Genomic DNA, 144,179 nt, shown 5'->3' on the forward strand with positions numbered 1-144,179 from the left:
TGGTTTCTGGTGTGTTTGACAGGAGCCTTCAATTCCCAGAGTCCCCCAGACTCTGAAAATTCCTGTCCTGGTCCCTAACTTCACCACTCAATGGGGCACTGATCATTTTTCCAGACCCCTAAGGTGGCTCCAGAATCTCATTCCAAGTTCTGACTCTGCTTTCCTTTCATCCAACATTATGAATATGCTTCTTTTTTAAAACATATTTTTCTTGGAAAGATCTGTATGTCCTCACTATGGCCTTCCAGATTTCACTGGAGCATAATATGCCCCTTAAAAAGTCAACCGCCACTGCCTGGACCGCTTCGATGCAGACGTGTAACAGGGAAGCAACAAGATCTGCTACGTTGTTCCAAGATGGTACTGGTGTTGGGGGGGTGGGTGGTGATGGACATGTGATCCCAGACGTGCCATCTGGAAACCATTCTTCATTCAGCAAGTCGTCATTTATTTGGAATATCTGGTCCATGAATTTTAGGCATGTTTTCTCATTCAGTGGGAAAATGGAAGGAAGAGGTCATTAAGACCTTACATTTTTCTCATTCCTGTCATATAAACATGAAGAAACTGCCCTCTCTAAAAACGCTACTAAGTTAGGGCAGCCCAGGGATATTTCAAGCCTGCATTCTAGCCATTTCTCTATGTTTCATGCGGCTTCCTGCTCTCACATTCGATGAAAATAGCTCTTTCCATGGCAACACTACATGGAGATATGGTAGGTTTGGCTTAAAAAAAAAAATACTGTTTATCTTGAAACTGAACTGAATTCTCCCCTTTTTTCTCTCACTCCACAATCACACCAGTCTTGGCAGACTCTCTTGAGGGCATATGAGGACATATCTTCACCAAGCGATGATAGTCCTTCTCTAGTCCCCCATACAACATCAATCCTGTGTACCTGTAACTAGGTTTCGCTTCTGAGCGCTTGAGTCCAAGATATTAGCTTGATACTCAATACCATTTACAACTGACCCTGCCTGCTTCCACATTTTCATACCCTACCAGTGCCTCTATTTTACTTTACACGCTAACAATACCAAGCTGTTTATCTGGGACCCAAATGTACCTGGACTTTCACAGGCAGCTCATGATGGCAATACAGTCAAGGTCAACTTATCACCTTCTTTCAAACACACATGTGCTTATGTACACATATGCACATATACACAGACACACAAATCCACCACCTGTACCAGTCAGACCATAAAGCAGAATTTTACTGAAGGTCTGTGGAGAGAAGGCCAAAAAGGGGGATTAAGACCATGCATCATTTCACCAATGTCCCTTAAAAAATATTTTCTCAAAATTCCTTTCCCTATGACAACTGTCAACTGTCTCTTTCCCCTCTTGATACCAAAACTATTCTCCAAGGACTTCCCTGGTGGTCCAGTGCCTAAGATTCCACGTTCCCAATGCAGGGGGCCTGGGTTCAATCCCCGATCAGGGAGCTAGATCTCACATGCCGCTGCTAAGACCTGGCGCAGCCAAATAAATAAGTATTAAAAAAAAAAAAAAAAAAAAACTGTTCTCCAACTGAAGTTAACTCCCTCTCCTCACCCCACCCTCAGCTCAAATATTCACTGAACAAAGTAAGAGCCAGGTGGCTAGCTGAAAGGTTGAAGTCAGTTCATCAGACATACCCTGACACCCGGGCACTCGTGGTGAAGCCCAGGCCAGGGAGTGACAGGTGTGGACGTTCCTCACTCACCGTGTAGAGTTTACAAACACACGAAGCAGCTCCAGCTCTGTGAGTGCATGTACCATTCCCTCTTTCCACCACGCCCTTTCCACACTGCCCATCTGACGACCTATGCAAGGCTTCAAGACCTAGGTCAAGAACCACCATCTCTGAGACACCCCGGGAATTTCAGACGTGTTTCCTCCCAAAGAAGAAATGGAAGTCCCGGAGCTGACCGCTCTGACTTAGCACTGCTGCACGATCCCCGGGTTTAACATTTGTTGGCACATGCTTTTGCCCTATTATCCCACAAATTCCTCCAGAAGTGTTCCTATCCAAATCTCAGCTCAGCATGTAGTATATGCTCAGTATGTATTTCTCAGGCGGGAGTTAACTTTTACCACATAGCTGGGGGATAGGTGGAGTGGGTCTATATAAAAACAGGACCAAGGCAGATTCTTTCTCCTGTCTGAGACATGGGGTATGCTGTGTGCATTCTCTAAGCACTCTCCCTGCATTAATTCATTCAATCATCACAAGAATCCTACGAAGTAAATACCATCATCATCCAGGTTTTACAGATGATGAATTCAAATTTTAATTTTCCTTCTGAAGATTTTTATACTGTTCAAACATGTGTCATCTACCCCTGCCTGTAGGAGGATTATATGCTCAAGCATGGCTATGTGACCTGCTTTGTCGTCTGAAAACTAAGACATGGGGTGTGTCATCTCCAAAGCTTGAAGAACACTGGTTTTGCCTTCTTTTCCCTTGGTCCTGTGAACAGCCTCTGTCCTAACACCCTGGGTCCCAAAGAGGACATGTAACGGAAATGCAGCTGACCACTGTGGCCAAAGAGCATAAGCAAGAAATACACCTCCATTTTTGCAAGCCACTGAGATTTGGGGGTCATTTGTTACCTTCACACACCTCGGCTTAAACTGACTAATGAACTCCACACACCTGGACAAAAGTTTACATGTTCCCACATTGGTAAAGGAGATTAACATCCATCTATCCGCATAAACTATAAATCTGGAATTTACCTCTGATACCTCTTCCCCTTGCTCTCCTTCCTAAAAAAATGTTTCAAGTTCTATCAACCTGCTTCCTGAATTTCCTGGGAATGGAATGTCTTCATTTTTCCCTTCATTTAATACCTCCGTCTCAGGTCAGGCCACCATCATTCTCTCCCCATGTTCTCTATCTTATCACCTGAAAAGATGTATCTGAACTTTTCATCCCCACCTATTCCTCCCTCCAACTACTGTCCACAGGTGCTCTGCTGAAAGGACAGTGTCGATCACATCACCATGGGGCTTGGAAACCTCCAAAGCCTCCCCTGGTTCTCGGGAGATGAGCGATATCCTTAACCTAGAGACAAGTCCCTCCCCACCTGGCTCCCCAGTCTCAGCTTATCCCTCCTTCCCACTTAATCTCAGTGGTCCAGCCACTCTGCCCTTCTTTCTACTCTTGGACAAGCACGTTGTCTTCAACCTTCAGAACTTGCATATGCTATTCCCTTACCTGGAGTTTTCCCTCCATTTCAGCCATCATTTTCCATCTTCCATGTTCAAATATCACTTCCTTGGGGAAGCCACCCAGGGCCCCCAGAGTTTGAGTGAAGACCCTTTATTAAGTGCTTTCACTGGACCATGTAACTTCCCTTTCATACAATTTTTTTCACAGTGGCAATTTTAGATGTATTTATAGGACTGTTTTCTGAAGCTTCCTCCCCACCTAGACCAGAAGCTTCATGTTAATGAGCATCATGCCACATTCACCTTTTAATCTGGACACCCAACAGTTTCTGAAACACAGAAGATGCTCAAATAACATCTGATGAGTGATGGAATGATTGAATATGGGAAATGGAGACCCTTTCCATTTAGACATTCTAGGGTTCCCTGTCATGCTTGAAAAATACATGGGCTTGTAACCCCCCTTAAGCAGGAAAAAACCCTTCCTATTCAATTTGTTGGGTCAGAAAATCCCAGATACTACAGCAGTAATATTTTTGTCTATGTTTCCGATGGTACTTCTTATGTAATCTCATCCACTCAGCCCTCTGGCCATGAAGATAAGAACTTAAATTCAGGACTGCTCTGGACACTGGCTCTGGACCTAAAGCAAACAGATGAATGTGAGTCGTGACAAGTAGGGTTGTGGATCTGCAGTCTCGAAGTTGACTTGGTCATGAGCTAAAATGGAGTGCTCGTTTTTGGAATGGGTACAGATGGTAACCAGAAATGGAGCACTAGCTGATATTTTCCCTCAACAAGAGGCCAGAGCTCGGGGCACCACAGGGGCATGGATGGAACAGTTTCATGTAAACACTGTAAACAGTTTCATGTAAACAGCAGGGCCCCTGTGTTTTTCTAGCCACCGGCGGTGACATTCGCTGAGCCACTGCTCTTACTAACGGTGGTCAGAGGGAGAAGGGCTGAGCCAGCTGCCAGAAGATGCTCTGTAACTGGCAAGGCTCTATTTATCTCACAGGGTTCCAACTTGAGTTCTATTAAACAGTCCCGTTGAAGTTCACACAACAGGGGAGCCCAAGCATGAGCAGCATGGTACAGCAAAGAGAACCAAGTTTTGCTCATGTGCTTGAGTTCAAATCCCAGGACAAACACTTATCATGATGTAAAACTGGGCAGGTCACTGCATTTCTCTGAGCCTTGGTATCTTCATCTGTTGGACGAGAAGCAGGGCAAGGATAATTCTTTCTACCTCTAGGACAATTTAATGCATGTGACGCACAAAGCACTTAGTATGTACTCAATAAACATCCACATCTTCTCTCCATCCCTAATCCTTCTACCAAGTATACAAGCAAAGTCAAATCTTCAGCTTTTGTATATCAATAAATAATTAAGAGAGTAGTTCTTTGTGCCTCACACTCTCATTGTCAGTGGAAAGAATGAACTTATAGTTCCTTTAGAAGTATGACAATCGGGGGTGATTTTATGAAAACCAGTGGAACATTATAGAAATGACTGACTATTAAGTATTTCTCCCTCGGTCACAGAAGCAATTAATATCAATGTGTATATCTTCTTGAGTGTTTCCCAGGGGCCAGGCACTAAACTGAGCAATTTGCATCCTTACCAGAGGTATAACCTTGAGCAAGTTACCCATCTATGCCTTGATGGAATTTATTGTAAAACAAAGATCACAGTGATGCCTTCATCATGAAGCTGCTTTGAAGATTAAGTGAAGTATTCTCTTTCACTTGATATTGGCTTTGATCTGCATGCATGTCAGTGTTAGTCACTCGGTCATGTCCAAGTCTTTGTGCCTACATGGACTGCAGCCTGCCAGGCTCCTTTGTGCACATGGATTCTCGAGGCAAGAATACCGGAGTAGATTGCCATTTCCTTCTCCAGGGGTTCTTCCCAACCCAAGGATCAAACCCAGTTCTCCCACATGACAGGCAGATTCTTTACCATCTGAGCCACCAGGGAAGCCCATGCATGTTAAGCGATCAGTAAATGGCAGGCAGTGCTTTCAATCAGAAGCAGGAGCAGACGTGCTGGCCCAAGAGCAGGCCATTTACATTTCCCACCACCTCTGCTCTTCGTGCCATCACACAGACAGCTTCAGGCCCACTGCCCGGGATGCATTTACTCCAAAGTAATCAGCCAACTACAAACAGAAGCTCTTTATTAGCCAAGAGCTTGTCATCAGCCATTTATTGGAACACCTCTCTAATTATCCTTTCTCTTTTTCCAGTGAAGGAAACAATGCTCTGAAGTGAAGTTACTTACACAAGGTCACATAGTCTGTAAATGGCAGGGTTTGGGGATTCAATCAATGCCATTTGACACCAAATCTCACATTTTTTTCCTATTAATATGGTGACATTTACATTAAAGGAAGAAAAATCACCCTGCATTTTTAATAGTCTCCTTCTATATCCTGAGGGTCTTAAAGACAATGGCAATGTCTGACTTGCTTTTAATTTAGCTAACACCTTTATAGCATTTCCTTTTACTCTGAAACAGTGCTTCACAAGTGTGAATGTGTTAAATCCAAAGAAATTGGTTTTATTATACTCCCACTTTACTGATGAGATAACCAAGGTAGAGGGAAACTAAGCAAGTAGTTCAGAGTGATGCAGCAGAACAGGGACTTTACCCAGACATTCTCACTGTAGACTCTGAGTCCGTGGCCATGAATGGACACTGTGTTTCTGCGTTAACAGGAAGCACTGTAGCACACAGTCTGCTTCCCTCCTTTGCCCTGGGAACTTGGTGGCCCTTTCTCTTCTCTTCCTTGAAGCAGAGGGAAAATATTTATGGATGCCCCACAGCCACACCACAGGGGCAGAAGTCAGTTTGCACAACCGCCTAGCATGTGGAATTCTTCAGTCAGTGAAGTTCTAATTACTTTGTGAGTCTCCATGTTGGAGCAAGCCCTCCTGTGGCTGAAAATGGATGCTGGAGCCTTCGACGGGACAGCTGGAGTGGGACATGGGAAAGGCCTCCATCACCTCCTCAACTCATCCCGGAAATGTGCAAACATTCACGAAACTGAAGAAATTGATCATCTTCAATTTGAGGACTAATTTCGTTACCAACTAAATGACCAGAGTGTGTTCAACTCGCCTGTTTCAGAGGTAAATAAAGCAACAAAGACATTCCAACTCCCATCAGTTCTCCCAAGTCCACTGCTGGGACCTCAGCCCAAGGTAATGGTCTCACTGCCTGGAAAACTGCAGTTGACTCCAGATGGGCTGATCCTTCAGTCTCCCTTGTCTGCTGCCCTAAACTCTGTTCTCTTTAAAGCAACCACACTGAACGCCATCAAACAAATTACAGTACATGACACCCCTATTGAAGCCCTCCAGTGGCTGCCCATCACACAAGAATCAAATCCAAACCTTTCTCGTACCCCTGTAGACCCCACAAGATCAGCCCACAGCCAATATCCTCAACTTCATGTCCCTCCAGCTCCAGCCAATGGGCTTTTCCTTTCAGCTGCTCAAACAGGTCAAGTTCCTCTGAACCACAGGGCCTTTTGCACTCGCTCTTTCCCTACTTTAATTTGTTTTTTTGTTTTTTTTTCTCCAAATGATGATGTGGGTGGCTCCTTGTCATCATTCAAGGCTCAACGCAAACACCACTTGCCAGATAACACCTTGTTTCATTACCCCCATTTAAAGTATTCCTCTGGCACGTTCCAGCCACATTTTATGTCCTTCACAGCACTTGTCACTTACTTATACATTTTTGTTTATTGTTTCTCTCCACCACCGAAACGAAAACTGCGTGAGAACAGAGACCCTGTCAAGTTCATAACTGTTTCCCCAGTGCCTGAAATGGTGCCCGGGATCTGATAGGTGTTCCGTCAGTATTTGTTGAATGGGGGTGAATGGGATGCATTGGAAGATTGAGATTGACATGCACACATTATTGATACTATGTATAAAATAGATAACTAATGAGAACCTGCTGTACAGCACAGGGAACTCTACTCCATGCTCCGCGGTGACCCAAATGGACAGGAAATCCAAACAAGGGGGGATACCTGTATACACATAACTGACTCACTTTGCTGTACAGCAGAAACACAACATTGGAAAGCAACTATACTCCAATAAAAATTTTTTAAAAACATTAAAAAAATGCTATGAGTTCATTTGTTGAATGAACTAAAAACACATGATGAAAACAAAACCTGCAGGGATGGTGGGCTGTCACCCTACACAGCATCATGTGAGACTCTGCCTTGGCCGACCAGAGTGAAAGAAGTCTGTCCTCTGCTGTTGGCTGTCGTGTTGTGAGACAGACGATGGTCAGGGCCAGGTGGCAAAGGGTCCTGAGAGTGGTCAGGAGCTGAGAGAGTTCCTCCAATGACAGCCAGAGGGAAAACAGGGATCTCAGTACTACAACCCCAGCAGATGGGCTCTGCCAACTACCCAAGGGAGCTCACAGGTGATTCTTTCCACAGTTGAACTGATGAGCCTACAGCCCTGGCTGACTCCTGGACGGCTGGCAGGTGAGACTGAGAGCAGGACCAGCTAAGCGGTGCTGGGACATCAAACCCACAGTAACTTTGAGGTAATCAACAACTGTCTTGTCCTAAATGACTGAATTTGTGCTAAATGGTTTCATGGCAGTAGAAAACTAATACTGAGAAGACTCAAGTCATTCAATCATTTACAGAAAAAAAGTCACCTCCACTAAAGTTGCCTTCTGCACTCAAGACAAACTGAAAGCAATCAGAATTTATAGGGCCTGCAACCAAGAAAATAAAGAACATGATGCTTTTATTTACTATTTCAGAGACAAAATCTGTAAACCACTGGCCAATGTGACTGTGATGTCCTCTGGTAGTCAGCATTAAACTGACTTTAATGTCCTTTTGGGAATGTGTTCTAGAGCAGCAGGAGGAAGAAAGAGAATTGCTCCACCCCCAGCCAGGTCTGGGAGCCAGAAAGTCCCAAAGGATGATGTGTGTTATGGCCAAGGACATAGCAGACTGAGACCCTGAGGTCTACAGGAAAAAGAAGAAAGAGAATTTTTTGTTGTGCGTGACCCAGGCCCCAGTTATAAAGGGGTGCATAGCCATTAAGGAGCCACTGGTAGGCTCCTGCATAGTAGCTGCCTCCTCTTCTATCTTTCTGTTTCTCTGAGAACCAGCTATTAACATCTCTAGATCACTGACTTGCTCAGATAGGAGCGGAAGGACATGCTGGAGCAACCGTCATCTTGGCCACTATGCACTTCAGCCCAGGAGGTTGAGCTGGGCTTGCTGGGAGTTAATGATGGCGCTGGTGAGTTGGGTTGTGAGCGTGAATTGGGTTGAGGTCCAACCACTTCCCAAAATCCCAGGTAAGTTTCATGACACATTTGTTATGGTCCCATGGGGACCATCTTCATCCCTCAGAAGTCATTATAGTCAAGTGCCTTGTGATGGTTGACACCAGGCACCAAACACATATTTTTTGAAGAGAAAGTACAAATACATGATGTAGCACAGATGCAAAAAAAAAAAAAACTGTCATAACAGAACCAAGGGACCTATATACTCCTTGGGATATTTATTATCTCTGTATTGAATAGTTATCTCCATCCAAAACATGGAGTGTTTTCCTCCAGGAGGTTGTGACTCAGCTGCCAAGCTGTGTCTCGTGTGTGTGGCAGGCACACTCCAGCCACACACACTCTGGGTTCTAGTGTCTTCTAGGGGAAAGGAAAAGGGGAACACATGTCAAGGAGTTAGGGAGAAGGAGAAGGATTGGACAGCACTCAGGAAAGAAAAGGGGGCACAGAATCAAGAGGGAGATGAGTGGGAATGAAAGAAACAGGACTGGCATGGAATCCAGGGGGAGAGGAAAGGCCATCAGCCACCCATATCCCTTGGGCAGTGGCTCTCACAATGTAGCTCCTGAATGAAGAGCATAAACATTACCTAGGAATTTGTTGAAAGTACAAACTCTGTGCTCCCAGAAATTCTGGAAGGACAGTGTAAAGGTCTGTGTTAACAAGCTCTCCAGGTTAATACACGCTGAAGTTTGAGAACACAGCTCCTAGTTATCCAATGGCCTCACATTGTCTTCAGGCCCCAAATCTCTGCCACATCTCGAGGACAGACAGGCTTTTTTTATGTTCTTCTCACCTCCCCTCATGGAACTGTATGAGACCTACCTGCCAGGTTCTCCTGCTCTTCTTGGCCTAAGCTACCTAATTCACACTCAGGTGTTATTGGCAGTCACAAACTGAATTATCAGCCCCAATTCTTCACTCCTCCCTGCATTTTGTGCCCCTTGCCATGCAGCCATGAAGTTCCTCCACAATTAGGCAAGTTGTATGACCCTTCCCCTTCTCCTTGGGTTTGGTCATGTGACTTTATTTGGCCAACAGGATGTTAGCAGATTCAATACAAGTAGCAGCTTGAACTGTGCTTCTGCAGTTATGCTTATCCGCTGACATTGCCATCCCCATGAAATGGGTTCCCCCAGGGACACACAGACTCCTCCACTTAGCCCCAGAATGAAGCCCTGTGGAACAAAGCCAACCCAGTACAACCTAAGTCAATGCACAGAGCTATGAGCAAAACACTCCTTGTTCTAAGATTCTGGGATTATTTGTTATCCAGCAATAGCTGAACAGCACATTGGGCATCAGTGGATTTTGGTACTAATCTCCTGGGTAATCGATTTTTCCTACAATACGGACCTTCTGAAATTCCAGTGTCACGTGGCCGAGTAAGACTTTCAGGCCCTTGCAAGGAGACATTGGGTAATACATTTTAAGGGGATCACTTGGGCAGATGGAGAGCTCTCCACTTCTCTCAAGCTGACTGTGAGTGGGGCTGCCCTGCAAGACACTGTTGGGTCAGACGATGAGAAAGACACAGAAGGCAGAGTTGGAAACATATTGGAAGGGAAGACAGGAATGAGTTTAAACAGAAAAGAGACAGCAGGTTAGGGAGAGAAAAAAGCGACCAGCAACAAGCATCAGTGTACATCCTCACTATGTCCCACTGTCGAGGGCCCCCAAAGGGAATCTGCAAGTCTCCCAGCTCCAGGCAAATCCATCCCTGTGTATTCCTGCTTCTGGTCGGACCTGCCTGTCATCCGGCTCCTGCTCAGCGAGCCCGGCTACAGCAGTGCCAGGACGAGAAACAGTGTTCTCTTGGCAGGAGGCAGCCTGGGATGGTTTGTCTTCAGAGAATTATTCACTCTGGAAGCCAAGCACTCCCACCCAGATTCTTACACCACAATTAATTGTTCCCAAAGCATTCTCCAGTTGGGGTCATAGCAGTAAAATGCCACACGGTTCTTTGCACTCAGGCCGCATGTGTAACAGGCTAGCTACCAGGGGACAACCCTGCCCACACACAAACAGCTGAGGTTCCCCCTGGTCATCGGACCGTGCTTCCCCATGTCTCGAATGATGTTTGCCACGCACACAGCAACGGCAGTTGTTCTATAAGTCAAACCCTGTAAAAGGGAAAGTAACATAATGAGCACTCCCTGAGTACCCAGAGGTGGGGATCTGGCAGTTCTCCACACTGGACTGCCAGTGTCTGAGACAGGCTATGAACACTCTCTCTTCTCAACCCCGCTGAATTCAGCTGGTTTGTGCTATAACAACATTAGCCACCCTGCTCTCACTGCAGGGACAGGGGCTGGCTCCAGCTTCTCAGAAAGAAAAGGGGAAGGGTAACACTGCTGGCTGGGAGAAGGTAATGGCACCCCACTCCAGTAGTCTTGCCTGGAAAATCCCATGGATAGAGGGCCCTGGTAGGCTGCAGTCCATGGGGTCACTAAGAGTCGGACACGACTGAGCGATTTCACTTTAATTTTTCACTTTCATGCCTTGGAGAAGGAAATGGCAACCCACTCCAATGTTCTTGCCTGGAGAATCCCAGGGACAGCAGAGCCTGGTGGGCTGCGGTCTATGGGGTCACACAGAGTCGGATACGACTGAAGCCACTTAGCAGCAGCAGCAGCAGCAACACTGCTGGCTGAGCACTAGCTTTGTGCCAGGCATCACACCAAGTGGTTTACTGAAACTGCTTTAACTCACATCCTCATCCCGTGAGGTGGTATCCTCACCCTCATTTTACAAACAAGAATGGTAAATAAAACTCAGGGAGGTAAGGTCGCATAAGCTGTTAAGTGGCTAGCCACGGCTGGATCCAGACTGAGCTAGAAGCCGGCACCGGCATTCCTACTGTAACGCACAACAGGGACTTGTCTACTGTATTAATAATCATTTTACTATTAACTTTTAAGAACAAAGACAGGGTCTGTTCTCTCCCTGACCTAAGTTTTACATACACTGTCTCATCTAGTCTTCTCAACACCAGTGTTAGCCTCATTTGACAGATGAAAAGGTAAAGCTCAGAGAGGTTAAGCAACTTATCTGAGATCACACAGCTAAAAAGGGGTAGAGCCAGGATCTGGACACAAGTCTTACTGCAAGTCTGAATCCCTAACCAGGTGCCTGTTCCTTGGGTTGTGGGTGTCTGTTTGCTATGGTCCAGCCCTGCCCATTGAGAAATGGTTTCAGTCGGGAAAAGAATTCTCTAAAGAATGTAGATTTCTCAAAGCCACAAGAGACACCCCAGACCTCTTAGAGACATGTAACCTTGCTAACATCTGCAACTATGGCAACCCTGAAGCTTCAATAATATTTTGGGAATGAACTTTACCCTCTCTCGCAAATGTCCTGACCCAGTCTCTGGAACTCACCTTTGGCAACTGCAAGAATGAAAACAATGACAGCCGTAGGTTTGCATGAGCAGCTATAAAAGCAAGGGCCTTCTTGGATGAGAAACAATATTAAAAATGTATTCCAAAGGGTCACATTTCCCAGGCTGAAAATATCCAAAAATGGAGATAAAAGAGATAAACTGGAAGAAACACAAAGAGCCAGGTTCTAGAACTGTTTTCCCCTCGTTAATCCCAGGTCTTTATGAGTTTGGAGAGACATACAGGAGGTTTCCACATGGACATGTTAGGGGCTCCCTGCCTGAGCTCATATGATAATAAATGGAACCATTTTTATTTCTAAAAACTTGCCTTTTAGGTTTGGTTTGGTTTTGCCTGCCTAGCATTGCTCCTCTCTCCTGGGAGCACCAGTCTCATTTTCTTGGAAGGGAATGACCATCTCCCACTTGGGTTCCCGGAGTCTGGGAGCGGAGAATCCACTCTCAGTTACAAGGGCACCTGATGGAGCCAGGTCTCATCTACTGGCATATTCCGTGGTACTGACTACAAGCACTGGATCAGGACCTGAAGCTCAGTCTGGCCACTCAGAGGCAGCCCAAGGCTTGTAGGGAAGCTGCCAGAGGAGCGTCCTCCTCGCCTGCCAGTGCAGCTGTGGTGGGTGGTGGGTGGGGATGGTGAAGGGGAGGGTGGGGGGTTGGGGGGTAGGGGGAGATGGTGCACGGGAAGTCTGAGTCCTGAATCTGTGAGCCCATTCTGCCAAATGAGAGGCAACCTCAAGTTCTCCTTGTGTAAAGAGAAACAGAGACACAGGTGAAGAGAACACAGGTTTGCATACTAGAGGGGTAGGGGGGTTGGGGGTGAATTCGGAGATTGGGACTCACACACATACATATGCTACTGACACTATGTAGAGCCCCCGTACAGCTCAGGGAAACTCTCCTCAGTGCTCTGTCACGACCTAGAGATGGAATATATGTAACATCCCGTGGCTTTACTTTGCTGTACAGTGGAAACTAACAACACTGTAAAGCAACCATGCTGCTGTTCGTCGCCCAGTCGTGTCCGACTCTCTGTGACGCCGTGGACCATAGCATGCCAGGGCTCCTTGTCCCTCATTAACGCCCGGAGGTTGCCCAAGTTCGTGTAAAGCAACTCCACTCCATTTAAAAAAAAAAAAAATGTTTAAAAAGTTCTCACAGCACGGCCAGGTTTGTATGTGAAAAACACACAGCTTGGTTTCTTGTAAGTAGCTACCAGAAACCCCAGCTCACAGAATAATAATGAGATTCTCCTCCGTTGCTGATAAGTGTGTAAATGGACAGAGCCACTTTGGAAAACCGAGACACAGCAGAATGTTAAGAGGCCACACTGTTAAAAAGAACAAAAGTCTGCTGATCACCCAAAACCTAGGAGCACATGAGTGAAAGAATCAGCCGTGGATACTCCCCCGGTGGGATCTGCTACGGCCGTCACTATGGATACACCAGGAGAAGGGCGCAATACAGATGACCTCAGCCAGGTATCATGTGGAAACACCAAGCCCCTCACATTATACAGCGTGTGAGAGCCTGTGATACAAAGGAAAAGAAACTAAAATGAAATACTCATTTGTGTGTATATATATATACGGAAGGTACATAGAGGCCACACAATTGTATAAACAGACAAAGCTCAGGGTGGTGGGAATGGGGTTCAAAACAATGTTTGTCTCCAAGGGACAGCACAGGTGCCAGGAGGAGGGACTCCCGCACTGAGGTGTGAGTTAGTGTCTGCGCGTCTTTAAGTTCAGGACATGAGTGGTCCCTGCATTGTTAAAATGTGTAAGCTTTCGCATGTTTCGTGAACTCAGAGTCACTGTTAGTCCAGTCCTGAGGTGCCGAGGACCGATGGCAAGGATGACAATGGTCCCTTCCAGCGGGGACGCGGTGAGGACCCAGCACACAGGCATCCTCTGTGGGGTGGTGGTTGGCGCACGCTCATGGTGTGCATTGGCTGGAAAACAGCTTTAAGTGAGCTAAAGAAAATAAAATTCCTTCCACTCCAACTCCCTCTGCCTCACGGCTCCACCGACTCTGTGAATCAATGCAGCCTTTCCACTCCACTGGGCCTGGTGCTTTTAAACACCACCCAGCTCTTGTCCAGTAGATGATGAGACCATTACTTTCAAAATCTTCAGCTGACATTTTTTTGGGTAAAAACACTTTTAAAGGGCTGTGACCTGCCTGCACTACTTTCCCTTCTGAAAGAACTCTCCTGGTTGAGTCTCTGGCTCTCTCCTTTTGAAGGATTTCACCCAGCCTGGACATTGGGTTAAAAAGAAAACTGGCTTTCAGCAGGAAAGAGGTGGAGGGGGGTTGGGGGAGCTTGTTGACACCGCTCTCCCAGCCCGCTGTAGGTAAGAGTTTTTCCTCCCACACAACACAAGGAACAGAGAAGTCATTTAAGCTTTTATAAATACCGGCAGGCTTAAAAAGCAAGTCGCCAGCCTTAAAAACATGTCTCTGTTTCCTTTGGCTAATCTGCAAATCCAGTCATATTTTCAGATAAGAAGGTAAACAGAGGGTGGAGGAGATTAAGGAGGCCTATCCCAGGCCAGTATCTTTATGGAGAGACTAGGAGAAGAAACGTTACTGGAGTCTTTCCCTTTCAGGGAAAATGATGGTAGTCAAGCCCATAAAAGCCCCCAAACCCAGAAGGGTTAGTAGAAGTAAAAATCAGGACACTGGTGATTAAGATGGCAGATCTCAGTCTCGGGGGAGAAGGCAATGGCACCCCACTCCAGAACTCTTGCCTGGACAATCCCAGGGAGGGGGAGCCTGGTGGGCTGCCATCTCTGGGGTCGAACAGAGTCGGACACTACTGAAGCGACTTAGCAGCAGCAGCAACAGCTCAGTCTCGGGGCTTGGAGGCAGAGAACATGGTGAAAGAAGAAACTGGTTCATGGGCTACACAGTTCTAAAATGAAATGAGCTGCCTGGAAAGGCAGCAAGTTCCCATCTCTTAAAAAATACACACACACACACACACACACACACACTTTGTGCTAAGCCCCTCTTAGCAAAGATGCTGAGGAATGTTCTGGTGGAACCAGATCAGAAGCTGGAAGTTGGGGAGGAAGAGAGGATGGAATAAAAACTTTCTGAAACTCTAGATGTCCATCAGCAGATGAATGGATAAGAAAGCAGTGGTACATATACACAATGGAGTATTATTCAGCCATTAAAAAGAATACATTTGAATCAGTTCTAATGAGGTGGATGAAACTGGAGCCTATTATACAGAGTGAAGTAAGCCAGAAGGAAAAACATAAATACAGTATACTAACGCATATATATGGAATTCAGAAAGATGGTAACAATAACCCGGTGTACGAGACAGCAAAAGAGACACTGATGTATAGAACAGTCTTATGGACTCTGTGGGAGAGGGAGAGGGTGGGAAGATTTGGGAGAATGACATTGAAACATGTAAAATATCATGTAAGAAACGAGTTGCCAGTCCAGGTTCGATGCACGATACTGGATGCTTGGGGCTGGTGCACTGGGACGACCCAGAGGGATGGTATGGGGAGGGAGGAGGGAGGAGGGTTCAGGATGGGGAACACATGTATACCTGTGGCGGATTCATTTTGATATTTGGCAAAACTAATACAATTATGTAAAGTTTAAAAAGAAAATAAAATTAAAAAAAAAAACTTTCTGAAACTGAAGACAGAAGTTTTCAGGACTGGAACGCAGGCTCACAGCTTCTTAATATTCTCATAGAAGTATGCAACTCAAGATAGCCATTCTCTTGCTCTCTGAACATCGCCTGCTGGACCAGTGCCTGCTTCACTTATACCCGACTCACCTGACTGACATTTCTACATACTTGCCCCAGGCTAGTGACTGGTCTAAGGTTAGCCACCATGATGGCTTAACAAAGGGATGCTGAGGGGTATGCTCCTCTGCTCATTTCCTTAGTAACCTATGAGCCAACCTGACATAAATTCCCCTTATAACTGGTAACCTTCCCCTCCCTGACGCCAGAGCAAAGACTGGCACCACATCCTGCCTGCTCTCCACCGCACAGCAGTGTCGCTATGGGACCTTGCTTCAGGCATGTAAGCTCCCCCATCCACTAAACCGTGGATGCCTCTGTTGCTGACTCTGGACTCTTTCTTTGCTCCTGAAGATGGTCACTCCACAGGGTTTGTTGGCCTGTGGGGTGCAGCTCAAGAGACCCTAAGAAAGATAAGGCACCGATAGACGAGATAATCTTTGCTCTCCCAACCAAACCCAGGTTCTGAAATCCTTGATGTCTCTGAATTCAGGCTGAAGCAAACAGATATTTTCTAAGACTTAAACATGTACCGAAGGCAGGCTCTGTGAAGCCCAGGATTTCTGCATTTCCTTCACAGCTGTACCACCACCTCTCCACCAGCCACTGACGTGTACCAGGTACTTGAGGAACATCTGGTGATGCATGTAGGTGAATGAAACCCAGCCAAAGCCTCTATTTCTTCTCCATCAGTGGCCCATGGACAACAATGTCTACTCTGGCTGGCTGTGGAGGAGGCAGGGCTCCAGCCAATGCTCATCTTGGGGCCTCAACTGCACTGATTCAGAGAGTCTCTTCCAAACGTCTAGGGAAGACCGTACATTAAACCTAATGTCACCTCCTCATTATTTAATATGATGGGGCAACCCTGAAATGTCTCCACCTCCCCATCTAGGAAGGAAGGCATTAACCCTGGTCCCAGATACTAGATTTTTAAAAGACTTCCACTGTCCTTGACCGCAAACCTTTCCTTGTTGCTGACATTTAAACCTAATTGTGTTGCTGTTGGTCTCTAAGGTAAACAAAGCTGTACAGGGGAAATGTTTGGACCTAGAGATTCCTGTTTGTTTCAAGTCTGGACTAATGGCCGGAATTGTCAGTACTTCCCTTCATTTCCTTTTAAAGGGCTGTGGCCAGCCCAGTGGAGTGGGTAGCCCCAAACCATGCCCACAGGGCAATTTTCAAAAAAAAAAAAAAAATGGTCTCTGGAATACAATCAATTCTTCCTACCTCAGGAATTTCACCTGGAGGACATGCTGAAGATTGTACCTCAACTAAAGGCTCAAAATCCTAAGCGTCAGGAGAGAAGGGGCGATGATGGCCAGGTTAGGAGAGTAGAGGGAAGAACAAACAGCAGTGGCTAATCTGAACTGCCATTATAACGTGCCCATTGCAGAATAAAGCCTTTTAATTTTAAAAGTGCATCAGCTCATTGACTGTTTACAACAACAACCCTGAGAATCAAGTTTTATTTCCCCCATTTTATTGACTGGAAAACTCAGGCCCCAACAATGTCCCAAGTCACCCAGATGAGGTACAACCAAGCTGGGATTTATACTGAGATAAATCTACCCTCTTAGCCACCAGTTTGCACTGTCTCTCTTCAGGCCCAGATCCTACTCCTCTCTCTCATCACCACAGATATCCTTCTCCATCGTATGAGGATGGCTTCTGAGTTAAACTGTGACCACTCAGGCCTAGAGAGGAGAAGTGAACAGAGGAAGTGAGGGATTAATATCCGGCGGGGTTGTAGAGGCTAGAGATAGGAGTGGAACTTGACGGGGAAACCAGTGAGCAGGGCAGGGTCTGAAGTAAGAAGGAAGCATGGCCAGGACTGTGCATGACAAACAGTAAGCTGAGGACTGCGAGCCAGCCCTCACGGGGCCCCAGGCAAGACGGACAGCACCGGGCTGAGGCAGTCGTCTGGCCCTGGCTCTTCTGGAAGGGGTGAGCCTGGCAGACCTCAGCCTCACAGCCCAGTCCAGGAAGCTGGTCCCTGTTGGGTTTGGCAGGGAGCCTCTGTGAGCTCAGCAGGAGAGAACACCAAGTGCCCCTGGTTTTCAGAAGAGAAGGGGTGGCACCCCCATCACAGCTGGGCCCTTGCACAACAGGGCTCATCATGCGTCCAGCTACCTTTGTTTCTGCTACACGCAGCTTCACATCCAAACTGGAGTCAGGCTCATCCTTAACATGTGGGGCTTACAGATCTGAGAGTGACCCCTACATCATGCTATTTTAAGTGTGGTCCAGAGGCCAGCAGCATCAGCATCACTTGGGAACTCTGATGCAGAATCTCGGGCTGCCCCCAGACTAGCCGAATCAGAACCTTTAAAGTCTGAGAAGCACTGCCCTACATGGTATCCCAGCCTGGGGTCAGAATCTCTGCAGCCTCACCTCTCCAATCTGTTTCATGGAGAAACCTCCCAGGTGAATCGGACACATGCCAGAATGTGAACCAGGATGGGGGGCCTCTGAAATGTCATAAGGACATCATCATTGTGGCATTCAGACCAGATCTTTCAGATGCCTCCCCTACCCAGAAGCATCACAAAAATTTCCTTTGAGATGACAAGGAAGGTGTCACTGGTTGATGTGCAGCCCATCTATTTCTGGAAAAAGACTGGTGACAGCTTATGAACAGGTCAGCTACGCCAAGTGACACAATGGACTGCAGGGCGAGTTTCCAAGCCCACCACCCACTAAGCGCTTTCTCCACATCTGTACTGTTACACAGAACTTAAAATCCCACCACTGCGTTATCCTTCTGCTTCTTTTTAAAATCAGAGGCTTTCCTCCGAAGAAAGAGCACATCGACATTCCGATTCAGCTGCTGATGAGCCCGTTCACAGCCTGCCTTATCCCACGGCAATCTGTCAGCACGTCTCGTCACTCAACCTCCAGAGCATAAAATCTTGAAAGTTCCCCCTCTCTCCACCTCCACTGCTGCATCACAGCTCTGCCAACAACTTCCCAGCTGGTCTCTCTGCTTCCACTTCTGCCTGCCTCTGCTCTCTGCTCCACAGAGCTCTCAGCGTGGTCACCGAAAGATGCAAAACCCATCAAATCGCACTCCAGCCTAAAGTTAAGCAGTGCCTGTATCCACTTCCTTTGGCTGTTGTAACAGATCACCATAAACATGGTGGTTTATAGAAAAACTCTCCTGCCCCACAGTTCTGAAGGCTGGAAGTCCAAACCGGTGTTCCTGGGCTGCAGTCATCGTGGCTCCCTCCAGGTGCTCCAGAGGAGAATCTGCTCATTGCCTCTTCCAGCCTCAGCAGGCTGTCAGCACTCCCTGTTTGTGACTCCATCACTCCACCACACCCTGATAGACCACACTGCTTCTCTTCTCCTGTGACAATGCTCCCTCTGCCTCCACCTCCTCAGGGAGACGTGGAGTGGCACTCAGGGCCCACCCAGACAATCCAGGGTCATCTTCCCACCTGAAGATCCTTAACTTTGCCACATCTGCAAAGTCCGTTTCTGTCTGCAACAGATTCCAGGGCCAGGATGTGGATCTCTTTGGGGGACTCGCAATTCAGCCTACCACGCTGTGCTTCCACCACCCTTGTTAAAATCTGACACATTTACTGCGGCTCTTAGCTCCTAGGTGACCTGGCCCCTCCCCTCCCCTAAGATCCCATCTTGCCCCATAGTTCCCCTCTGCCAGCCCACCCCTCTCGTCTGCTTTTAGATTTTCAAGTAAGTATGTTCCTGCTGCAGAGCCTTGGCTCTTGCAGTTCCTCTTGCTTGGAAAGCTACCCCTGTTGGCCTCATTCAATAAATGAAAGGATGTCTTATTCCCAGGAACTCAGGAAAAGTAGAAGCAGCAATCTGAGTAGAGACGAGCTTCGTCTACCTCTAAATACTGCCTAGAGAGTTGTCTGGTTAAAGATGCTCCTGTCTAGTCTTCTTTCAGGTGCCAAACACCCCAATATGTCCACAGTCCTTGGTTACCTGTAGGCTCTCTCTGGCATGGAGTCATTTTAGACATCACAGTCAGAAATGGGATAGGAATGATGCTGGTGGAACCAGTCCAGTCTCCTTGTTCGTGGAGAAAATAAGACCATCCCAGATATAAAAAACCTATTTTGATTTCCTTCTTATGACGTTTCTTCTTTCAGCGGTCACTGAACACTTGTTGATGATTTGGGTGGCACTTTCACGAAGGCCACGGCTAATGGCAGCATCCTGCCTGGAGACAGGAGGCCTGCCTGTGGTTAAGTGACCTTTAATTTTCTCCTGACTCTGTGAACAGGTCTATCATTAAATAGAATTTCTAGTGTGCTATTATGATGAAAATGTAAATAGAAGCTCTTTCTTGCCCCCGAAAGAAGTCTTGAGTTTTGTTTAGTTAAACAAACCAAGAACAGTCAGTATATTACAGATAGTGAGTTTCTCAAGAGATCAACTCACTTTTTGCCTAGGTCTTTCTCCATTAGCAGTTTCAATCTGGCATTCTGGGAAACCCCTTTATCCCAGATAAAATAGAACAAATGATCACCCTAGGGGTAGCTAAAGGCCTATTCCTAATATTTGAAGAACCCAGGGGAAAGGGTACCAGCAGAGGCTTACATAGTATATGTCTGAATATATAGAAGTTATAAACCCAGATAACACACTGTTCAATAAAAATATGGTTTATTTTCCTACCATGATAAATGTCTGTAAAACTACCTGGAAGGCTAGGTTTGGATTCCAAACTCTTAGATTCCCCTCTGGCTTCTAGTATGTTTCCATCTTCCTTTTCCACCCCACACTCTAAGCTGTCTCAACTCACACATGTGCAGATTCTCAAACTTGATCCACACCCCATAAGCAGCCACCTCCTGGTTCCCTCCACCATTCTCCGTGGAGGAGAATGGCCCCAGAGAAGAGACCTGCTCTGCTCTGAAAATGGGATTAAGCTCCTTCGAGCAGGGAATTCTGGGGCCCAAGGAACCTAAACCTGGCCTGGAAGGACTGGGTGACCAGGAAGCCAGGGTGGAGTCCCCAGGACAGGAGCCACTCTTGTCTATGGGAGCAACCCCTCCACCTTGAAATTAGAAGCCATGGAATGCTTTCCAGTGTCCAAACACACCATCAAGTCCTCCTGAGTGGAGATCAGAGTCAAACAATCCAGGAAAACACAGTTTGCACAAAACCTTTTAGACGACCTTAGACTATTCCTCCAAAGAACAAGCTAAAATCCTCAGGAGAGGAAACAAAATTGTAATAATAGTGTGATAAGGGGAAAAAAGTCTATGAGGCAAAAAGAAAGTACTTTGAGAATGGCTCTCTTGCCCGGATATTGATAAGAAAAGTGTCACAGAGACGCTCAACAAGCTCTTCCTGCAGAATCCGTGCTAATCCAGGTTTCTGCTTTCCTTCCGGGGATCTTCTTTGATGGATGAGGCAGACTGTAGTTGAAGTATCAGTAGGTTAAAAGCTGTGAGCTCTGGAAATGACTCTGCTGCTCTTGCCACCTTGTTCCTCTGAGTATGGCAAGTGCCAAGCCACCACTACCACATAAACAACAGCACAGAGGTGACTGGATATGAGATGGTGAAAAAGATCAGGAAGGTAGAAAGCACCGATGAGGTGGTTACAGTACAGTGTCAGTTAATCGGGTTTACAAAATACCTCTGCCATTGACCCATGGCTAACACTCAGGTGAATTCCTTTGCTTATCTGACCCTGCATTTTGCTTCTTCAGCAGAAGAGGGGGGATCCAGATAGCACCCTCTGAATGCGAATGGTACAAGGATGAATAGAGACACAGCATATAAAGAATTCAACCAGCGGCTGTAACTCGTAAGTGTTACACCATATTACCTGCTGGTACTAACAGGAGTGCAGATGGTGGTAACAGTCATAATACTGCGCTAGCAGAGACAGTACCATTGTAGTTGGATGGCGTTTAGGCCGACTAGTTGGATTCTGATGCTCACTGTTTGCGACTCTGGAAAGGAAGGAACTGTCTTTTTTTTTTTTTTTTTTTTTAAAGTTTAGCTGATTTATAATGTGTTAGTTTCAGTGGTATACCAAAGTGATTCAGTTATATATGTGTGTGTATATACCTATAAACGTGTGTGTGTATATATGTGTGTGAATATGTGTGTGTGTATGAATGTGTGTATGTGTGTGTGTGTATATTTGTTGTTTAGTTTCTAAATTGTGTCTGACTTTTGTGACCCCATGGACTATAGGCTCCTCTGTCCATGGGATTTCCCAGACAAGAATACTGGAGTGGGTGGCCATTTACATACATATATTCTTTTTCAGATTCTTCTCCATTATAGGCTATTACAAGATATTACATATAGTTCACTGTGCTATACCAAAGGTCTTTATCTGTTTTATATACAATAGTGTGTATCTGTTAATCCCCAACTCCTAGTTTATTCCTCTTTAATGATATGGCTTCCCCGGAAGTTCAGTGGTAAAGAATCTGTCTGCCAATGCAGGAGACACAGGTTTGACCCCTGGGCTGGGAAGATCCCCTGCAGAATGATATGGCAATCCACTCCAGTGTTCTTGCCTGGAAAATCCCACGGTCAGAGGAGCCTGGCAGGCTACAGTCCATGGGGTCGCAAAGAGTTGGACATGACTGAGCACACACAGTCTTTAAGGATAGTAAGACATCAGGTAAAAGAATCCCTTTGGGGAAGGGATGATGGATGAACGAAGCCTGTGGTAACTGCAGATACCAAGCCAAATGGACAGAGAGATATGAGGAAACATGACCCTCATATGGGCATTGAGAACACATGCCCATTAGCAGAGAATCAACTCACACCACGTGGCGGACACTAAAAGAAGCTGCTGAGCAGGCTCACCATTATGTTCACAGTTGTAGAGACTCAAGCTGAGTCACCATAGTGATTCAGTCACATCTCAAGTGATAGAAGGCTGACCTCTCACTGGCAAGCCTGAATCACATCACTACAACTATCTCTATCTCTGGCCAAACTCAGATACTACTTACTCAGTGTGTATGTGAATCACTTCTAAATTAAGCACGAAGACTTCCAAATTAGTTCAAAGTCATCTAACATCTGGACAGGAGATACATATTACTGAATGGGAGGAGGGGACATAGGAGTGGGGAAAAAATAGAAAGAAGGCTGTGTTCTCTAAGAAAACTATTTTCTTTTGAAACATAGGACTTATTTCTGCAGAAATGACTGACTCACTTTCTTTTTCTGATCATCGAAAAAACAAACAAGTGTGTGTAATAGAGTGTTTTACAACCAAATAAAGATGTCATGTGGGCAGTAGGTTCTTAATTCAGTTTGTATTACTCTAGCTACATTTAAATGCATGCGTGAGCATAAGATTGATTTATTTCTGGGCTGGATTGCCTAAGGTCTTTCTGCTGTTACAAACAGCTTCCTGTAAAGACTTCTCAGTTTCTCTGGGATGCAGGAACACAGCTCACCCCAAGATGTTCTCTGACTTGTCACCCCAAGTCCTTGCTCTTATTTCCATGGGCTGCCAGCCTCACTGCAGAGCACTTGGCTCTTTGGGAGTAAGCTAGGAAGTGTCCTCTTTGCCTTGGGTTCTCTTTGAGGTTCTCTTTGCCTTGGGTTCTCTCCCTGTTACAGGATTCCCAGGTACTGGGCACGAGTAGGAAAAAAGCATCTGTGGTTAGCACCACGTGCTCTGGAAGCAGAGAGAACAGGGTTCAATCCTGGTTCTGCCACTTCACTCTTTGCAACTACAGACAAGTTGCTAATGCTCTTTGAGCCTCAGCTTCTTCATCTGTGAAATGGGGATACTTAAGAGTCCCTAACCTATAGTTATTGCGAGGATTAACTATGACCATCTTTGTGCATCTTAGTTCATCTTAGTTCAGGGCCTGATCACATATCAAAAGCTTCACAAATATGAGCTCTAATTCTTTCTAGTGGAGGGCTGTCTGGAGTTATTTATTTAGATACCCTAGAAGTTGAGTCAAGGGAATCTGATGTTTTAGATGACAGAGAACTGTAATATCCAGCCAAACTGGTCATCCTTTCCCTCAGGGTCCTTGCTTTTCCTATCACAGTGCTCCTCATTCATCACCTTTGGCTTTAATTTCTTGTTTAACGTCTGCCTTTCCCAGCAGAAGATCCTGTTAATTTTTTTTTAATCACTGTGGGATGCCCCACACCCACAGAGCTCTTGATACAGAGTTCTGCAATGGCTGTTTGTTGAACGACTGAAAGACTGAAAAATCAATGGACCAATGGAATGAGACCAAATGAACAACTGAACCATAGACCAAATGACTGAACGATCCATTGATTGAATGAATTAATAGACAAATGACTGAAATTCATCATCTACATTCAACTGGATGATCTGAAAATACTTCCTAGCATGACAAAAGACAAGACTGCTAAATACAGGATTTTAACTTGGGAAATCAGAGTCTTTGGGGACGATACAGAAAAGCTGGTTTTGAGTATTTTAAGGAGTTCAATTCTATCCCCCCCATCAGTGATGGGACGGGTGATAATACCCTACTGGAAAACATTACTCACGTAGCCTTCAAACTGCACATCCCTCCCACCCTCCATCATAACCCAGGACCTGCTTGACAGCTTCTGGCTGTGGCATGTCTATCCATGTCAGATGACATCATGGCCAAACCATGTGTCTTGGGCTGTGAGAACAACTGGGAAAATCAGCAGAAAACCCCAGATCTTTCACTGTCTAATTTCTGACAAGGAAGACTCTTCCTTGAAAACACCCCCAATCCCTTTTTTTCTGAGCGAACTCATCCCATCTTTCCAGAAAGGCCAGACAGGGGCAAGGCCTTGCTAGACTCGCTCGGGGGGATTTAGTGTCTTCATACCTTGTTCATCAGCCACAGGACAGGCTCATCTTTCAGAAGCTCTGGAATTCTGCCCACAGACGTCTGGACATCGTGTTGCATTCTCACGGAGCCTCTTAGGACATATGCAGCCAAAGAAGATGCAAACTGTTCTTAAATGATAACCTGCCTCAAACTAAGGTACTTAACATGACCATCAGACGGTATTTTGATGATCCTATCCTACCAAGAATCTGTAAGTATAAAGAAAATAACAGAAACACTTACTTAAGGTCGTTTTCCTGTTGTAAGGGAGGAAAGGACACCCACATCCAGACTGGGCAAAATCTTAAGTGTCCCTGGGAAGACTTTCTAAGAGAACCAAACATGATGACTACCTACCTGCAACGGAACAAACAATAACTGCCTAATAATTAAATAATAATTACACAGCCACCAGGTATCAAACACCTTCTCCATTCCATGCACCAGACTGCACACTTTCTAGACAGCAGAGCATTTAACCTGCATGGTAGTTCTATGACATTGGTATTACTGTTTCCACTTTACAGACAGGTAAACTGAGGCTTCCAGTATGTGTCAACACATATATGAACCAGACCTAATTTCAAAGCTGGTGCTCCTACCCCTGCAGAGGCTGAACCACAGCCCATTGAGATAGGAGGGAAAGGTGACTGCCGACAAAGTGGAACAGAAGAGTTGAGTGTAACTTAAGAAGGATAAAGTGGTGCCTAAAATCTAAAGGGGAGAAGGCGGAGAAGACCTCGTGAACACATGACCAGTTTGTTAGCTGATCTATTGCCATCACATGAGTAAAGGAGAGCCTTCCAAAGAGATTCCAAAAGCTGGAAAGAATAGATGAGTGACAGCCCAGAAGGCAGATGGCAGCCCAAGGTAGCAAGACACCTTGTAACAATGAGTGTTGTCCCCAACTGCTGGGTCTGGTCAGAGAATGGGCTCTCAGACACAGAAAGAGTCCTTGCAGATGGCAGCAAACATCCTGTGGGTGCCAAAGAGGAGGGGATGGGAGATAGCTCAGAGGTCCTGTCCAACTCCCTCTGTTAGCTTTAGGGAGATGCTTAGTAACCATCTGACAAACTTACCCTTGCAGTTATCTGCCACAGGCACGCAACTAAAACAGCCTATGCAGAACTGGTCCGTTGTGACATTTTAATCTCCTGCAGGAGAAAGGAAGCAATGATGGGGAACTGTTATTCTGAATCTATTTGTGATAAACAAAGAAGAGGGTGGGCATTAGAAGGGACAAAATTATTGGGAGAGGAAGGAAACTGGGGGTATTACTGTATTGCTTGCAATAGATTGGCTGCTGCTGCTGCTGCTGCTAAGTCGCTTCAGTCGTGTCCGACTCTGTGCGACCCCATAGATGGCAGCCCACCAGGCTCCCCCGTCCCTGGGATTCTCCAGGCAAGAACACTGGAGCAGGTTGCCATTTCCTTCTCCAATGCATGAAAGTGAAAAGTGAAAGGGAAGTCGTTCAGTCGTGTCTGACTCTTCGCGACCCCATGGACTGCAGCCTACCAGGCTCCTCCGTCCATGGGATTTTCCAGGCAAGAGTACTGGAGTGGGGTGCCATTGCTCCATTCCTTTATTAAAGGCCACCCTCTTAAAGTAGGGTCATCATGATTATCTCACAGCTAGACCAATCTAAGAGTTAATTTGCCCATGGCTGCACAGCTCATAATTGGTTCAAACTCAGATATGCCTTATTTCAAAACCATCTCTCTTTTCTCCAAAGTTTTTTTTTTTTTTTCATACTGTGCATGGGAATAACTAAAACTTTATTATTTTATTTATTTATTATAACTAAAACTATATTAATAACTTATTAATATGGTTTCCAATAACAATGTGAAAATTGGAATTATCAATTCAATATGTACTCAAAGTACATACTGAACTCAGGGAAGGGGGGGATTGGGCAGAGCTCTGAAAGCATAGTTCTCAGGACAGGTAGGTTGTGACGAACAGAAAAGGAAACATAAGGCTGCTGTGTAGAGTAAGACATGGGGAGTAGGTCAGAATGGGCTGTTCAGACAGGCCAACTTAATCACTGAAGAAAGACAAGAAACAGGAAATGGATCAAACCAGACATCACCTCCTTCACAATTCAGTCTCATTTTGGCCTTGAGACCAAGCTATACAACTGGTTCCAGACTGCCCATAACACAGGTTCACAGATGGGACCTCAGATACTTCAATCTGAATGAAGCCTGCATGTGTCAACTTTGCTCCTAAAGATAACATATAAAAGCACAGTTACCTTTTTTTTTTTTAGAGTACAGAATGATTTCAACATGTCAAGAGAAAATATTAACAGGAAATAGGGTCACAAGGCTTTGGAAAATTAAAATGCCAATATGGCAAACTGAATGGAAAACATGATGATGGGAAAAGATGTTAATGACAGCTTTAACTATACTGATCTTTATCTCCTCTCTGCTTCTTAAGTTCTCCTGGGAAACTTGGGTACTACAAGGCACCCACCCAATCTCTTGTTCATTAGACACTTCCTGATGGGCTGAATAGGGCCGAATTTCCCCATTATCCCTAGTGTGTAAAAGTTATTCTAAAATAGATTTTAGGGACTTCCCTGGTGGTCCAGTGGCTAAAACTCTCCACTCCCAATGCAGGGGGCCCAGGTTCGATCCCTGGCCAGGGAACTAGATGCTGCGTGGGACAACAAAGAGCAAAGATTCCACGTGGAATTACAACTAGGACCCAGCACAGTCAAATAAATATTTTTTTAAATGGCTGAGTCACTCTGCTGTACACCTGAAACTATCACAACATTGTTAATCAGCTGTCAGTTCAGTTCAGTCGCTCAGTCATGTCTGACTCTTTGCGACCCCATGAACGGCAGCAGGCCAGGCCTCCCTATCCATCACCAACTGTCGGAGTCTACCCAAACCCACATCCATTGAGTCGGTGATGCCATCCAACCATCTCATCCTCTGTCATCCCCTTCTCCTCCTGCCCTAAATCCTTCCCAGCATCAGGGTCTTCTCAAATGAGTCTGCTCTCCGTATCAGGTGGCCAAAGTATTGGAGTTTCAGCTTCAATATCAGTCCTTCCAATGAACACCCAGGACTGATCTCCTTTAGGATGGACTCGTTGGATCTCCTTGTAGTCCAAGGGACTCTCAAGAGTCGTCTCCAACACCACAGTTCAAAAGCATCAATTCTTCAGCACTCAGCTTTCTTTATAGTCCAACTCTCACATCGATACATGACCACAGGAAAAACCATAGCCTCGACTAGACGGACCTTTGTTGGCAAAGTAATGTCTCTGCTTTTGAATATGCTATCTAGGTTGGTCATAACTTTCCTTCCAAGAAGTAAGCGTCTTTTAATTTCATGGCTGCAATCACCATATGCAGTGATTTTGGAGCCCCCCCAAAAAAAGTCTGACACTGTTTCCCCATCTATTTGCCATGAAGTGATGGGACTGGATGCCATGATCTTCGTTTTCTGAATGTTGAGCTTTAAGCCAACTTTTTCACTCTCCACTTTCACTTTCATCAAGAGGCTTTTGAGTTCCTCTTCACTTTCTGCCATAAGGGTGGTGTCATCTGCATATCTGAGGTTATTGACATTTCTCCCAGCAATCTTGATTCCAGCTTGTGTTTCTTCCAGTCCGGCATTTCTCATAATGTACTCTGCATCTAAGTTAAATAAGCAGGGTGACAATATACAGCCTTGACGTACTCCTTTTCCTATTTGGAACCAGTCTGTTGTTCCATGTCCAGTTCTAACTGTTGCTTCCTGACCTGCATACAGATTTCTCAAGAGGCAGGTCAGGTGGTCTGGTATTTCCATCTCCTTCAGAATTTTCCACAGTTTACTGTGATCCACATAGTCAGCTGTATTCCAATATAAAATAAAAAGTTTTCAAAAAATTTAAAAACAGATTTTATTCTAAACAGTTGTCATTAGATCACGAGGGTTACTTACAATTAGACAACCACCAGTGTTAAGTGTGTGTTGGGGGTCGGGGGCTGAAATGCTTTTTACATCTATGCTAGGGATCGAGATGCTACACTGCAGAGTACTTAAACATGATGAAATTTAGCTTGACATATGGGGAACAGTCCAAGAAATGGTTGCTGGTGCTTTAGTTGTTGTTTTGTAGTTTCTATTCCTACCATCTTTGGAGTTTGATATATGTGGGTCCAATTTAAGACTCTGCAACCTGCTACATGACCTTGGCGAAATTATATAACATCCCTGGGACTCAGTTTGCTCTTCGGTCAAAGGTTGACAAGACCACCACCTCAGGAAAGTGTTGTGAGGATGCTGTGGAATGGCTCAGGGACAGAGTCTGGCAGAGTCTTGTTGATGGGAGCTCAAAAAGGGCACTTGGGTTCCATTATCCTGAGCACCTCCCTTGAAGCTGAGCAGCTCCTCCTTGGGTAGGCCATGGTAAACCCTCCACTGCACCACCTCCAAGTCCAGCCCTCACCCAAAGATCAAAATCATTCTCAGGCTAGGAACTCGGAACTCCAAGTTTGTCTCTTCATCGCATTCAACAGCCATTCTCTGGAGTGAGTCATACCAACACCTCCCTCCCAGTGGGCCTGGCAGAATACAAGTATTTTGCTACCGAGTGGTTACAAATTCCATCCGGGTCAGCGAATTACAGGGATTTCATCTTAGGAAGAGGGCCCAGCTCCGCAAACTGCTCCGGGTTCCCCAGCATCTCCCGAAAAGAACCTGATCTCCAAAAATTCAAGGCTAGAGTCACGTAAATGCAGAGTTCCAAAGAATAGCAAGAAGAGATAAGAAAGCCTTCTTCAGCGATCAATGCAAAGAAATAGAGGAAAACAACAGAATGGGAATGACTAGAGATCTCTTCAAGAAAATTAGAGATACCAAGGACACATTTCATGCAAAGATGAACTCGATAAAGGACAGAAATGGTATGGACCTAACAGAAGCAGAAGATATTAAGAAGAGATGGCAAGAATACACAGAAGAACTGTACAAAAAAGATCTTCACGATACAGATAATCACGATGGTGTGATCACTGACCTAGAGCCAGACATCCTGGAATGTGAAGTCAAGTGGGCCTTAGAAAGCATCACTACGAACAAAGCTAGCGGAGGTGATGGAATTCCAGTTGAGCTATTTTAAATCCTGAAAGATGATGCTGTGAAAGCGCTGCACTCAATATGCCAGCAAATTTGGAAAACTCAGCAGTGGCCACAGGACTGGAAAAGGTCAGTTTTCATTCCAATCCCAAAGAAAGGCAATGCCAAAGAATGCTCGAACTACCGCACAATTGCACTCATCTCACACACTAGTAAAGTAATGCTCAAAATTCTCCAAGCCAGGCTTCAGCAATATGTGAACCGTGAACTTCCTGATGTTCAAGCTGGTTTTAGAAAAGGCAGAGGAACCAGAGATCAAATTGTCAACATCCACTGGATCATGGAAAAAGCAAAGAGAATTCCAGAAAAATACCTATTTCAGCTTTATTGACTATGCCAAAGCCTTTGACTGTGTGGATCACAACAAACTGTGGAAAATTCTGAAAGAGATGGGAATACCAGACCACCTGACCTGCCTCTTGAGAAATTTGTATGCAGGTCAGGAAGCAACAGTTAGAACTGGACATGGAACAACAGACTGGTTCCAAATAGGAAAAGGAGTACATCAAGGCTGTATATTGTCACCCTGCTTATTTAACTTAGATGCAGAGTACATCATGAGAAATGCCGGACTGGAAGAAACACAAGCTGGAATCAAGATTGCCGGAAGAAATGTCAATAACCTCAGATATGCAGATGACACCACCCTTATGGCAGAAAGTGAAGAAGAACTCAAAAGCCTCTTGATGAAAGTGAAAGTGGAGAGTGAAAAAGTTGGCTTAAAGCTCAACATTCAGAAAACGAAGATCATGGCATCCAGTCCCATCACTTCATGGGAAATAGATGGGGAAACAGTGGATCAGTGTCAGACTTTATTTTGGGGGGCTCCAAAATCACTGCAGATGGTGACTGCAGCCATGAAATTAAAAGATGCTTACTCCTTGGAAGGAAAGTTATGACCAACCTAGATAGCATATTCAAAAGCAGAGACATTACTTTGCCAACAAATGTCCGTCTAGTCAAGGCTATGGTTTTTCCTGTGGTCATGTATGGATGTGAGAGTTGGACTGTGAAGAAGGCTGAGCGCCAAAGAATTGATGCTTTTGAACTGTGGTGTTGGAGAAGACTCTTGAGAGTCCCTTGGACTACAAGGAGGTCCAACCAGTCCATTCTGAAGATCAGCCCTGGGATTTCTTTGGAAGGAATGATGCTAAAGCTGAAACTCCAGTACTTTGGCCACCTCATGCGAAGAGTTGACTCATTGGAAAAGACTCTGATGCTGGGAGGGATTGGGGGCAGGAGGAGAAGGGGACGACAGAGGATGAGATGGCTGGATGGCATCACTGACTCAATGGATGTGAGTCTGAATGAACTCCGGGAGTTGGTGATGGACAGGGAGGCCTGGCGTGCTGCGATTCATGGGGTCGCAAAGAGTCAGACACGACTGAGCGACTGAACTAAACTGAACTGAGAGTCACTGTGAGCTGGGCAGGCATGGGAACAAGGCCCCTTTGGAAAGGCAGTGCAGGCCGCAGCCCCGCATCCACGCCTCACGGCCGCCGTCTCCACACACCAGGTACCGGAGGCACAGGGGAGTGACGGACCGCACGAGTCACTGTCACCCGCCAAAGGAGTCCTGCACGCTCAGTCTTCTCCTCAAGACTCAAGAGCGGCCGGGAGACGTTCCCGCGAGAGGGTCGCCAGCTTCCTGTCCTGCTTTCCCAGCTCCTCTCTCTAGGTTTCCCATCCTAATGAACTGCAAGCCTCGGCGCCTTTTAACTCACTCACACGCCAAGAGCCAAAAACACGACGTGAGAAATCGCAGGGCAACGCACATCTCCACAACCAGGGGAGGAGTCCTCCCTAAAGCCCACTTTTGCTCCCGGACGCGTCAGGGTCCTGACTGGAAACACTCGAAGGAGTAACTGAAGAGAGTTTAACGAAAGGGCAACCAACGAATGAGGAAACAGCAGCGGCCTGAACCCACTCGGGAGGGGAGGAGAGATCACTCCCGGGCTAGCGACCGCGGGATTCCGGGACACCCCGCCCCCCCACCCCCGGCCTGAAGGGGCCGAGGGAGACAGCGGCCCTCGGCGACAGGTGGAGGAAAACGACCATCCAACACCCTGGCCCACCGGGAGGAAGCCAGGAGATTAAAGACACCCACCTCAGGTCTCAGCCACTGCCTCCCAGGCCCAGAGCAGGAGGGGTCACCGGGAACATCCAGAACCATCTCTGACGGCCGGGAGTCCTGTGCCTCCGCCATCGTCCGGGCTGAGCCCTCTCTCCAAAGCCAGGCCTCTCCCGAGGGACCCCACTTGGGTGTGGATCCCAACTAGCTCTGAAGCTTGAGCAGCTCACGTTACACAGCAGAGCTTCACTTTCTCATCTGCAGATAGGATTAACAACACCTGCTACCTGGGGGTGGTCTTAAGGCTTATCCACGTGAAATGCAGACTGCACAGAGCAAATCCCGCGCACCTGTTCTCATCTTTCCCGGCTATTCTGACATACGCGCGCATGCACGTGCGCAGAAGTGCACATGCCTGCAGAGAAAGGCACGTGTGCTCAGAGAAAGCCACGTGCGCACCTGGAATCGCACGCACGCGTCCAGAAACGCACGTGGGTGCGAACACACACACACACACACACACACACACACACGCACACGCACACACCGAGGATAGCAGTAAATAGTACACCTACAGAAATTAAATGTGGATATGGTTCAGTCCTCCAGGACGGTAACTAGACACTTGTCCATGGTAAAGGCTGCTTCCCAAAGGACTCACCCAACTCCTGTAACTTAATGCTCCAAGAAGCGCTAAGAACTGAGGGGAGCAGAAGTATTTCTTTTTGAAAAGGGATACCAAACATCTTCACCCCCAAGAAATGGCAGAGAAGTAAATCTTTTAAACAGATCCAAGGATGAGGATGACAGAATGTAGTTTGTCAATACACTGCATGATAAATTACCACAAGCTTAGCAACTTAGAACAATCCTTATTTATCATTCTGCCACGTGGTTGTTGGCAGAATTCACTTCCTTACAGATATCGAACTCGTGGCAGCTCACTTTTTGAAAGCTAGTGGGTCAGAGGTAGAGATTTCCTGACTGCTGGCTCTGCCTGCGAAGGGCTCACCTGATTAGGTCAGGCCCACCCAGGAGACTCTCTCCATTAGAGACCTTAATTCCACCTGTAAAATCGCTTCACTTTGGCCACAAGACTCAGCAGAATCACAGGAGCAGAATCCCACAATCTTTGCCACATTCTGTTGGTTAGAAGGAAGTTACAAGCACCACCCACATTCACGGGGAGGGGACTATACATGGGCCAGGTAACCTGGCAGTAATTTAGAATTCTGCCCAGTACAGACATATATAAATGAATGTAAGGATATGCTTTGTAAGGTAAGAGGAATAAAGATGGTTAACCTCATTTTTGCAGGGACTCAGAGACTCTTAAATATATTACCCAAATCATAAGCTCGCCTCTGTGACGAAGCTGAAACACACAGTGAGATTTTCATATTCTCTCTCCTCCACTTTTCAAACTGGCAAAGAAGGGAAGGCTCTGTTGCACCATTAAGTGGGACACATAGCTGATGTTCAGAGCTTATTGATCACTTGATCCCAGTAAATGATAAATGAGTTGCAAGTGGCCTTGTGCACGATGGCAGCCACATGGCTTTTAGCAGAGCTAGAATCAAATGCAGGGCTCTGGACTCCTGACTCAGTGCTCCTTCACAATGGACAGATCTCATTGTGCCCTTCACTGTCCCTGTCAAAGACAGGCTTGAAGGCAAGAGAATTGCTGGGTCCAGGAATCATGTTTTCTTCTCATCCAAATGATTTGACCTCATAGGCAAAGCCTTTCTTGATCTAGGAGTCCATCCAAAAATCTGGAGAAAATTAGTTATTCTAAAATTAAAGTTACTATAAGAATGGCAGGAAAGAAATAAAAAAATTCAAGTTGTGAACAATCCACATATATATTGTACAAATGATGGGCCAAGCTGATACAATTAAAAGGTATTATGTGGTTCATGGTATGTTTATATCAATTAATACATATTAAAATATACTATGTGGTTCAGGGATTATTGATATCTACCTACTCTTAAGTGTTGGTTGTTTTTAATGAAAACAGTATGCTGAGAACAATCATAACCAAATAGAAGCCGTCACTCATGTATGTATATTAAAACAACTACAACTAAGCCGCGCTTGCAACACAGTAAAAACATCATCTTCCTGAGCCATGATGATTGTGGACTTTCTAAATTGGCATGAAACAAAGAGATCTGGGTTCAGGGTTTTGCTTGGCCTCATTTCTAGCTCTATGATCTTGAGGAAAGCACTCTCCCCTCCCAGCTCACTGCTTGAAACACACGTAGGATAGCAGACACTCAGCTGTGGGTCCCCCGCCCCTCGGCCTTGTTAGTTACCAACTGGATTTCTCTTAGAACCTCCTGGGTGTCCTTCTTGTGAGTTAACTAGTAAATCAGGTACTCGCACGCCCCTGCTTAAAACTCTGTGTAATACTCTGTCATATATGGTAGCCAGAGTCCACACAGAGCTTTTTTTTTTTTTTTTTCCTTTTTAACAGTTACTTTTATTTTTTTTTTAATTTATTTATTTTAATTGGAGGCTAACTACTTTACAATATTGTAGTGGTTTTTGCCATACATTGACATGAATCAGCCATGGGTGTACATGTGTTTCCCATCTTGAACCCCCCTCCCCACACAGAGCTATTAAGCATCTGCTGTGTGACTGACCTCAGCTGAGATGTCCTGTAAGTATAAAACACACACCAGGTTTCAAAGATGTAGCATGAAAAAAAGAATGGAAAACATCTCAATAATATTTTATAGGGGCTTCCCTGATAGCTCAGTTGGTAAAGAATCCACCTGCAATGCAGGAGATTTGATTTCTGGGCCGGGAAGATCCTTTGGAGAAGGGATAGGCTACCCACTCCAGTATTCTAGGGCTTCCCTTGTAGCTCAGCTGGTAAAGAATCCACCTGCAATGTGGGTAGACCTGGGTTAGGTCTTTGGGTTGGGAAGATCCCCTGGAGAAGGGAATGTTTTATAGCATGCACAGATGGATATGATACCACTTCAGATATACTGGGTTAAATAAAATATAAACAGATTACCTTTCTGTAAATGTTTTTAATGTGACTATTAGAAACTTTTAAATAGCATATGTGGCTCACGTTATATCTCAGAGGGAAAGCACTGATCTACAGTTTCTCACTGTCCTCAGAAAAGAATTTAAACTCCTTAGCAGTATCCAAGGTGATTTGGTCCCCCCGGGGTTTCCTCACAAATTCTCCTCGTCCCTCATTATTCTCCAACTGCAGTGGCCCTATGATCCCTCAGACACATCAAGCCCATGCCCACCTTAGGGTCTTTTCATGCATGACATCATCCTTCTGGAATGCTCCTTCCATGGTGCTCTACTCATTGCAATGCTGACTCAAACTCCCTGTTTCTATTTCATCTCACACATCACCTCAGCCAGGCCTTTCTGGACCACCTGATCTCAAGGAGTCACACATTCAGTGACTCACTCCTCATTTCCTCCAAGGCCCTCACCGCCATTCTTAGCTACCTCATATGATGATCTGTCTGTTCCGTGTCAGCCTCCCCCCAGGGGAACAGCAGCTGTGTGAGGGAAGGACGCTTTCTGGTCTCACTCAGTCAGTGTCGCATCTTCAGCTCAGGGCTCCACCAGTTATAGTTCTCAGCTCAGTGTTTGTTGAATGCATGAATGAACAGGGAAAAGAGCAAGAAACTCAGAGACAAAAATTCCACTTAGGACAAACCCAGTGACGTGGAGGATGACACCACCATCTCGCTCTGATTGCTGACTCTTATCCTGTAATCAGTCCTCTACAGTCACTATAGGAGGCAGTGTAATAACTAAAAGGACACAGTCTGGAGCTAAAAGCCCTGAGTTTGAATTTCAACTCTGCTACTTGCTGGAGTGGGACCCTGCATGAAGCCCTTGACTGTCCTAAATCTCTATTTTCTCCCACAGGTATAATTAGAATTATTAAGAAATAATTAGAATCATATCATGGTTGTCTTGAAGATCAAGTAAGATGACAGTTGTCAGTCTAAGAGTTCCAGTGATATTTATCAGACCAAGACATTCTTGAAGGGGAAGCATTCTTTTATTTACGTGGGTGTCCTAAGCACCTAGAACAAGGACTGGTTTAAGGCAGACGCCCCAAAACTACTTGATGGATGAATAAAGTTTCTAAAAATCCCCAGCATCACAAAGCAATGACCTTGGGGAAATCAGATCTTTCCATTGTTCCAACCTGGAAAAGATACCCTATTTTCAGATACCCCATTTTCCTCCAAACAGAAGCAAAAGGATCCTAGCCATGGAGTGAGGCTTAAGATGTAATGGGTCGGCTCCGGCCATATCAGCCTGAAGGTGCCCGATCTCGTCTGATCTCGGAAGATGTAATGGATCCTATTTCCTCCATCTTCCAGAAGAATCCCAATTATAAGAGTCTGTCCAGGTGTCCAGACAAAACTGACTATAGATCCCCTGAAACCTTTGGCTTGAGAGTAGGATTTAAAAAGTCAGAGTCAGCCTCTTCAGCTGGGGACAGAACAAGTTCCAGAGGAGCAGGGAGCAGCTTTCTGCCCATGACAGGTTCTTTACTAGGAAAAAGGAAAAAAAGACAAGGCCAGAGGGCTTCACAGATAAAGAATCCACCTGTCAATGCAGGAGACATAAGAGATAGGAGTTTGATTCCTGAGTCGGGAAGATCCCCTGGTAGAAGGCATGGCAATCCACTCCAGTATTCTTGCCTGGAGAATCCCATGGACAAAGGAACCTGGTGGGCTTTGGTCTATAGGGTTGCAAAGAATCAGACACGACTGAAGCAACTTAGCAGGTACAAAAGACAAGGCCATCCAAGCAGTAGCTTTTGATTCTTACATTCTCAGAAACAGCCACAATATCTGCCTCCTTGATTGAAACTGGGGCCAAGGATAAAAATAAGGAGAGGGGAAGAGGGTCTTATTTGGATTCGTTTTTAAAGCTCATAAAAGTCAAATTTTTCCATGAAATGATAATTTTTCAAGATGGGGCAAGGAGTGTGGCTGGGAAGAGAGTGGGAAATGACTTCACTGGGCAGGCTTCTGCCTAGTTCGCAAAGGATAAAGCTTGCCTTTGTTGTTCTCCTGGCTTCTGTTCCCCGTAGCTCTGAAGTATAAAGGCTTCTGGCAGAACATCCCAGTTTCAACACCATTGTTCCTAGGATTTGCCACTGAAAGGGCTATTCACATGGAAACCTCTCCCAGGCCAGGCTTCCGTTGGCTACCATTTACTTACACCCTGGCTTAATCATGCAGCCCACCTAGGAAGTTTGGACAAACCAGACCAGGGATGGCCCTTCGCCATCTCTCCTAGTCCCACCTTGCCAACTGACTGCTGATTAAAAGCCAGAAGCCAACCTCCATTCATTCCACTGACATGTTCTGAGCATTGCTCGTGTGCTAGGTGTCAGAGCTACAGGTAGGGGCAAGTGAGACAAACATTGACAATAGCAGAAATCCATGAAAGAAGAAAAAGATCATTCTTCATGTTGTAAAAGAGGAGTAATAAATAGAAAGCCCTTTCCAGAATGTGAAAAAGGAGCCACAATTAGGGATCATGGGATCCCAAAATCAGATTTGGGATCACTGAAGATGATGATGTGTTAAGATCCAATTAGAGGGCTTCCCTATTGGCTCAGTGGTAAAGAATTTGCCTGCCAATGCAGAAGATACAAGTTCCATCCCTGATTCGGGAAGATCCTACATGCCAATGAGCAACTAAGCCCATGAGCCACAACTATTGATAGAGCCTGTGCTCTGGAGTCTGGGAGCTGCAACTACAGAATTTCAAGTGCCTTAGAGTCCATACTCCCCAACAAGAGAAGCCACCACAGAGAACAGCCCCCGCTCACCACAACTAGAGAAAAACCCATGCAGCAGTGAAGACCCAGCACAGCCAAAAGAGAAAAAAAAGAAAAAGAAAAGAACCAGTGGAAGGTGTCTTTAAGGAAAGCACCTCCAAGAAGAGAAAAAGCCCTACGTAGTGACCTGCAGCTCCCCATTCCCTTCACATCAGGCCACACCATGCCTGTGAAGCCACTCTGCAGTCTCCTTGCTGCTGCTGCTGCTAAGTCGCTTCAGTCATGTCCGACTCTGTACGACCCCAGAGACGGCAGCCCACCAGGCTCCCCTGTCCCTGGGATTCTCCAGGCAAGAACACTGGAGTGGGTTGCCATTTCCTTCTCCAATGCATGAAAGTGAAAAGTGAAAGTGAAGTCACTCAGTCGTGTCCGACTCCTAGCGACCCCATGGACTGCAGCCCACCAGGCTCCTCCATCCATGGGATTTTCCAGGCAGTCTCCTTACAACCCAGGTTTTAGTCCACTTGAGCCCTGGTTTCCAGCAAAGGGTGACAGGAAGAAAACTTCATGACAAACAGTATTCTGTCTGTGAAAAAAGGTGAAAAGGGACTGTGTTTAATCCTCTGTCTAGGCTAGGATAATGGCTCTAGGAACCCAGGTCTGTGGAACTGGCTTAATATCTGTGGGTTTATAGGCAGACAGCGTGGCACAGTGAGTCCTGGTAGATTTTGACTTATAGGACTTGTGAGATGCTGCAAGAGACTTCATTCCAAGGATATGAGAAAACTTGCTTGTCCAGACCTGCATGACCCAATTAATCTGCAAAAAAAAAATTAATTTCTTAGTTTATGGCTCATTATCCTGAGCACCTTCTACCCAGGTGAAATCTCAGCCTCCCTCTCCCTGGTTAAAGCCTCACTGAGAAGTCCAGCTTTGAAGCACTGACCCTCTCTGATCATATTCCCTCATCTCTTAAATGGGAGTGATCATCATCAACATCATCATGTTATAATAACACTTGTGATAATTATGAGATTGTCATGAGAAAATAGGACTCCAGGAATGCAGATGTATATGTTGGCATTTATAAAATCAGGACAGTGTTCTCTCCCTCCCTGAATCGGGACGATTTACACGGAAGCAAGTTATAAAAGGCAGATGAATATTTTACAAACATTAATTTTAAAGAAATCATGATTCCTTAAAAAACTGGAAATAGAACTGCCTTATGATCCAGCAATCCCACTGCTGGGCATACACACTGAGGAAACCAGAAGGGAAAGAGACACGTGTACCCCAATGTTCATCGCAGCACTGTTTATAATAGCCAGGACATGGAAGCAACCTAGATGCCCATCAGCAGATGAATGGATAAGAAAGCAGTGGTACATATACACAATGGAGTATTACTCAGCCATTAAAAAGAATGCATTTGAATCAGTTCTAATGAGATGGATGAAACTGGAACCTATTATACAGAGTGAAGTAAGCCAGAAAGAAAAACACCAATACAGTATACTAACGCATATATATGGAATTTAGAAAGATGGTAACAATAACCCTGTGTACGAGACAGCAAAAGAGACACTGATGTATAGATCAGTCTTACGGACTCTGTGGGAGAGGGAGAGGGTGGGGAGATTTGGGAGAATAGCATTGAAACATGTATAATATCATGTATGAAACGAGTCGCCAGTCCAGGTTCGATGCACGATACTGGATGCTTGGGGCTGGTGTACTGGGACTACCCAGAGGGAGGGTATGGGGAGGGAGGAGGGAGGAGGGTTCAGGATGGGGAACACAGGTATACCTGTGGCGGATTCATTTCGATATTTGGCAAAACTAATACAATATTGTAAAGTTTAAAAATAAAATAAAATTTAAAAAAATAAAGAAATCACGACTCACTGGAATCTCACCTCCTCTCCGGTGATTGGCAAACTTGCCCAGGTTTGGGAAAAGCTAACCAGCTGAGTCAAGCTGCCGCCTACACCACCTGCCCACCCCCGCTCCCCTCACACCCTCCAGACGACAAGGCAGAAAGGGTGGGCAGGAGAACACAGCTCAGCATTTATTTTTGGACCCAGTTCACTAAAAATACCCCAAGCCTCCCTGTTTGATCACTCTCCCTTTTGACCTGAATGGATCGCAGGGCCCCGGCGGCCCGCCCCACCCTCAACCCGTTGTCCTTTAAAGGAGAAGGGCGTGGGGAAGGATTCCTGCCGCTCAGGGACAGATGTGCGCCACCCGGACAGGCAGGGGCCGCGGCCTCACTGACGTCAGGGAAGCGCTCAATCAGCCGCAGCCTCCCGGCCGGGCCCGAACACCCGAAGGGTCGGGGGGGTACCCGCGAGCTGGGATTGGCTGGCCAAGTGCAAGCGCCCGCGCCGATTGGCTGGCGAGGTTTTAGAGGGAGTCCCGCTCTCCAATTAAAGGGCCCCGCCGCACCCGGCTGCTCACAGAGCTCTCCCTGGGCCAGCGATCTTAGCCATTCAAGCACAGCTGTCCCCACTGCACGCCCTCGCGCCTAAGCCTGAGCAGCCAGGCGCTGTCTGTCCGAAGAGGATGGCAAAGGTGGCCAAGGACCTCAACCCGAGAGTTCAGAAGGTGAGCTGAGATCTGTCTGTACTTGGGCAGATCCTTATTTTCCCATTTCCCTCTCCTGTTTGAAGAGGCTTTCGTAGATGTATGGAGAAAAAAGTTCACTAAATTCCAAGACTTTATAGAAAATAGAATCGTTGGGAATACAGGTTTGAGCTAACAGGCACATACCCCAAATGCTACTCTTAAAAGCCTTTGTGTAAAGTATTTGCAACAGATCTTGGTTCTTTGATGATGCTAATTAAAATTTAAATAAGGTAAAACTTTTTTCTTAAATGTTAACTCTGTGCTTTTGGAGGAGTGGGCAAGGAACCCTACCCTCCTCCTCCAGTGATTGAGGTGAAGGTGGGAAGGGGTGATATTTACTCACAAGGAATCTACCCCTGTGCTCTCATCCCAACATTTTCTGTTTTTCACACACACATACAAAGAAACCAGTTTCTTTAGTTGGTGTTGGCAGTGGCGACAGTTCCAGCACACGGGAACTAATTTCTGTCCCCAGGGTCTTCACTTTTCCCTTTCAAGAAGGGCTGGCTGGGAGCCCAGAAGGTCATGGGTGAATGACTGCCCGAGGGGCCTGCAGCTGTGCCCTTAGCTCCAATCCCTGATGGTTACTTACCTGCAAACCGTGGGGGGCGGGGGCGTGGAGGGGGGAGGTTGTCACAGGCTAGGGGCTAAGAGGACCTGTGAACTGGAAGGAAGCCCAGAGACAGCCTAGACCAGTGAAGAAACTGAGTCTCAGGGTCACAGAGAGTTGGTTCAGGGAGGCAGCGGAGCCTATGGGAAAGCCTTAGGCATGGAAACCCCAGTTGTGCCACTTTCTAGCTGTGCAACTTTCTAGCTGCACCACAATGACCAACCACGTCCATCACCTTTCTGAGCCTCAGTTCCCTTGTCTCCCATAGAGGGATGTTAGGCCCCGCCTCCCTCACAGCAGCAATAATAGCTATGGTACCCCGTAGTGTTCTCTCCCAAAGTAGTTATTTTTAAACTTAAACTCTGATTTCAGGGAAAATCAGAGTTTTGGTCTTTCAAGGCAAAGTCCCCTGTAAACATTTGCTATTACCTGGGCAAGGCGGGATAGAATGAGAGGGGGAAAGAAAAAGAAAAACTATGTCAGAATCAAAATGCAAGTCAGCCACTTAGAGGTGCAGGATTTACGTATCTAATTTACGACTGTACCCCTGCAAGGCTGACCTGCCCCAGACTCCCACACAGAGTCCATCAGACCTTCTGAATGTGTACACCAGGGCAGACTTCATCCAGAGAGCATCTCTCTGGAATGTTCCTGCCCCCCACCCCCACCCCCGCTTCACAGTTGCCAGACTGTTTGCAGAATCCAGTCATCTCTCCTTCTCTGGAATTCTCACAACATGTTAGACCTTGGTAAGCTACCTGTCCTGTTAATTTCTACCTACTAATGAGTCAGGCACACACTGCTCTTACTTTTCTGCCCATCTTTCTAAATCCCTTGAGGGACAAACCTTTCTTGCTCATTTCTGTTCCGACGCAGGCTGCCACGCACAGCATGACTCAATAAACTATGAGTGAACCAGCTAAGACCATAGTGTTCGCAGACAGTACAGTCTGTGTGTTACTGTTTTCTAACTTGTGGCAGCTCCAACATATTTGTGTGTCTGAACTGCCTCCCCAGATTCAGCCAAAGTAAAAGAGTTCAGAGCGAAAGGGGCAGTGTCTCATTGTCCAGTGGCACATCAGATGATTCAGGGTGGTTTTATTACAAGCTGATGGACAGTTAATGTGTGAAGGGAGACAGGAGACACGGAACCTCTCTCCTCAGCACAGCCCGGGTCCCCACTCGGAGGAAGCCTTGTTTTTATTTTCCTTTGCATGGGAGAGTGTGATTATCCGGATTAGAGGTGGAACACAGTCTCCTACTTGTCACCCTCTAGTGCCAACTTCCTTGCCCTGCAAAGGGTTTATTTTCCATTTAGATCCAATTACAGGCTTAGTGAAAGAATGTGGTGGGTATAGATGAAAGGGCGGATATTTTTTACCCCTTGGGACTGTGACAATCAGGAGGAGGATCACCACATGGGTGATGAACCCAGGTCCTCCACTCAGAAAGCCGAGGGAAGGGAAGGGAATGGGGGGAAATCTCTCCTTGCTGAGGTGTGTATCGGCGGTTAAATGCTGGGTTGTATCAACAGCGCGCTGCAGAGCTTTTATGGCATATTTACTTTTTAAATCTGCCACAGTGGTGGATTTGCTAACATTTGGCTTCAGGAGGCATAATCACACATAGGCATTTTGAAGCAATTTCATAGACTCTTAGAGCTGCAAGGGACCGATTTACAAAATGAGAAGTGGTTTCAAATGGCCTCCATGAGGACTCCGCTGCCCTGCACCCAAAGGGAGGGGGGCCACAGGGAATCCCAAGAGCTGGGAAGCCAGAAACAGTCTTTGAGAGAGAGAACATTAAAATCTCCAAGTTGGGGCAGCCTTTGAGATCATCTCCCCAATTCCAGGCAGACAGGGGAACTGGCCATGGGTCCCATCCTTAGTTCATGGCAGGGTATAGAAACAGTCCCTTCCCTCCTCCTATCTGCACTGAGCCAAATGCTCCCATTGGCTACTCTTGAGCCCTGGTTTGTTTTTCGACTGGGAAAAAAGTTTCCTAGCATGGAGATCTTGTTCCCTGAGAATCAGGAACTAGCCAACATTCCCTGGTAACAAAAAGCCTGGAAGATCAAATGCCATTTCTCTTGGTGGAATCAACCACCACTGTGGGTGTGTTCTTCTCTGGTTTATTAAGTCATCAGTATTCTTGTAACCAGCCTGGGGTTCAAATCCCAGCTCCACCACCTACTAGCTATGTGCCCCTGTGCAAGCTGATTAACTTCTGAGTCTGTGCCCTCATCTGAAAACTGAGGAGACACTAAAAGCATCTCTCTCCCAGTTCAGTTCAGTTTCTCAGTCGTGTCCAACTCTTTGCGACCCCATGAATCACAGCACGCCAGGCCTCCCTGACCATTACCAATTCCCGGAGTTCACTCAAACTCAGGTCCATCGAGTCGGTGATGCCATCCAGCCATCTCATCCTCTGTCTTCCCCTTTTCCTCCTGCCCCCAATCCCTCCCAGCATCAGAGTCTTTTCCAATGAGTCAACTCTTCGCATGAGGTGGCCAAAGTACTTAACTTTCCTTCCAAGGGGCCCATAATCATTAAATGAGCTGATGTATACAAAGGGCTCAGCCCCTGAGTGCAAGTAGACTTGGCCGTTATTATTGTCGGTGGTGGTAGTTGTATATTTCAGTGAGCGTGTGATTGCTGAATGGAGTCTTTTGGTGAACGAGGACATACTTTTCTTCTTCAGATGACTGGCCCATCTGAAGAGCAACTAATTTTCACTCAACTGAACGAAAGCCAGCGGCCTTGATAACCTAGAACAAGGACTGATGACCTTGTCTTTATTCTAGCCTAACACATACAAAATCTGCTTACACAACAGAGATCATCAGTCAGTGAGCATTTCACTCTGGAGTCCTGGAATAGTTAGGCCTAGAAGGAGACATGGAGCTCTTCTCACTTTATAGATATAGGAACCGAGACCCAGAGTAGTCAGGTCCTTTCTCTGAGACTGCTAAGAAGGTGGGCCGGGGCCCAGTAGGCTCTGCAAGAATACAGGCTCTTGGCTGCCAAAGAACCATTTGCAGGAATTTAGAAAGGACTAGAACAAAGAGGTCTGAGAGCATGTTCACTGCTGCCTGTGTGCCTGCCAGTGGACCGGCTCCAGAGGGTTCTATTTCTCACCCCTCAGCACAATGTCCGAGGAGCATGAAAGGATGGTTCATCCAAGTGCATTGCCAGGGTCAGCTGGGCGTCTCCCTCCACCCCTTCTCCACATCACGTCCCTCTTGGCTTTCCTGTCCTCCAGCTTCGCCCTCCCCCCTGTACTCAGCCCTTCCTGCTTTCACCTCCAGTTCCTGCCGTGTGCAAAACTGCTGGCACGCCGCCTGGGTGAGCCGATCCAATGTCAACACGGCTCCTCGAGAATTGTCCTTGGCTCCCTCCATCTTAGAAATATATTAAGCTGTCATTTAAAGACTTTAATAGCCAAATCATTGGAGACATGCCCATAGGTGTATAAGCAACTTGGCCCAAAGAGAACCATATTAAAAAAGAAAGAAAGAAATTATCCAAGTCCTTAAAGTTCTCCCCAGACAGATGGCTAAAGCCATTACTTGTACACTGAGGATGTTTGTCATGTCGCACAGACGTATTCGAATATGTGGGGTTAGGGTTGACAATTGATTTGCACCAATACATCTGCCCCCTGAGGTGGTTGGGGGCAGGGAAAGGTATCTCGCAGGTCAGCTCTAGGCTTTATTCTAGCCATCTCAGCTCCAAGACCTTCTCCTGGCCCAGAGCTGACCAACAGTTCTACAAGCAGGACATGGAGTGACTTTGGCATTCCCCTCTGAAGATCCCACAGTTTGATCTCCTCTCCATGTTAACTGGCCAGAGGTGACGAGGGAGAAAAAGAATGAGCTGGATTCAGCAAAGGCTGGGGACCAGGAGGAGGGGCAGATGTGCAGACTCACATGAGCATCTTCCTTTCCCTCCGCTGCCCTGGCCACTTCCAGGGAGGGTTAGATCAGGAGCAGAGAAGTCAGGGAATAGTACCTCTTGTAACCCACCCTCTAGGGTCAGCTGGGCTCCAACAGAGAGATGCCATTTGCCTTTGCAAGGGAGAATCTTTCTTTTCAACTTCCACATTCAAAATAGTGTGTTTATAATAAAGTGGAAATCGGTCCTGAAAGCACAGACCTTGGCAGTCCTTATCTCCCCCATGTTCATCCAACACCACTGAAATATGTATGATAAGCAGAGTTTTCTGGCAAGGGGCCAAGCTGTCACAGTAACTGCAAGCATTTACTGGTGACTTTGGACAGGTCGCTTTTCCTCAGAAGGGGCTGACTTTGAATGACGGCTGGAAACTTCATTCCTCCTGCCGTCCACTGACCTTTTCTGGACCCCAGACTGTCTCCTAAATAACACATGATTATGGGAAAACAGGACACAAACGCCATTCCATTGAGAGCAGAACTGGGGAAGAGCTTTTTGAGACCTCCACAAGGAAGAGACAGCTGCTGCTCTCTACGTGCCTTCATTTGGAAATAGTCCCCTCTTCCCCTTCATTTGCTGATTAGGAAGATTTGGCTGGCAGCTGCTGCTGTGATCTCACCAGGTGCAGGGCCACCAACCACTTCCACTGGAGACCCTCAAGGTCGTACCATTTCCTTCATTTCCCATGCAACTTTCAGTCCTGAACCCATTCTTGGAGCTCTGTTGTTCAGTCCCTAAGTCATGTCCGATTCCTTGTGACCCCATGAACTGCAGCACGCCAGGCTTCCCTGTCCTTCACTATCTCCCTGAGTTTGCTCAAACTCATGTCCATTGAGTCAGTGATGCCATCCAACCATCTCATCCTCTGTTGCCCCCTTCTCCTCTTGCCCTCAGTTTTTCCAGCATTAGTGTCTTTTCCAGTGAGTCAACTCTTCTCATCAGGTAGCCAAAGTATTGGAGCTTCAGCATCAGTCCTTCCAATGAATATTCAGGGTTTATTTCTTTTAGAATTGACTAGTTTGACCTCGTTGTTGTCCAAGGGACTCTCAACATCTTCTCCAGCACCACAGTTCAAAAGTGTCAATTCTTTGGCGCTCAGCCTTTTATATAATCCAACTCTCACATCCATACATGACTACTGAAAAAAACGATAGGTTTGACTATACGGACCTTTGCTGGCAAAGTGATGTCTCTGCTTTTTAATACACTGTCTAGGTTTGTCATAGCTATTTTTCCAAGAAGGAAGCATCTTTAAATCTCAGAGCTTAGAGTATATCAATGGCCCAGATCTGCAGAAGCTCCAGAACTGCCTTCTATAAAGCTTTTCAAGAAACAGCGAAATAAGAAGTCTGGTCTCCTGTGTGGACCTAGACTGTTTTAGTGGCCTAAACTTGTTTTTGGTATTTAGGCCTAAATATTTGATGTGGAATTTCAGTTGGGCTTTCACAAAAGCAGAAATACTAGTACAATCACAAAGCTTTGGAAAAGCCCTAAATCAAGCCTTTGTTCACTGTCTGCTCTTCCATATGAGAAGTGCTTACCTGTGGTCTTACTTTCATGATCCATTTGGACTCTGGTCCCCCCGAGGATCTGCACAAAGATTCATCTCTTCTCTGCTAGGATGGACAAGTTTGGGGAAAGGCAAGGGAAAGGAAAAAAGAGAGACATCTTTTGAGTACACTCAGGATGCCTGATGTTTTCTCTCGCTTGTTTCATTTAGTCTTTAGGACTACATTACAAACATAATGATGTCCTTTTTACACATGAGTAAATGAAGACTGAGGGTTTCAATGACTCACCTAAGATCTTATAATGACAGATTAAGAACTCACACCCATTTTTCTCGGACTCTAAAACTGAAGCCCTTTCCACTGCAGGAAGACACCAGAAGGCTTTTGTCAGAAGCAGAAGTCTGGTGGAGAAGGACTAGGATTACTACCTCAGGCTTCACACACAGATGAAGGTCAGCCCACTGCTGACGGTGATTCGGGGATGGCCCAGCATTTGCCAAAGGTTATCAGGCCTCTGTACCTCTCTGATGTTTCTTGGCCACAACCAGGTATATGCTGTCATCCACACCAAGTCAAAGCCATTTCCCAGGTAGAAAAGAAAGACTTCCTAGATCTGTTCCTTTGGTTTTCTAGAAGTCTGCTAGAACTGTCTAGAGAGGAGGCTGGTAGAGAGACAATCTAAGGGATCATATAATAGTATCCAAAAATTACTGAAGAAGCAAGGACACTGGACAAAAAAAAAAAAAATCCTAGAGATCCAAGCTCCAGAGCTTCCAGGAAATTCTATCCTGGGGATAAGCTTGGCCTCTGGAATGCGTATTCTCTACATGCCTGGTCAGCCTGACTCACGGTCTACCCAATAACACAAGAATCAGGACCAAGCAAAACACAGCCCGAGCCCCCACCAGGACATGCTTTAAAAGGAAATAAGATTGCTGAGGGAGAAGAAACCAAAGGCTCTATTTGGCAAGTCACTCTTTTTGTAGGACAAAGTTGGCGCCAGGGTCCAGCCCGTGGCAGTTGTTTTAAATCCATATGATATGTGTATGTATTGATTTTTTCCCCCTCCTCCTATTTTAAAATATGGGTTCCTTTGTAAAATAAATCTTTGGAGAAAATGTGAAGGAATCATTAGATAAAAGAGCTGAGAAGAATCTACTGATCTGCTTGGTCAGTCCCTTCAGGTGGCAGAGGGGACATGGGGGCAAAATGTTATATCCAAAATTTGCATGTGACGTAGCAGAGAGGCACTGGCTCACAGCATCTTGAAAGAATGAAGAAAAGGATATCTTCTCTGTTTCATCACTTCCATGCCCAGGGTCCCCTGACTTCATGTCACCCTCATACCCTCAAAGCTCAGAAGGTCAGGTGAACATTTTGGCTGTGAATGTAGCTTTGGCCACACAGTTTAAAGGCCATTTTGAGAAGCAGTTAAACATGCAACCTTTGCAAGCATGGAGATCTAGATGTGATGTGTAGTTCTGCCTTTTCATGGGTCTGCAACCCAGTTGCTTACTCCTCTCTGGACCTCTAGTTCCTCATCTGAGGAAGAGAGTTAATAATAGTTCTATATTTAAGCAATAGTCTAATGAGAAAGCATGTAAAGCACCTGGATGCATAGTATGTTCTCGAAATAACATTTCCTCCTGCTGCTGTTAGTATCCTCTTCTCATCAGCCCCAGCACAGAAATCCTATAGGAAGTTAAGTGCTAGAACGTGGAAGACCAAGTTCATCTTACTGACATCACCGGTGACTTCTGAGATATCAGATTGCAGGACCTTCTCTTTGTAGCTAAACTTAGACCTGGCCATAAATAGACCTGGGTCACAGCATCTGCAAAAATCAGGACAATGGCAACAATGTGCCTTGGGTGTCTGGTTGCTACACTTCTAAAAAGTAGTCCTCTTCACGGAGACCATTCGTTGGTCCCAGCTAGGTGATTTTACCCAGGCACTTAGACACGCCAAGCCTCGGATGTCTTGCTTTTTAAAACAGCTTAATAGTCACCATTTCTTGATTTAGCAGATATTTATTTAATACCTATTATATGCCAGGCACTCTGCTGAGCGCTCAATACAAGACAATGAAAAAGAAAGTTCTAGTCCCTGCCTTGCAGACTTGAGTCCAGTGGACTGTGTTTCACATGAAAGTATAAGAGGGAAGATCTCTGGAAAAGGGCATGGTAACCCCCTCCAGTATTCTTGCCTGGAGAATCCCCATGGACTGAGGAGCCTGGTGGGCTGCAGGCCATGGGCTTACAAAGAATCAGACACAACTGAAGTAACTTGGCACACATGGGAGGGAAGAGCCAAATAATGTCAGGTTCTATTACTCTGTGTTTTCCTTGACCTCCTCCATCTCAAAGACACAGAGACACACAGACACACCACTCTTTTTCTCCTCTTTTACTGTCTGCCCTCAGATTTGAGCGTTGCACACATCTGAGCCACTCCCAACCCCAGTTATCTCTACAGTATCACAGTGATGTACGTATGACAATTCTGCTCCCGGTTGTTGCATTTTAACAGGGCATTGAGTGAAGAGAAGTCTGGGAAAGGCAATGACCAGTGAACAGTGGCCTCTTCAGCCCCACTGCAGACACACGGTGGTAGACCAGTTGTCTGTGTACAGCCCATGTCCTCCAAGGCAGCTCAGCACCCCAGGCTCTGTCCTTTCAGATGCTGGTGTCAGGGGCACCAAAGGGCAGGAACACAGGGTGAGAGCTCTTGGCTGACTAATGCCCCATAAGAAACCTGCCTTAGGAAGGTAGCAGCTATTTGGGTGGTGTGACTAAGAGGCATTTCCACGTACTGATTCATGGCTGACCACCAAGGTGACTGACCCAGCTAGTCCTCTGGCTAGAAGAGTTGGAGGGGAATGGAGCCCAGCCCTGCCCTCATCCTGGAGGACAGCCACCCACCTGCCGAGGGATACCTGTGCTCCCCACCCCCACTTTGGCCCTGTGGTCACCAGTGTCCTTGTTAAGGGGTCTGGCTCTGATGGGGGGAGGGGTCAGCATTTGAGGCTTATTTTAGAGAAAGTGTGGGAGGGAGATTTTGTTTTTACTCTTGTTAGTATCAACAGACAGAGGAGAGGGGTTTTTTAAAACAAGGATCTGTGGATAGAATTGATATTATCAAGGAACAGAAATGAAGAAAAATAGTGCATCCTTATATACCTAACCTCTAACCAAAATGAAACATTTCTTTTTTTTCATTATAAATGAAAACAAAAGCCCTGGCAGTGTAGCATCCTCTGTGCTTTTTTTTTTTTAAAGCAAATAAAGCTATTGAATGTGACATTTAAGTTAGAAAAAGATAACTGGCTATAGGCCCTGTGTCCTTCATACTGACTGAAATCTGATATTTTCATATCCTATTACAGCCAAGAGAGATGCCAGGCATACTGCTCATACTCATCCTTGTTCTGAAATAACAGTAATTAAATCCATGACTGGTGTTGTTAATTAATTTAACAAAGGCATGTTATGTTACTAAATTACAGATTAGCTTTTACATATTGATATTATTTCAGTAATATTCATTTTCTTTGTAATCCTACATATTTTCATTTGTGCTTTTAGAACATGGTACTGAGAAGGGACACTTTCATATCAGACAAAAGGACACAAACAGATTAAGACTTCAGTCAAAAAAAAGCTCTAACAATACATACACACACACAAATATTTGCATACATGCATATGTATACACACACGCACATGTGGGTTGAGTTCTGAGGCTCTGGGATGGAGTAGACACACTGAGTTCAAATCCCAGCTCTGTCACCTGCTTCCTATCTGGGGAATCCCATTACCTCTGAGCCTCAGTTTTTTCATCTATAGAATGGGCCTAAAAGTTGTCCTCATGACAATAACCTATAAAGTTCGTAACACAGCATTTGACGGCTCCTGAGTGTGTGTTTCTGAACTATGGTGTTGGAGAAGACTATTGAGAGTCCCTTGGACTGCAAGGAGATCCAACCAGTCCATTCTGAAGGAGATCAGCTCTGGGATTTCTTTGGAAAGAATGATGCTAAAGCTGAAACTCCAGTACTTTGGCCACCTCATGCGAAGAGTTGACTCATTGGAAAAGACTCTGATGCTGGGAGGGATTGGGGGCAGGAGGAGAAGGGGACGACAGAGGATGAGATGGCTGGATGGTATCACTGACTCAATGGACGTGAGTCTCAGTGAACTCCGGGAGTTGGTGATGGACAGGGAGGCCTGGCATGCTGCGATTCATGAGGTCGCAAAGAGTCGGACACGACTGAGCAACTGAACTGAACTGAGTGTGTGTTACACATGAGTTATCATCACTATTGAAAGACCCAATGAAAGTAAAATGTGCAAACATTATTCTGGTGAAACTCATCACCTCCCTCTGATTTGGCCAACTTTAAGAATTCATTCTGTGCAAACACATATTCCATGTAATTATTATAAGTCAGGGGCTGAGCTGGGAAGCAGAGAAGTAAAAAGGAAAGAAGTCCCAGAAGCTGATAGTTCGAGAGATGGAACAGCCAGCCCGGCCACCAGAGAATCAAAGCCTTGATCAGAGGTTCAAATGAGGGAGTGAGGGAGATAAGAGAGGAAGTACTTAACCCGACCTGGGGAGGTCAGGGAACGCTCACCAAGGAGGCGACATCTGAGCTGAATGTTGAAAGACAAGGATGAATGAATATTATGCTTGGGTCACAGGCCAGTGTTATGAGTTCCAAGTCTTGACACACATGTTCTCAGTTTTAGTTGACTTCTAACTTGAGAAATATCATCCATCTTCAACTACAGAGATACACACCTACATATCCATCCATCCATTAGGCACGTCTTGTAACTTTCTCATCTGAGAACTTGTCCCTCTCGCCTCTCAACCAACACCCTTGGGATGATAGGATAGCACAGCCTGCCAAGCTGGCATGCTTGAGACTCCCAAGCTCAGCAGAGAAGTTACAGCAAGCTCACCCCCACTCAGTTTGAATTTTTACAGGAAGATATAGATTTGTGATTGAAGGGAAAAAAAAATAATAACTGAGGATATGCAACATATATGGAAAGAAAGAAACAGAGAGAGAGAAACACACACACACACACACTCACACACCCTCTGTGAAATCCAGCATGCTCTGCCTGTGAGCAGAATGTGAAAACACAATTGTGAGGACCACAGGATGGCATGTGCACCCCAAGGTTTATCCACCTTCCAATTCTGAAGTCATTCAGCTAGTAATTAGAGGAAAAGAAATTCCACAGAGAATTCCTTGGTAAACTGTGAGAAGGAAAATCAGGAAACCTGAGTAAGAATGATCCCTTGCATGAGAACAATTCCTTCAGGTTTCTGACTTGGTCTGAGACTGTGGGGCCCCTTCCTGTCATGATTCTGAGCAGGTGACGCAGCACAGTGAAAACCACATGGTTTGTATATCGAAATGCCACTGGAATAATTGTTGGCAGTTGATTTGTGTCAGTTGCAGATGGTATGTTAAACAGGTTGGGGTCGGAGGAAGACAAATGATTCCCTGCCAATTATCTGGAAAATGAAATTATGGGGACCGTCCCTGGGTTTGCAAGGATCTGACAAAGAGGTGAGGTTTGATGGAAAAGCTGGGTTTCCTCAAGTCTGCCCTCTTTCACAGCCCATAGGCGCAAACAGCCCACTGGGAGAACACACTCTGACCAAGATTCACACTAATCAGAAGGGCTGTTGCCACCTGCCCGGTACCTCCCTTGAACCCTACTAGGTCTCCCAGCAGGTAGGAAGTCACCCGAGAAACAGATGCTCTGACCTCAATCTTGACCAGTATGTAGGACTTGGACAGTGAACCAAATATGAGAAAAAAGTGGCCACTGCATGCCTGAACTAAGGAAACAGAACCAATGGGCGAGAGGGAGGTGAGGTTCAGAGAGAGAGATTTTAGCTCGAAATAAGAAAGAGCTGTCTAATAATTAAAGGAATTAAAAAAAAAAAAAAAAAAACTTGATCTTTTGACGAGGTCTCAGTGCTTATAAGTGGTTCTCACAGCATCTGGCCACGTGTTCCATCTCCCATTTAAGGTTGTGGGTGGGGTACTTGGACAAAATCATTTTTAAGTCTTTTTGAATCTGAAATGCTAAGACACCCTGAGTTCTAATCCTAGCTCTTCTACCAACGAGCTCTTTCCTGGCCATTTAACTCCTATCCCGTGACATCTTTCTTGTGTCTACATCCTCCATTTGTGAGCTCCTTGAGAGCAGAGACCAGGCCTTACTTCTCTTTTGTGTCGCCCCAGAAAGCCAGGCGTACAGGAAGGGCTCAAAAATATGAATGGACTGAGAAGGAAATGAGATGGAATTGGGATACAGGAGAGAGAAGGAGAGGCATCAAAAGAAGTAAGAGAAAGTGGGTTTTCCTTCCTGGCAGAGACAAGGAATCCTGAGGGGTAGACAGGGAGACGGAGGAGCAGGGCAGAGGACACGGAGAGACATGGAGTAGAGTAGGCTGGACCAGCAACCTCTCCCAGAGCCCTACACACGCTGCTTAATCTAAAACCTTCTGATTCGTGGACCACGGTCAGAACTGGCAAGATGGGAAAGGGGCCAGAAGAGTGGGAGGAAGACTCCTAGAGAGTATTTAGGAAGGATCCTAAGATGAAAAGGAACTGAAAGTGAGGGGGGAAGCAGAAAGGCACCCTTCCAGAGCAGCCTGAATTTTCCATGTCTGGTGCCGAATTGTATCATCCTCCTTCAAACTCATCTACACAAGGGTGGACTTCAAGGTGGCAGATGAGCCAAGCCTTGACTTGCTTCCTGCCTTCAGACAGCTAACACAGACCTCTGTCTGAACCTTGAAGCGGGCCCCCTGTTTCTGGCGGGAAGCCTCTTGAGAACAAACTCCCATGATTTCCCTGGTCCGGGGAGACAGATTGGCTGGGATCTCTAAACAACAGCAGCCACATCTCAGAAGGGCTGGCCCTCCTGAGAGATAAGATACAGCAGGACGACTGAAAACTGGCTGAAATTTAGTCCAAAGCACGCATAGCTCACACCGATATCTACTTAAAGTTTCTAGTCCTTGATGAATATTTATACCAAAATAGGGCTAGTGGAAATGTTCCATCTGTGTGGATTTTTAAGAGTTTTGCCTTTCCTCAGCCACGTTGACCAAACTCAGGAAAGTGGTGGAATGGATGCCAAGTACATGCTCTTTGAAGTGCAAGAATAATTCTGAAAAGGCCCTGGACCCATCATATTTCTTCTTATCCTGCAGACTCAGAGTTGGCACTCCCTTCTTTAAAAATGCATAATATCAACACCTCTCAGTGCTTTATAATTTTGGCCAGTCTTTGACACCCTGCTGACCATGACCACTTTTTTGAAAGAGCGGATAAGCCTATTCAAAGTCCTGCTGGGTGAGATTGTTTTGTTGGTTGACATTTTCCCCATCTTTTGAAAATCTGAATGGCCCAGGTCATCACTTTAATTCTCCTTTTTACTTTGCTCGCAGAGAAATGGCCCCAGATTTTCTCCTCAGTATTTTTAGTCATTCCATGCTCCTCAGAACCAAAACACCAGAAACTTGAACCAGTTATGCTCTTGGTATGAGGAGCAAAAATAGAAGCCTGCTGTACTTGGCATATGACCTATACTTACCACAAATGGGCTGTGTCAGACATTGTGCTACATAGGGTTTTTCCCCTCCTCTTTACATAAATCCCATTTTACAGATGAGTAAACTAAGGTTCAGAGGGATGAAGTAAATTGCTACTGTGACAGAGCTAATGTGATGAATGGGAATGAAATGTAGACAGTTTAGTCCTCAGCAACCCCCTTCCCTCTAAACCATTTCTCATCTATACCAAACATGTTTCTAGGGTTCCACAATGTTGGGCCATGAACTTGTTGGTCACAAGATGAATGAAGTTGGTACCCAGACATGCATTAACAGTGTTGAACCATGTTAGTCAGAATTTGTCTCCATTTTCAGTTCTTGTACCTTTTGGATTATAACCAGGAGAAAGTCTCCACCTGGTGCTCATAGGGCCTTAACACCTGCATCACTTGCCCAGCGTCACTTGGAACAGATAGAGAGCAGTCCTCAGGCTCAGAGCTTTAAAACAAGAGATTAGCTAGAATTTAATGGTGTTGGTTCATATTTATTGTATTTTTATCACTACCTCTTATTTTTTTCAAAACAAGCAGCTTTTTAATGAAATATAGTTGATTTATAATGTATTAGTTTTGGGTGTACAGTGGTTCAGTTATACAATGTGTATGTGTGTGTGTGTGTATACTTTTCAGATTCTTCTCCATTATAGGGTATTACCATATTTTGAATATAGTTCCTTGTGCTATACAGTAGGTACTTGTTGTTTATCTCTTTTATATATAATGGTGTGCATGTGTTATTTCCAAACTCCTAATTTATCCCTCCCTGCCTTTGTTAACCAGAAGTTTGTTTTCTATGTCTGTGGCTTACCTCCTATTTTTCTAAAGTGTAAGGGAAAAGGGTTTTTCAAGAAATATGTTTTTAAAAAGTGATTTCTTTGAAGAAAAATTAAAAGTAAATAACCACAGAGATGGTATACTGAGGATAGGACTCAGGAAAGAGGAACGTGCTGCTGCTGCTAAGTTGCTTCAGTCATGTCCGACTCTGTGTGACCCCATAGACGGCAGCCCACTAGGCTCCCCTGTCCCTGGAATTCCCCAGGCAAGAACACTGGAGTGGGTTGCCATTTCCTTCTCCAATGCATGAAAGTGAAAAGTGAAAGTGAAGTCACTCAATCGTATCTGAGTCTTCGCGACCCCATGGACCACAGCCTACCAGGCTCCTCTGTCCATGGGATTTTCCAGGCAAGAGTACTGGAGTGGGGTGCCATTGCCTTCTCCAAAAGAGGAACGTAGGGCTTCATAAACTTCTAATACTTGATAATCCCTGATCTCTATAGCGCTTTACAATTTGCAACATCTCTTATATAAATGACCCCCACTGGATTCTTACCACAACCCCATGAAGCTGTTAGGGATTATGATCCATTTCAATGATGAGCCGTTTAAAATATCAAGGTTCAGAGAGCAGAAATGGCTCCCCATGGTCACACAGACAGTGAAGAAGCACCCAGGGCTCAGGGTCAAGTCCAAGATCCATGGTGCCTCCTCCAGTGTTCTGCCAGCACATCGTGTCAGGGCAGGAGGAAATAAAGGGGTACTCCAAGGCAAGTAACCAAGGCCCAAAATGCCAGAGAAGGTCTGTTGAACTTGATGACCCCCTTGACTGTCCTGAGTTTTATAAAGTTCCCAGTGATTGTGTACATTCTATTTCATGGACAAGCCTACAGTTGCTCCATTCTAGTTTTGCTAGAGAAGCCTGACTTTCTTTTGCTAGGGACTCACTTTTTAGACGGTTCCAAAGCTGGTTCTCCTGTCAGGAGAACATATCCAACTTTCTGGGGTACACTAAGAAAGGGATGACACAAACTATAAAGGAGGAAAAGCCAGCTTCTGCCCAGGAAGAAGGACATTTCTTCCAGCAGTTGACCAGGGTTCAGACTGCAGGGCCGGGTGACTGGATGGGCAGGGAGTCCATAAATGTGGGACAACCAGTGGGGTTGGATGACCAAGGAGGTGAGTTGGCATTTCCATCAGTCTATCCAGGAAGAGCTTGCAGGAGCGGAACACACTTCTGAGGATGATGCTGCGAGCCAGAGGGAAGAGTTTGAGCAGATGATGCCTAAGACAGAAGCATTCTGAGAACCAAAGAGAGACCAGAGCCCAGCACTAGAACCTAGGAAAGGGGAGGGCAGCAAGTGAGGGAAGCACACAAGGGCTGGCCAGGCAGGTGGGGTGATCAGGGGAGGCTAGAATTCTGGAAACAACAGGAAACCAAGGTCGATCTTTCTTCTTCCAACTCAAACTACAGACATCAGCTTCAGGTGGAAGATCACTATTATGTGTTAGCTTTTAATGCACCAAAAAGCATTGTGCTGTGCATAGTTGCTCAGTCATGTCCAACTCTTTATGACCCCACGGACTGTAGCCCACCAGGCTTCTCTGTCCGTGGAGATTCTTCAGGCAAGTATACTGGAATGGGTTGTCATGCCCTCCTCCAGGGGATCTTCCCAACCCAGGGACTGGACCCAGGTCTCCCACATTGCAGGCAGAGTCTTTACTGTCTGAACCACCAGGGAAGCCCAAGAATACTGGAGTGGGTAGCCTATCCCTTCTCCAGGGGATCTTCCCGACCTAGGAATTGAACCAGGGTCTCCTGCATTGCCGGCAGGTTCTTTACCAGCTGAGCCACCTGGAAAGCACTGAAAAGCAGTGCTCAAAGGCAAAGCTGAAATTGTTGCAGAGGAAGCTATTGATACCCATGTTTACAGAGGCAACACCAGGCGCAAGGCACTACCATAGGCACTGGTGATGGAGCATGAACTAGACACACAGGGACCTTGCCCCCAGAGAACTGACAGCCCAGCAGGAAAAAATGACATCAGAGTGTATATAATCATGGGTATACCATGATTAAATAATGATAATCACAATAGATACAACAAAGAAGTGCAAGATGCAGGCTTTTCTAAGACCCTAAATACCTGCCAGACAAGTAGAAGTTTGTTAGGTGAAGGGAGGAGAGAAGGAAGATGGTCCAAGCAGAGGGAAGTGCCTATGGGCTGGCTTAGAGGTATAGAGGAATTTAGCATCTTTTCTAGGGCATACAGTTACATGAGTAATTCTAAATTTACTCCAGAGATAATTTGCTGGCAGGGCACTTGGTTTCTGTATCTCTAATCCTACATTTTCATTCTGTTCCATGAGCTTCAAAGGTGGGACCTGGAAAGTGAATGACTTGCAAAATGAATGACATCTGCTAATTTCTGTTTCATAAACATGAAAAACTTGGCCTACCTCCCCTTTATGGTGTTTTCCTTTCTCAGAATCTGTGATTTTCTTGCCTCAGGTTTTCTTAAATGCTGCATTCAACTCTACAGAGTATGGACAACGAGTGCATTATGCAGGGTTGGAAAATCAAGGAAAGGATGAAATATTTGAAAGTGCATTGAATGTTAGTTTTAGAAACATATGATAGCAATAAAGACAGGAGAGGGAAGTCGTTTATAAGAAGGATCTTGTTTTAAACCAAGAAAATGTCCTGTGAAAGACACCACCCTAAAACACAAGTGCTTTTTTCCATCAAGGCCCCAGTGTTGGCTGAAGGAAACGTTTGTATCTCAATGCTTCCCTTGTCTTATACATTAACCGAGAGATTCCCGGCAGGAATCACTTATATAAGTAAAGCCTTCAGACTTTTAATAGCAGGGCTATACCTTTACACCACGTATTTCCTTTCAAGATATTAAGATTCAGATAGGCAAGATAAAAAAAATTCTCCAATATGAGTTGCTAAGTCCCCACCACCACATACACACATTTCCAAAATGAACTCCAATAAAAGTGTATTATCCTTGAAAAGCTCAGTGATGCTGCCATTTCAGGATTCAGATGCACACAATCACACACCCCAAGTTACATCCTTATAGAAGGCTGTTCTTTTTGATTTATTTTTGGCTGCCCAAGCAGCATAAGTGAAGTTAGTTCCCCCACCAGGGATCAAACCCATGCCCCCTGCACTGGAAGCATGGAGTCTTAACCACTGGACTGCCAGGGAAGTCCTGGAATCTGTTCTTAAGACACCAGGCCTCTAAAATGAGGAGTGCTTTAGTAAAACGGAGGAGAGATAATAAGTAAACATTGCCAGCCTCAAGCTTACAGTTTTATACTTGAGAAGGAGTCTTTTAAGGGTCCAAACCTAAGAACCATGTAACCAATGAGATCTTTACTTCCAAGTGTAACCTCAGGACACCAGGCTTGTTCTCCTTTAGAAGAGGGGAGTTGGTAGGGGGGTAAATACTCATTCAGGGACTTCATTTTCTTTGATTTTGACTCCACAAGCTACTTGGTAAACCTCTAGATAAGATTCCCAGGAGGACTGGATAACTCCTGGCTCTGAGCGAGACTGGTGGCTTTACTTCCATCTCCCCCAAAGCAGGCAGGGCCTTTCCAAGAAGGAAAAAAGACAACTGCAAGGGGAAAAAAAAAAAAATTGTTGGAGCTTCTGGAAACACTTAGTTGGAAAAGAAATGCCAGGTCAGCTCCTGCCCTGTGGAAATCCCTTTCACAGTGGATGAAACGGTGCCCATGTTCTGGGAACCTGAGTGTCTCAGAAGATCCATAAAAGTCTGGGGGTGGCAGAGCAGGAAGGCAGGAGGAACCTCTCCCCTCCACACACACTGATTAAGCAGGCGAGCAAGCTGCTCAGATGATGGGCAGGCTTTTCTAAAAGTGGGTGATTCTCAAAAACAGGAGAGAAGGGCTGTGCCCCCGGGCTGGTTTGACTTTTCTGTGCTTTGCGGTGCGCTCTTCACGGTCTCCCAGGCAGGTTCTGCAGTTGGTGCGAAGCGAGCCAGTGTCAAGGGGAAATAAGAATTCAGTCCAAAACAAACACCTATCACTTGAGTCCAGCTGGGTGCCTCATACTGGGTTGGCCAAAAAGTTCGTTCAGCTTTTTCCATAAGATGCTACAGGTGGAAAAACCCAAATGAACTTTTTGGCCGACCTAATACAAAGACTTGTGGACCTGCGTTGGATACAACGTCAGCTATCAACAAAAAGCTGGCCGCCCAAGAGGCTGGTTTGCTTTCCTCCCCGATCGTCATCATTGTCTCTCTGCCAACGGAATGTTAAACAAAGGAGTCAGAATCCTGGGTGGGGGCTGACAATGCCCTAGGTTTTCTGTAGCCATTAAGTAGATCCAGCTGCCTAGCCATCGGTGGTTCAGTTTAGGAGATGGGACTTTTTGCCCCAGTGAGTACTCCTTTTTCTCAAAATGACCCCAAGCTCCATCTCCTTTGAAAGGTAAAAGATACTCTTCAAGTATTTCGAGGCTGCCCCCTTACCAGGGCTCTGGCAGTACCAGCTTGGAGAGGAGCCCGGCCACGCCAATTGCTTCTTAGCACTGCTTCAGCCATTCCATCCAAACGGCCCTCCTGTCAGGCCCTTCCATGAGCTGCCAACCCTTGGGAAAAAAATGTCCTAATTTCAGTCTTGTGGCCTCTCAGCTTCTTTTTTGACAAAAGTGCTAAAAATACAAAAGAGTCAATGTATGGAAAAGGCAGACAGAAAGAAGGAAAAGAAAAAAGGGGTAGATAATCCGCCACCATGGCTGTCCGAGCACTTGGTGTCCACTCTGTGCTGCCAAGTGATGATGTGAGACAGGCAGACGTTACACACAGACTCGGCCGAGCAGGCCAGATACCAGGCACCCACGGTGGCAATGTGTGCGTGTGTGCTCAGTCGCTCAGTTGTGTCCAACTCTGCGACCCCGTGGACTGTGGCCTGCCAGACTCCTCTGTTGGTGGAATTTTCCAGGCAAGGATACTGGAGTGGGTTGCCATTTCCTTCTCCACCGTGATGGCAATAAGACATTTTCAATCAGGGGAAAGCTCCAGGATGCAGCCGGTTAAGCATGGGGTCAGCTGGGGTGCAGCAGCGGCGGGGTGGCTGCCGTATCATCAATAGAACCAGCCGCCCCAAAGGCAGGCGGTCTGGGCATTCCTGCTTTTCTGGAACCAACCTCAAATCAATGAGGCTTGTCTGACAAGGCTTGGGGCAGGGGAGGCAAAGGCTGGGCCTTAAACAGAGAAGGCTTTCATTTTATATTTCCCTGGCCACATATGGATTTGCTTTCCGACTTGGTTTTCCTAGACAGATTAACCCTTGTTCACACGTGATGTAAACCTTGGGAATCTCAAATCATGTCTTCCCCTGGAGGGGAACAGAACCATATAAGTTATTACAACTATTAAAAATGTGCCATAAAGGGTTATGTATGGTGGTTAGGAACTTAAGGGGGGCAGGAGGGAGGACCCAGTCTAGGAAAATCAAGAACCTTCCTGAGGAAGTGATAGGAGGAAATGGATGGTGGTTTCTAGAACTTTCTAGCTCATCGAGGAGCCTGAACAGATGACTGGGACGCACTTCAGGGACAGCTTGTGGGGGAGACGCAGAAGCGACAGGCCCCTTCACCCCACAAAGGGTCTGGACCCACCAGGCTTTCTGCCTACCTTTCACGTACTTTAGAGCAGGGGTCCCCAACCTCCAGGCCTCAGACCGGTACCTCCTGTCAGATCAGCAGCAGCATTAGACAAGAAACAAAGTGCACAGTAAGTGTAATGCACTTAAATCATCCCCTAACCAAGCCCCCCACTCCCCTGGTCTGTGGAAAGACTGTCTTCCACAGAACTGGTCCCCAGTGCCAGGAAGGTTGGGGACTGCAGCTCTGGAGCATCTGTGAATTCAATTCTCCTTCCTGGCCACCCCGAGTTAAACTTAATTTTACCTGTTAAACATGATGTATTGAGAGAGAAAGGACAGTTCCAGAGCATATATCCACAGAAAACTCTAATGCAGAAAGATACATGGACCCCGATGTTTACAGAGCACTGGTTACAACAGCCAGGACATGGAAGCAACCTAAGTGTCCACTGACAGATGAATGGATAAGGAAGATGTGGCACATTTATGTGATGGAATATTACTCAGCCATAAAAAAGAAGGAAATAATGTCATTTGCAACAATGTGAATGGACCTAGAGATGGTCATACTAAGTGAAGCAAATCAGAAAGACGTGATATCACTTATATAGGCAATCTAAAAATGATGCAAGTGAACTTATTTATAAAACAGAAACAGACTCACACATATAGAAAACAAACTGACCGTTACCAAAGGGGAAAGGGGAGGGGGATAAATTAGGAGTTTTGTTCCAGCAGATAAAAACTACTGTTTATAAAACAGATAACAACAAGGTACTTCTGTATAGCACAGGGAACTATATTCAGCTTTTTTAAAAAGAGGACAATAAAGGACAACATGGTATATTTTGCCCCAAACCCAAATTCTCCTAGAGCTGAACCCATACAAACTATCTGAATGGACAAAACCCAAATGAAACACCATTTCTCATAGAGAGTGAAAAGTACTCTTTAGGGGCATCTGTAAAACTATCTTTGGGACGCCAGACACTCCTAACATGCTAAACTAAAGCCATCAGACGAACTCTCCCAACCACAGCCAGTCCAAGGAATCAATTTCAACACACATATGTAATAGGAAAAATAATTGAGTCTTACCCCAGAATGCAAACTACTCAGCCACTTCTGCAATCAGCTCGTCACCCACCCAATGCTTCCCTTTACTGTCACTTTAAATAGGATTGCTCTTTATAATCAGAAAGAAAAAAGTTTTCCATGCACAGAATTCTAAGCACTAGATCAGTAGGGCTCATCTCAATTTGTTTAGTCTGTACATTTTTAGCCTCATTACACAATTTAGGAAAAGAGGGTCTAAACTCAAGAGATTTCTTCACATTTGTGCTTGTCCAGAGGAAGAGAAATTCTCAAGGAGCAAATGTGGGGGAGAAACAGTAGATTTCAATACACACATCCCCCTGGAGAACATCTCTGCCCCGAGATATGACCTCTAACATAGACAAGGATGTTGCTTTAGCCTGGGGGGACTTTCTGTGGTTTTAGAAGACACTTTATCCAAAGTTGTCTCCACGGTTGATACACACGTCATCGTAGAGAGTATGGGTGGGACGGCACAGGATGGAAATTTGGAAAAGGGAGCGGCTGCCAGCACTTGGTTCTGCACACTCTCTGCTGCTACCAAGGCGGAGGAGGGGATAAAAGACCCTGCCAGGGTCTGGGCTCCACACGCCCTGTCTTTCCTCTCCTATTTGGGGAAACAGGGTTCTCATGGCCAAGATCTGAAGCCACAGCCAGGCTGGGCTCCTCCATCTGGCACCGTCACCCGCTCCCCGCTTTGGCCCCAGGGTGGGTAAGGGGAGGACCACCCCTGACCTCAGGCCTGGCAGAGGGTCTCAGGATCCCTAAGAGCCCCTGAGGGGCGTTGGGCCGCCAGTGAAATTTAAAGGAAGAGGAAGGGTGTGGTTTCCCTTCTGTCTGGCTGTTAAGAATGTTACCACTTTTGGCACAGAAGTCTGTGAGGCAGGCCTGTACCGGGGCAGATGGGACCAAAATGAAGGGACAACAAAAGTCAGGCAGCCCGTAAAACCTCACCCTGGAGGAGTGGTGGTCTGCAAGGGGAGTACAGGATAAGAGTACATTAAGCCAAGGAGCTGAGAGCCTTCAAGTCCAAGTTGGAATGGCTGAGGGCCCAGTCCTGAGGCCCGGTTGTTCCCAACTTGTCTTCATGTTAAAATCCCCTGGGGAACCCTCCAAAATGTCTACAGCCTGTGGCCCATCCCCCAAGATTGGAGCTAAGTTGCTCTGGGATTCAGCCTAGGCTTCAGAAGTTTGAAAAGATCTCTAGGTGATTCTAGGGGCTTCCTTGGTGGCTCAGATGGAAAGAATCCACGGTGCAGGAGACACGGATTTGATCCCTGGGCTGGGAAGATCCACTGGAAGAGGAAATGGCCACCCACTCCAATATTCTTGCCTGGAAAATCCCATGGACAGAGGAGCCTGGTGGGCTACAGTCCAAGGGGTCACAAAGAATCAGACACAACTGAGCAACTAACACTTTCATTTCATTACTAGGTGATTGTAATATGCACTCAGGTTTGGGAACCACTGATGTGGCCCCTGGCTACTCAAAGTGTGGCCCCCAGACCAGCAGCACTGGCCTCCTCTGGGAGGTTGGGAGTACCATGGAATATCAGGCTCACTCCAGATCTGCTAGACAAGAATCTGCACACTGGCCAGATCTCAGGGGATCTTTGTGCTAATCAGAGAGTCGGGTAACTTGAGAAGCGCTGGTCCACGAGACAAAGCCAAATCGTCTTCCTCGAGTACAATCTTGTGGCACATGCCTTTCCTCCTTCCTGGCGTTGACTGCACTTGTAATTGTAGCAGTGTAGTCAGGTGAGTTATTACAGAAGTCAGTGTCGTCGTTCAGTCACTAAGTCGTGTCCAACTTTTTGGGACCTCCATGGGCTGCAGCACACAAGGCTTCCCTGTCCTTCACTTTCACCCAGAGTTTGTTCAAACTCATGTCCATTGAGTCAGTGATGCATCCAACCATCTCACCCTCTTTTGTCCCCTTGTCCTCCTGCCCTCAATCTCTCCCAGCATCAGGGTCTTTTCCAATGAGTCGGCTCTTCACAGCAGGTGGCCAAAGTATTGGAGCTTCAGCTCATGTGTGTGAGTTATTACCAGTCAGTGTAAGGGCCCCAGAATACCTAGAGATAGTTTCTTGACACTGCCTAGAGTGTATGGGTTAAATTGAAATGTAAACTAGAGTCACAGCATAAGCACCAGCTCCCTGGCCTGGTCCTATCCATTTGTGACCTGTAGTCATTTCAGGCTTCCAGGACAGGGCAGATAAACTGGGGGAAGCCAGTGCCCAGTGCTTCACTCACACAGGCACTGCCCATGGTTCTCATCCAGTTTCTCCTCTGGCTGCCACCTCTTCCACTGAAGCCTGTCTGATACCCTGAGCATCTACACTTTATTTCGCAGAACAAGGTTGGCTGGTAGAAATCCTGGGACCAGGGTGATCATGACCTTGTCCTACCACCCCCCGCCCCAACCCTTCCAGGACATCCCACCCCTACAGAAATGCTGCCCACCTCTCTGGACCCACATAGTCCAAGGCCCTGAGTCAAGGCGAGACTCGCGGGAGGCTGTCTGGGGTCTGGAGACACCTGGTGTGGTGGGAAGCCGCAGGATCTGAATCCAAAGACATGAGTGTGGATCATGCTCTGAGTGGTGTATCCTAACAGTTCTGGGAGCTTGTTTTGCTCATGAGCCAAATGCTAAATCGTGACATCATAGGCTGGTTGTGAAAACCAAGTGAGAGAAGGGATGTGAATACACTTTGTAACCTGTAAAGTGCTGTGCCTGTGCCATAGAACATGAGATGAGAGCATAGTCAAGAAGTCAGACCTGCCTGGCTTCATGTCCAAGCTCCACCACTTACTGACTGTTGGATTTTGAAGGGGAGGCAAAACCTCTCTTAGCTTGTTTCCTCACCTGAAAACAAGGTTACTCAAAGTGCCTCCTGTGGGTTCATCAAGAAGCTTAAATTAAATATTATGCAAATACTTGGCATATGCCCCCACATAAGGTATACTCAATAAATGCTAGCTATAATCATACTCATTAGGAAATATAAAACAGCTTTTTTTTAAGGTATATATCTTTTTTTCTTTTTTTTTTTTTTTTGGCCATGCCACATGGCATGTGAGATCTTAGTTCCCCAACCAGGGATCAAACCCACATCCCCTGCATTGGAAGCACAGAGTCTTAACCACTGGACCACAAGGGGAGTCCCGGAAAAATAAAAGTTTAGCTTAAAGTTGTAATACAAATAAAGATCGACTAAGGACACCCTTCCCCAGAGGGGCATTCTGAATGGGCACGGTGCTTCTCCTCTCAGACTCACGGCCCTACCATCACCTGATGACTGGGAATATGACTATCCCCCACAGGGCTGTCATCATTATTGAGGAAGACAGTGGTTTCATAGGGAAATCGCTCTGTGGACTGTCGAGCTACTTTTATTTGGGGGTTGTTGAGGGTACTGGAGTAACTCTCTGATCATGTTTCTGTTTATGATCTCAGTTCTCTGGACCTTCTCATAACTTCACCTTTTCCCCACTCATCTCCATCCTCTCTCCACCTCCTGTCCTGGGTCCTGGGACCCTGGGGGAAAGGGATGTTTTTAAGTCACAAAGCACGTTGACCAGTAATGTTTTATAACAACACAGGTATGCTTATAGAGCTTACCTGTAAAAGACAAGTCAGAGGAGTTGCTTTGGAATAGAATTTAGTACCAGTTCAGAACATCCCTGCTCAAAGAGCAAGCCCACAGATAGTCAGGAGGGCACGTGATCGTGTTAAGACATAGTTTTCAAAAAGGTAAGGTCAGCATTCTTGTGCAACTATAAAATGAAACTTAGCAAAGATTATACTCAACTCATGATATAGGGAAGGAACAAGTAAGATATTTAGAGCCGTCCAAAAAGCATTTGAGGAGCTGGGGGTTCATGAGCAATTTAATGTCAGGACAAGATTGATAGGTGTAGAACTAGTTGATATCCTGCATGACAATGAACCATAACCTTTGGGGTTGTCTTTTTCAAAATGACAAAAACTATCTGCGTGGGTGTCACTACTGGACAAAAATCCACAAGTTAACATGGAACTTGGCCAAGCGTAAGAAGAGCACAGAGGGAACTTCCCCAGACCCTCGCAGGCACGGGATGGAGTGGGGAACACCGTCATGCTGCCACATGTGACATGAAGGCTGTGCCACCCCCGTTTCTGCCTTACATCCAAGTTTTGGGTTTCTTTTTTTTCCAACAATTTCGGTAAATACTTATTTCACTTCACTTACGTGATGCTTACAGTGGCCCTGTTGGGGCAAAAAGGTCAAGGAAAACCCGTTTCCAGAGGAGAAAACTGAGTTAGTTCCACAAGGAGAGAGAGAAGCTGGGCTAGGAGGAGAATCCTGCTTCATACTTCTGAGCCTGGCGCTCGTCCCGAAACTCCGTCTCCCACTTGGCCTTCTCAGAGCCCTCTCATCTCAGCCCCGCATTGCTCTCAGTGGCATTTGTCTCTTTTCAGACTTCCCTTGGGCTTCACTAAAGGTAAAGGAGGGAGGGAGGGAGGTACCCGCGGCCCCCACCCTTTACATCCCAGAGGCCTCCTGGTCTCATCCCAGTCCTTTTAAGTTCCCGACACGATTCAGTGGCACAGCATCAGGTGAACCACATCCTGCTATCCTGAGCCAAAGAAAGTTGTCCAGACACTTTATCCCCTGCTCCGGAAAAAGGACAGAAAGGAGGCCGCATTCCAAGAACCCATTTTTTTAAGTGGTGGCTCCTTTCAAGCTCTTCTCTTCTCAGCTACTGTGAGCCACTTTGCCATCTTTCATCTGCAACTGCATCCACATCAGAGAAACCTACTGTTTACAAACCAGAATGTCTCATTTGAAACACTTGTTCTGGTTGATGTTTGTCCCCCACGTCAACAAACAGGAGAATCATTTTCTGTGTTGGGGGTGAGCTGGATCTGTCTGGCCCCTGGCTGGATGGCATGCCTGCCCTGGACAAATGACTGCTCGTTGTGTGGAACAGGCAGCCAGGAAACTGGCAGTGAGTGTGGTCCAATGGCCCAAATTGGTTTCTTCCTTGCAAGGCCATTTATTTTTCTCACCCACGGATTTCTGTTGCCACAGAAACCATCTCACTAGCAGGACGGAGACGCAGGCCAACCCTGCTTTCTGCACCATCAGAGAGGCAACGTTTATAATCATGAAACAAAGGAGGGAGTAAGAAAGTGTATGGGGTGGGGGCTTCCCTGGCGATCCAGTGGTTAAGACTCCACACTTCCAATACCAGGGGTGTGGGTTCGATCCCTGGTTGGGGAACCGAGATGCCACATGCTACACAGCGAGGCAAAAAAAAAAAAAAGGCAACAATACTCCAATAAAAATTAATTTGAGAAAAAGAAACTAGATGAGGTGTGCAGTTTAAAAAGTAGTTCCTCTAAAGTTCCCGAGAACTCTGAAGCAGGTAAAAAAAATTTTTTGAGAATGTCTGATTCAGAGTACGTTTATACAAGGTGTACTGACAACAGCAAACATTCGGAGTATAATAAGTGCATGCTAAGCCCTTGAGTGCACAGCCCATTTAACCCTCTCAGTGACTCCACGCACCTGGGGGGTTCTTACTGTCCCCGTGACACAGACAAAGAAGCAGACTCCGCAATGCAGTCACTGGCCCAAGTCCAGCAGAAGAAAGGGACAGAACTGGGATCAAAACCAGCCCTCTGACCCCAAAGCCTGGACCTCCTGACTTGAAACAGCTGCCTTCTCTTCATCTCTCTTCATGTCTCTGTTGTAGCCTTGCTCTTCAAAGGTGCTGGACACCACTGTCCATCCAGCGTCCGCCATTTTTGTTTGATTTTTTAATCCTTTTTGCCTTCAGCCATAAGCCCCTCTCTAACATCCCACACAATGAGGGTTCCACAGAACAGGATACGGGCCACTCCGATCCAGGCCAGTTTTCTCATCTCACAGAGGACTAATGTGGGCTGGGCAGGGAATAAGTCGCCTCTAGCTGCACAGCTAATAAATGTCAGAGTTGGCACCAGAGGGCCAGCCCCTTGCCCTGCAGGCCAGAACCCGGCTGCACTGAGCTGCCTTACACCACTGTTTCTAAACCAGACCCTGAGCCAGCAGTTAGCTCTCCTGGCCAAGCATTAGGACTAATCCCCTTGTAGGATGGCTGTTAAACCAACCAGAATAACAGCGGTGCTCAAGCGGGCAGGGTAATTCACCAGAGAGGAAACACTCCCACAGAGCTCTCCTGTTTCAGGCTTTGTTGCCTTGGGGGTCGATCTGAAACCATCCAGTGATGAAGCCTGATCCAGAAATTGTTTACCTCTGCCCAAAACTTCGAATGACTTAAATATTAAGTGTAAGGGGACCATTGTATTTCAACTAGTAGAATCCAATGGGTCAGAAATGAGAGGCAAGGTTTTCTATGCCAGCAGCTTTAGGGAGCAAAGTTCCACCCATGAATCAAAGTACCCTGGCTCAGACAATGAGATGGCCGTGAGCATCGTCTTGGTTTTCCATTTTAACATGAATCTAACACCAAATAGGCACAGACATGAGCATGCAACCCTCCAAATACACGCCACATGACTCTTCCTCCCCAAGTTGTGAAGGTCTGTTAGAACAGCATAGCGTGTGAAGACGTGGTGTGTCAAGTCACCAAGCAGGTGGCATGGAGCTGGGTATTATCATGAGACGAACTGGTGGGGGAGCAGAGAAATAATGTGAAGAGTAACTGGTTCTTTCCATGTCCGTCTTTGAATTCCAACACTAGCAATGATGGTAGCCTCACAGCTTGTCTTTTTCCCACTTAGAAGCAGAGAGGGTAGAGGCATCATGCCCTAAAGAGCATGCTCAGACTGTGACACCCTACCATCCAGCCCTTTTGTACCCTTCTGCCCTTTCATACCTCCTCCTTCTGCTAGGAGTTCTCTTCTTTCTCCTGCCTGCATTCATTGCACAGCCTCAATTCTGAGCCACCTCCTCCGAGAAGCCTCCCTGATTTCCCACTCAGGTTAACCTTCCTCTGCGCTCCTGAAGTCTATGTGCAAAATAATAGCAGCTACCATCTGTAGTGCCTAAGGTGTTTGTGGACATCACATGCATTATCTCTGTACCCATTTGACAGGTAAGGAAACTGAGGCTTAGTTTGTCCAAGGTCACGCAGCTGCTAAATCATGAACCTGAGTTTGAAATCCAGGTCTCTCAGGCTCCAAAGTCCATGTGTTTCTACCACACAATAGACAGCTGCCCTTGCCTCAGACTTACCCCTTCCAGGAAGTGTGTGTTTCTTCCCACTAGACTGTGTGTTCCTCCAGGGCACCACAAGTCTCACAATGTATCCCTGTGCCTGGCACATAGCAGATGCTAAATAAATGCTTCAGTGAGTCAACAGTTTGTGGAATGAGCAGCTTATCCCTTTATCTCACTGGTTGATGGAGCTATGCTTCTATAAAATCCTAGTACACATGGTACCCACCCCCAAGGCAGTCCCCATCCCCAGCACAGAATCAAGTCAGTTTCTCAGCTGGCAGATCCATTTGCTAACCCACTGCTTCTCCAAGTTTCACCTCCTGTGAACCTCCTGGAAATTTCCTTCCAATACAGATTCTGATTCAAAAGGGCTAAGACCCTCAGAGGTGGGGCATTTCCTGCAAGCTTCTGGTGATGCAAGATCCCATTTTGGAGTCGAAATGCATCAGCCAATAGCAGTCAATGCACTTTGGTTACCTTTGGCTGATAATGAACAATAAAACCTGTCTCCCACTTTGTTCCCTTTCCAAAGGATAACCAGATTTCAAATGCTTCTGACTGTCCATGATTTAGCAAAATATTTAAGTTATGCTTTGAGCTATAAACATTTGGCAGCTTGAACATTTGTTTGTGCCTGTAGCTTTGGTTTAATCACGCCCTATCAATAAATCACAAATAAATGAGAGAGAAGAAACACTCACTGGAAGATTCCATTCCAGTGACAAGTGGATCAGGGGAGTGGGTGAGGGTGGGAGAAAGAAGCCGATGAACCCCCAGTGCACTTTTATGGGAAGGACTCCACCCTTCCACACCTGCCTACCCTGTGGCCACTTTCCCGGCTGGTCTCCTCTGTTCCTGGTAAACAGTAAAGCCATGGCTTATTCATCTCGAGCCCTTTGAACCCCACACAATTGCTTTACCAGCATGCCAAGTCTTTAGAGGTCAAGCATCTCCGGTCCAAGACGTTTGGAAGGAAAACACCCTCTTTTCTGTCTCCTTTTCCAGATGTCGCTGGGCCAGCAGCAGTCAGCAAGAGGTGTGCCTTGTCTGAGATGCAAGGGGACGTGTTCGGGCTTCGAGCCACATTCATGGAGGTAACGGAGTTTGTCAGGAAAGGCTCTGCCTGCCTTCATTTCTTGGCTGTCCTTTCTGGGAACCCTGGGACTGCTTAGGGTGCATGGGTTGTTGGCTGACTGGCTCGGGAGTGAACGCATTCTTGCTTGGCCTAATTCAGAAATGACAGAAAAGCCCTTGAGGAGCCAAGACGAAGAAGGAGTTCAGGCTTTATAAACCATTTCCAGGTGGAGGCGAGGATGCTTGGGGAAGCGGTGGGCAGTTGTTAGCTGCTGCCTGATCCACGCTGGGTAGACCAGTCTGTCCTGGGGTTTGGTGTGTGGGCTTCATCCTCCCCTCCTGCACCATCAGCCCCCCAGGATTCTGATCTCAAAGTGCCCCAGGGACCAAAATAAAAGTCCCTGTGTCAGCAGCACTTGAAAGCCAGGGCCTGGTTTCACGTCCATGTGGGAGGGCGGTGATATCTGGCTTGGACTTGGATTCGCGGATTGTTCTTTTGCTTTGTTTCATTTTTTTTTTTTTCACAACAAGAGGTATTGCTGCCATTCTACACAAGCCTCAGGCACTGTTCACATCAGCATCTGTGTAGCTGGCACCCCTGGAGGTGTGCAGGGCACAGTCTGAGGGGGCCATCCCCCTAGCCCTGGGGGAGAGAGGCTAAGCTCTGTAGGGCATGACAACTTAAAAGGAGGTTTTGTCTCCACCGCCAGAGGGTGGCCTTGGGCACTCAGAGAGGGAACCCATCTCAGGAGGTGTTTGTCTCAGAGAAGTTGATTTCCACAATGAGATGGCAGTAACAAAATTATACACTGAGCTGAGCTAAATCTCTTCTACTTGAATGTTGAAGTAACCCTGAGCAGGAGGTGTTAGTATGCCCATTTTACAGATCAGGAAACTGAGGGTGGGTAACGAGAGCCTGGCAACTATGGAGCAGACTTCAAACTCAGGTCTGTGAGTCAAGCCCCATGCCATGCTGCCAGCCATTCTGCACAGAGTCCTGATGTCCAAGATTGTTCCTGACTCTACTCCCAGACACTCCCCACTTCAGAGGAGCTCATATGGGCTTCCAGATGCCAGGGACCGTCAAGGTCATCCAATCCCAACTCCCATCCCCTGCACCAATTCCCCCCCACAGCTAGGACGTCCTCTCCCCACACATCTGTTTTGGCCATGTGAGCTCTTTCTGGCCTTGAAGAGGGTCTGCCTGCCCATCATCTCACCGTGCCGGTCCTGACGCTGCCATCAGGGTGTCAGAGGATGAGGCTGGCTCTTCATCAGTTCTCCCTGAAGTCAAGAGATGGTGCCTCCCTTTCAGAGTTCTTGGGCCCAGGGGATCGTGTTCCCTAAATGTACACATGGAGTCAGTGCCCCAATGCTCCCTTCTCTCAAGGTGCACAGGCCCACGCTGCCTGTTCTCGGGCCTCTGAGAATGGGTGTTCGGTGTATTCTCTCTGGTTTCCTAGTTGTTTATAGCAGGAGGGCAGTTCTGTACACTGTTCCTCTTGGCTGGGAGCGGAAGCCTCTCATCATCGTTTCCATCCTGACATTTTCTCATCATCCTACCGGTTCCCAGAACATCAAGTGAACTTTAATTGAGAAATACAGACTTCAGCCTGTAGGTCCTGCCTGTCCAGGACACAAGCCACATGGCCTCCCATGACAACTATTTGACTTGGCCCTGGAGACAATCTGTCATGAATGAATGTCATTGTGTTCCAGTAAATCTTTATTGAGGGCCACTGAAATTCAACTTTCTCACCATGTTCATGTGTCCCCAAGTAATCACCTTCTTCCAAATCTTTTTCAACCGTATAAAAACTGTTCATAGGCCATATGGAAGGAGGTGATGGACTGAATTTGCCCAGTGGGCTATACTTTGCCAACCCCTGAGGTAGACAAAGCCTGATTTTACAGATAAGAAGCTTGACAGGAGCCTGTGGTAGGCTTGTGTTCAGGCTGAGATTATATCCCAATGTCATGCCTCTTCCACAATTTCGAGTTGCCTGGGACAGCCTGAAGAAATGGCCATTGTGGCACTACCGAGGATCTCTCTAGATGCGTGTATGTCCTCTGCAATCTGGGTGCCTGGAAAGAGCAGGAATGGGACCGAGGAGGTGTGTTCCTCATCTATAAAGTCCCAGAAATGAGTCTGGCAACAAAAACAGCACAAATAAAGGAGAAATAATGTTGACACAATCAAAGGACATCTCATATTTCTCAGCATTTTCTGTTTCAAAGTATTCTGCATCCCAACACCTCTCATAGCATCCTGAGCATCTACATGAACCAAAACTGCCAAAGGGCAGCTTCCTCCCCCAGATTCAAGTACGGAAGCTTTGCGGATGTCAGAGGACCCCATGGAACTCTGGGCTTCCCTTCCTTTCCTTCCTCTTCCTCTTCTCTCCACTTCCAGCTCTGCTGCCGCCTCACCCCCATAAACCAAAAGTGCCCTCACCAGTCTCCTTAAAGAAGGAGTCTCCGCCATGCCTGGCTCACAGAGAACACCATTGGTCATGCATGTGCATGTATGCTCAGTCGCTCGTCATGCTCAAGTCTTCATGGCTCCGTGGACTGTAGCCCGCCAGGCTCCTCTGCCCATGGGATTTCCCAGGCAGGAACACTGGCGTGGGTTGCCATTTCCTTCTCCAGGGGATTTTCCTGACTCAGGCATCTAACCCACATCTCCCGCATCACTTGCATTGGCAGGTGGATTCTTTACCACTGAGCCACCTGGGAAGCCCATTGGTCATGAATAAAATGTTCCAATTACATAAAACAAGCAACCCCTTCTCATGAGAATGAAAAGAAAAGCCTTCTTGCATTTGCTACCTACCATCTTTAGGGTGCTAATTTATCTTTAGAGATAATTTCCCTAAAGTTATCATTGAGCGTGTCGATTTTAACATGTCCCAAATGACATGCAAAATCCCGGGCTGGATGAAGCACAAGCTGGAATCAAGATTCCCAGGAGAAATATCAATAACCTCAGATATGCAAATAACACCACTTTAAAGTGAAGAGGAACTAAAGAGCCTCTTGATAAAAGTGAAAGAGGACAGTGAAATAGCTGGCTTAAAGCTCAACATTCAAAAAACTAAGATCATGGCATCTGGTCCTATCACTTCATGGCAAATAGAGGGGGAAACAATGGAAACAAGTGACAGATTTTATTTTTGGGGCTCCAAAATCACTGCAGATGGTGATTGCTGCCATGAAATTAAAAGACACTGGCTCCTTGGAAGAAAAGCTATGACAAACCTAGACAGCATATTAAAAAGCAGAGACGTTACTTTGCTAACAAAGTTCTGTATAGTCAAAGCTATGGTTTTTTTCTGTAGTCATGTATGGATGTGAGAATTGGACCATAAAGAAAGCTGAGCGCCAAAGATGTGTTGCTTTTGAACTGTGGTGTTGGAGAAGACTCTTGAGAGTCCCTTGGACTGCAAGGAAATCAAACCAGTCAATCCTAAAGGAAAACAGTCCTGAATATTCATTGGAAGGACTGATGCTGAAGGTGAAGTTCCAGTACTTTGGCCACCTGATGTGAAGAGTCGAGTCACTGGAAAACACCCTGATGCTGGAAAGACTGAAGGCAGGAGGAGAAGGGGATGACAGAGGATAAGATGGTTGGATGGCATCACTGACTCGATGGACACGAGTCTGAGCAAGGTCCAGGAGTTGGTGATGAACAGGGAAGCCTGGCATGCTACAGTCCATGGGGTCGCAAAGAGTCGGGCATGACTGAGTGACTGAACTGAACTGACTGAAATGGCAGCCCACTGAATGCAAACTGGAAGCTTCTCCCCAAATAATGCTTAAAAGGCTTCCTTCTCTTCTCCTGAACACCACACTGCACACCGTGCGTTAAAAACAAGAAGCAAGCCTTGCACTGAAGAAATGTGTTTAACCTTCTATAGCCCACTGTCCTCCAAACTCATCACCGATGAGCACTTTTCCATGTGCCACATCCTGACTTCTCGGGGGAACTGGTCCAGGCAGCAGAACCACCTCAGAGTGTATGCAACTTGCATGGCCCAACCTGATTCTACCTTACGTTACAGTTTCCACCTGATCTTCTCTCTCTCTCCCATCCCCACTGCAGTCTCCTTGAAGGCTGCGATGGGGCCTCCTTCTCTTCATATCAGGCTAGGGGTTCTCCACCTCAGCACTACCAACAGTAGGGGCTGGATGGTTGTCTGCTGTGGAGGGAGCTGTCCTGTGTATTGTAAGATGTTTAGCAGTAACCCAGACACCAGAGCCCCCCACTGGGACAATCAAAAATGTCTCCATGGTTTAGTCGCTGAGTCATGTCTGACTCTTCCGACCTCATGGACTGTAGCCTGCCAGGCTCCTCTGTCCACAGGATTCTCCAGGCAAGAACACTGGAGTGGGTTACCATTTCCTTCTCCAGAATGTCTCCATGCTCAGCCATAAAAAAGAACAAAATAATGCCATCTGCAGCAACATGGACGGACCTAGAGATTGTTGTACTGAATGAAGTAAACCAGACAGAGAAAGGCAAATATCATATGATGTTGCTTATATGTGGAACCTAAAGAAAAAGGTACAAATGAACTTATTTACAAAACAGAAATAGAGTCACGGATGTAGAAAACAAACTATGATTACCTGGGGATAAGGTTGGGGGAGGGATAAATTGGGATACTAGGACTGATATATACACACTATGATGTATAAAATAAATAACTAATAAGAACCTGCTGTATAGCACAGGGAACTCTACTCAGTACTCTGTAATGGCCTATATGAGAAAAGAATCTAAAAGAATCTTTAAAAAAAAAAAAGAGAGTGGATATATGCCCATCCATATGTATAACTGATTCACTTTGCCATACAGCAGAAACACAACAGTGTAAATTAACTATACTCCAATAATTAAAAAAAAAAAAGTGTCTCCAGATATTGCCAAATGCCCCCTGGGGACAGTTCTGACCGTGGTTGCAGTCAGATGCTGATGTAGAGCATCAAGGTAAGCTTCCCAGAGCCCCACAATCAAAATTTGTGCTAACTGATTAAATACATCAATCTCCTGCATTTCGAAGAGAAAGGGAGGCTTCCTCTGAGCACGCCTGGCTGTGAAGCGCTCAGGCAACTGCCCTGACATCTCCCCACTGAGCCCCGCCCCGCCCCACCGAGGTTGTGATGCAGCTCACTTGACCTAACAAGCTCTACATCGCGTGTGTTCCGGCATCTGAGATGGAGCCTGCCTAAGGGGACCCGGCCAGGAAGGGAGGGGAGCGCTTTTCCTCTCACTCTGGGAATTCTGGATAGCTAAACCTTAACAGCATGACACAAAGCTGCCAACTGCTTTTGTTTTTAATTGTCAGAGGGAAGCATCAGGCTTTCAAGTCAGCCTATGAAGCCTCCCCAGGACGCTTTTCTTCTTCCAACCCCAAGACGAAGCCTTGCCAATAGATGTCAATCTCTCCAGCCCGAGGGGTTTAGGCTCATCCTCTTTCCCCCCAAGTCCTGTCCACCAGTTTCTTGAAGAAAACTTCCAGCTGTATTTTAACTTCAGGATGAGTGCTAAAGTGTTTACAAATTGCTGAAGCTCTGAGACTCATGAATCTTGGGAGACAATTTCAATAATTCTTTACAGCAAGAATCAGCAGACTTTTTAAAATAAAGAGCCAGATAGCAGATATTTTAGGCTCTGGAGGCCTCTGATCTCTTTTGTAATTACTCACTTGCTGCTGCCACCCAAACGCAGCCACAGACCACAGTAAATGAATAGGCATGGCTGTGTTCCAATAAAACTTTATTTACAGAAGCAAGTTGTGGGCCAGGTTCAGCCCACAGGCTGTGAAGATTCCTGACCTAGAACATCTCTAATGATGAACCAGCCTTTGCCACCCCAATGTGGTGGAAAATTTCTCAAGAGAAAAATTGTGCTGTTCTTTTTACCAACAAAAGTCATACCAAATTCCCCAGAGACAGATTGAGGTGCTGATTCCAAAGGCCTTTTGGTCTCCAGTTACCATTTGTCTGCTGCTAACCTTTTCAAGTTACTAAAGTTAAACTTTGCGCTTGCTTTCCAAAGCGTAGATGCTGCCAGCGGGAGACTCTGCCTCTCTTTTCTGGAGGTTGATCTCACTTGTCCCCATCCCACCCCTCAGGAAAATATGCAAGTCATGCAAATGCAGCCAAGAGGACCACTGCTTGAGCTCTGACCTGGAAGACGATCGGAAAATTGGCCGCTTGCTGATGGACTCCAAGTATTCCACACTCACAGCCCGGGTGAAAGGCGGGGACGGCATCCGGATTTACAAGAGGAACCGGATGATCATGACCAACCCCATTGCCACAGGGAAAGATCCCACCTTTGACACCATCACCTACGAGTGGGCTCCCCCTGGAGTCACCCAGAAACTGGTAAGGCAGCTTCCTGCAACCAAGTGGTTATTTCCCTTCTCTTGTAAATAGGAGTCATGCCATGGGTTCCTGAATGTCAAAGACAAGGGAACACAGGTGCAAGGTTATAAGAATGGTAGGAATAGCTATGGTTTCATAGCTGCTCCTACCTCTGGGATCTTGAAGTGAAAACTATCTGGGCCTCATTTTTCCTCATCCATGAAATGGGTAGAGGTGTTCATGGGAATTCCAGCTGCAGTACACAGTTGCTTATGGTTCCCTTTGGGCTCTCTGCTTCTGAATAGAGGATGCTTTATCCTTCAGAATTCTCAGAGTGCTTTTCTTCATCCGCAAGTTGTTCATTTTCCCTCAAAGTGATCTGGGATGTGCCTTTTGCAAGCCTAGGGGAGAACACAGGAACCCTCCTCTCTTCTCCCTAACTCCTGGGCTTAGAAGGGAGTTATGCCATTTTACTTTACATAACTCTGGGGAAATGGCACCCAGAGAAGGACAAAGCCTAGAGAGAGCAGGTGATTTGCACAAGTCATCCCCCTTCAGCTTCCAACTAAAAGGACCCAAGGAAGGTCCCCGTGAACAAGCCTTACCCCAGACAATTAAGTTGGGAAGCTCCAGACAGCAGGGTCAGAATCATGAGACATGAGAATTTAAATGAAGCCCCAGGTAGCATCCCATGCAGGCCCCTTCAAGACCCAGAGCAGTGGACTAGTGCCCCTCAAATTTCCACAAGTGCAGAAACTATCTGGAGAGCTTGCAGAAACACATCCAGCAGGCTCAGGGATGGCGTGCCAAGCTCCCAGGTCATGCTGAGGCTGCCAGCTCCTAGACCACATCTGAAATAGCAAGGACCTAGGTGATTTCTACAGGTTAATGAGATTTTAAAAAGCCCTACAAGGTTAGCAATGCAGACCTGCTATTGAATCCCATCCCTCCTGGGAGAAAAGAAGTGCCTTTCCAGTCCTGTGCGGCCCTGGCCCTGCAGGCTTCTCCCGCAGCTCCTGCCTTGCACCCTCACTCAGTACCGGGCAGTGCGCTGACCTCCTGCCTTCCTGCCCTGGACCACTCTAGGCTCTTGCCCTCCTCAGGGTTTGCACATGCTGTTTCCTCTACTTGAAACATCCTTTCCTGGCTCTCTGTATAGCTGGGTCCTTCTGTCAATCAAGCCTCAGACGGGCCTCACCACACTACCCCATCTACAGTTGACGTCACTCATCCCACTAGAATTTTCTCTCTCTCTCTCCATTCTCCATGGTCTCCTTAGAAGCTCTTTTATTTATTTTTTATTTAGGGATAATTGCTTTACAGAATTTTGCTGTTTCTGTCAAACCTCAACATGAACAGCCATAGGTATATCCTTAGAAGCTCTTATTTCAAGCTGTCCTTGCCTCATGCAAGCCTTTGCTTCATTATCACCCAGAGCATGCGCACACGTGTCCTGTGCATGGTGCATCCTTCGCCTCATACCGCGCAGAGCGTGCAGCGGGCTTGATGAGTGTTTGTGCCCACGTGACCTCCCAGCCAGTGACCCACCACGTGTGGTCAGTGAGCGGGCTGGACCTGCTCCGTAAAAACCCTTGTGACTGGCCCACAAACAGAAGTGCAGGAATTGAGAATAAATATCAGGAACCTCTGAGGCAACTGACACCCAAGTGCGTGATGGCCAAACAAAGCTCTCGTGTGCACAGCCTCCTGTGGCCTGAGAACCATCTCACCAGGCACAGTGAGCCCACAGATTGTCCTGCAATCCAAACCACCCAACAGAACCCCAAAACAAACCTTGATTCTTTACCATAGAAGGTTCAAGCCTGGAGTTTAAGGGAGGAGGGGTGCAGAAATCCCTTCTAGATAAAGCAAAGAGAGACAAAGTTTTGTTTTGTTTTTTTAAGCTTTGCTTTTTGAGAAGCATACTTTCAAAGAACATTTCAGCATGCATGAGGTGCCTGAGCTTAGCCACCCGGTGAGGTAGGGGTCAGTTTACCTGTGAGGGGACACAGAATGGTTCACTGCCCTTTGCCAGCATGAGGGGGTAGGCAGGGGCAGGTCGGGGGCCACAGAGGGAGGCACTGAACAACAGCAGTGCCGGGTTCCGGTGGTTCCGAAAACAGGTCTGCCTCCAGCGCCTGGGCCTGGGTGAACCATCACTGGGTCTTCAAGATGTTAGTGGAAACTAAAGCAAGAAGCTCATAAAAGAGCCGGCTGTGGGCGACAGGAACTGGCTGGTGAAAACCTCAAATGCTTCGGCCCCAGCCTAATCAGAGGAAGGCATCGTCGGGCCGTGATTAATGCCGGCTCATAAAACCGCACGGGATAAAGGCCCTTCTGTCTGCCCTGTGTCTGGCCTGCCTGAGCAAGTCGCATTTCTGAGATTGGATGACTTTCCTCCCACTCACCCTTCCGACTTTTCCTTAAATTACCAAGTGATCGGGACAGATTACATTTTGGAAATGGCCTGAATCTTGCTCTTTATCACCCTTCCCAACCAGAATAAAAACCAGAGAAATGCTTGAGCTTTTAAAGACTAAAGTCATGATAAACCTAATTGCTAGTATTTACTGAGTACATACTGTGAGCCAGGCGCTATGCTAAGAGCTATACATGCACGGAAAGTGTTAGTGGCTCAGTTGTGTCTGACTCTTTGCAACCCCATGGACTGTGGCCCGCCAGGGTCCTCTGTCCACGAGATTTCCCAGGCAAGGATACTGAAGTGGGTTGCCATTTCCTACTCCAGGGGATCTTCCCGACCCAGGGATAGAAGAACCCAGGTCTCCAGCATTGGCAGGCGGATTCCTTACCATCTGAGCCATCTGGGGGAGGGGGTGCATTACTGCTCGCATTTTACAGAGGAGCAAACAGAGCCTGGGGGGGAGTCCATGCAGGCCTGGCAGTCTCGTGTGCATCGTCTGCCCCTGAACCCAGGGCAGACACCACTGCTCAGCCTCCCACTGATCCGTTTCCCACTGAGCCCTATTGGACCTCAGCATCCTTCTCAACACCGCACTCTAGGCTGCCAGGACTGACCAGGATTTGCATGGAATGTGAAGCCCATTTACTGTCCTTGTCTGACAGCTGGAGAAGATCAGGAAAAGCAAAATCGGGACTGGGCCTTCTGACCTCAGAGTCCATGTGTCTCCTCCTGCCCAACCCTGGGAAAGAGCACCTTTATCCTCCACTTTTCTCTCTGATCTTTGATTTGTCTCCTGGTAAAGCCTGATTCTGGGAACCTCTTCCCCAAGAATTCTCCACCAGAGGGCAAAGCACCAAATGATTCAGAAAAGTCATCCAGTCTTACACCAAAGATTGGTTTAGGACCTAAAGCAGTCTTCCCAACTGATCTGAGAAAAGGCCTCTTGCTAAAGGTTTTGGGAACATGACCTTGGTTGGCTTCCTAGAGAGACTGCTGATTCTGACCCAATCTCTCTTTCCATCGCCCTCTTCCCAAGTCCATGCCAATGATGGCAACTGTCTGAGACCTATGCTGAGGTGGGTTCTGACACCCTCATTGGGGTTGATTATTAATGTCTGCCATGTGTGAGTGAGTAGGGAGTGGTAGCATAGGCCTCAAGCCAGCCAGGATCACAAAACACACACCAGCAGCAACCAGAGGCTGGGGCCTTGTCAGTGCAAAGGCAGAGAGCTGGTACCCAGCTGGGGCTTTAAGCTGCAACAGGAAAAGTAGGTCTCTGTCTCCAGGATGCCAGCCAGGCACCCCTTAGCTCTGCAGGTCACACACACGGTCTCAACCACAGGGTTGATTTATAAAGTCAAGCAGGGAGGGGTGCAGGCCCTAGAAGGTGGGAGCCACACAGAAATCCAGGGCCTGGGCATCCTGGCACCAGTCAATGCTTCCACAGAAGGCAGCAGCCACGGGCCATGGGCATCAGGCCATCCGGCGGGAGGGTTAGGGTCAGGGTTGGGCACAGAGGTGGGAAACAGTAGCAGAGTATAAACAATTTGCGTTTCACACTTTCTCAAGCTGTGTGGCCTTGACCTTTATCTCCCCATACCTGGGACCCACCCGAGTGTAAGATTTCTACTCATTTTAAAGAAAAGCAAGCCAGCAAACTAATGAAAGGCCAATCGGACGGTTATCCATGGCCATATTTATAGTCAGATGGTCTACCATCTATCCCAGCCGTATCGGTGTGGAAATGTTATTGACCTGAGACCTTGTCGATTCTACTATTAGAAGGGGCCTTTGCATATTTTAAAATTAATAAACCATGAAATGCCTTCTGCCTATAAGGATTTAATTATACTTTGCTAAGAAAAGCGATTTTAAATGAGATTTTTTTTTTTTTTAATGAGAAGCATTGCCATGAGGTAAACGAGGTAAAAATCTTCAGTTTTTAAGGAAACAAAATCCATGTTGCAGAGCCGGCAGATCTAAAATGAAAGTCTACTGAAATTATCCCATTCTCATCAAGCATGTGAAGCTGTGGTTATGACTTGGGGGAGAGTGGAAGCTTGTTCAGGCCTCCCTTGGGTGTTCCCCAAAGATTCACCCCTTTTCTTCCTTGAGACTAATCCTTGGGTTTTCCAGAAATCTGCAGGAAACCACAGGTCTTGCCAGGGCTCAGATCTCCCATGCCCGGGTGCATGGGAATCACGGTGCTGGGTCTCCCCCTCCCCAGGGCCTGCAGTACATGGAGCTCATCCCCAAGGAGAAGCAGCCGGTGACCGGCACCGAGGGCGCCCTCTACCGCCGGCGCCAGCTCATGCACCAGCTCCCCATCTACGACCAGGACCCCTCTCGCTGCCGTGGACTTTTGGAGAACGAGCTGAAAGTGATGGAAGAGTTTGTGAAGCAATATAAGAGTGAGGCCCTAGGTGTGGGCGAGGTGGCCCTCCCCGGGCAGGGCGGCTTGCCCAAGGAGGAGGGGAAGCAGCAGGAGAAGCCTGAGGGAGCCGAGACCGCGCCCCCGACCACCAACGGCAGCATCGGTGACCCGTCCAAGGAATACGTAAGTCTCTCCCACCCCTCCGTCCATCCATCCATTCATGCCTCGGGTCTGGATGAAAATGCCCAGGTCAGGGCTGCAGGGTTAGGGCCCCAGCTCCAGGCCCTGTTCCTTCATTCCTGCATCCATCTATGGTCATGGTCCAGAGGCGGTCACAGACAAGCAGACCCCACCAGCTCAGAGAAAGGGCATCTCTCCTTGCTCAATGGTGAGGGTGGGCTTGGGGGAGGAGGGGAGGCCCCCTCTGGCCTTGCAAGAGTCACTAGGAGTCCCCCAGGCCTTTGGGCTCTTCAGGGGATGCCTGTGTTGCCTTCAAGAGGTGAGCATGCCCTAAAAGAGGTGAGAGTCTCAGAGCACAGCACAGTCAAAGGACTGAATGAAGTGCCAGGTGGCTGATGGTGTGGTACTGGGGGGCTGGCAAGATCAGCAGAGGCACATTTCCTGAAGAGTCATGCACTCCATCCATCCATCACTCAAGGATCCATTAGCCTGTACTGTCTGCTGAGATCCAGGAAATTAAACAAGCAGAGGACCCTGTCCCCATACTGGGATGTCATAGACTTAGGACTTTACTCCAAGGGCCATAGAGAACAGTGGTGGGCTTGAGACTGGGGGCCACGTGGGGCTATCTGCTAAGTTTCATGGGACCCCCAACCCCAACCCCCATCAGTCAAGAGGCCCTGTGACTCTACGTGACATTTGGAAATATGAGTCCCAATCCATCAAGCAAATCACCTGCCTTGCTGGCAACAGGCAAGAGTCACCCACGTGAGCCAGGAACCCCAGGGAAATGCCCACCCAAATGATGCTGTCACTACATCAAGCAGGGGTTTCTCTTCTCTGTAACTCACACTTGCTATCCGAAACCTGCGTCCTGCATTTCCAACGCCCACCCCATGGGCACATTCATTTGGGATTGCCATCCGATGAACTTGGAGACAAAAGAATGAAACTAATTTTCCTTAGCACAAATTAGTGCTGGTGTTGAAAAGACCTGTTTCTCAGGAAGAATTCACACCCCAGGAATTGATTTTTAAAAATTACATGCAGTGACCATGTTTTCAGACACCAGCCCCCTACCCAGCCCTGCTCTCTATCCACCCTCCAGTAGCCATCGCCTCTTAACAACTAAGTACTGTGGAATTCCAAATTGGAAGGCAGCTTCTTTAAGTCTGTGACATCTCCCAGTTGCCATTCCCAGGAGAGAAATGCTGATCTGAGAACGTATTTCATCCTGGATTCCACATGTTTGGACAGCGTGGAAGTAGGGCAGAGGCAGCCTAAGATCCCAGGTCCTTGGCAACAGCCAGCTCTAGGAAATGGCTCTGACACTTTAGAAGCATTTAAACAAGACCAGACAGTAAATAGGGAATGCACAGGAAGGTGATAGTGGTGGGTTGAGCTGGTTAGGGAAGACAGACTTTTCCTTCCCTTATAGTTGTTGTTCAGTCGCTAAGTCGTGTCCAGCTCTTTGTAACCCCATGGACTGCAGCACGCCAGACTTCCCTGTCCTTCACTGTCTCCCAGAGTTTGTTCAAATTTGTGTCCATTGAGTCGATGATGCCACCCAACCATCTCATCCTCTGTCTCCCCATCTTCCTCCTCCCCTCTATCTTTCCCAGCATCAGGGTCTTTTCCAATGAGTCCGTTCTTCGCATCAGGTGGCCAAAGTATTGGAGCTTCAGCATCAGTCCTTCCAATGAATATTCAGGATTTATTTCCTTTAGGATTAACTGGTTTGATCTCCTTGCAGTTCAAGGGACTCTCAAGAGTCTTCTCCAGCACCATAGCCCCTTCCTTTTCCTAAACCTGATCTTCATTAGATAACTAATTGTGTCACTACTGGACTCACATCCGTTACCCCCTCTAGACACTGAGGTCCTGTCTTGTCTGTCTCTGTAACTGAGGGCTACAAATCAAACCACCCCATCTCTGCAGCAGGTACCACTGATATAATATACAGAGAAGGTGCTTGATAATTATGTGATGCATGAATGAATGAATGTTGAAACTAAATTGATCCTCTAAAGATGGGGACCACTTGGGTGGCTGTTTTGCTTGAGAGGACAATGAGATTTCAAGTTTACATGCCTTGATCATCTTCTGTGTGCTACATGCTACGTTCACCACTTTCAGGTCTCGGATTAATGCAGACCGTTACCTGGTGGGTGGATTTCACAACCCTGTATTATAGGTGGGACTTCCCAGGTGTCGCAAGTGGTGAAGACTCCACCTGCCAATGTAGGAGAGGCAAGAGAGGCGGGTTCAATCCCTGGGTCAGGAAGATCCCCTGGAGGAGGGCATGGCAACCCACTCCAGTATTCTTGCCTGGAGAATCCCATGGACAGAGGAGCCTGGTGGGCTATAGTCCACGACATTGCAAAGAGTCAGACATGACTCTTTGCACACATGTGTTGCAGGTGAGGACTCAGGGATTCAGAGAAAATAGGTAGCTTGTCTGAGGCCCCATCGTTTCTGGGGGAGAGTGGGGTGGTCAGACTCCGGATCTGATACTCTTTCTACTGTGTTATGCTGACTATAGAACCCTGCCTGTTATCTGTATTTAACTCAGTGTTTATCTCCTCAAAGCCAGGGAGCAAATTCTATTAAGGTAACTAATAGGCTGTAGACTGTGTGTCCCTGGCAGCCCCAACCCAGGGGGCAGCATATCAAGGAGACGTGGGTGCTGGCCGGCCTGTGTGCCGGGCTCCCCTTGTTCTCATAAAAGGGCAGCAGGACAGCCTCCAAAGCCAAATGTCAGGCACAAATCTGACTTTAGCTCCCCTGAGGAGGGAAATGAACTTGGCTAGAATCCATCGGGGCATTCAACCTAAGAACCTGGGTACAGGGAGGAAGCATAGAACTGACATTCCAAATCAGTGATGTGTGAAAGAGGAGGCAAAAAGAAGGACATGTGACATGCAGTACACTGGAGCTACGACTGTAACACACCACGCTTCGTCATCCTGATGGTGAGCGTCAGTGCTGTTGCTGGCCTTTGCTGAACCAAGGACAGTGCTAAGCAGGGAGCATCTGATGTAGAGCTCCCAGCCACAGGAGGTGAGGCTGTGGGGTTCAAACCAACCTCTGTCAGCCCCCAAGCCCATCTTCCTGTTTCCCAAAGCTTATTGCCCAGAAAGCTCATGGATATGAAGCTATTAAAGGGCCACATGGCCGTGTAAAGGGGACATCAGGGTTTCTTTCAGGCTGGACTTCTCAGAGCCTTCAGAAGACTATGGCAATGTCTAAAAGCACCTGGCACCCTGGCTAAAATCCAGCGGGCTGGGTCCCACCCCAGACTGGTGGGTGCAGGTGGGGCCTAAGACTCAGCATTTCCAACAAGTCTCCAGTCTGATGCCAATGCTGGGCTGGGGGCCACCCTTTGAGAACCACTGCTATAGAGGGTTGAAAATGACCTGATGTATAAGCTCAGCCAAAACGATATCGCCAATGAGGGTCCGTGAGATGCTAACATGGGCGTGTTCTAGACGTGTGTGGCCTCCCCCTGCCCGGCTTCGGGCGTCCAGCTTTGAGAACACTGTCAGCACTCTCGAATTCTTTGAACTGCCCACGGGGAGTTCAGGGAACACTTGCAGATAATACAGCCCCCCGCTCTCTCCCGGCCCTGATCGCCCCAGCCGGGAGCTCACAACACTCTGCTCTCAGCAGCCAGAGGCCAGGAGCCCCACCCTCAGAGCCTCCACAGCCTGCACCCCACGGTGGTCCTCCCCGGCGCTCACTCGGCTCCGTCCTGAGGCTGGGTAGCCTGTTACCTTGGAAACCTTGGGAGGAGCCTGGACCGCAGTGACCCCAGGGTCGGACTGCCGACTCCTTCCTCCACCAGACTGACCAGACCAGAGGAGCATTCCTGCCAAAGCCTGTTCGGAGTCATCCGTATGGAATCCCTGCCCACGGGCTGAGTGCTGGGTGAAGCCGGAGAGCGGCGGCATGGCAGGAGCAGCGGGTCCCTGGAAGTGCCACTCTGACTCTGTGCTTAGGAGAGGTGGCAGCATGGGAAATGACCATAAGAGTCAGCCCTCTTCGTGAGGAAAAGTCACAAAGGAAAATCCCAGGTACCAGCTTGTCAGCTGTCACTCTGAAAGCAGGCCCTTTAAATCACTGAGGCCAAGTAAACCCCCCAATATTCAGCCTCCCTCTCTCTCTCCCTGAGTTGTGCGTGGAGTGAGGAGGGGGGCTGGCATTGCACAGCAGTCTCATTCATCTCTTTGAATCACCCAAACAACCAGTGAGAGAGGGTGGGGTTGTTATACCCATTTTACAGATGTGGAGTCTGAGGCACGGAGAGGTTAACTGGTTTGCTAGTGAGATTCCAGCCCAGGTCCTTCTGCGTCACTAGCCCTGGGTGGTCTCGGCAGAGTGGGGACAAAGCAAAGGCGCGGGGACTTCTGTTTGTTGGGGTGAGAGGCGATGTGTGGACTCACAGCCCAGACAGCAAAGAATTTGGGGGCAAGTCAGGAACAAGGGAAGAGCTTGTCTGCCCCACTCCAATCCCACCTGCCATGGGTTCCCAGGGGTCTTGGGGGCTTTGAAGCATCCCATGGTCAGGAAGCTGCCCACCCCAGCAGCCTGGACTACTCCACAGCCGCACGGCAGGGCCCCGCATCCAGCTCCAAACCCCTCCCACCTGGATGGATCCCACAGACACCGGACCTTGACGCACTGACCGTGAACGGCTCTACCAGACCATTGCCCTGCGTTTACAGAGCCTACTGGATATGTTCTCAGAAATTAAATATACAGATTTCCTGGGCATGGTCATCCTGCCCAGGAATTTCCTCCCTTCTCTACACCCCAAACTTGTAACCGAAGAAAGAAGCAAGCAAGCCAGGACATAGCATTTAATGTCATCTCCGCCCTTCCGTATTTTTCATTCCTGCCAGGAGCCCCCCAGCTCCTGCCTCACAGGCCAGGCCACGGCCCCAGAGAAGATTAAAAGGAGAACAGACTGAAAGAAGCGAAGACATTTCTGGAAGTCGTAAAGATGTGTTCCTCAGGTCCCAAATGACAGTGGACCTCCCCCGACCCCGTTTCCCCACAAGAATGCACAGAGGAGGGACCGGAGGCCTGGGTCCCCTCCCTCCCGTGAGCCGGCCTCGCAGATGGAAACTTACAGCAGCTGGCAGCTCAGCCCAACTCCAGGCCTGACGGGGACATATTTGTGGGCAAGGGACTTCCAAAGCTTGGTCAGAGCAGATGTTTGGCTTGTGGGCTGGCAGGAGAGCCAGTCTCTCTCTGCACACTTGAAACCACCACCCCATGCCTAAGAGCCCCATCTGAGCTGAGGACCGAGGGTCAAAGGCCCAAGAGGCAGCCCTCCCAGTTGCCATGGTTACCAGGCTCCTCCACATCCGCCTGCCTCCTCCTTTACGGCAGAGATATTTTAATGACATTAAAGGAGATTTTCTTTTCCACAGAAAATTCCTTTCATCCCACTTTTGATACTATAAATACTTCTCCGTGTTGCCACATAAGGCTTCACAAGTATCTTGCCCCGCCCTGCCCCCCTTGAAGTGGGCCGCGTAATAGTCCATTGACTAAAACAGGGCTTTTATTTTCCTGTTGGAGGTTACTCCGTGACAATGATGACATGGAGGGTGGTGTCGTCTGCCACTCACTGACGACCTATGTCGTGCCAAGCACCACGCCAGGGGCTTCTCATGGCTGTTTTATTCAATTCTAAGAATTACTCGACAAAATAGACCCTCCCCTAGCTAGTCGTCTAACTGGTGAGTGCTGAAGCCAGAACTGGAACGCGGGCCAGGCTCACCCCAAACCCCGCACGGACTCCAAACAATGGGAGCTCCCCGACTTCCAGAGCTCCCAGGGGGCCTGGGCACCATGTGAGGCTGCTGCAGTGGAGATGGCCACACATGAACCTTGTCCCTACTCTCCCTCTGTAAGGACACGCTTGTCAAAGGGGGACCAAGAACACCCCAGGCTGACAGTCTCTCTTCCAAGTGTAGCATTTAAGAAGACTTTGTGGCTCCCACCTCCCCCTTCAGCAGACCACCAGTGAGGGAGACTTGGTTACACACCTGACATTCTACCTCGCTTGGCAGAGCGCCCCCTCCCCAAGCACCTGGGCTGAGAAGACGTGGGAGGCAAAGCACGGGGTGGCTAAGTACTTGCCAGCATCAGGGCCCGCCTTGTGTCACAGAGGAGGACACCGAGGCTCAGACAGGCAGCCGAGTCATCCAAGGTGCCCCCAAGAGGAAGCAATGCTGGGACTCTGTACAAAAGCCCAGGACCCTGACCACCGCGCCTGCACCATCCCATGCAGTCTGCACCTGAAGGAGCCGGGGAAGATGCCGGTGTGGGGGCCCGGAGCACAGTGGGCGGAAGATGCCCGCCACAACACCGGGCCAGGAAAGAGCAGAGAGACGGGGCGGGGAACCAAACTACTCTGGGATGCACAAGGTTGCAAAGCCAAGATAGTGAGTAATCGCCATAAGAGGAAACGGGGAGATGCTGTTTATGAATAAATTGTTGAGTATTTGTGTTGGAGGGAAGCCAGCGCCTGGATTCAAGGCCCTTGTGTTAATATTTACTATGTTATAGTGGTGAGCTTTTCACGAGGTAATCTGAGTTTAGACTGGGGAGACCTTTGGATAAGAGCCTTCCAGAAGGGAAGGGCATGATTGGGACAGAACTGCTGGCCACCCTGACGGAGAGGCTGTGGCTGGTTTGCAAGGTTCTCGGGGCCTGCAGACTTGTCTCTGAAGGCTAGCATGTCTCATCCCTGGAGGTAGTTCTCTGGCCGTGGGACCTGGGGCCACTGGCCTGGACCTGCTGTTTCCTGAAACGCTGTGTGTTGGTTACTTCCACTTCGGAAGCCTGAATGACTCTGCGTGCCCGCATGAGCTGGACCTGTTACCTAGGGCCACGCAGCAAACCACCCCAGGATGCGGCAGCTCAGAGCACTGATGTCTGTGTTGCTCACAAATAAGCAGTTCGGGTAGGGCTCAGCGGGCTAGCCTGTCTCCGGCCATGATGCTGGGAAGACGGAGAAGGCTGGGGCTGAACCATAGCAGGGGCCTTGGCCTCTCCCTCTATCTCTGTGTTTTCTCTGCGTAGTTGCCCTAGAAAGGGGGCCTCAGGATTTTTTCCCAGTCCCCCGTCTCCGCCCCCACCAAAACTCACAAAGAAGAGTTGGTGGAAGCTGAGCTGCCTTTTATGATCTGCCTCGGGAATCGACAGCATCAAGTCTGCCACATTCGGTTCTACAGAAATGAGTCACTAAGGCAGGACCCGTGTGAACAAAGGAATCAGACACCCACTGGTGGGAGGAAGGTCCACAGAGCTGCCAGCATCATTTCCACACATCACAGTGGGCGGAACCCAGCCCTACAGGATCTGAGCTTTCGAGGCAACTGAACCTAGCATGCTCCTCCGCTTTCTCAAAGCAGGTGTTTACAAAGACCCGAAGTACGGGATAGACAAAAGCCTCTCATTTAGACCCTTGCTTTCACCGTTTGAACAGGGACAGGGCGAACCTTCAGCGTGAAGAGATGTTCACGGGAGAAATGTCACGTATGTTCTACTTATGACAGGTCTGGGGACTTCCCTGGTGGTCCGGGGGCTAAGAATCCATGCTCCCAGTGCAGAGCGCCTGGGTTTGATCCCTGGTCAGGGAACTAGATCCCACATGCTGCAACTAAGACCCAGAGTAACCAAATAAATAAATATTAAAAAAAAAAAAAAAAGAAAAGAAAGGTCTGTGCGACAGCTCCTCTCCCCAAGGGACGACAGTCTGAAAACTAGGTCACATGGCAACCAGTACATGGACGGATTCCCATGAGGAAGCTCTGATTATAGCCAGTTGGAAGTCTGAATGAGAACCCACTGACATGCCAATGATCAATGTTCTTCTCTGCTCCTTTTAACCCAGTCCCAAAGGACTTCTACTGGACCACGCTGTCTCCTCCAGAGGGGACATCGCCTGGGAATGACTATATTGAGCTTTCTTCAGAACAGTATAGAACTGGAGCATCCCAGGAATTCAAATTGACTTTTGCGCCAACTGAACCTAACTGGTGATGTCATTTTTGCTGAGTTTATATATATAAGGTCATGTTTAAATGCTCTATGACAGTGGTTCGTGAACTGTGGTCCCCTGATTACCCCAGCATCCCCTAGGAGTCTGCAAATTCCTTCCCCACCCCCAGATCTACTCATCAGACCCTGCAGGGTTGGGGAGGTGCTGTACCTCCCTGTCTGGAACCGGAGAGCATGGTCTTAGAGGGGGTACGATGGGAGAAGGAGACGAGCAGGCCTGCCAAGCCAGGGACTGGTTGTAGCCGAGTCTGGGGTAGTGACAGGATGGAAGTCGCCTGACTTAATTCTCTGGCCTTGTACAGATAGAGAGAACAGACATGGAAAAACAACAGAGCCCGCGGGTGGGAGGAATGACCTCCTCACACTCCACATGCCCTTGGTCCTACTGAAAGGAACCCAAGCCTCCAAACCAGAAGCAGATCCTGCCTGAGACATCGTTGTCATCTTAGGAAATGGATTTAGCTCCTCTAAGCCTCAGCTTTTTATAAATAGGGCTGGGTAGGGATGACAGTAGATTTTAGCTAATTAGTACTGAACCGTTATAAAGTTCGTTATTCTAGGATCTCACTTAATCCATGTACCAGGCCTATGATGTTCTGAGTATCTTTAGTAGTATTTTCCATTTGACAGATGGAAAATACTAAGGCACAGAGAGGTTGGTTAACTTGCCCAAGGTCACACAGCTAGCCCCCTCCCCCCTCAAGCATTCACTGCAGTTTAGAAACTGTAATCCTCAGTACTGAGGATGATAGAATAAGTTTATGGAAAGAAAGGCAGCCCCCGGATCACGGGACCCAGGCAGGCTGGGCCTTCGGACTCCTGGTTGCCAGGATGCCCCTGGTGGCTGAGGGGCCGCCAGATTGATAGAACCAGGACACTATCAGATCTCTAATCCTTTGAGACCACAGGGAAGGGGGCATGGAAAACAGTTCAGAGGCAAGAAGAAATTGGTTCCTGACGCACGTTGACGGGACTTACTAATCAAATATCATGTTTTCGTAAAATGGCAGTGACGCTGTTTTCTTTAAAAAGGATCGGCTTAAAAGAAAAAGGACTGGCTACTGGTAGTAACGGGGTGCAGAGCAGGAATGCTGGGGGACAATGAGGGAAAAGACACTCCCCAAAGAGGCCCTGACAGAGCCCTTTCAGACAGTGCTCCCAGAATTCTCCCACGGCATGAACCAGAACTCGGCACTCTTGGCTTCCAGAACCAGCACAGGCTCCCCATTACCTCCAGAGTGAGGTCCCAACCCACAGTTCAGAGTCACCCATGATCACCCCAGACTGCCTCTCTGCCTATCTGAGGCACCCCTCACATCCCCCTGCTTCCTTCTGTGGGTCGCAGGCACCTGCCAGCACCACCACTCCCCCCACCCCGCCCACCCCGCCCCAGGCACACCCAGGTGATTTACATCCCTTCCTTTTCCCACCTCTGTGTTAGAAAAACAGCTGGAAATTTGAAGTTGGGAGCCCCACTGCTGTTGCCTGGTGATACCTGACCAGGCATGATGGATGGCCAGAAAGCCCTTCTGTGTGGGAGAACAGGGGCTGGAAACTTCATTCTGTGAAATATGGAAAGACAGATGGATAGGAAACTCACTTGGTTCTCAAACAGCCCTCGCCAGACAGCTGACACTTTGCAGCTATGCTTAAGAGATGTGACAATCAATGAATGTGGATGCGTTATCTGTTTTTCCCATAAGGCTTCACAGGTGGCTCAGTGGTAAAGAATCCACCTGCCAATGCAGGAAATGCAGGTGCAATTCCTGGGTGGGGAAGATCCCCTGGAGGAGGAAATGGCAACCCACTCCAGTGTTCTTGCCTGGAGAATCCCATGGACAGAGAAGCCTGGCGGGCTACCGTCTGTGGGGTCGCACAGTTGGACATGACGGAGCAGGCATACACAGGCAGGCTCTGATGAGTTCCAGGTGAGCTGGGGCTCAGTCATGTGCAAAGGGACAGGGTTTCGCTCTGGGGAGGAACTCACACACATCATTCTTGTGGGCGTAAATGAAACCACAAATCCAGTATGGTCCAGGGCACGTCGTCAGGCAGCCAGGACTAATTAATCCAACGCATTCCTATCTGGGCACGCGCTCAGCCACGGCTGTGCTTAGGGACCACTCTCAGTACATGGGCTTATTTTGTCACTTGGTTTTCTTTCCCTGATTATCACCATTTTAATTGTATTTCTTCATTTAAAAGAATATATTAAGTATGCAATTAAAGTATATAAATAAGACAAAGTGTTTAGGCTTTGACTATATGCCTACTCATCTTTACATAGCAAAACAATAAATATCTCTATTTGGGCTGACATATAATTAGTGCTTAGTAAGACAGTATGTTCATTTCAAGCCATGCGTCAACAAGCATTTCTATAGAGGCCAGGTAATCAATTAATTAGGTGTTATGGGCCAAGAGTTAAAATCAGTGATATCACATAAGAACTTTCTGTGGCAAAAGAGAAAATAAATGTCTACAACTTTTTGAAATTCAAAATAAAGTAGGATAATTAAGACAGGCTTTTACAGTACATGTTGTACTAGTCAACTCGGGCTGCCATAAAGAATATCATAGACCAGGGGGCTTAAACAACAGAAATGTGCGTTTTTACAGTTCTGGAGGATAAAAGTTCAAGCTCAAGGTGCTGGCATGATTGGGTTCTGGGGAGACCCCTCATTCTGGCTTGTAGAGGGCCCCCTTCTCAGTGTTTCCTCACATGGCTTTCCCTGTGAGTACACCCAGAGAGAACAGCAGAAGGAGCCAGCCATCTCTGGTCTCTCTCCTTCTAAGGACACAAGTCCTGTCTGATTAGAACCCCACCCTAATGACCTCAGTTAACCTTAATGAACTCCTTAAAGGCCCTATCTCCAAATACAGTCACACTTTAGGGCTACAACATATTAATTGGGGGAGGTGAACCATTCAGTCTGTAACACAGGCCTGCTCGTGAAAAATGGAATTCTTTGGGGGCAGAAAAACATGCCAGTAAACTGGAGTTCAAACGTAAGATGCATTTGAAGCTGATGGTTCCTACAAGAACAGGCAGAAGCTGTGTTTGCCACAGCTGTGCCAGCACTGATGGAAAGACCACCCAGTGGAGTAGAAAGAACCTCGGCTTTGGGGTCAGGCTGGGCCCGTGTTGAAATCCCAGCTTTGCTTCCTGTCAACGGTTGCTACTCGACAGTGACTGAATCTCTGTGAACCTGGGTTCTGCCCTGTTTGGGGGGTGAGGGGGAGGGGGAGGGAGGGAGCAGGACATACAGGTCTCCCTAAAAGGAAAATAACTCGAGAAGGGAAAGTAACTCTCTTGGGTTTCCATAAGGGTATCAGTCAGGAGTGAAACGGAGAAGGCAATGGCACCCCACTCCAGTGCTCTTGCCTGGAAAATCCCATGGACAGAGGAGCCTGGATGGCTGCAGTCCATGGGCTCGCTGAGGGTCGGACACGACTGAGCGACTTCACTTTCACTTTTCACTTTCATGCATTGGAGAAGGAAATGGCAACCCACTCCAGTGCTCTTGCCTGGAGAATCCCAGGGACGGGGGAGCCTGGTGGGCTGCCGTCTATGGGGTCGCACAGAATCGGACACAACTAAAGTGACTTAGCAGCCGCAGCAGCAGGAGTAAAAACACCCACGCATAATACTGGATATACACCTGCCCCTGGGAGATGACAACCAGTATCACCTTCACCACTGGAGTTCTGGGGAGGGGGCGAGAACTCCAGAACAACTGGAAAGATTTTACAGATTGAGGATGCCGTCTGGATAGGATGTGATGAGAACAGCCATTTACCTCTGTGGTAAATACCAAATATTTGACCAGAACCCCTCCACGGTTATTAAAAACAAGGCAAGTCTGAGAAACTATCATAGCCCAGAGGAGCCTGAGGAGACATGGTCGCTATCCGTAATGCAGGATCCTGGATGGGATCCCAGAAGAGGAAAGGGACATTAGGTAAAATCTAAGCACATTTGGAGAAAGTTTGGACTTTAGTTAATAATAACATATCAGTACTGGTTACTTGATTGTGACAAGTGCACCATATTCATGTAAGATGCCAAGCAAACAGGACGGTGGGTGTGGGGTCTGCAAGATGCAAGAATCCTCTGCACTAGCTGTACAATTTTTTCTGCAAATCGAAAACTTCTAAAATTTTAAGTTTATTAAAAGGCAAACCCTGCACAGGTAAAAGATTCATTCAAAGTGCAAGTGGACCAGTGGGTTTTACTATGTTGAAAACAGGGATGAAAGGCTGGTTGGTATGGTTTCAGACTCTGCATTAACTTGCTTCTGAGAAACTGCCACTTGTCAAATTTTGATTAATAGCAAAGAAAAATAGTTCAATTATCTGGAAGGGCTATCTAAAAATGCCTTTTTCAATTCCTCAGAAAACCCCTTAATGCAAAAGATGAAAAGCTAAAGCAGTCACAGGAAGTGAGAAATTCTCTACTGAGCCAGTCATTAGAGGTCTGCAAAAATGTAAACAAGTCCACACTCTGACTCAATGTTCCTGTTTTGGAAAACACAGTTATTTATAATTACAAATATTTATATTGACATGTTGTTGGTTTCCTATTTTTAATGAATTAATAAGTAGTTATTTAACTTTTTCCTAAGTTATGATTTCTCATATGGTAAATACCATGAGCTATTAACCCATATGAACAGAAACTCTTGGAGGTTCTCAATAATTTTTTAAGAGTCTAAAGGCCCTGAGAACAAAATGTGTGAGAATCACTGTCCTAAACAAATACTTCAGTCCTCACAACTCCCTGCTAGGTAGGTAGTAGTATTATTCCACGTTGCACGTGAGAAAACTGAAGGACAGAGAGGTACCGTAGCTTGCTCAAGATCACTCAGGAAGCAGTGGACTGGAGTTAACACTGGGACCCGGGTCATGATGCACTCCTGACGACCTGTGTCCTGGGGCTCCGCCCCCACCCTTCCTTCCAGGTCTGTGAGCTCTGCAAGGGCGTGGCCCCCGCCGACAGCCCTGTGGTCTACTCAGACAGGGCAGGCTACAGCAAGCAGTGGCACCCTGCCTGTTTCGTGTGCGCCAAGTGCTCCGAGCCGCTGGTGGACCTCATCTACTTCTGGAAGGACGGGGCGCCCTGGTGTGGCCGTCATTACTGCGAGAGCCTGCGGCCCCGGTGCTCCGGCTGTGATGAGGTGAGGACCTGTGTGGGTGGACGGTGGGGCAGGAGTGCCTCTGACTGCAGGAGACGACCCAGAGGCCCAGGAGGGTGTGGTTTCGCCAATGATGTGATCCACAGGTAGGAAAACTGGGGCTCAGAGCCCCCTTCACACTCTCGGCCTCTGTTTTCCCATCTGCAAAATGGGCAGAAATTAGTTCCTGCCCCCAGGTCTGTTGGGATAAGTGGGACACAGAGCACCTGTCAAATCTTATCCTTATCCAGGCAAGAGGCCCGGCACTTAGTGAGTGCTCAGAACATCATGGGGTGCGCCCAGAGGCAGACAGAACACAGTCACACTTGGCTCTGCATATGGGTCCCTAACTCCTGTGTCACAGTTTTATCACCTACAAAATGGGAGGGTAACAGTGCCCACCCCATGCAGTTGCTGTGAGGACAAACGAGATCATGCCCGAAAATGCTTTGCGTGAGCCCGACCTAGTGACTAAAAAAATAGAAGCTGCCGTGACTCTTAGAATCAGGTAATACACGATGAGACAACAGTATTATTGTAACATGTAGCATCAACATAACACAAGCCAACAGTTAGAGATGCTAGGAAAGGGGCACAGCTCTCCAATATGGGTTTAGACTAGAGGCACTCATAGGTGTGTGAATAGTGACAGTAATAGTTAAGGCAGTAGCAACTACTGTCTGCATGCCCTTGGTGACGGGAAACTCGCTACCTTCACCTTTGCCACACATGAGGGTTAGAAATGCCTTCTTCACTTTGGGCTAGGATCTTCCCCTCCCACCTTCCACATGTTGCTCTCTGTGAGAAGTTCAGTTCAGTTCAGTCACTCAGTTGTCTCCGACTCTTTGTGACCCCATGAATCGCAGCACGCCAGGCCTCCCTGTCCATCACCAACTCCCGGAGTTCACTCAAACTCACGTCCATCAAGCCAGTGATACCATCCAGCCATCTCATCCTCTGTCGTCCCCTTCTCCTCCTGCCCCCAATCCCTCCCAGCATCAGAGTCTTTTCCAATGAGTCAACTCTTCGCATGAGGTGGCCAAAGTACTGGAGTTTCAGCTTTAGCATCAGTCCTTCCAATGAACACCCAGGACTGATCTTCTTTAGAATGGACTGGTTGGATCTCCTTGCAGTCCAAGGGACTCTCAAGAGTCTTCTCCAACACTGTGAGAAGTTAAGACCCTGTAATCCTCCTACATTGCAACTGTGTGAGCAAGAGCATTAAGAAGGGAAAAGGGCTGTGAGCAGGCCTAGGCCCCAGCTTACATTTTAAGGACCACAGTATGCTCACGGTAACCCCTCCTCGTCCTAATGTGCTGTAGACTTTTCCGTGATGTGCCGTTTACATCTTACAACAGCCCTTTAAGGGGAAGGATTCACTATCTCCATTTGACATCTGAGAAAAGTGTAGCTCAGAGGGGTCAGTGCTAATCACACAGCCTTGACTTTATCTCCATTACCATTCCAAGTACTCCATCTGCATCAACCCTTGGAACACAACCCCTGGGCTGGGTGGTATTTATATCCCCATCCTACAGATGTGGAAACTGAGGCACAGGGAGGTTGAGAAATTTGCCCCTAGTCATGCAGCTGTTAAGTATGTAAATGAACATTCACACCTGATCCCTGTTTGACCTCGAGATGAGAAGTCACATTTAACCAGTTTGCTGTTCCGCTCTCTGGCTCCTCATCAGATCGCACAGATGTTCCAAAGTTTACTTTGTTCCAAGCCCAAGTAACGCTGGGTGTGCCTCATCTTGCAGACTGGCCATTGGCCACTTGGCTGTAGTGAGGCGGTCTTCACCAGCTCAGAGCACAACTGGGCTTTGGATTTGACCCACAGAGCATCACAGATGCCAGATTCATAAAACCTGCCAATAGCGGAGGGTTGTGTGTTTTTTTGTTTTTTTTTTTTTGCATCCGAGATGCTAAGATGCAACCATGATCTTCATCAAATACCATACTTAACTGCCTGATACTTATGTCAGATTTCTCCATTGAAGCATTTAAAGGACAAAACAAGAATGGGGGAGGAGGGACCACCATCTCACATGCCCCGTCTCCTCGAGATAGAACCTGAGTTGTACGTGTCTTCTGCTCCCCTCCCCAGATAATCTTCTCAGAGGACTACCAGCGTGTGGAAGACCTGGCCTGGCACCGAAAGCACTTCGTGTGCGAGGGCTGCGAGCAGCAGCTGGGTGGCCGGGCGTACATTGTCACCATGGGTCAGCTCCTGTGCCCGACATGCAGCAAGTCCAAACGCTCCTGAAGGGCTGACTGCCCACGGCCAGAACCCACAGGATCCTGCTGAGGAGGGGAGCCCAGTGCGCCAAGGCCATCCTAAGGGTCTGGTGAGACAGCCAGCAACAAGAACAGTCATCTTTTTTTCAGTGGGAATATATATATACACATATATTCTAGGTTGGGTGGTAATGGATCCTTCAGGGTCAATAGTTTCGAAGCCAAAGATGTGCTGAGAAGTCTTAGGATGCAGTTGTTTTGTTGTTGTTGTTTCCCTGCTACCAGTGAAAGGCATCCTGCCAGGGCTCTCTAGGAGGAGCTTCCCAGAATGCAACTCTGAGTGATCAAATCCTGTAGCTGTAGGGTGTGCGTGCTTTCTCGTGAGTGTGGAGGCTCCTCCAAGAGCAGCCTGGGATCCCAAGGATCTTTTGTTTCTCCTTTTCAAATGGAATTTGAATTTTAAATAAAAAAAATAATGTTGGCATGATAAATACACCAATAAAAGTTTTATGAAGTTCGCATACACTTTGATCTTATTATTTCCACGTGGCCAGCGTTTCAGGGTATCTGTTTTGCCCCAAGACCCTGAATGCTGGCGCTGGTGGCAGAAGGCCCCGGAAATGCTGGTGTGCCTCTTCTTCAGCCGTGTCTCGTCAGACTTCTTTGGGGACTGTAGGTCCTCAGGGCAGGACCCCCATGGCCCAGTTCCAGGTAGCCCCAGGGCATTGATGGAAATGAGAGTGCTGTGTTTCACGGGAACCTAAAAGCAGCCTCCTAGAAACTTAGGAGCAGCAATTCAGTGCTCTCAGAGCTGAGGCACGTGATGAGTGAGCCCCTCTGGGAGTGAGACCAGGTAGAGTGTTCAGAAAGGGCCACCTAAGCTCACCCGATGGGTGCCACGTGGGATATGGTGACCAGTGCAGGCTGACCTGAGTTATAGGGACTTCATGAGAAATCACTCCCTGTTGTAAATGTTGCCAACCAAACAGACCAGCTCATTGGCTAGTCTCTCTTTTATGACCTCGGTGCACTTACAGCCTCCAAATTCATTTCCTTCCCACAGTTTCAGGAAAAAAAAGACATTTCCCTCTACTGGGGATTCAAGTGTAAAAAGACCCGAGTCTTAGTAGCTCACAGTCCAGTCAACCATGGCCTCTCTTTCTTAAACTGCCCATCTGTTGCCCAGTTTCTTTACCTTCACCACCCAACTTCCACTCACATCATCTTGTCTACAATAGCCCCGTTCACGTGCTTTGCAAGCTCGATGAAGCTATGGCCACGCCCTTCCCAGGTGGTCCTCTGTGTCCAGCTCCTCTCTCCAGCCACCCTGCTTCTCTTCCATGTCCACCTTTTCAAAGAGAAGCTTCTAGATGCATTCTTCCTGCCTCCCAGTTGCCTCTTAAGAACAAAGTCCTCACCCTGACATGTAAATCCCTCCAACACTTGGCTTAACTGTCTTTCTGGTCTTAAAACCTTTCTTTCTCTATATTTTAATTTCCTTATTTCTCTTAAACATTCAGAAACTCCTCTGGATCAAGACCTCCCATTCTCCCCACATCCCTTTTCTGTGCTGGTTCCTTGAAGGCCACTCCTCCCCACTGAAAGTCTGTTCTAGAAGGTGCTTCTGAAACATAACCTTCTCAGCCCTTCCTGTAGCACCAATGGAATATTCACTCATACATTCCCTCATTCATTCATTCACAAATATTCACTGAGCACTAAAGAGTTCCAGTTCCTCTGCTGAGTACAGGTGGGGATGGTGCTCACAGAAAGAACAACGCCCCTGGACTTTACAGTCTGTGCAGGAAATGGGCCTTGGGCAAATATTCCCACAAGTAGATTTAAAATTACTGCTACTATAGATGCTATAGCTTCAAAAGTGGCTCAGTGGTAAAGAATCTGCCTGCCAATGCAGGAGTCACAGGAGGCGCAGATTCCATCCCTGGGTCAGGAAGATTCCCTGGAGGAGGAAATGGCAACCCACTCCAGTATTCTTGCCTGGAGAATTCCATGGACAGAGCAGCCTGGCAGGCTACAGTTCATGAGATGGCCGAAGAGTCAGACACGACTTAGCAACTGAGCACGCGTGCATGTACACATGGATGCTATAAAGGCGGTGGTGGGGAAACGTGTCTCTATAAAGCAAATGAAAGAGATTGGGCCTAATCAGGGATGTCTGGAAAGGTGTTCCTGGAAAAGCGACATGTGAACTGAGATCTGAAGAGGGAAAGGAAGATGTTAAAGATGGATGCCTGGGTGGCATGTGCAAAGGCCCTGTGGCTGAAGCAGCACCTATTTATTGCTGTTGGAGACACAGTGACCACGGTCCATGGACAGGTGTGGCAAGTCCAGAGAGGGAACATGGATGCTGAGGCACAAGGGGGTCGTCAGCTTTGTGGGCAGCAGACAAGACCGGTCTCTGTCCTAAAAGCAATAGGAAGCCTGCAAAGAGTTTTCAGCAGGGGTTGGTGATGGCTGGACAGAGAGACCACAGGATACATGAAGCCCCAGAGTGATGCCTGCCTGAGTTTGTTCTGGTGCCTCTGTCCACACTATTGTGGACAGGAGTGATGCCCCCCACAGACCCTGGTGGACACCACCCAGAGCATGCTCCTGCCTTCCCAGTGTCCACTAACGACACTGACCTTGCACTTGGAATACCCGAATCCCCTCTGACACCCCCTTCTGATGGGCACTCAATGCAGCCCTCTCTCCCATTGCCTCTTCCTTCCATCCCCAAGGCTGTACTTCACCTTGTGTGTTTTCTGCCCAGATTGACAATGGTCTCCTAGTGAGTCTTCCTGCCACAAACTCACCCTGTCCACACACTGCTCAGCTAGACCTTTCAGAAACACAGCCTTGCCGTGCAGTCTCCTCTACAAAACAGGGGCACTTTGTTCACACACAGGAGAAGGTGGAAAGCTTTGTGGGCTTCCCTGGTGGCTCAGCTGATAAAGAATCCACCTGCAATGCGGGAGACCTGGGTTCGACCATGGGTTGGGAAGATCCCCTGGAGAAGGGAACAGCTACCCACTCCAGTATTCTGGCCTGGATAATTCCATGGACTGTATAGTCCATGGGTTCACAAAGAGTCGGACATGAGTGAGAGAGTTTCACTCCTAGCTTTGTAGTCAAACTTCTTAATTTTCCTGACCCCAACCCACCTTACTTCCCGCTTTCCTTTCAGAAGCCAAATGCACACACCCCAGCTTCCCCCATCTCTGCTGGCTGCTCCGACTGCTCCCTTTGCCCAGAGTTCCCCACACGGCGCCCTATTACTGCCTTGCCCATGGGGCTGCCAGAACTGAATGGGATTCTGCATCAGAATTGAAAGGACATGTGCTCTAAAGTGTTATAACTCATGCATGGTTTATCCCTATGTCAGCAGGAAGAGCAATTGTCACGCTCATCACTGCCATTCCCCGGCCTCACCCTCCCTACAAGATCACTGTAGATGCCCTTCCCCTTCACCTGTGTTCCCAAACCCCCTAGGCTTACAGCGATCACTGCACTGACTCTATTGTGCTATAAATAATAGTTAGAGAAAGGCTCCCCTATGCGCTTCTTGAGACAATACATACTGTCATCATCTTTGGTCTCTAATCCTTAGAATAACGCTTAGCAACTAAATCAAAAAATAAATTGCAGAGGGCCCTGGGATGATTCATTGTTGCTAACGGCATTGGGTTCCAAAAGTGCCTAAATCAAATATGGGAACTTCAGTCTGAGGCAGACGTTGCTGGCTCCGCTTCCTTCTTCTTGGTGGGGACAGCCCATTCCCAAGACATACACTCATTCTCCCAGCCTCTTTGGCAGCTGGAGGACAGGCATGTGACTTGTGCCAGGCTAGTGGGGCTTCGCCATAGGGAAGCTACTTAAGAATGCTTTCTTCTTTGAGGAAAAGAGATGCTCTGGAGGAAACAGTCCTGCTTTCCTTTTCTTTTGATATAATTTCAAACTTCGAGTCTCAAAAAGAGAACAAAGAACTTGACTTCTTGAACTACGTGAGAGTGTGGCTGACACAATGCCCCAATGCTCCTGAATATTTTAGTGTGTGATTCCTACAAACAAGGACGTTCTCCAACCTAAGCGTGAAATAACATCAAAAATAGGGATTAGCATTCTACCTTCTCATTCTCAGATCTTGGTCACATTTCACCAGTTGTTCCAATAATGTCTTTTATAACAAAAAGATCCAGTCCAAGATTACATACTGCAGTTACTTAACTTGTCCCTTTTAGCTTTCTTCAGTTGGGAAATACTCCCATTTCTTGCCGTGACAGTTACCATCTTAACATCTTAAACGATTAAAGGTCACTTAATGAGTAGAATGTCCATCAAATTGGGCTTGAGAATTGATATTCTCTTATAATTAGATTCAGGTTATGCTTTTTTTTGGTAGGAAGCCCACAGGAGTGATGCTGTTTTCCTTTCATTGCATCCTATAAGATAATACAAGATTCTTAGTTGTTCCATTAGTGTTGATATTAATTTTCAACACTTGATTATACTAGATTTCTTCCATTATAAAGTTACTCCTTTTCTCTTTGTACTTAATGACTATTTTGTGGGAAGATACTTTGAGACTATGTTAATATCCTGGTTCCTCATCAAAATTCCACCCACTGCTTGTCAGTATCCATTGAGGTTTCTTGAATGATTTAATTATCACTACAATAGTTGCCAAATGCTGATTTTTTTCTAATTCAATCATTCCTTCCATATTTATCAGTTAGCATTCTCCTATAAGGGAAAGCTTTATTTTCTCCCTATTTATGTATTTATTCACTGTTCTGTCAGTTTGGAGTTATAGATGTCTATTTTATTAAATTGCTTATTATCTATTATTCTCATTATTACTTTTGATGCTCAAACTGTCCCAAATATGGCCAACAAAGACTTTTACAAGCAGGCTGTTATACTCTTTCGACAGGTTGCCATCATGCCTCGAACATAATTTTACATTCTGGCGCCACAAGGAGCTCTCAGCTCATTTTATGCTTTTCCTGCCCCAGCTTTGGATTCAGCCGTTTCTCAGGAAGTCCCATCTTCTTAAGTTGGGTGCTGGCGGGTGGGAGCTCCTGGCACCATCTTAGAACCATGAGGAGACAAGTGAACCAAGTTAATAAACTGAGGGAGATGGAGCTGAGACTTAAACAGTACCTAGATCCTTGGTTGCATCATCAAGCCAATGAACTCACTTCCGCCTTTCCTGTTACATGAGACAATCTCCTTCTACTCTGTGCTGGGCTACAAATTCCTTAATTGTGTGATACCTTTCCTCACCATACAGTTTCTCATTAGTGAGGTCTTGTTCACTGTAGCCAGAAACAATGTGACTAGTACCCAAGATGTCTCACGTTTTAGCTTGACTGACACGTTTCTGAAGCCATTACACCCCTGGTTCATCTGGACGTGTAGTCAAGTCTGTCCAGGAGGACACAGGCAATAGTGACATGAGTGCGTGACTCACTAGGTTATCAGACTTTGGCTCCAAAAGCTTGGCTTCAAGTCTGAGCCAGTTCCATGGAAGCTGAGAGTGTGCCACGGCATGCATGCAGACCATTCACACTTCCCTGCTTTTGACCTGAGACTGGAGATGATGCTGTTGAAGGAAGAAGTGTGCTTGCTCCTTCTTCTCAAGCAGGATGTGTGTTCAGCCAGATTCTACTAGTTTCAAGCAAAATGATCTCTTGGACTGATTCCCTCGGTTCTATGATGATAGAATCTGAGGGTATCAGCATAATGAGTTTCTTTGGTCTGAGTCTGGAACAGCTTTGGTTCTTGAACAACAGGAAGGATTTGGACTTTCAGACAGAAGAAATATTATCCAGGCCTCTCTCACAAGTGAGGGAAGTCCAACGCAAACCAGTTTAAACAACAACAATGAAAAGAAAAAAATTGAAGGGAATCCACATTCTAGAATCTACTAATCTGCTTCCTTTTTCCATCTCTCACCTCTGTTTTTCTGTGTTGACTTCATGCTCAAGCAGGTTCACCCAGAAGCAACAAAGCTTATATTCGTCCTTGGAGCCAGTAAGCCTAATGAAAGGGCTCCCTTTTCTGGGCTTTCTGGCAATGACCCAATGTGGGTCATGTAACTAATCCCTTGACCAATGACTATGCCCAGACAGGCAGGGTACCTTGATGGGCAGTGCCTTGATTAACCAGCCAATCCCTGAGGGGAAGAGAAGGGATCAGCCACCCCTAAATCACAAAAGTCAGGCCCTTGTATAAAAGACAGGTTCCATTAGAACTGGAGGTGACAAAGGAAATCCTTCTGGGCAAAGAGAGGGAGGGTGGATAAAACTACAGGAGCAAAGCACAGAGAAGGAGCACTTCTAGAAGTTAGAAGAGAACCAAGCCAAGGAATCTAAGGACGAGGCCATCCGGGATTGGGGAATGCAGACTCCTGGGAGGAGTACAGCAAAGAGCCAGGGAGGAAGCCAAATCACAGAGCTCATCTTGAAGCAATTATCGTGCTACTAAAACTCTCATTTGTCTTGGTATTTTTTTTAATTACTGGCAAGAATAGACAAATGTTTTTAAAGGTCCAAATAAAATGGTATTCCCTCAAGGAAATGTCTGCAGGGTTTTATTGGGACCTTTTTTTTTTTTCTTTTATTCCATGAAAGATGATGGAGACTTACTAAGCTGTTTTTATGGGAAAAGTTTAATAAATGTGAAGGATGTACATGCACAAGTTCAAATATGGAAAGTTTTAAAATAGCAGAGTGACACAAGCAGCTAATGATCCCAATATGCTAGATCATGCAGACTGCTGGCACAGGTTCCGCTTTTTAATCAAATATATAAATTATGAAATATTGTTGCAAAGATCCACAAGTCTTTGCCCTACAAGGGAATAGTTTGTGCATCGTTTGACAGGAGAGCTCCACGAAGTTCATCTTCCGCTGATAAGGGGAGAGGGAACAGGAGGTGACGGGTGGGCAGACATCCTTGGCCAGTGCAAGGGGACCGTGTGTGGCAAAGCTGGACAGAGGACTACGCTCCCGCCAGAGTCCCAGGCCAAGGAAGACGGTGTTTATTCAACACGGTGCCTGTGTGGTCCCTCTGCAGGAGAGGTGTCCGTGACATCTGGGCCAGGGCTTGCAAACACGAAGCTTTCAGCACTTGTTCCCGCCCCAAATGGCACCCTTCTGCCACCTCCACATCAAGGCTCAGCAGAAATGCTCCCTCCTCCAGGAAGCCCTTGCTGGTTCCTCCAGATGTCCAGAGTTAACTGTGCGACTGACGTGGCCTTTGACCAGACTCCATGTGTCAGACTCCACGTTTGTCTTCAGAAAAGGCAACTCACTCATGCATTAGTTCATTCTTTGATTCATTCACTCACCATGCCTACCAGGAAACGGGCACTGTGCTAGGCCTTAGAAATACAATAGTGGATGAAAGAGACATGGTTTCTGCACCAACAGAGTCAAAATCTATCAGAGGAGAGCCACCAATAACACCATTATCCACTCAGACCTGCATCCTAGCAGAATTCCAGCTTGAGCTCCTTGCCAAGGTCTCCCCAGCCTCCTAGAAAACAGGCCAGTAGTAGGCCTGACCCTCCTCACTCAGTCACCGAATAGATCCCACATGTCCCGCAGCTCAGCCTGGCTACTGACAGCACGGGCACAGCAGCTGGATGCCTCAAGGTTAAAGCCACCTCCACTGTGGCGCTTAGATAAGTCACTTCACTTTGTTCCCAAGTTTCTCCTTTATAAAATGGGGGTAGTAATAGCATTTCCTTTATAGGGCTGTTCTGAAAATTTAATGGGAGTGTGCACATTAAAAGATGTAAACCTGTGGCGGATTCATTTCGATATACGGCAAAACCAATACAATATTGTAAAGTTTAAAAAAAAAATAAAAAGATGTAGAACAGCTCCTGGTCCACAGTAAGTGCTCAGTAATTACCAAACCAAGTAAGTGTTGGTTGTATTACCCAACAGTGGACCCTGGAAGAAGATGGCTTAACTGAAATCTCCTCTACTGTTAGAGAGAGTGTTTTTTCCCTAATTTTTTTTTTTTTTTTTAAAGTTCACCAGCAAACTTCCTTTTCTTATTTCTAATCTCTGAGACCATCTGGTAAATGCCTAAATATGACCCACATCCCCACTGAGAGAGCTATTTCGGCATCCTGCTACACCTACACACACAGAGTGGTGAATGCAGACACCCCCTCTTTGCTAGTGAAGTCTGTCGACCTTTTCAAAGCCAGGTGATGCCTGCCCTGTGCTTGTGTCGTGCGCATTTTAAGAATGGTGAGTGGCAACCATAAGGAATGAATGAAATAACGCCATCTGCACCAACACGGATGGACCCAGAGATGATCATACTGAGTGAAGTCAGTCAGAAGGAGAAAGACAAGTATCACACGATGTCACTCACATGTGGGATCTAAAATAAGACACAAAGGAACTCATCTGTGAACAGAAACAGACTCACAGACACGGAGAACAGACTTGTGGGTGCCAAGGGGCAGAGGCAGGGGAGAGCGATGGGTTGTGAGTTCAAGATTAGAAGATGCAAACTATTACATACAGAATAGTTAAACAAGGCCCTACTGTAGGGCATAGTGAACTACATTCAATATCCTAGGATAAGCCATAATGGAATAGAGTATTTTAAAAAATGCAAATATGGGTATAACTAGTCATTTCACTGTACAGCAGAAATTAACACAACTTTGTAAATCAACTATTTAAACATTAAAAACAAACACATTTAAACATTAAAATTCAGTTAAACATTAAAAACAAAAACAAGAATAGTGAGTGGCTCTGCTGACCCCCAGACTCACGACAATGAGTTCCACAAAGTCTTAAGGGAATACCTGGGAAAAGGTAGGGGAAACATTCCTTTGAAAATGCCATACATTTTATGTCTCACCTAACTCAGTCGAGGAGTGAAAACAGCTCAGGAAGTGAAATCCCCAAAGCCCTCTGACTTAAAACATGGAGCCCAGTATTCACTGCTTGGACAAGGAAATGGCAACCCACTCCAGTATTCTTGCCTGGAGAATCCCATGGACAGAGGACCCTGGCGGACTATGGTCCACGGGGTTGCAGAGAGTTGGACACGACTAAAGCAACTAAGCATGCGTTTACTGCTAACACCAGGAAGGTGACATTCTTGAGGAAGGCCTCTTGGACGTAGTGTTTGGAAGAATTGCCTGAGGAGATTGTTTTTTTTGTTTTTTTTTAATTTTATTTTATTTTTTAACTTTACAATATTGTATTGGTTTTGCCATATATCGAAATGAGATTGTTAAATGTGGGTTCTGATTCAGTTCTGATCGGATGGCATCACTAACTCAATGGACATGAGTTTCAGCAAAGTTTCAGAGACAGTGAAGGACAGGGAAGTCTGGCGTGCTGCAGTCCATGGGGTCGTAAAGAATCAGACACGACTTAGCGACTGAACAGCCGATTCAGTAGGTCTGGGGTGGGGCCTGAGATGCTGCCTCTCTAACAAGCTCCAGGTGGTGATGCCATTGGTCTAGGGACCACCCTTGGTGTAGCCAGGCTGGAGCATGTTAGACTTGCAAAGGCTGATCTGAGGCAAGGCAACCTGACCCCTTGCCTGAGAAGTGAGGAAACTGAGACCATAGAGTAGAAGAGCTTTATCAGGGTCACACTGCAAGCTCAAAGTAGGGCCAAGACCACCACCCAGGTCTCCTGGCTTCAAAGCCCACAGCCTTCCTGAACCCGCTAGCCAGGGATGGGATTCCAGTGCCTGCAGGGACCAGGGGATGAGGTACATCCATGAAGCAGGCCACATGCCAACAGCAGGAGCCAAGCTGCTTGTGTGGCTGCCTGTCACTTTGCTTTCTAACACACCAAGAAACATACCTGTTGCTACAACTGCTCTGAAGGCAGCCAGTTTGCATCGCCCCAACCTAAGGCCAGGATTCAGCAACATGTTTCTGCAAAGGGCCAGATAGTAAATATTCTAGGCTTTGCGGGCCACATGGCCTCTGTTGCAACTGCTCAACTCTGCCCTAGTGCCGGGTGAGTAGCCACAGACAAACGGAAACAAACAAGCACCCTGGGTGCCAATAAAACTTGACTGGAGGTAGGCTGGATTTGGCCAGGGAACCAGCGTTCACTCAGCTAATTACACAAACAGGGTCAGGGGGCGGGGGGAGTGCTCTCTATCTTTACCAACTATCCCTTCTAAAAGAGGGTTTTTTAAAATGCAGCATGCATCTTTCTAGCTGGTAAAGTGCTGTCCTCTGTGCGTGTGCAGGGACAGAGAGAGGAGGTTAACTATCTTGCTTTCTTGGTTCTAAAGTACACATGAAATGAAAAGATCACATTCCTAGGATGGGGACTTGGCTCCGCCCTGCAGCCCCATACAAAGTTGTCAGTTGAGTGAATGGTACGAGCGGTGAACAAAAACCCATGGAGGACACGACAGATCAACTCGTGGAGGACACCCTCCTCTGAGGGTCTACTCTCACGGTGTTCTCAGGCTCCCATCACAGCACAGCAGGGTGTGACAAGCCCGAGTTTTAGGTCATGGTAACCAGCGCTTTTCCATCTAGGAGAAATCGTATGGCCAAACTTTGGTAAACGGATGGGATTCATGTGGAACCAGAGACTGAAAATTTTTATTTTTTTTATTTTATTTTTAAACTTTACAATATTGTATTAGTTTTGCCAAATATCGAAATGGATCCGCCACAGGTATATGCGATGGAATACAACTCAGCCATGAGAAAGAATGAAATGATACCAATTGTAGCGACGTGGATGCAATGAGAGATGGCCACACTAAGTGAAGGAAGTCACAGAAAGACAAACACCATATGACGTCACTCACGTGGAGTCTAAAACACGGCACAAATGAACGTGTCCACAAAATAGAAACGGACTCACAGACACAGGGAACAGACTTGCGGCTGCCCAGGGCGAGGATGGTTCAGGAGGGAAGGGCTGGGCTTTGGGATGGGCAGATATAAAGTATCATATATAGGACGGATAAACAACACGGTCCTGCTGTACGCCACAGGGACCCACACTCCATATTCTATGATAAGCCATAATATCTTTATGTGTATAACTAAGTCACTTTGCTGTACAGCAGAGATTGGCACAACATTGTAAGTCAACTACACTCCAATTAAAAAAAGAAAATTGTAATTTACTTTAAAAGGTTACATGTCTTCCTGCCACCAACTACCCGAAACCCCCCTACTATCCCCAAAGTGGTTTCCCTACCATATATGACTGGTGTAACTTTCCTAACTGGAGGAGGAAATGGCAACCCACCCCAGTATTCTTGCCTGGAGAATCCCATGGACAGAGGAGCCTGACAGGCTATAGCCCATGGGGTCACAAAGAGTTGGACATGACTGAGCAAGCATGCAACGTCCCTAAAGGGAATCAATTCTGTAGGAGCTGAATTATCACAAATTCCAAATGAGCATGTGGATCTGAAGGAATGAGGCGTGATTATACCTATGTACTCATCGTTTTTTAAAGAAAACATTTTTTAAAAATCAAAAGATTATTAAAATAGAGGCCTGGAAGAAAATACCAAGCATTCTAGATGAAACACCCACAGCCTGAAATGAAAACACCTCATGCTGGAAGGACGAACAACAGTTTACATGGCTCCAGAGACACGTCCTCTGAACTGCTGTGAAGTCAGAAAATAGCTGGCAGCCTGCCATGGCCTCAGAGGCCGGCTTTTCTTCTAACTCTTATTTCTTCTTCCATATTCAGAGTTTCAAGTGCCTTCTGATGGGTACACGCATCTATTTCCGTTTGGTTGTTGTCAGGCTGTCCATCTGTCAGTCAGAGTGAGATCTTCCAGATTCTGCCCAAATCGAGACTGCCTTCTGTTGCCTGGCGAGGGAATCCCACAGGAGAACGCACACATGGCCCTGAAATCCAGCCATCGGCTTCAGACAGAGAGTGACGTGGGGATCCATCTCACGCTGGGGCTGTGGCGCTGTTCATGCTAAGAAACTTCCTTCTGTTCCGAAGGCAAACCCAGTTCCAACCATTAGGACACCATGTGGTATCCTCCATGCCAGGAAACTTGCCAAGAGAAAAGGAATAGTATTTAGAGTCGGTGGATCTTGTCTGTTCCATTTATAATGGAGAACCAGAGAAATTTTCCATCATTCTTTAAAATTAAATGACTCTTATTTAAAAGGCTAAGTCATCTGCAGGCCCCTGGGCAGCAGTCTGAATGACTACATTAGAGATGCAGGCCCCACTGGTCTTCCTGTCACGGGGGAAGAGGAAGACGGTTCGTCATCCTGTCCCCACTCACCCCAGGTAACCGTGCAATGTACGAGTGCGTGCTCAGCTGCTTGGTCATGTCCGACTCTTTGCAACCCCATGGGCTGTAGCTCCTCTGTCCATGGGATTCTCTAGGCAAGAATACTGGAGTAGTTTGCCACTTCCTACTCTAGGGGCTCTTTGCAACCCAGGGATCAAGCCCACGTGTCCTCCACCTTCTGCACTGGCAGACATATTCTTTATGACTGTGCTACCCGGGAAGCAACGTTGTAATAGGGACGAACAAATCTGACTCCATGTTGAATCTGTTTCTTTTACTTTAAAGTTTGTATTCTAATACTTTTGCCTCAGTTAAGAATGCTGCCTATAGCCTGAAATATACAGGATAACCCATTCTCAAGGGTATAACACTTTTTCATTCATATAGAGGTAAAAAGCTGCAGAACAGAGAAAAACATTTGTCTTGTTGGAGATTTACAGGAACATCGTGACATGACCCAGGTAAATAGCTGCAAGAACAAAGGATTCCAACATCAAGAAACTTCCAACAACCGACCATAGCCCTCCCTCGTTCTCCCTTAAAAAGAACTTTGCTGGACTTCCCTGGTGGTACAGTGGATAAGAATCCATCTGTCACTGCAGGGGACACAGGTTGAATCCCTGGTCCAGGAAGATTCCACAGGCCTCAGAGCAACTAAGCCTAGGAGCCACAACTGCTGAGCCTGAGTGCTGCAACTACAGAAGCTCACGGGCGTGCAGCCTGTGCTGTGCAACAGAGAAGCCACCACAATGAGAAGCCCGTGCACTGCAACTCGAGAGTAGTCACCCCTTGTCGCAATTATAGAGAAAGCCCACATGCACCAACGAAGATCCAGTAAAACCAAAAATAGATAGCTAGAGAGATAAAAAGAGCTTTGCTGAAACCCTGCAAAGATTTTGAGGCTTGGAGGGCACAAGCCACTCCATCTCCTTGCATGGGCCTGCAAAAAACCTTTCTCTACCTCAAACTCTGATGTTTCGGTTTATATGGCCTCACTGTGCGTCGGGCACATGGACTTGCATTCAATAATAACCTGAGGCCAGACACTGCAGTGCTGTAAGAAAAAGCTTAGGAAGAGGAAACACATGACACTCCAGCACCAAAAGACCCATCAGAGGAGTCAGTCCCCGTTGTTACATAGAAAGAGGAACTTTCCGAGGTTCCTGATGACGAGGACACCACTCTGCACCCATCTCTCTGTGACCTGGGATCTGGGCCCTGCTGGCAGGCTAGTGCAGGGAGGAAAAAATTCTTTTTCATTGGCTGGGGCCCACCAATCAAACTACTGAAAGAAAGATTAACAAAAGGAAAAAAGCTTTTAATTGCATACCTGTGCCCAGGAGTTGACAAAGAGACAGCTCAAAGAGACAGCTAGATGAATGAGATTTCTAGCGCACATTTCAGGCTTAACAAAGGAAAAGGGGTTTGGGCTTCAAGATGCAGGAGCTGGTCAAGTTACAGGAAGGTAACCAGCAAAAGTACAGTAAACTAGGGTTGTTTAGGAAGGTTTGTTAGGCAGGTTCAAGTCTAAGCTTTCTCTGTGAATAAGAGTGATAAAGAGTCCCCCACTGATAATATAGAGACAGGGAATCATCTTTACAAATAGAAATTTCTTGTGAATCTAAATTTCCTCCTATGCCCTGTTTTTACAGGTTTGCCTACATTTGCTGCTTCTCCATGAACTTCATTCATTTGGTGGTGGTGTATTCCCACAAATGTCATTAACCTAGACTTTTTCTAGTCAGGGCCTTCTTTCTTGAGAGGCTGGTTCTAGATAGGGGATGACAGGAAACTGGCCCAGAAGGCAGAAAGCTGGAGCTCAGTCCTGGGCTCTCCTGCTCCCTGAGAGCTTTCCTCACCTCAGTATCACCTGCAAAACTGGCGAGTGATGGCCGAGAGCATCCCTCCCACCCACCCCTCAGCACTGCTGCGGACCGGATGAGAGGTGGGATGGGAATGGTCTGTGTAAAGAGTACTAGCCATGCACTGCTGCTTCTCTGACATTCTCAGAAGAAAACATTGGCTTTCTGCTAATCTGGTTTGAGAAGAACGTTCTCTCGGCAGCCCCTGATGGCCTAACTCAGGCATGTGCAAACACTGTCCAAACGCTCTATGTCAATAAAATTTATACAGCTTCCTCATACATGAAATAAAGGAAAGCAGGGCTGTAAGCACGAGCAGGGGGAAGGCAGCCAGAGACCACCCCCCCCCAACCCACGTATCCACTCAACTGACAGCAACTGACGAGGCCTCCTCACAGACCCCAGGGCTCCCAGGAACCATGGGGGCGGGGCGGGGAGGGGCTCTCGACATTAAGGCTCATCCTTGAGGCAGGAGCTGAAGCCAGACACCCCTCATTCTGGAAGTTCCTTAAAGAAGGGCATTAGGAGGGAAGAGAAAGCAAAACAGACCATTTATCTGACTACACAGTTCAGGTCTGAGGGCAGGAAACGGGGGTTCACTGGGGCAGGGGACTCTGACAAGGCCAATGGTCTGAGACAAGGCTGGCAATCTGGGCCCAGTTTGGAAAGGTCACGTTCATGACTCTCCTTCAGTTTCTGTCAAGCTTAGCCTCACTACATGCTGCAAGTGGAAACCACCACCCCAACTCTTGTCCAAACAACCCACATGGTGATGGATGGGAGGCGGACTGAGGGAAGTTTCCACACGTTCGATTTGCTTAACTGGCCAAGCAGTTGGACCTGCATCATGGCCCCAGAGCAGCTGGTTTCCAGGCCAGCTTCAGGGTCCTGCAGGTAAAGGTTGAGGGCCCAGCCCACCCAAAATGCTGACGTCAGGAAGGCACCCAGCCTTGAGGAGGACCTGGAGCTGCTCTGCGGGTGCCCCCTTCTGTCTGACCTACCTCAGCCTCTGTCAGGAGACAACAGATCCTAAACGCAAAACACGGTTGTGGCTCTCGGTCGTACATCACTACAAGGACTAGCTCTGTCCTGCTTTTCCCCTAAACCGACTGACTCTGTGGCTCTTAGGAAAGCAAGCTCAAAACCACTGTGTTTATTTCCTTGACTGTCATTGAAGATCGCCAGATATCCAGTGTGGAGCCGAGGAAGATTATTCCGGGCGAAATGTCAAGACTGTTCAAGTAAGCAGACATTACTATACTGTATCAATAACACAGCTGAGAAACAGCATTTCTGGGGACCCTCACACAGCCCGAGTCCTGCCTGCACTGCAGGTTACTCGTCTCCTTTTTGCACAGGATGAAACTGGCTCAGGAAGGTTATGGAACAAGCCTCGGGCCACTTGGCAGACAGCCAGCAAACCAGGGCTGATGATAACCTGGGTGGAAACTGGGGCCTCGGGACCACACAGCCGGGAAGTAACAGGACTGGGACTGGACACCTGTTCTCCTGGTTCCTTGTCCTGAGGCCTTTCACCTCCTCTGTAAAAGCAGTGCTAGTAACCGGTGAAGCAAGCGGCAGTTACTAAGGCTGTTTTTGCCACAATTTTTGTTGTTTTCCTTGTCATTTTTTGCCTAAGGTCAGAGAAGTTAATTGAGGTTGGCCAGCAAAGGAGGAATTGATCTTGAACAAACACTCGTATTTTTGTTTTATTATAACTCTGCCCATATATTTTGCCTGCAGGGCAGGCAGTTTAAAGGCAAACAGAATCCCGCCACCCCGGTTAGCTTCATCCACAATGGCCTGGATCCTGCTGGCTCAGAGAAACCCAGTGTGAACCAGGGTTTAACTGCAATTCAATGAAGTGAAAGGCAAATATGACCTCCATTCTCACAGAATCCACGGTAAAATATTGGCTGTCCTGGGAAACACTCGAGAAGTATAATAAGGTCGGACAGACAGCTCACGGCCCTAGAAACACTCCCTGGCTCAAGGCAGGGGCCAGGGTCCCAGCGCTCCATTCACAGACAGGGAAACTCAGGCTCCAGAACAATCCATCATGGGCTCTTCCCTGGCACTCAGGGTGAAGCCTGACTCTGCCACGCCTCAACAAGGCTCCACAAGGGGCCACTTTACAAGAAGCTTTGCTGGTTTCACAGCAGAAATGTTGAAGGGAAAGTAGAGCAGGTCCGAAACCCCACGAAGAGGCCGGCGTGTTGGGGTGGGGGTCTCTGTCCCAGGTTTGTGAGGTCTGGTCTCTAGTGCTCTCTGCTCGCTACACAGGGAATCCCTGAGGACCCATCCCAGGGCACCCTTACTGTCCAGGTTAGCACCCAGCACTTGCCTCCCAACTGGTTTGCACCCCTGTCCCCACATGACCCATTCTTCACAGCTGGTACTGACATGCCCAAGTCCCACCCTGCTCACAGCCTGGTGGGGTCTCCCATAGCATCCAGTCCAGTCTCTTTTCTGTGGTTGGGATAATTCAGTGCCTGTGAACCTCCCAAATCTCACCCTCCATCACCCCCACCTTCACTCATTAGGTTCCAGCCACACAGGCCTCTGCACGGTGCTGAGCTATAACAGCCCCAGGACCTTTGCACTTACTGGGTACAGGAATGCTGCCTCTTCCCCAGGTCATCACACACCGGCTCCACGTTGCCATCCAGCATTGACTCGGATGCCAGCTCTACAGAGACGCGGCCCCAACCATCTGATCCATAAGGCCCATCCCCAGTCACTCCATGTCACATCCCTGCCTGTGACACAACAACTTCTCTACACTGACTAAGGGAAGACCCTTCTCTGCCCAACCCAGTATGGTCACTATTCATAGCGCACTTCTGTGACCAGAGGCAGGGGTCTTTCCCAGACTCACCCATTCTCTGACACCAGGTGAGTGTCCAACCATTCAGTTCTGACACTGACCCCACAGGCTAAAGGCTCAGCCCCACAACACTGCACCCACTCCAGGCACCAATCACATGTCCCCACTTGTCACCTGTACTTCTGACCAATCAGACATAAATCAGGGTTCTCACGACCGCCTCCATGGGTTTGATAATTGGCTAGAGCAGCTCAGAGAACTCAGTAATGCTTACAGGTTTACTACAGGACACGATAAAGTATACGGATGAATAGTCAGGGACACAGGGCGAGGTCTGGAAGGGTCCCAAGTACAGAGTTGGAGAACGTCACTCCCACCCCGCCCGACACATGGATGTGTTTACCACTCTGCAAGCTGTCCAAACCCCATGATTTACGGATTTTTATGGAGGCTTCATCACTTGGACCCCATCCCTTATTAACTCAATTTCCAGCCCCTCTCCCTTCTTTCTAGATTGGGGGAGGGAGCTGAAAGCCCCAAGCTACTAATTTGGTCAGGATTTGGTCTTTCTGGTGACCGGCCCCATTCAGGAGCCCAACCAGGGAGGCCTCAGTAGAACCAAAGATCTATCTCCTCTCACCTAGGAAATTCCCAGGGTGTTAGGAATTTTGTGTCAGGAAGCAGGAGCAGAGACCAAGACACATATATTCTTATATGACTTAAAAATCTATTTTCTTGTGTACAACATATAGGGGTGGATCATGTTTATTTTGTTTCTTCTTATTTTTCCACCAGAATGTAAGCTTCATGAAACAGGGGCCTTCTTCATGCTTGATCCCTCAGACTGTCAACAGTGTCCAGCACATAGTAGGCACTCAATAAATCTGGCTGAATGAATGAATAACTGTTTGACAGAGGAATGAACAGCCTATATTTGAGTTTGCTACTGTTTTGTGCTCCCATCCTGGCCTGAAAGCTTCTCCAGAGCAGAACCATGCCTGTTTCATGCAGAGAAGGTGTCTTTATATTATCTGCATTTTCTTACTTCCTATATTCTTGACTGTCTCTCCCAGGGCTGGTCACTCCTTAGAGATCTTAAACAACAGTCCTTTGATATGGAAACCAATCTGATCCTGCTCCACATCCATCGCCTTTGATCAGACTCCTGCAATTTGAGACACTACTCCCCTGCCCTAAGTCAACCCCAGGCTGCATACTGGACAAGAAGGGACCCTCCTGTAAGTCCAGAGCTCACATAAAATTCTCCAAACTACCCAGCCCTAGACAGCTCAGCTTATTCACCTTGCCTCTCCCATGCCTTCCTGTGAAAACCACAATAAAGGCCCCTGCCCACTCTTCCTCCTCTCTCTTCCTGCCTCCTGAGGACCCTGGTGTTTCCCTGCATGGCTCCCCATGGCATTATGAGTCCCTCCTCTTGGGAATGAGCAACAGACTCTCTTTTCAAGGGCTGTCCTCTCCTGATCTGTTGGCCTCATGACACATAAATAGTAATAAGACCTACATTTGAATACAGTCTCCTATCCACAAACACAGCCTGTGCTTAGTCGCCCCCTGAACCACATGGGCTGATCTCACAGGTGAAAGTGAAAGTGTCAGTTGCTCAGTGGTGTCTGACTCTTTGCCACACCGTAGACTGTAGCCCACCAGACTCCTCTGTCCATGGGATTCTCCAGGCAAGAATACTGGAGTGAGTTGCCATGCCCTCCTTCAGGGGTCTTCCCAATCCAGGGATTGAAACCAGGTCTCCCACATCGCAGGTGGATTCTTTACCACTGAGCCACCAGAGGCTGGCACTCAGCAAACCCCACACAAAGATCACACGGGGGCAGGAGTCCCGCCTATCCACCCCACTGCTCTACCTCCAGAGCCTAGCACACAGCAGGAGCATAATAAACATCAACTGAATAAATGAATAACTTGGCTGAGGGCCTACGAACTGTCAGGATCGTCCACATCTCAGAGGATAGCACAGTGGGTGCATGCACCGAAGTCTGGGGAAACCCTGTTCTGCCACATCCCAGCTGTGCAGACTTGGACAAGTTACTTCTCTGCACCTCAGTTTACCCACATAAAATGTAGTACATAATAATGCCCTCAGAGAATCGCTGTGAGTGTTAAATGCATTCATTTAGGCAGAGAACAGACAGCTGCATGTGGCAGACGGTCATCACCACAGATGTAATTACCTGCCCTTCTTTTCTCTGCCAACCAGCTCTGAGAAGGACGGATTACTGTTTCTATGTTGGAAGGAAGAGACTGAAGTGAAGAAGTGGCGGGACTGTACTTTGACCACTCATCGTGTGTTAGAATCCAGGCTTCCTCCAGTCAGGATGGAGAGCTGGGCCTCCTCCCACCGTGGGGCCCACAGCCCACTCTGGCTCTTGCCCGCCCTCCTTGGGCTGCACACACAAGTCATTTGGCGCAATAACCTGGGTTCCAGGCATTCAAATTAAGCTACAATTACGCCTTTGAAATCAGGACTATATTATGCTTGGCAGAGAGCTGTCCAGTGGGACTCAGGCCATAGCACCCCCTCCACACCAGCAAGAGTTTAAGCATTTTTATTAGTTGCCAATGATGAAAAATTGTGAGATTCCACAGAGAACATCTAAATGTCCATATTCTGCTGAAAAAACAAACAAACAAAAAAGAAGGGCTGTGCTTATCAGAGTTCAGACCCACCTCTCCAACACCACAGACCCTTTGTTCACCTTCACTCAGACTGTCACACCCTCAAAGGCTCCTGTTTCCACCCTCTCTAGTTCTCCCTTCAGACACCTCCCAGAAAAGAATTTTACCCCACTGCCCTTGGCACAAGAATCTTGTAGAAGATATCAGGGTTAGCATGTCATGCCCTTGCTCTAACTTCCTGATTCTTTGTTTCTCTACAACTTCATGACTACACTCCTTACTGGGACATTCCAAGCCTCTATGGCCCAGCCTCTGGGTACTTTTCCGACCTCATTTCTTTCTATTTTCTTCAGAGCCATCTTAAACTATAATCCTATCCTAACCGGGCAGACAGACAATGAACAAAGAAACAGATGAATGAGACTGTGGAGATATGAAAGAGCTGAACAGGGCAGTGTGATAAGCAATACCTGTGGGTCACCTAGAGGTAGAACAATCTAGGAAGGCTTCTCAGAGGAGGTGGCCTTTGAACTGGAACTCCCATGAATAGAGTTGGTACCAATGAATCTTAAAGACGGATCTTCATCCATCCTTCATTATGAAGGATTTCAGTCCTTCCTGTAGCCCTGTCTCCATATTCCTAGCAAGGCAACTTGGCTACCCTCCAACCAAGAAACAAAGTCTATTTCCCTATTCCTTGAATCTGGACTATCGTTGGGACCTACTTTGGCCAATAGAATGCAAAGACCATTCTTTCCTGGTCCAAATGCTTGGGCATCCTTGTTGAAAATCAGTTATCATACATGTGTCTATTTTGGACTCTCTTCTGTCCAGTGGGACAGGGTCTATATGTCTACCTTTCACCAACACGACACTGTCTTGATTGTTCTAATTTTATTTTATTTTTTATTTTTTTTATTTTTTGATTGTTCTAATTTTATAGTAAGTCTTGAGACCATAAAGAGCTAAGTTTCCCACATTTGTTCTTTTCCAAAATTGTTTTGGTGGATTCTAGATCATTCTCATTTTCACAAAAACTTTAGAATCAGTTCATCAATTCCTACAAAAGTGCCCGCTGCGATTTTGATTGGGACTATGTTGATCACTTTGGGAAAAACTGTCATCTCAACAAAAATGAGTATCTCAAACCATGATTATGGTATACCACTCTATTTAGGTCTTCTTTCTTTCTCTTGTTGCAGATGACTTCCATTGTAAAAAGTCTTGGCTATTTTAATGAAATTTATTCCTCAATTGTTAGTGGTAATATAATTTCTAAAAACTTCATTTTCTAATTGTTTACTGCCAATACATAAAAACACAATTGACTTTGATTAGCCTTAACCGGAAGCCACATACATCTACCCTGAACATGCATGTTCACTGTTCAGTCAGAGACATGGGGAGAAAATGGAGAATGTAGGGGTTCCCCCTCCAGCTCTCTCTCCTGCCCAGGACTTCACTGTCACTTTTCAGTAGCCCCCAGAACCAAGCTCTGATCCCCTGGCTAAAGATATGGCAGGATTTCTATTGGAGTTTTAGGTACAGTTTATTGCACCATGACTGCACCCTACCTTCAAGCTAAAGCCATAAACGCTGCAAACTACTCAATGCTGGGTCACTTCTTTCAAGTTTTGACCCTCTCCAAAATCTACTTACTCTGTGCACTTTACAGAGTCTTCAGGTCCTGATTTTCTATCTTATTCAGAGCTTATAGTTATTCTCTGAAGGAGGATCAGCCGGTTAAGAGCCTAGTCTACCATCCCATAAGTGCAACTCCTTATTGATCTTAACACCTCTGATAGAACAAAAAAGTTAAAAAGAAACATATAAAAAAAAAATAAAATAACAACTGTTGGCAAGGATGTGGAGAAATTGGAACCCTTGTGCTTTGCTGGTAGGAATGTAAAACGGCACAGCCACTGCTGAAAAGTTTGGCAGTTCCTCAAAAAGTTAAGCATAGAACTATCATACAATCTAGCAATTCTCCTGGGCATATACCCAAGAGAATCAAAAGCTGAGACTCAAGGAGACACTCGTATACCAATGTTGAAAGTGACGTTATTCACAACAGCCAATAGATGGAAATAACCCAGTGTCCATCAACAGATGAACGAATAAACAAAATGTGGTCTAGATACAATGGGGTAATTTTCAGCCATAAAAAGGAAGGAATTTCTGGTACATGCCGTTTGCTAGAGATGTCATAACAAAGTACCACAGACTGGGTGACTTAAACAACAAGAATTTATTTTCTTCAGTTCTGGAGGCTAGAAGCCCAAGACCAACGTGTCAGTAGAGCTGATTCTTCCTGAGAGCTGCGAGGAAAGGATCTCCTTGGCTTTTAGATGGTCTTCTCCTTGTATCTTCACATGGTCTTCCCTCTGTATAAATCTGTGTCCAAATTTCCTTTTCCTGTTAGGGACACTGGTAACACTGGATCAGGTCCCATCCACATGACCCGATTTCAGCTGAATTACCTCTGTAAAAACCCACTCCACAAATACGGTTACATTCTCAGGCACTGACAGTCAGAACTTCAACATATAAATTTTCACAGATGGAGGGAGGAGGGACACGAAACTCAGCTCTAACATACAACAACATGGACAAAACTTGAAAATATTAAATAAGCCAGACACAAAAAGACAAGTATTATGCAATTCCACTTATATGAGGTACCCCAAACAGTCAGATTCATAGAGACAGAAAGTAGAATAGAGGTTAACAGGGGCTGAGGGGAGAGTGAATGGGGAGTTAGTGTGGAATGGTTACACAGATTGTCTTTGGGATGATGAAAAGTTCTGGAAATGGATAGTTATGATAGTTGTACAATATTGTGAATGTACTTAATGTCACTGGGTTATATGGCTAAAATGGTAATTTTGTTATGCATGTTTTACCATAATAAAAAAGAATACTTCTATAAAAAATCTATAGGAAGAAATTATTACCCTATGTTTCTTTCACATCTGAAAATGGATGGAGTAGTAGAGAGCATTTCTATTTTGTTTGTTTCCTGAGAAGAAATTTTAATTTTCTATTTTTCCCCCTTTGTACCTCAATATACTGACACCAAGTGACACCATTATTTTAAGACAAGAGTGAAAAGTGAAAGTCACTCAGTTGTGTCCAACTCTTTGCCACCCTGCAGACTATATAGTCCATGGAATTCTCCAGGCCAGAATACTGGACTGGGTAGCTTTTCTCTTCTCCAGGGGACCTGCTAAACCCAGGGATTGAACCCAGGTGTCCTACAATGCAGGTGGATTCTTTACCAGCTGAGTCACAAAGAAAGCCCAAGTATACTGGAGTGGGTAGCCTATCCCTTCTCCAGCAGATCTTCCTGACCCAGGAATCGAACCAGGGTCTCCTGCATTGCAGGTGGATTCTTTACCAACTGACCTTTCAGGGAAGCCCTTAAGATAAGAGAGAGGTTGTTAAAAGCAAAATTAGAAAGAGAAAACAGTTTCTGAACAAGTCTTTTTAAAATGAAGTTAAAAGTTAGATCTTCCTTTGGAACAGTGGGTCATCAATAGCCCAGGGTGAAATAATTTAATTTCAATGGTTCCTTGAACTCTCCCAGGGTGGTCAGCTGGGTGTCCTTTTACCTCAGTAAGATTCCATCTTTCGGACTGCAGACTCAGAAGAATGATTTCTCTCTGTGTCAAATGTCACTGTTACCCATTTATAGAACACAAAATGTCGTGGTCCCGGGAGTTTGGCATATGAAGACAAGCAATTTGTGTTTTGAACAAGACATCTGGTACAAGGCATTTTCACTTAATATTTAAAACCACCTTGAGAGAATTATAGCAATCCTTACTGAACAGATAGGAAAACAGGCCTTGATCTTCCTTCAGGAGCCTACACACAGCATTGGAAAATGGATGTATATTATAAACTATTTGCAGAAAAGTTGTAGCCTTTCCTCTGATGGTTCCAAAATAATTGCCTTTTCTTTCCACTGGAGAAATAAGAGGCAAAGGAGATATATATAATATATCTGTATGTACTGTAAATCTTAAATATTTGCTTCATCACCTTATAAACCATGTCACTTTAGGCAAGTTACCTCACTTTCTTACACTTAGTTTTTCTCAACTGTAAAATGAGAGAAAATACTAAAATTTGACTGGAACTTAGGAAGCATTTGATAACTATTAGCTAGTGTTATTATTATAAAGGTGGTTATTCTTATGTTCTCAGCAGTATATCAAGGGCCATAAGCATATTATTATGTTTCCTCTCTTTCTACAGATATATATCTCTCTATTAGCACCCATCTATCGCATCTAACTCAATCATCTCAGCAACTCTGCAGAACTGCTTCTCTCAACCCTGTCGTATCACAGGGAAACGGACGTTTTGAAACATTAAGTACCTTTCCCAAAGTTTGCACAGCTTATTGGTTTAGACATTCAGGGTCAAGGTTAAGGAAAAACTGTGGCTTCGAAGTCCCAGTTTCAACACTGGTTTGTGACTGTCCCTGGACCTTCTCCAACCTCTGTTTCCTCACCTGGAAAATGGGAAAAACCGATCCCTTCCTTCTCTACGTCCTTGCTGTGGGTACCATCCGAGACTGTTGGCTGTGACACCCGGAGTCACGATAAAAGAGTACTCAGGCTTCCTGGGAGGCCCACATCTGTTCTATTCCAGGCAACACTCCCAGTTCCTAGTACTTTGAGTGGGACACAGTAGGTACGCAATTCAAAGAAGCCAGAAGAATGGGCAAATTAACTGTTTTGCCCCAAGCAGAAGATTCCTGAATAATTCTCCAAATCCCAGTGATCCTGTGGTCCTCAGAACAAGAGCCTGGGAGGAAGATCAATCACCATGTTTGTCCCAGGTCGAGCTGTGATTCCAAAGAGGAAAAACGGACCCCAAGTTCCCGAGGCGGGGCGTGGGGGCGGAGACACCTTTATGTCAGCAGCAGTTGTGGCAGAGGGAGGAAGGCCTGCTATCTTTGCAAAGGCTCTGGGTGCTGGTGCCCTGCGTGCTCACAAGGCCGCCTCCACAGAGAGGGGAGAGTCTCTGGATGCCTCACAAACTGAAGTTCACAGTGAAAGTGCGTGCCAGTTTCATTCACGGCCTTATTTTGGCAGTTCAGAGCTCAGCCACCCTTTCAAGGTCCACGCTCAGGTCATGGAGAAAAGCATTCTGAGTCACTCACTGGCTGCCCTGTGGCCATCCCTGTGTTCAACTTGGGTTTTTCTACTCCTCTCAGCAGAGATTAAAGTCTCATTTAGTTTTCCACTATATCCTGGAGGATGCATGTATCTGACAATGAGTCGTGCCTAGAAAAATGAAGAAAACCCTCCAGAGGCAGCCATTTATTTGTTTGCAGATAAAGCTGCAAAAGAACCTAATTAAGGCTTTTATTTTTCACTTAGGGTCAGTTTTGAAACACTCCATTACCAAGAGCCCAAAGGAATCTGCTTTCAGAGTCCTAAGGACTTGAGCAGCTAGACTGGGAAAAAAAGGATCTGGGAGTCAAAGAAGATGCAGGCTGCCTTCCAGAGATGGGGGCAGAGGTCCTGAGGTTGAAGAAGAGCCCCTTGCCGCCAGGAGAGTGACTCTCCCGGTCACAGAGACAGTCACTGACAATATTATGACACCCACACAGCCCACTGTGCAAACTTAACTGCAAGTTATTTTTAAAAACTGTTTAAAAGCTGCAAGGTGCTTAGTCCTTCAGGCCTCAGTCTTCTCATCCATAAATGGGGATCATAATGCTTGCCTACATCAGAGTTGTTCTCAACAGTCCAGCGATATGATGAGCAACAAACCAATTTTCACAGCCACTGCTGTGACGGAGGTGCTGCTATTAACCTCACTTCACCCATGAAGTAAAGGGGCTTCCCTGGTGGCACAGATGGTAAGAAGCCTACCTGCAGCGTGGGAGACCCAGGTTTAATCCCTGGGTTGGGAAGATCCCCTGGAGAAGGAAATGGCAACCCCCTCCAGAATTCTTGCCTGGAAAATCCCATGGGCGGAGGAGCCTCATGGGCTACAGTCCATGGGGTCGCAAAGAGTCGGACGCGACTGAGCCACTTCACTTTTCACTTTACCCGTGAAATAAGAAGCCTTAAAGAAGGCCTCCAGGCATATGAAAGATTAAATAATTTTCAGAAGCATGAATAGAATTCCCAATTATGTAATTTGAAACAAACACACACACATATGTAAATTCACACACTGAGATGAGTTTAAGTCAACTATAAAGTTAGAGGGCACTCTCCCCACGAGCACCTTCACTTCTGACACCAACTGCAAACTCAGGGTGGTTCCCAAAACCCTCATGCTTGCTAGAAGAACCCACAGAACTCATGAAAACTCTTAGACTCACAGTTATGGTTTATCACAGGGAAAAGATACAGACTGAAATCAGCCAAGAGAAGACATGCATAAGGCAGAGTCCGTGGGAAAGGTCAAAGGTGGAGTTTCCACTGCGGGTCACCGACAGTTGACTCTCCTGACATTCACACGGGCCACCACGCACAGAGTGTCTCTAACAAGAGACACTCACCCAAGCCTCAGAGTTCATAATGTTCACTGTGGTGCCATTACACAGGCACAGCTGACTGACTGATTTATTGATTCACTGATTGACTGACCCACGGTTGGCTAATCTGCAGGTCATCTAGTAACTGCATGACCCGAAGCCCGCACTCTGCATCACCCAGTTGGTCTTTCTGGCATGGCCAGCCCCACCCTCAATCACCCTGTTATATCCAGCTGACCCAGGCAAACAAAGATCACCTTCCAGGAGCCAAGGACAAAGGCCAGACCTCCTTTGGGGCGAGGCTAAACTCTGTACTACATATACACACATATATTTGCTTGTATTTACACAGATAAGTATATAAATGCCTACAAGAGAGATTAGAAGGAATCTTACACACTGGGAACGGTCAGAATAGAATGAAGTGTAACCTAAATGTTTCACTGTTTTGTTTTGTTTTTTCTATATTCCTCTATTTTTTTAACTCTTTTCTGGTGAGAATATATTCACATATTATTTGTGAGAATAATTACCTTTAAAACTTCAGAGAATAAAGAAAAAGAGAAAAGAAAACAAAGTCTATTGTGGCCGCCGGGCTGGCAGTCTAAGGCATCAGGTCTGAACTGCCTCCTCATCCTATAAATAGGATGAAATCTGCTGACTTGACCTGGTGTGGAATGGCCTGGGCTGACTGTGTCACAGAGTTCGGAGTTGGGAAATCCTAATGAAATGGTGCACAGCTGGGACCCAGGAGGAAGAGGAGGGAGAGGAAGGTGAATCCACAAGAGAAACGACCCTCGGACAAAAGCCCACTTAACACGCAGCAAGGCTGCACGTTAACTGGCAGCCAGGCTGGGCTGAGTCCTGGGAGGAGACACGGTCAGTGGTTGGGATGGTGAACATGGAATTCACATCTTGGCCTTGAAAACGGGTGAGAGAGGTAAAGGGCAGAGGAGCAGGAGCAATCACCCCCACCTTGATGGTCCTCCACCCCAAATCTGACCCAGGAACCCAGGAGGAGTCAAAGCCCCAAGCCCCGCCTGTGTGGCACCCCATGGCACCGATCTGTCCTCCTCTCCCAGCCACACAAAAGCTCTTCCAGCTCAACACCCCAGAAGCTCCCTGATTTCACCCAACCTCACAGCACAGGTCAGGACAGGCCCTGGCCACGTGTCCTGGTCATCTTCAGGATAAGCTCCCAGACCTTGTTCTGTGGGGCCCAGCTGTCCCAAGCAAAGGCAAGGCCTGTGGTTTTCTTTTGAAAGGCTGTTGCATTTTCCCTTCTGAAAAGACTTCTAACAAACCCTAGCAGCAAAGAAAGGCCAATTTGCACAGAGTTACATGCATGAGAAACATAAATGAAAATCATTTGAAAGCATAATTCAAGCACCCTATGGAATCTATATGATTCATGTTCTCCAACTTTTTTTTTTTAGAAGAGTAGGATTCTTTGAAAGAGTTCATAGTGCTATTAGAGGCATAACATGAAGTTATAAATACAATGTCTGCTATATACTGGGTACCACACTAACTCAATTAATCCTCACAATTAAAAATTGCAAAGTGCTACCCCCATTTTACAGATGTGGAAAACTGAGGTTCAGAGAAATTAAGAGGCTCAACAGCACACAGACAGTGAAAGGAAAAGTCACGATACAAACCCAAGGCTGATGTGAGATTCTGTACTCTTCCCAGAAGGTCCTAAGAGTTCCTGGCTCTCTCAGCTCAGAGGAAGTCCTGGTTCCAGTTTATCACAATGAGCTGTAATTTATCAGGCTTTGTTGTCAAATTCAGCAACATCTTGAATCCCAAAATGACCTGGACTGACTGTAAGCTCACCTATTACAGGGACACATTTTCCAAACCAAAATACAAGCTCAGAGTCTAACAGATGAGTTATATTCTCCTTCAAGTGTGAAGTCAATGTGGGAAGGTGTCATTTGGACACCAAAGTATGATGATTCCAAGGACAGTTCAATGGTTTATGAAGACCATAGGGGAGAAATTCAGGCACTGGGATTACCCAGAAACCCCATGTTCCCATAGCATCCTGTGTGCACCTTGGGCCCACCTCTCACCAGATGCTGGTGATTGACATGTGTCTTGCCCAATGGCTTGCAACCTGGAGGACAGAGGCACCTGGGGCAACACTGAGTTCAGTGAGGGTACTGAAAGAAAGGAGAGAAAGGAAAGGAAGTCAGAGAAAGTGGGAAAGGAAGGAAAGATAAGAAAAGTAAACCAGAGAAATGTAAGACCTACAGTCACTCTAGTTATAAAACCACTGAGTCCAGTCCCTGGAAAAGGTTCCACGGGCAAACAGACCTGTAGGTAGGAGGCTCCTCTTTTCCTGCATCTGTCACTCCTGATGCAGCCCTTCCTGGTGACCTCAGCCAGCAGCCTAGAGACTCCAGAACCTGCTGACCAGCCCCCAGGACCACACAGGCAGTGCTGCCTGAGGACCGCCTCCCTCGGGTTCCCACGGCCACCTGGAGACCCGGTCCTCCACAAAGATGATGAGGACCCCCAGGAGCAGGACGGGTGATCAGGCACAGGACAATCCCCATCCCTGCTTTAACACTATGACAAGTCACTTGCACAGGGATCGGGTGAAGACACAGACTATCTGGATCACAATCCAGCTCCCCCAAGCACCCTGCAAGTGGATGAAGAAATAGGAGCCAGATGATGGAGCCTGTAAGGTGTTGAATGACCACCCCCTAAAAGGGCACTGACTGATGGCTTCACTGAAGCCTGACAGGGACGCACGTGTCCAATTCCACAGGTCATGCTTCTCAGCGACAGGTGAGCACAGGGTGGGCAGCACAGACCCGACAAGGGCTGCCAACTTTTAAGAGAATTAGGACCCCAACATATCCAGGCAGCCTGGAGCAACAGCATGGATCCAACAAGGCGCAACTCTAATGGGAGAGATGCTTGAGAGCCCTGCACTCGGGCCCCGAGATGCAGCTGCCCAAATCCCAGAGGGAGCTCAGCGCTTGACAGCCGCGGGTGTGAGGAAGTCGTGGGGTTGGGCCATGCGTCAGGAGCAGGGGTGTCTGCCAAGCAGGGCTGTGACGGTGGCTGTGCGAGAGTCGGAATAAACACAGTGCCTGGCTCCTCTCTGCTCCAAGCAGCGCCTCCGAGGTCCCTCCACTTTCAGAAGGACAGCAAAGAGCTAGTACTCATCCAGGAGAAAATGGTGACAACAGTGGGGCAGATGGAAGCCACGTCATATAAGCAATGGTGGAAAGAGCTACGTTTAGCCTAGAGAAGCAGCTCGGGGGACAGGAGAGCGGCTTTCCAATGTCTGAGAGGCTTTCCAATACATAAGGGCTGTCACAAGGGAGAGGGATTTCAGCAGGTTCCATGTGGCTCCACAGGGTGAGACTGGGAGATGGAAGTGGCATCAAGGCAGACTGGGCTGTGCAGAAGTCAGGTGCAGTCCAGCAGTTTGAGGTGTCTCCAAAGAGAATGAGCTCCCCGTCATTGGAAGTAATCAAGTACCAGCAGAATGACCACCTCTTAGGGGTACTGGGAAGGGTATCGGCCAGCTAAGATGACCCCTGTGGGCCCTTTCACCTCCAAGTTAAACCTTTCCTGGGAGACCTTAGGAGGAAAGACCTATTTCTCTAGCAGGGTGTCTCTAAGGGCCTTTTCCTTAAATTCTCTGGCTAAAGGCAGGAGCCAAGCACTTTCAACAGCTGCCATCCCACTGATTCCTTTTCCTAAATTAGGCTCCCTGGGGCCTCACACCGGCTGGAGCCCAGAGACAAGGACCCTACGTGCTCCAGAAAGTAACTAAGTCCATGATATCATCAGTGACTTGTCCCAAGAACACCGAAGCCCCAGGGGCAGAGGGCCAAGTTCCTCAAATTACCATTCTTGTGGCAGATTTTGGCCTTTTGTCCCCATGGGCTCAAGTCTCTGCAAGGCGACACATGCCAAACAGCGCCCGAAATAGAGCTGAGTGCCGGGACACAGGCTGGCACCCAGGAAGGGGACACCCATTCAAGGACACGAGGGAGGCGGCCTCTAACAGCCCTGCCCACCTCTCCCTCCACTGTCGTCTGCAGTTGTTTTCTTCTGAATCAGCCAAGCAAAGTCAGGGGTGGGAGACGCTCCTCCCCACCAATAGGAGGGGGGCAGGAGACACCCTGAGCGGGGCAGGACTGGCGAGTCTTGGGCCTCTGCTCAGTCTCAGTTCCCCCAGCAGATGAGCGAGCGCTCTCAATGCGGTAGGCATCCTGCTACAGCTATCCATTCTACCAATGGGAAAGGAAAGGACTAACAAGCCAGCAGATACTCTCTCGCGTCGCACTGGAGGCAACTGGAGTCCAGAGACGTTCAGCAACTTGGCCAGGGTCACACAAGGCCTCAGTGCAATTCTTAAACAGAAGTAGGTCCACGAGGCCCAGAAGCACCAAGGAGGCCTTCTACCATCCAACCCACCGGCTCTCTCATCTCTGGATCCTCTTTTTTCAAGGAATCAGAATGTGTTGGGAATCAAAATTCCTAAATACATAGAAAATGTAAAATCTCTGGGTGCCTAAAGGAGGTGGGTGGGATCTGAAGAGCTTGGGGCTTCCAGAGACAAATTTAGCTCCTTCTCAAATTTCTGTCTTGGGATGACTGTCAATCTCGGGAAGATGAGAGAAGAGACGGAGACAGGTAGGGGCAGGAGAAGCAAAGTGAAGACACTGCCAAACTGGGCACAAAGCCTCAGCCAAACAAACCAACTCTACAGAAATCTGTGCATCAAGTACCAATTGCATATAGTTCCATCTAACACACCAGGAGGTATCTGTGGATGAAATAACACAATTCTAGGATTTCCTTCCAAATTACCTAGTAGGATTAACAGAAGCAGAGGAGGTGATAAGAGATGAAATGAGACCGGCCCTGAGTTAGTAACTGCTGAGTCCAGGCACTAGATACCAGGGGCTCATTATACTTAACATTCTCTCTACTCTCGTACATGATTAAAATTTGCTCTAAGATTTAAGAAAGAGACGTTGCCAATATTTTGAGCATCCCTGCTAATGTCATGGCCTAGAAAGAGAATCTGTAAAGGATGCAAATATTTTCCCAAGGTCAATTCTGGTGTCTGTGATTATGTTAGTGCTTATTAGTCTTTCTGGAAGGCATATGAGCACATTCCTACTGAGCAGGGCAGGGACTAAGAAAAGCATGCTCATTAAAGACACGACCAAAGAGCTATTCATCCTCACTTTTTTTCTTTCCAGGAAGCCAATAAGCTGGTTTCGGCCTCCTTCAGGGGAAGGAATTGTCTCTGCGGAAGCTCCTAGAAGGTATGGGGTGGGGCGGGGGGGGGCGGGGCGGGGCGGGGGGCGGTTCTCATCCTTTTAATTGCTTCCTGGTGATCTCAGAGCTGGGCTATTGTGCCCTGGCTCCAGTGATGTCACCAGCGAGCCTGCTTTGGAGATTCCAGCAACCCCTCCGCAGAGCCTGGCCCATCCAAACCCAGTTGCTCAGATGCCTTCTCTAAATAGAAGGCTTGTATGATGATGCCTCCCATCTGCCTGCTTGAGGAAGCCACCAGGCCACACCAATTAATCCTGAGCTAATTTTTACCTGTGTCCACCTGTCAATGTCAATTTCCACAGGTCCTGAATAATGCAGCCACGTGGTGTGCTGATGGGACAGCCTGACTAGGGGACAGGACTGTCCATGTTCTGGGGTGAGTTCCCCTGGAAGTTCAGGGATGGCTCTGGTGGTCCACAGACCCAGCATGAAAAGACCCAGGCCCACACAGCAAGAGATTTACCATGTGCTACTCTCAATTCTCTGTATGTCACACTGGTTACTGCAGGAGAAAGTAACCACTGCCACTCACTTTGCTGCCGTTAAGTCTTTAACATCCTTCTATTAGATTGGTGCAAAAGCAATTGCGGTTTTTGCATTGTTGAACTTTGCTGTTTGATATCAGAATACATTCCTAAATAAATGTGGTTATGTTACATATCATTTTAATGCATATTTCTCAGTTTATTTTTTTGATAATGACATTACTTGTTGTTTATTTTAGACTAGTGAAATGATGTTAGACAAAAAGAAAATTCAAATGGTTTTCTTATTTGAGTTCAAAATGGGTCATAAAGCAGTGGAGACAACTTGCAACATCAACAATGCATTTGGCCTAGGACCTGCTAATAAACACACAGTCCAGCAGTCATTCAAGAAGTTTTGCAAAGGAGACGAGAGCCTTGAAGATGAGGAGCACAGCGGCTGGCCATCGGAGGGTGACAGTGACCAACTGAGGATCGTCGAAGCTGATCCTCTTACAACTACACGAGAAACTGCTGAAGAACTCAACATCAACCATTCCACAGTCATTCAGCATTTGAAGCAAACTGGAAAGGTGAAAAAGTTCATTAAGTGGATGCCTCATGAAGCTGACCAAAATTCCAAAAAACTGTCTTTTGAAGTGTCATTTTCTCTTATTCTACACAAGAACAAATTAGATGGTGACATGCTACAAAAAGTGGATTTCATACAACAGTCACTGACAAGCAGCTCAGTGGCTGGACCAAGAAGGAGCTCCAAGGCACTTCCCAAAGCCAAACTTGCACCGAAAAAGGGTGACGGTCACTGTTTGGTGGCCTGCTGCCTGTCTGACCCACTACAGCTTTCTGAATCCGACAAAACCACTACCTCTGAGAAGTATGCTCAGCCAATTGATGAGATGCGCTGAAAACTGCGATGCCTGCAGCCAGCATCCATCAAAAGCAAGGGCCCAGTTCTCCAGGACAACACCCGACTGCACATCACACAACCAACACTTCAAAAGTTGAGGGAACTGGGCTACGAAGTTCTGCCTCACCCTCCACACTCACCTGACCTCTTGCCAATTACCACTTCTTCAAGCATCTCAACAACCTTTTACAGGGAATACACGTCCACAACCAGCAGGAGGCAGAAGATGCTTTCCAAGAGTTTGTCAAATCCTGGAGCTCAGATTTTTATGCCACAGGAATAAGCAAACTTATTTCTCATTGGCAGAAATGTGTTGAGTGTAATGGTTCCTATTTTGATAAATAAAGATATGTCTGCCTAGTTGCAATGATTTAAAACTCCTGGTCCAAAACTGCAATTATTTCACCAAGTGAAAGTGAAAGTCACTCTGTTGTCTGAAAGTGAAAGTCACTCCGTCGTCTGAAAGCGAAAGTCACTCCGTCGTCTCCGACTCTTTGCGACCTCAAGGACTATACAGCCCGTGGAGTTCTCCAGGCCAGAATACTGGAGTGGATAGCCTTTCCCTTCTCCAGGGGATCTTCTCAATCCAGGGATCAAACCCAGGTCTCCCGCATTTCAGGCAGATTCTTTACCAGCTGAGCCACAAGGGAAGCCCCAAACCAAGAACAAACCTCAGGTTTAGGGTTCCTGCAGGAAACAAGATCCAGCTAAGGCTGAATGACTTTGATTTCCACCATGTTTAATTCTACAGCCACTGCCCTTTCCATCATGTTTAATTCTGTAGCCACTGGATGTGACACTGGCTTCCCATGGACAAGGCAAAGAAATGTTAAGTAGATACAATTCAAGAGTTCTGCAAAGTGTGATGACACAGACAGATTTAACAGGGAGCTAAAGAAGTCTGCATGGGCCCTTCTTGCATCCACCCCAGGACCACTCCATACAAGTGACGGTGTGAAGAGATCACAGAAGACAGGGAAGCCCATCTCAGCTGAGTGGGATTAAGCTACCCTACAGCCAACTTTTCAAAGTCTACAAAACCACAGAACCATCTGAAAATATTTTGTTTGTGTGTGAGTGTGTGTGTGTGTGTGTGTTTTCTCAGTTACCAGGCCTAGAAATCCAGAAGTCACCCTGACTTTACCATCAAAACCCACTTATCATCCCCACCCCTGTTAACCCCACCCATTATCACCATCATTAGCATCACCATCATTGTCTTCACCATCATCAGCATCACAATAGATAAATGACATTTACAGAGTGCTTCCTAAGAGCCATGCGCTCATCAGTGAATCCTCCCAACACTTGACAAGCAGAGATAATCTCACCCAGCGTATCCTACACATAATGAAACAGACCGAGAGAGGTTAAATGACTTGCTCATGTTTACAAACCAACTCAGTGGTGGAGTCAGGATTCGAACCCAGGTTTGCCATCAGAGACCAAGCTCTTCATCACTGAATTTTCCTGCCTTTAATGCAATCAACCACTAACCTAGCTTAGACCTTCAGCATTTCTTTCCTCGTTGTCAATACTATTGATACCTGATCAATCTTCTTGCTTCCTATTGACCACTCGTAGGCCCACAGGAACCAGGTTATCCACTTTTCAGTCACCAGCTTGCTGTATGTAACACTCATTCTGCCCCAGACTCACCTGCCTAAAATCTCCCAAATGGGCTTCACCACTGGATCGTAAAAACTCCCTACACCCATTAGGGCTCATTGATAGAAAACAAGACAAAGATGCTAGGTACTTCAAGAAAGGAAGAAAGGCAAGGGCAGGGAATATATTGGAAAGACATTAAGTAGCTCGCTTATGCTAAGCATGGAGCCAAAGATATAGTAAGCACTCATCCCAAGTTTGTTGGGTGGAAAATGAAAGAGAGAATGGGACTTCCCTGGTGGCTCAGAGGTTAAAGCATCTGCCTGGAATGCGGGAGACCAGGGTTCAATCCCTGGGTTGGGAAGATCCCCTGGAGAAGGAAATGGCAACCCACTCCAGTACTCTTGCCTGGAGAATCCCATGGAGGGCATGGAGCCAAAGATATAGTAAGCACTCATCCCAAGTTTGTTGGGTGGAAAATGAGAGAGAGAATAGAGACCAAATAGGGCAAATTGCTTGGTGAACATCCTTTGCTTGTAATCCAATTTGGAATTGCTTTAAAAGCCCCTAGCAGATGAGGCTCTGGGCTACACATACCCCTTCCCCACTACTGCCATCGGAGTTGGAAGGATTCCCAGAAAACCTTCATAAAATCACAGGTAAAATAAGTAAAGCACCAGCCTAGAACCTAGAGATTTACACCTCAGTCCTGGCTCCACCACTCACTGGGTGGCATTCTTGGGCTCAACATGTCTCCTTTCTCAGCCTCAGTTTCCATGTTTGTACGATGGTCATGTCTAGTAACTCCAAGTTCCCTGCGCTCAGAGGGGAAAGCGATAGAGTGTCATTGCGTAAACCCTGAGCAAGTCCAAACACAAGCTCTGCAATCAACATTCTCAATCATATTTTGGAATTAGTATTAAAATAAACTCTACCCAGCCGTGGGAAATAATGCGGCCATGATGGCTGCTACAGGAAGAGGGCTTTGTTCGAGGGAAAGGCAGTCCTGGGTTTCCAAAGCTGCTGCTATTATTATAGCTAAGTGCATTTACAGCACCAGGGCAGCAGGAGGAAGTTGACAATTTAAGATGAATGAGCTGGGACCTAGCCACCATCCAGCAAGTAGACTGTACAGGAGAATATATATTTTGGCCCTGTGTGTGCAGAGACATGAACACGAGTGTGTGTACACTTGATGGAAAAGGCCCTAGCGAACTTTCCAGCAGTAACTCGCACAGACGAAGTGTGGAGGAAGCTGGGACTGAGGGGTCCAGTATCTGCTTTTTATGTGGTCACTGATTTTGCATCAGTGGTCACTGCAGCCCAGGCGTCCTGCTTCCACAGCCAGGGTGTGCCTGCTCTCCCATCAAACCCCCACCCACGAATCCTTGCTACCGCACACCCTGCTTCTCCTCCAAGGGGACCCTCAGTCTGCTGGTGGCCGCTGTCGGTGCCCCTGTGTCCACAGGAGGCAGGTGCAGACACGCTCCTCCACGTGAGCACAACATGCAGTGTTTTTTGTTCTAAGTGGATTGGCACCAACCCACCCTCAACCTGCCAGAAATCTCCTGTGTTCTTTGGGCTCAAGCCCAAGGTCATCATATCACTTTCCAGGGAGCCATGGAACTGGACCCAGAGAGAAGGAACATCTGGAAAGTAGAAAATGGACACATGTTACTCTTGGAACCAAAGCAGCTTTCACCCACCACACAACAGGCGCCAGGCTCACCTTCAAGACCAATACCAACAGACCAACAGACGCAGAACCAGGGGGAGGGGCCAGGATCTGGGGAAGGGCCAGGCTAGGAGCAGGGGTGTGGGGAGAACGGGCCCTGAAGAGAGGCCCTACCAAACTCCCCACAGGCAAAGCTATGTTGGGATTTGCACCCTCCTAGGTGACTGGCAGGAGAAACAGGGCTAGTAAAGAGTCTCTGCAGGGCCTCAGTATACAGCAAGAGTCTTAAAAAGATGTATATAATGTTGCACACAAACCCTGTACTCACAATTTCGTGTTTCTGCATTTACATCTGACATCTCCTCTGGTGTCTGATCCTGGGCCAGGCCCTCTTTTCACTCCAGCTCCTTCAATGCTGCCTTCTCCTTGACGTGTGACCTTGAACCACTTAGAGCCTCAGTTTCCACACCAATGACTTCATCCAGTAAACCTCAATTCCCCACTCTCTGTGTCTTATGACTCTGGCTGTTCCCAGCCTCTATGGAAGGAGGACCATTCCATGAAGGCCGAAGGGGTCCCAGCCCTGATGACATTTCAGAGCCACTCTGGTATTCTGAGATTCACATGTCCAAGTGACCATGGCCACGAGGGGCAGCAGGGCTGCCAGGACACCCCTGGAGAGCTCCTATCTGTGTCTGCTGTAACCGAAGCCAGCTCTTCACTCGTCTGAGTGAACACAATGCAAAACTCAACACTTTATAAACTTTCAAGAGAAATGCACTGACCCCAGGTGGGTTGGTCAGAATCTGGCAGGAAACAGCCAGGGCAATCAAAACGAGCATCATTTAGGCCATGTTTAACAGAAGGTCATTTTGCAAAGGTATGGGCAGGGTGCAGAGACACCCCAGGAGATCACGTGCTTCCCTGCCATCAGCACAACCCCCCAGCACAAGGTGATAGGGATGTAGGAAAACAAATAGCCTCCCCACTACCACTGCTCTCCTCCTTCTCCCTGATGCCCCACTCAGACATAAATGGGGGCACCCCACTGGCCAAACCCAAAGCTCCCTGTTGCCCAAACCCAAAGAAAGCCAGAGGGCAAGGAGCCCATGCAGGATGGCCTCGCAGGGTGAGGGAAGTAGAGAGAAGAGACGCCGCCCACCGAGCACTGGGGGATTTCTTAATAACCTTTACTGGCGACTCATGTGTTCACAGGGAAGGAAGGCCCACGTCACCCAGCACCCTGAACTTCCCTTGAAAAGCTCCCCACCTGACTACCTGAATCATCAGGGCCCTCTCCTCTCGGCAGTGCTATCTCTCTCCCTCTCTCCTGCCCTTCCTCTGCCTGAGGGTCAGCTTTCAAAGCCAGTCACTCCCTCCCCAACTTCAAACCCTAACTTCATACCTCTCCCTCCTTCATTATGCAGAGCAATTTACAAAGCATCCTGCCCTCTGGTCCAAGGGGTCATCCACGTCTGACCTCCCAACCGTACAGTGCCCTCCCTGAGAGGCAATCTGGCAAATCATCTTCTTGTCTCCTTTCACGTTTCTGTCATTCGTACTGTGCAGTTCAAACTCATTATCAGCTGCAAAGCCTTGTTTGGGGAGTGTTGCAAGAAAAATAATTTCCCCTAATTGATCTGGGTAAACATGTGTCTGTCAATACAAATCCCATCCCTTCACGGATCATTTGCTGTGTCTCCAGCTATCCACCCCAGGGCAATGCTAAGGAGGCTGGATCCATCTTTGAGAAAGCTCTCTCTGAGTCAAGCTGGAAGAAAGAAAAAAATAAGCAGATGCTTCAAGCCAGGAGGATTTCTTGTTGTCATGATCAACTCTGGTCTGCTCCCCTGCAAGAGTCCAGATTCCCTCGTCTCCACCAAGAGTCACTGCCCTGGAGCCCCCGGCCCACAGCTGCCCATCACCACACCACACTGGCCCCACAGCCTGGCTTGTCTGCATTCACTCTAAGTGAGGAGGCTGCTTTCTGCCCCATTTGAGGACAGCATGTGTCACTTAGAGGAGACTGGCCCTCTGTCTTCCTAAGCACCTCCTCCCTTGGAGGCAGATCGACCATCAGCGGACGCTGTTCATGGCAGGAAAGAAGCAAAATTGGGAGTCTGATTTTCCTCCCAGTTACTGACTGAGCTGAGGCCAGTGTAGACGGAGAGCCTCCAGCCCACCCCCTGCATCCTCAGAGGGCACTCTGCACCCAGGTCTTCATCAAGTTCATGGGTGACATTGAACAGGCACAAGCTTACCGTCTCTGGGGAAAGAGGTTGGCTGGGGGATGCCTCACGTCCAAGGTGTGCACAAATCCCACCCTGGTTGTTGACTGTGTTGCTGTGTAGATTCCCCAACCCCTTCTGGGAATGGCACCCAGATTTTCCTAAGGGAACCAGCCGTTCTGAGTTCTGGATCCAGGAGGCTTCCACAGGGCAGGTCCCAAGCCCTGGATCCAGGCCTCGCCAACCAGCTCACTTCATCCGCCAGCTGTCAGCTGCTCTGCTCACCCGCAGGAGGGCCGGGGCCTCGCCTGGTCTCGCACACACTGGGAGGCACGCCATCCATGCCGGCACACCGCCCCGCACCCAGGACTCAAAGACAGCCAGCGTGATTCTAGCTTTCCTGTTACGTGACAGTGGTGGGTGATTTAAAGTCTCTGCGCTTCAACCTGCGCACCTGTGAGACGGAGATAGAAAATGCCCCTCCTTATAGACAAAAGAGAACCTGCCTACACAGTTGGCACGAATGTAAATTGGTGCCGCCACTATGGAGAACAGTATGGAGCTTCCTCAAAAACCTAAAAATAGAGCTACCATATGATCCAGCAATCCCACTCCTAGGCTTATATCCAGAAGACAGAAATTCTAATTTAAAAAGACACATGCACCCCAGTGGTCATAGCAGCACTATTTACAATAGCCAAGACACAGAAATGCCCACTGACAGATGAACGGATATAGAAGGTGTGGTGTATCTATATACAGAATATTACTGAGCCATAAAAAGAGGGAAATAACACCATTTGCAGCAACACGGATGGCTCTAGAGATGAGCGTACTACGCAGGTAAGTCAGACAGGAAAGACAAACATCACCAGGTACCACTCATCCTTGGAATCCTACAAAATGATACAAATGAACTTACTTATAAAACAGAAACAGACGCAGAGGTGGAAAACAAGCTTAACATTTACCAAAGGGGAAAAAGCAGGGGAGGGATGAATTACAATGTAAATAACACACACATACTACTATATACACAGATCTACTCTATAGCACAGGGAGCTCTACTGAACACCTTGTAATAACCTATCATGGAAAAGAACATTAGAAAGGATAGATGTATAACTAAATCACTTGGCTGTACACCTGAAACTAATATGACATTGTAAATCGACTATACTCCAAAATAATAATAATAATAAAGTTAGAGTTAATAATAGAGTTAAGACTTTAAACCAGGAGACTGCTTTTGCTAAACAACACAGCCCAGTTTAGGAATACCTTAAATAATCAATAATAAGTGTTGGAAGATTAAATTAATAGTGTTAAAGAAAAAAAGTCCCTTCTTCCTAAGATTGCTGAGATTTAGGGTCTAGCACATACAAAAGCTCATGATAAACTTAGTACAAGCTTAACAAAGATTTGTCATCATTATTCCCAGTGGCAATCAGTGAAAAGGCAAAAGGGGATTGGGCAGAATCACAGCACCTGCCAAGGCCTGACGAGACGAATCCCACTGGGCTCTGTAATATGACTGAGGTGGGAAGAGACAACAGTTCTGTTAATGTAACAAAGTTCCGACGCTGGGCTGGGTCTCCTGCATGTTTGGCCATGAGCTCCCAAGGTAGATGCTTGGATTTCTACCAGGTCCCTGGGGACATCTGAAACAAAAACAGGCAGGAAGCACAGTATCTCTCCCTCTGATTTCTTCCAGGAACCCAGGGTACCACCAAGGAGGGCAAGGATCACACTAAAGGGCTGTCCAGCACCCAGGGAGGGGGGTGAGGAGGAGCAGTGAGTGACTGAACTACCTGCCGTCACAAGCCACTGCCTAGCTCAGAGGGCGTCACCAGCAGGCCTGGGGACATGGAGTAACAAAGGCTGAGTCTCCTGTTGCGTTTATTCCTGTCATGATCAAGTCTACCTCCCCACCAAACCAGACACAGCATGGGCTCTGGAGCCAGACCGCCCATGTCCATGTGTCCAAATAACTGCTTTTCCGCTGAACATGGGACTTGGATTTAACTTCTACAGGCCTCAGTTTCTCCTTTGTCAAGTGGAGTTTGGGTTCAGACGTCCCTTGCAGGACTCTCATCAGAGGACACGTCAGGAGTCAAGAACAGCCTCTGACACATGGGTGGTACTTCCGAAATGTTCACTATTATTTTGAAGACAGAGAGTCCTCAAGGCAATATCAGGGCCTGATCCACCTTTGCTTCCCTGGTCCCTTAGATCCAACAGCTAATGTGCTGACCTACAGCCCTAACTTCCAGTCTGGCATCTCAAGTCTGCTTTCCTAAATGTCCCTACTGATTTCCATGGTCTCTTTTTGGAAGGAGAAAGCAGTTTTACCTGGAGTCAATGAATAACGGAAGATATTCTACACCTCTGAAGAAAATTTCTGGAGCCACATCGAGTTCCCCAATAGCCTGAGGACTGCTGAGAGACCCTCACAGGGTTCTGGTGCAGGAGAGACCCTCCAAGGTTTCATGTGTGTGCGCCTGCTGCCCCCTGGTGGACAGAGTTAAAGTGAGCAGGAAGTCTTGGAAACAATGAAGGCTGTCCTTGCCACTCCTTACAGGAGGAATATCTATGCAGAGTTTTAGTTTGCGAAGTGCTTTTCCGTTCAGCATCTTATTGTTGGTTGTTGTGTTTGTGTTGGTCGCTCAGTCATGTTCGACTCTGTGTGACCCCATGGACTGTGGCCTGCCAGGTTCCTCCATCTGAGCCTTCAAACAACCCGCAAGGGAGGGAGGGCAGGAATTCTCCCCCACTTCACAGACAAAGAAACAGGGTTAGAGAAGGTAAGCCCATGGCAAGCTAAGGAATGAAATTTCAGGCTCAAAAATCTGATTCCAAAGCTATTCTTTTGACTCCAAAAGTCAGTGTCCTGTTCTGACCATTCATAGAATCATCTTGGGCACTGGTTAAAATTACAGAATCTTAGCCACCAATACGCCAAATACCTAGGGCTGTGAGTGAGAATCTGCATTTTGACAAACTTTCTAGGTGATGGTAAGTAGAGTCAGGTCCAGATACTCCAACTGGCTTTTGAAAATCACTGCCTGGTTATCACATAGCCTCGGATTCTGTGCTTAGACACCCTTCTAAGTCTGTGTGAGCTGCTAGACTGGGTGGCTGATGAACCAAAGAAATGTATGCCTCATGGCTCTAAAGACCAGAAGTCCAAGGTCAAGGTGCCAGCATATCCGTGTGCTGTGCAGGAAGGGCCTCCTTTTTAGCTCACAAACAGTCGCCTTTTGGCTTTAACTTCACATGACAAGGGAACTCCCTGGGGTCTCTTTTAAGGAACACTGATCCCATTCATGACAGCTCTGCCCTCATGACCTAAACACTTCCCAAAGGTCCCACTTCCAAACACCATCACATTAGAGGGTTAGGATTTCAACATATGAATTCTGAGGAGACATGCAGTTTATAGCACCCTCCCTCTGCTCTGCCCCCAATGCTAAGGGTCTAATCTCTTCCTCCCAACTTTGGCCTCTCCCTGGATCTCATCATACTAAGAGCCCAAATCATCTGAGAACTCATTTGCCATGCACACTATTCCTTGATGCTCCACCCCCATAATCCTAGGGGTCAGTGTTCCCATCTTACAGTTGGAGGCCTCTGGGCCAGTACAGGTGAGCTGTAAGATCTGAACCCTGGACTGTGACCATGGAGACCACACGGTATGGCTCTGTGCCACGCTACCCTGTCTCCCCAGCAGAACTCCCATCCTGTGTTCCAGCCCCCTTAAAGCCCTGCCTGATTTTCTGATCATGAGACAAAAACAAACTGTCACTAAAATGACACTGACTCATTTGGGTCTAAAAGATGAGCTGCCCACGTCCAGGTCACATCTTTCTTTGAGGTGGAAATCCCATGGCTAAATCCCATGTACTCCTACAGCATGGGGACCCGGCTAGAGGGAAGGTACCCCAAATCTGGATGTCCTTAGGCTGCTCCAAAGTACAGGATAAATATCAACTGCTTAGAGAACCACTAGACAGAACATCTACGGTGCTGGTCTCTATGCATGTTTCACTACGAGAAATACGCATTCAGAAAATAAGCTCAGGTCAAAGGTTTAATTCTCTGAAGAAAAAAAGAAACAAAAGACAGAAGGTTCCCAGGACTGCCCCGCGGTCTGTCAGAGAGGCGCCCACCTCCCAGAACAGGAGAGAGAGGCGCCTGGCTCTAGTGTGTTCCCAGAGGCGGGAGGAAGGAGGTGAGGAGGGGGCACTGTACGGAAGGCCTTTGGGGCCTCCAACCACGGCAGCCCCTGTTGGCCTGTGAGCCTGGTGTGTGTGTCTGGGTCCCAGAGATTTCATTTGAGGGAGAAACGGTGAAATTTTAAGAGGAAAAATAAGAAAAGGAAAAATGGGATCCAACCTTCTTCTCGGAGTATAAACCTGAAGGCCCAGAGGGAGGTAAATGGACTCATCCAGGGCACACAGCTGGGAGAGGCCAGACTGGAATCAAAACCCAGTATCTGTGTTAAATCAACGCGTGGCACCTCCATCTAGCCCGTGGGTCACGCTCGGTGGTTTTCTCCGATACAGGCCACACTCACGTAATGCAATGATGGGCAAGACCCAGGGCGCGGGGAGGCGGAGACCAGGCATAGCAAGGGCCGGCACTTGCGCATGCGCCCTGGGAGACAGCGAAGAGGCGATGCCGCAGGACGCAGCCTGACCTCGGGGTGAGGGGAAAATGACCCAAGGAGGCAGTGTGTGGGGGCTGAGCTGAGCAGGGGAGCTGATGGAACACATGTCACTCACAGTCACTTTGGTGCACGAGCTCCCGCTCACTAGTCACCCGGAGAGGCACTGTGACAAGCATTCAAGCACTGACTGCCCCCAAAAGGAAGAGATTTCCTTTCTAGGTACTGAGCACCTACCTACACAGAGCTCTGCAGTCTGATCTGTTTCCAGTCTGCCCTGCAAAGCAAGCTGTACCACCCCATCTCACAGAGGAGAAAAATGAGGTTAAAAGAACTGCCCAGTGTCACGAAGCTGATAACAGGTGGAACCAGAATTTGAACCACAATGTATACGGTCTTTCCACAATCCCTGCCTATGAAATGTAAGCAAGCAGAGACTGGAGTTTAAGCTGAACGCCCCAGCCACTGAATCTAGACAGGTCTTTCCTGCTGAGAAATATAATGCCACAGTCCTGACTTAGAAAACACAGTTCTCTCATGGCTGTCTATATCAAGGGCTGCCCATGAATTTGAAATTGAAGTTGGCTGAAGTACAACAAGCTGATAGGTGTTGAAGGCTGGGGTTAGGGAGCTACAAAGAATGACAGGGACCAGGAGGGAGAGAGGACAACCAGGTCAGGGAGAAAGTCCCTCCTGCCTTCTAAGGAGTGATCCTCCCAGCCTGGCAAACACACACATGCAATACACACAAATACACACACATCATGCATGCACACAAAACATACATATACCATGCACATGCATATATACACATGCACATACTCGTGCACACATCTATACACACATGCACATATACACACATGTTTGTACCCACCACCACTGCCGCCACCTTGGGCCTTAGGCTTCTGCATCTTGTAAAGCCACCTGACTCTCACATGGATTCTCTCGTTTTCCTCCACTTGCAGACAGCCTCTCCTTCCATCCTATAGTCTGAGGGCAGAGACATCAGATGTCTGGGAAACCCTCACCAAGCCCTGCATGGCTCTGGCCGCCGGGCAGAGGCCCAGCGTCTGTCAGTGACTGTAAAGGGCAGGGCTGGTGTTCTCCTTTGGCAGGTTTGTAAAGAGAAACCTAGCCACTGCATCTGCTGTGCTTCCACAACTGAACCGAACTGGGACCAGAGCCACAGTGTACAGCGGCCAGTGCAGGGGTTAAGGCCGCCCTCAAATTCTGCACTCTACCCTCCAGGGACTTTAACTGGTCTGGGGCGAACAGTGACAACCAACTCAGCCCTAGGGTAACAGGCAGAAAGAGCAAATTAAGTCAGATCCTGGCCACAGCCAAAGTCATGAAAACAGATCACACTGCAGGGGAAAACACACACCAGTTATCAAACAGCCAGAGGACCCAGTGACCATCTGAGATTTTGCCAGAACCACCAGAAGCAAGGATCCCTGTGGCTGCTGGTTCACAGGGGCTCAATTAGAACAGTACCCCCATGACCCAGTTTATTCCAGCTGGATTTTCTCATTGGGTCTGGTTCGCATGCCAGCAGCACATATGAGCTACACGGCCTCAACTCTAACATACTCAAGGTTCCCTTTTCACCCTACAATGACACTTATACACAACCCACTTACATCCCATTTTTAAAGCAATTTAATGCCCAAACTGAAATATAAAGGAGAAATGAGAAGACAACAGTGGTTTAATACATGTATTTTGATCTGTGATGCTCAAGCACATGGCCCGAGGAACTCCACTGAAGGCAACAGAGTTACAAGTGTGGACTTAAGGGAGAGGATCAGAGCCATTTCAAACAAGACATACCATAAAAATCAAATAACAGAGGTGAACACTAAATAAAAATCAGCGTTGCATTCATAAGACCTTGTCGAAGTTCTCTGTGGGTGTCGGCGGGGTATCTGCCAGCCTTGTAACATGTGGAATGATGCTCCGCTGTGTGAACATCCCTGAGCACTGCCGGACACCCAGCTCTCCTGGACTCCGTCCACCAATGAGAGCAACAACCAAAAACCATCCCTCCATTTGTACAATGCCGCGGGGGAATGGCCCCAGCCTCCCCCTCCACGTCAAGCCTGGGGGAGCAATCCTCCTCCAGGTGGAGGCAGGCGTTGGAAGACCGACAGGGGCATCTGAGCACTCACAGCCAGGCTCACGGTGCCTCGCGCGGCCCCTGACCCAGCACTCCAAAGGTGACCAACCGGGCATTCAGTGTGTGGGATGTGCCCTCCCCGCTCCCAGCGTCCCTGCACAGGACAAGGTATGCAATTCTCCTTATTCTCAGTGGGCGGGTTGTAAATTCAGCATGTGATACAGCAACCTGTATGTATCCTCTAAAACTCTGTAAAATTTACCCATGCACAGGCACCAGAGTAGAATGAGCATACAGACCCTTAGTCTACCCAACAAGCAGACTTGTTCTCCAGTCTTGGAGCAGATCTCTATGTCCTTAATTAGGGTGCACATGAGGGGTGCTTACCCTGAGAGCCGCCACGCTGTGAGGAAGCTCACGCTGCTTGGGGAGGCCACGTGTAGGTGTTCCAGCTGACAGTCGCCATCAACCCCTGGATATCTGGGGGAGCCAGCCTTCAGATGATGTCAGCGCCCTTGCCCTTGAGCCACCCCAGCCTTTGAATCTTCCAGATGAGGTCCCAGACATCATGGAACAGAGATAGGTCATCACGCAATAGCAGCATCTGAATTTCTGACCCACAGAATGAGGAGTAAAATTCTGTATGCTTTTGCCTGAGTGGCATTAAATGGCAGCAAATTTCCATGTATCTTTCAACAATTCAAGATCACTCAGCTCCACAAAAGGCCCATGCTAGCAGACACACACCAGAACTGAGACTGACCCAGCAAAAAGCAAAATCAACCCCACACTCAATCAGCACTTTAGTTCAGAGGCCAGAGGCAAAGCCCCTGGTTTAAGTTACTCCTCCTAAAGGAATGTGTGTCAATGAATTCTTGAGGGATAAATACAAAGTGAATTCTGCCAAAGGGGCTCCAGAGGGACTTGTGGCTAGACAGAGGAGCCGCATTCTCCGGAAGGATACCCAGGGGTTTGTGACTGTCAGAGGAGCCAACAGTGAGTGACCTCAGAGACCTCGGCCGTCCTCGGGGCACATGTGAGTGGCGGGCTCTGGGGGCAGCTGTGTGGTGTCAGATGATGGTGCAGCCACAGCAGTATCTCTCGGGGTAATCTACCAGATACACCTGGCGGTCGGTGCCATAGATGTAGTAGACGTCCGTCTTTCCTTGGTACCAGTAACGAACTTCTGTGAGGGGGATCAGCTCCAGGGTCTGGCGCTGAGGAAACAGTTGGCCAAAAAGAAAACCTCAGTGTTCTGTTCAAGTCACTCACCTCCTCAAGAACCCTCATAGCTCCCTCCTGCCTGCAGGAGGAAGCTCATGTTCTGGAGTTGCCATTTTGGCCCAGACCTGCCTTCCAGATGTATCTCCTCCTAGGCTCCTTCTCTCACCCGAAGCTCTGCCCCAAACTGACTTCTCATCTTTAACCATCACCTGATTCTAAGTTTCATCAAGTGAAGGCACAGACATCCCCAGGGGAGTTTCAGGATGTAGGGAAAGTCACCAGCCCAAAACAGGACATTAATTTTTAGATGGGGCAGGGAGAGAGTGAGATGGAAAAAATTGGAGGGTAAAGTCATTGTAAACATTTTTATATTAAAACAACCATGGAGATATTAGGAAAGGAGACATTAGGGCCCCACGTATGACAGCTGTCTCCTAACTGGATTCTACTTGCTAATGTCTTAACCCTGAGCAAAATATCAGCATGACTCTTGGTCTATAGATGCCAACCCAAAAGACAATCTGGGGCAAAGATTCACAGAAGTGTTCCCCCATTACATCTCTTTAAAAAAAATGCATGTCTGCCCCTAGCTCACCCCTCCCTGCTCCAGGACCACCACACAAATGGCCTGTGTCACCTGAGATGGGGCTGTGCCATCATAGAAAGCCCAGGAGACCCAGGGTGTGGACGGAGGCCTGCCGCCAACATACTGTGTGATCTTGGGTAGTCAGTGCCCCTTTGCCAAATGAAGGGTTCAAAAGGACTCCAATTGCCAGCCTCAGCAGTAAATACACCCCAGGAGAACCATCTGTAACCACAAACTGCTAAAATCATGTCCTGATCCTCTTTCCCAGCCCCAAAACAGACACCTCAATATTTGGGGGTCTGCATTGTAGTGCCCCCAGAATATACCAGGGCTGCAGGAGCAAGGGTCCTTAGGTACCAATCTGGGGTCCTCTCTGGATGGGGCTGCAGACCAGGCATCACCTCCAGGTGAACAGCCGCTGAGGTGTGGCCGATACTCAGAGTACTGCTCCCACTGCATCGCCCCCTTGCCTGACCATCCTGCTCCGGCTCCCCAACCCCTTCACCCACTTTCCCTGGGAGCCCTTGCTTAACACGTGACGAGCACACAAATCCTTGTCTCAGAGCTGCTTCTGCAGAGCCCAGCCTAATGCAAGGTCCAGCCACACCCATTTACAGATGAGGGCATGGAGGCCCACGGACAGAAGAGAGGGTTCAAAAGCCGTGACCATGTGCAAGAACCAGGGAGCAGAGCCTGACCTGGTAAGCG

General features: G+C 47.3%; 2 protein-coding genes and 1 non-coding gene across 3 annotated transcripts in view; 2 read left to right on the forward strand and 1 right to left on the reverse strand.

The window, feature by feature from the left end:
- Nucleotides 1-27,088: 27,088 nt before the first annotated feature.
- On the forward strand, nucleotides 27,089-27,161 carry TRNAG-CCC. The gene has a single exon. It is a non-coding gene; the product is annotated as a tRNA-Gly (tRNA).
- A 12,801-nt stretch (nucleotides 27,162-39,962) lies between these two features.
- Nucleotides 39,963-97,028, forward strand: LMCD1 (LIM and cysteine rich domains 1). Its single transcript, XM_027522516.1, has 6 exons — nucleotides 39,963-40,123; nucleotides 69,598-69,686; nucleotides 75,804-76,059; nucleotides 80,688-81,017; nucleotides 94,052-94,267; nucleotides 96,375-97,028. Exons 1-6 carry the CDS (start codon nucleotides 40,082-40,084, stop codon nucleotides 96,531-96,533), a joined length of 1,092 nt encoding a protein of 363 aa, XP_027378317.1. The 5' UTR covers nucleotides 39,963-40,081; the 3' UTR covers nucleotides 96,534-97,028.
- A 44,220-nt stretch (nucleotides 97,029-141,248) lies between these two features.
- SSUH2 (ssu-2 homolog (C. elegans)) overlaps nucleotides 141,249-144,179 on the reverse strand; it is a 22,620-nt gene continuing 19,689 nt past the window's right edge. The window contains exon 12 of the mRNA XM_027523130.1: nucleotides 141,249-142,878. Coding sequence (XP_027378931.1) covers nucleotides 142,732-142,878 — 147 coding nt within the window. The 3' untranslated portion in view covers nucleotides 141,249-142,731. The remainder of the gene's footprint in view (nucleotides 142,879-144,179) is intronic.

This window comes from Bos indicus x Bos taurus, chromosome 22 (genome assembly GCF_003369695.1).
Source record: "Bos indicus x Bos taurus breed Angus x Brahman F1 hybrid chromosome 22, Bos_hybrid_MaternalHap_v2.0, whole genome shotgun sequence".
Taxonomy (NCBI): Eukaryota; Metazoa; Chordata; class Mammalia; order Artiodactyla; family Bovidae; genus Bos; species Bos indicus x Bos taurus.

Coding starts and splice junctions, on each gene's coding strand:
- LMCD1 (XM_027522516.1), top strand. CDS start 40,082: ATGGCAAAGGTGGCCAAGGACCTCAACCCGAGAGTTCAGAAG. Junction 69,687..75,803: donor TTCGAGCCACATTCATGGAG/GTAACGGAGTTT, acceptor CCCACCCCTCAG/GAAAATATGCAAGTCATGCA. Junction 76,060..80,687: donor CTGGAGTCACCCAGAAACTG/GTAAGGCAGCTT, acceptor CCCCCTCCCCAG/GGCCTGCAGTACATGGAGCT.